This window comes from Hoplias malabaricus, chromosome 11 (assembly GCF_029633855.1).
Source record: "Hoplias malabaricus isolate fHopMal1 chromosome 11, fHopMal1.hap1, whole genome shotgun sequence".
NCBI lineage: Eukaryota > Metazoa > Chordata > Actinopteri > Characiformes > Erythrinidae > Hoplias > Hoplias malabaricus.
Genome location: NC_089810.1, coordinates 3,313,849 through 3,447,158, shown reverse-complemented (window position 1 = coordinate 3,447,158; position 133,310 = coordinate 3,313,849). Strand labels below are relative to the sequence as shown.

Sequence of the window (133,310 nt, the reverse complement as noted above, 5' to 3'; positions counted from 1 at the left end):
TCCTCACTGCTACATAAACTCCAAATGGTCCAGAACCTCCACTGGCTTCCTGTTAAATATCGTATTCAGTCCTCCTTCTCACCTACAAAGCTCTCAATAACCAAGCTCCCTCTTACTTATCGGACCTTCTTCAACCATACACACCTAATCGCATTCTCAGATGTTCCTCAGCTGGTTTACTCACCATTCCCCCTTCTAAGCTACGTAGTCTTGGAGATCGAGCCTTCTCCAGACATGCCCCCCACCTCTGGAACTCCCTTCCTCCAGAAATTCAACAGTCAACATCTCTATCGCTATTTAAATCCAAGCTTAAAACACACCTGTTTGCGGCTGCATTTAATCCCTCTGTTTCTTGATTAGCCCTTGTTTGTTTTTACCCTTGTTCCTGTTTTGTATCATTGTATGTTATGTAGTGTTATGGATGTGATTGTGTTTATGTGTTCATCTGATTGTAACAGCGTCTTTGGGTTACTGAAAAGCGCTTTAAAAATTCCATTTATTTTTATTATTATTAATGACAGTGAGACCTGGAGGGGCATGATTGGGAGGAACGGCCCTACTAATCTGAATCCGAGTGGTGTTCAGTTATTGGATTTCTGTGCCTGTCACAGTTTGTTTATTACGAACACCATGTTCGAGCATAAGGGTGTCCACAAGTACACCTGGCATCAGGATACCCTACGCCGTATTTCAATGATCAACTTTATAGTCATATCATCAGAACTGCGGTCATATGTTCTGTAAACTCGGGTGAAGAGAGGTGCTGAGCTCTCAACTGATCACCACCTGGTGGTGAGTTGGATCAGATGGCGGGGGAGGATGCCGGACAGACCTGGCAGGCCTAAATGTGTGCTGAGGGTTTGCTGGGAACATTTGGCAGAGGAACCTGTCAGAAAGACCTTCAACACCCACATCCGGCAGAGCTTTGACTGCATCCCGTGGGAGGCCGGTGACATTGAGTCCAAATGGGCCATGTTCCGGACCTCCATTGTTGAGGTGGCTGAACGGAGCTGTGGCTGCAAGGTTGCCGGTGCCTGTCGGGGTGGCAATCCCCGCACTCGGTGGTGGACACCCCGGGTGAGGGAGGCTTTCAAGCTGAAGCTCTTTGCTATGAGACAGCAGTAATGCGGGCTCTATACCGGTCCGTTGTGGTGAAGAGAGAGCTGAGCAAAAAAGCAAAGCTCTCGATTTACCGTTCAATCTACGTCCCAACTTTGCTTTGGGTAGTGACCGAAAGAACGAAATTGTGGGTACAAGCGGCCGAAATTAGTTTTCTCTTCAGGGTGTCTGGACTCTCCCGTAGAGACAGGTTTAGGAGCTAGGACATCCGGGAGAGACTCGGATTGCAGCCACTACTCCTCCATGTCGAGGAGCCAGTTGAGGTGGTTCGGGCATCTGGTCTGGATGCCTCCTGGATGCCTTCCTGGCGAGGTGTTCCGGGCATGTCCAACAGGGAGGAGGCCCTGGGGCAGACCAAGAACACACTGGAGAGACTACATTTCTCTACTGGCCTAGGAAAGCCTTGGTATACCCCCAGAGGAGCTGGAAGCAGTGGCTGGGGAGAGGCAGGTCTGGGTTTCTTTACTGGGACTGCTTCCCCCGTGACCTGGACCCGGATAAGTGGTGGAAAATAGATGGATGGATAACATAATGAATATGCAAATCAGCTAATTGCCTCATTTATTGACTTTCCTCTGAAAACATTTTGGCAACAGTGCTCAAAGTTCCCCCTCAGACCAGAGAGGCATCGAGAAAGCAAGCCATGTCTTTTGTCTAATCATTTTAACAGGTTTACAGGTGAGCGCTGTGTTTAAAAATGCACTAACAACCCTCTGAAGTACATTAGACAGCACATGGGTATATATTTGTACATTCTTTTCCACTTGCATTGAGTAGAGTCTCTTACTGTTTTGTGAGAAAGCTGATATGCAGAAAAAAGCTGTAAAATGGCAGCCGTCTTATTTTCAGTTAACTGATATTGGGCTAAGCTCCTATACACTTAATCCAATAAAATAAAATAATATTTGTTTAGTTTCAAAAGCCCAATACAGTTATATTTTGAGAGTATTTGAGAAAATTACTATGTGTATAAGTGGACTGTTTGACAGTGTTACATACTGCCACTGAGCAGATTTAAACTTTGTCTCACTGAATTTAGTTTAAAACTGTTAGTGAGAAAGCGGTGGAAAATGGATGGATGGATGGATGGATATAAAATGTTCTGATGTGTCCTGAGATTATTAGCTCTTTCTAACATAAAAAAAACCAAAAAGAATAAATTATTTTTATCAGTCAGTGGAACTAATAGGAACTGTCGCTTTTAGTTGATTAATACATATAGGAATGCTTTCATCTTGTATTATAATATGTGACAGATAAGATATGCTAAACAATAATGTATTTTATTTTATTATGAACATTTCTGGATTTAGGGCGGCACGGTGGCGCAGCAGGTAGTGTCGCAGTCACACAGCTCCAGGGGCCTGGAGGTTGTGGGTTAGATTCCCGCTCCGGGTGACTGTCTGTGAGGAGTTAGTGTGTTCTCCCCGTGTCCGCGTGGGTTTCCTCCGGGTGCTCCGGTTTCCTCCCACAGTCCAAAAACACACGTTGCAGGTGGATCGGCGACTCGAAAGTGTCCGTAGGTGTGAGTGTATGAGTGAATGTGTGTGTGTCTGTGTTGCCCTGTGAAGGACTGGCGTCCCCTCCAGGGTGTATTCCCGCCTTGCGCCCGATGATTCCAGGTAGGCTCTGGACCCCCCGCGACCCTAAATTGGATAAGCGGTTACAGATAATGGATGGATGGATGGATGGATTTCTGGATTTGATTTCTTTGTAAAGAAATTTCGGGTGGGACGGTGGCTTAGTTGTTAGCACGTTCGCCTCCCAGCGCTGGGATCTTGGGTTCAAATCCCATCTGGGTGGAGTTTCCATGTTCTCTCCGTGTCTGCGTGGGTTTCCTCCGGGGGCTCCGGTTTCCTCCCACAGTCCAAAAACATGGAGGGTAGGTGAATTGGCTTCTCTAATAACTGTCCTGTTGTGTGAGAGACTGAGTGTGTATGTGAATGAATGTCTATATATGTGTGAGCCCAGATATGGATTGGCACTCTGTCCTGGGTGAAATCCTAGTGCTCGATGCAGTCCTCCAGGTGGACGGTCGTTCCTGGTCGAGAGTATGCTGTGTGCGTTTGGCTGCCGCTTCTCACCAGTGTGTGTGTGGATTGAGTGTTCTGAGCGTTCTGAGCAGTGTGGATTGTAAAGCGTCCTTGGGTGTCTAGAAAGGCGCTACATAAGTGTAAAGATACATACATACATACTTTGTAAAGAAAATTTTAATTAAACTGACACCAGAGAGGCATTTGAGAAAGCAAGCCTCATCTTTTGTCTCATAATTTTAACTCTATTTTCCAGGGACTCAAATACAAAAAATATTCATAATGTACATCATTACGTTTTGAGGGTTTATTTTTATGCTGAATGAGATATCTGTCCTTTGATTTTTGGTTTTTAAATTTTTTTATGTTATTCTATTATTTATTTATTCATTTATTTTTTGCTTATATCTGTGTATGTTTGGATAAATGAAACTAATGCAGTCAGTTGAATTTACTTACGCAGTGGTAAGTGCAGAGCCGTCCACCCACTTCCAGTCGTTCTCACTCTCTCTATCAGTCAGACCAATCCAAGCTCGTACACGGCCTGTCTTTGCTGTGAGGTATTCCTGTCAGTGTGAAAATGTTTAAAGAACAGTCTCTCTCTCTCTCTCTCTCTCTCTCTCTCTCTCTCTCACTCACTCACTCTCACCTGTTCTTCTTTGCTGTTTATGATGACCAGATCTCCTCCTCTGTTTTTACAGTCGACTCTGCTCTCACTCCAGGTCTTCTTTTCAGTAGAGATGTAGTATGCAGAGGTGTTAAAAAACACCCAGCCCTGCCTCACTGTGAAGACATTGAAGACACATAAACACACACTCTGAAGTCCAAGTTAAAGAGGCTTTATTGTCATTTCAGCTATAAGCAAGTACAGCATTAAACCAAATGACATACTTCCAGGACCATGATGCAGCACAACATGAGCACAGACAAAACAGACACACACACACAGGACAGACCAGGTGGTTCTGACCATTAACCAGTGCATAGTACTGAGACATGTACTGAGTGATTTCATGATATGACATAAAAATGTCATGTTTCTGAGTCTATGCAGTGATTACACTACAGAAACTTGTCTGTTTTTTTTTTTTAATTTAGTACCATCTGAGACCACAGCAAGGTGCTGGCTTTGGGCCTTGAATATGTAGCTATAATAATATTCATTCATTCATTGTCTGTAACCCTTATTCAGTTCAGGGTGGCGGTGGGTCCAGAGCCTACCCGGAATCACTGGGTGCAAGGCGGGAACACACCCTGGATGAGGCGCCAGTCCGACACACACAGTCTGACACAGGACGACACACACTCACACCTACAGACACTTTTGAGTCATTAATCCACCTACCACATGTGTTTGGACAAAACCAGAGCACCTGGAATCTCTATACTGTATGTTTTCTCTGGCTTTACTCAGATGCATATTGAATGCTGAAATAGTAAGCAGACACTTTAACTCTCTCCTGATAAAAATGGTTATTTAACATTTGAAGTAGTTTGTAATTATATAATTAAGCACTTATTGAGCTGTAATATTGTTCTCCATTTACATATTATTGTCTTTTTGGATTTTTACATGCAAATTGGGTTTTACATTAGAGAGTGTGTGAGAGTGTCTACATGTGTGTGCCTTGTGTTCAGGAATAAAATACACAATCCCTGAATCTTCCAGTGTGTGTGTGACTGTGTGTTTTGTCCTGAACTGTGTGCCCTCTGCTACACAGAGAGATTCTCTGAAACATTTGATGATATTATATTCTGTAGATGATGAGTTCCCCATGACACTTACTATTTTAAGTTGAGAAACATTATTATAGAATTATTTCAGTTTTGTCTTTTTTTTTTCAAACCAGACAAATCTTTGTGTATCTTCTGTTTTTACATACCCTTATAGTCTTTACTCCTTTATAGAAAATGTTTACATTCAGGAAAACTACTACATTCAGAAAGAAGCTACAGTGGAAGAACACAACAGAATATTCTTCTTAAATAATCAGGGTGTGATCACCACATTCACACTGTTTTATAGTGTTACAAAATATTGATATATTTCAAAGTATTCAGAACAATGCTCTCTGAGTAACCTAACAGAATACATTACAATTTCCATTGTAAGGCATGTCTTAGCTAGAGTGGACTCAGGCCTTCCTGGCCATTATATTTTTTTATTAAACCTCTCTCAAGTTAGTCAAAATGTGTCCCGCTAAGACCTCTTATTTATTCAAGAACCAGATACCAGACCATTTGTCTGCCTTCCCTACAAAGACGAGAGTGATCAAAGGCCTAAAGTGGGGACATTCCCCCAACACTTTGAATAGAACCAATCTATATTCATGGACAATATACTGTTCTCCTCACACCTTGAGATACGACCGAGATAATCTCATCAGCTGAAAAGTCCAGGATGTTTGCTAGATGGCTCACACACACATGCAAAAGACACCAAGCGACATCTGTCACCTGGTGTTCCATACTTTCCAATATTAAAGGAAAGAAATCTATATTTATCTGTTCACTATGGAAGGGACACTACAGCCAGACAATGAGACATAGAGCGATGATTAAACTGATACCAGAAATGATACACATAAATCAAAAGGAGACTGAATTCCTGACTAAAACATTCAGGACAAATGCAACCACGTGGAATGAACGCACCCTCCAGTGGCCGCTCTTAGCCTTAAGCTACAGCACCACGCTACATCAAAAGTCCTTTGTCTAGCATCTGTGACAAACCTTTCCCACAATTTAATCTTGTCAAATCCTGGTGGTAAAATGTTATAAACACACTTACGTTCGTGAAACCCCAGGTACAAACTAACCTGTATTTGTAAAGATTAATATTTTATTTGCAAGAGCAATGCTTGGTTGAAAATAGCAGGATGAGGATCTCAACCGTTTTCTGTCACATCCTCAAGTCCAATCGTTGCGCAGGCTCCTCTTTTGAGGCGTGGTTTACAAAAATCTTAAAAGAAGTCACCACCAGTGAATCTTCAGTCTTTTAGAGAAAGTAAGCCAGCGAAGAGTCAGTCGGCATCAGTGAGACGAGAGTCAGAGTTGGAGGTTGAGTTGAGTTCCTGCTTCGAATCAGAGAGAACAGCGAGTGAGAGAGCAACTGCAGCGGCATAACCTCCACAAAGCAGAATCGACTCGAAGATTTAAAACAGCAATCCTCTTAGAAATACTCAGACTCATAGAAAACCTCCTAAAAAGAACTAGCTCTATTTTAAGCACTGGGCCTTCTGGAGAAAGATAGTATTTTTAATTTTTATTTGTTTTGTTTCTTTTGTTTCATTTATATGTTCTTTGCTGCTCCACAAAAGCTCCCACGCTAGAACTGATCACTGGCTTGTAAACTTGGTTTGGCCAAACAAGTGAGTACGTCTGAGATTAGTTTGTAGAACAGAAGTACAGACTCCGAAGTCAGCATTCATGCTTCATCGAGCCCCCACTGAAAGATGAGCCAGTCCAGATCGAGAAGTGTCAGCGGATCCAAGGAAGCTCAAGGTCACCAACCGGGAATCACCTCTTCTCAGGGTCACTTCTCAACCACTTCTCAGAGACAGCCCTCAGTTTCCCTGTGTAACATGCTTAATTTTGTGTTCTGTTCTGTTTTTGTTCTTTCTTTGTGCTCCCCTTGTCATGTGACTGTTTCCCCCGTCTTGTGTCTGCTTCCTGCTTGTTCCCTGGTCATGTGATACCATTCCCTTGTGTTTCTAGTGTCACGTGTCTTAATTAGTACCCAGGTGTTTCTTGTTGGTGTTGTCTTTATTTTATTTAGTCCTTGTCAGTGTTTCCTGTTTGTGGGTCATTGTATGTATGATTGCTGTCTTTGCTTTATGTCAATGGTCCTTAGCCTTGTTCTGTGTTTAGCCTTGCTCTATGTTTAACATTTCTATGTGTTTTACCCCTTTGTTCTTTATAGTCCTTGTCTATTGCTTAGCTGTGTTTGATGTTTAGAAACTTTGTCTAGTGTTTAGTGTTTAGTTTTTAGTGTTTAGCTGTCTTTAGCATTTAGCCTTGTTTAGTGTTAGCTTGCCTCTGTAGTGTTACTTTTTGTTTATTGTTATTAAAGTCTCCTGCATATCTCATCCCCTTGCTCTTTGACTACTCCTACACCCCCAGCATTATTACACCCTGACTATGTAACTGAAGGTTGACAATGCCGAGATCCCCATCTCAGACCCGAACTTCATCTGGAGCGAACTGCTGTGAAAAGTTCATTCTACAGTGGTCTGGTAGGCTCTCGTGTGCTCTCAGGGTGAATGCCAGATCCAATTTAACTATAACAAGTAAGCATTGCTTTTAGTTAACAGTCATAATCTCTTAATAATCTCAGTTAATGCACTCTACACAGTAATTACCTTCAAACGCACATTATTGTAGGCCATAAAAGGGACTGGTTTACCAATTAGCCCATCTATGAAATTTTGATAATTAGTCCCATGTTGTGAAAGCTATTGTTATCCAAATAAACAACTTTTCTATATAATACAATTGTTCTTTGTTTGTGTTGAATTTGCTCATAAAGGTCAAGTGTAAATCCAGGTCCAAGAATTCACCTTTTGGTCTCAGAAAATTACATATTCATAATTGAACAAAGTTATGTTTTACCCAAACAGCGGAAAAAACAATAATTAATTAATAACTAATTATTGAATAATTAATTAGCTCATTCCGTTACTACATGTATGTTTTTAACACTACAAGACTACATAGCAAACACTGGCTGCTGAAAAGTCTTTATCTTCTCTTTGTGCAACTTCTCTGCTCCTAGTAGCAAAGACACTTCAGAGTCAACAGCTTAGGACTCTGTCGTCACATTGGAGACACGACATCCTCCCCCTTCTGAGAAGGCAGAGTCTGCACTATCACTCAAGGACTCTGAACAACAACATCCTGGCCTTACTGACAGTGCAGCATCACAGAATGAGAGCCATGCTCTACAGTACCAGCTGCCGGAGACGCCGAAACTGCATGAGAAATATACACCATCCTCCATCTCCACCTCAACCTCACCCCGCCTGAATTTTCCAGCAATAATGGAGAAGCTGGTATCTGCTGGAACAAAACTGTCACTTTCCCTGTCAGCTAGTCCTCAGGTAAAGTGAAAAATCAGCCCAGATTCACCTCCACTATCATCTACTGCCCCAAGGACACAGCAACTCCCCTCCTCCCCACTACACTCACCAATCAAGGAGTTGGCTAAAGTGGCCTCAATGAAGCTTAGCCAGATGGATGATCTGTTAAACAAAACTCCTCTACAGCTTACAATCCCTCAAAGAAAAAGGCAAGCTCCAAAACCATCAGAGAGGCAACTTCACTCTCTATCTCATCATCAACAGGAGCGTCACCCACCTTCTTCCAATGAAAGGGAAGGGGCCACCTCAAGTAATCAAACAGGTTGATACATATTGGGTCCATGCTGTTACAGTGATAATGTCAGCAGTCCATATTTGGCCCCAAGCTTGGACCCTGTGAGTCTGTACTGTCTCCCATTCCAGTACTTATCAGAAATAGAAAACACAGGGAGTACAGAACAGATAGTGTAAATATTTCCAACTTAAAGTATGTCCTTAGACATCAGTCAGATCTGGAACCCAAGTCCTTAGTTTTAAAAATTATTAATATTTTGTCACTTACAAATAAATCATTTATAGTCAGTGAACTTATCACCAATTTAGACTTTTTGCTTTTAACAGAAACCTGGCTAGAAAACAACACCAATGCTGCTGTCCTTTTAGTATCCGCTCACCCAGACTATAGTTTTAATAGTGTATGTAGAGAAAACAGAAAATGTGGTGGAATAGCTGCCCTGCTTGAAAATATATTTCAATGCAAGCATGCAGCATTTGGAGACTTCCTCTCTTTTGAGTGTCTAAGTACTGTGCTAAAAGGTGCACCTCATAATTTAATACTTACTATTTATATTACCACCTAAATACTCTGCAGATTTTATTGATGAATTTACTGAGCTGCTAACAGTCATTTCAACTGACTTTGATCAGTTTAATGTGCACATAGATAATGCCTTGGACAAAACTACTAAGGAAATTTATTCTTTACTTAATGTCTTTGATCTGTCCCAGCTGTGACTGGACCTACCCACAACCACGGACACACACTGGACTTGGTCATTACCAAAGGGCTGAATATTTCATCTATATCAGTGAAAGATTTAGGGATCTCTGACCACTTTTGTGTCTTTTTTAAGAAACCACTCCAGCTGTTCAAACCAGGTCTGTCAGTGTGAAGAAAAGATATTTTACTGAGAACATGAAGGAGCTGTTTATGGAGGCTATGTCTAAAACACAGTGCATATTATCTCATTCTCCTGAAAGTGCTCTTGCGAACCTTAACTCCAAAGCTCTGAATCGTATTGACTGTTTGGCCCCTATGAAAACTAAAACTGTATCTGGTAAGAAGAAAGCACCATGGCAATGGAGCATGGGCATAAAATCCAAGAAAAACGAGTGCAGAAAGACTGAGAGTAAATGGAGGCACACTAAACTTAACATTCACTTCGAAATTTACAAAGAGAAACTCCAAAAATAAAATTTGGAAGTTAGAAAGGCCAAACAAATTTCTCTGAGCTCATCAGTAAAAGCTCTAACAATGCCCGCTCATTATTCACAATATTTGATCGGCTGAGAAATCCACCACTACAGATAAACCCTGAAGTACTCTCTGTGTAAAAATGTAATGAATTTGCAGCTTTATTTAGCAATAAAATTCTAAACATCCAGCAAGTGATCTTCAATACATCTAATGACAGCAGAGCTGTTCTGATACAGTCTCAAAATCTGAAATGTGCCCTGTCTGAATTCACTGCTATTGATCTGAAAACTCTAGAGAAAACTGTCTAGCATCTAAAACTATCCACATGTATATTAGACGTGTTGCCTGCACACTTTATGAAGGAAGTCTTCTGTTGTCTATTTGAGGACATACTGCAAATAGTACATGGGTCTCTACTTTCAGGGATCTCCCCTGAATCATTAAAAACTGCAGTAATCAAATCTCTCTTAAAAAAAAAAAAAAAACAGTTTAGACAGCACTATCCTAAGCAACTACGGACTAGTCGTCCATTCATAGCCAAAAGTTGTTGTTTTTTTAGCCGAAAGTTGTTTTTATTCAGCCCAGCAAATTTCTACATGAACAATGTTATTATGATGACTTTCAGTCAGGCTTCCGTCCATATCATAGCCCAGAAACTGCCCTCATAAAGATCCTAAATGACAATGAAATGAATATCTGTCCTGGTGCTTCTCGATCTTAGTGCTTAGTGCATTTGATACTGTCCTTTAAGACTGACTAGAGAAGGGGATGGGGCTTTCAGGAAAAGTTCTCAGCTGGTGAAGATCGTATCTAGCGGATAGAGACTACTTTATTGCTAATGGTAATTATAAATCAAAACGAATATCATCGACCTGCGGTGTTACACAATGATCAATTCTTGGGCCTCTACTGTTTAACCTTTACATGTTACCACTTGGACAAATCCTTACAAATAATAAAATCACCTATCATAGTTATGCAGATAACACTCAGATCTATTTAGCTCTGTCACCAGGTGACTATAGTCCCATTGACAATCTCTGCAACTGCCTAGAATCAGTAAATAACTGGATGAGGGACAGCTTCCTTCAACTGAACAAAGATAAGACAGAGATTGTGTTTGGCAGCAAGGAACAAAGACTTGAGGTCACTATGCAGCTTAACAGCAGAGCTCTAAAGCCTGAAGGCATTCTTGCAGCATAACACATAGTCTTTTAGTTAGTCAGCAGAGTAGTGTAAACAGCTACTGACAATCCAGAGCCAGGACCAGGCCGCAGACAGACAGGCTAAGCCGACCGTCTTTGAACTGCCTTGAGGCATCACTTAGGTTCAACTGTATTGAGACTCTGTCTTTCCCCTGAATTAAATGTAAAAGTATAATAACAAGTTGCTGTTTCAGCAACTTAATCAATATTAACTCATACACATATGATAACAGCAACACCTCAGAACTAAAATTTTGGTTTCTCAACATAAGATCACTACACTCAAAAGCAGTCATCATAAATGATATCATAAGTGATCATAAATTCAACGTTTTCTGTCTCATGGAAACATGGGTTAGACCAAATGAATATTCAGCACTAAATGAAGCCACCCTCCTAGACTATAATTATGTACATAGCCCAAGATTATCATGCAAAGGAGGTGGATTATGTGTAATTTACAAAAAACCCTAGAAATTAGTCTTAAACAATGTGACACCTTCACTTCTTTTGAGGTTCTCTCCACCATTATTGCAAATAAAGGATGCATTTGTATTATGTAACATTTACAGACCACCAGGGCCTTACACAAAATTTCGGAAATAATTCAGTGATTTTGCTGCCAACCTAGCTGTAACCTAGCTGCAATCACAAAGTTATAATTGTGGGAGATTTCAATATCCATTTTGAGAAGGAACGTGACCCACTAAAAAGGCATTTACCTCAGTCTTAGACTCTATTGGTATTACTCAAAATGTAACAGGGCCTACACACTACTGTAGTCACATTTTAGACTTAGTTTTGACACTAGGTCTTAACATAGACAAAATTAATATCTTACTGCAATCCTCAGCAATCTCCCACCATTACCTTAATAATTTCATAATGAGCTACGTCTTAGCCATATTATATATAAGTCCCCTTGCTATTCTACAAAGCGTATAATAAAACCATCTACTGCCCTATAATTTGTAGACAACCTCCCAGAAAAATCAACACCAGTTCCCACTTCATCAGGCCCAATGGAGCTAGATGTACTAACTGACTACTTAGAAAATACCTGTCGATCTACTTTAGAAAATGTGGCACCACATTTAAGACAGAATAAGACAGAAAAAGCTTGCCCCATGGTATAATGATAAAATCCGTACCTTAAAAAAAACATCACGGAAACTAGAGCGGAAACCAAGCTTGAAGTGTTCCACTCTGCCTGGAAGGACAGCCTTATAGAGTATAGAAATGCCCTAACTAAAGCTCGCTCAGCTGTTAGTGTGTCATACTGTTTAGTGTGATTTCCAGAAGTACAAAAAATCAAGCAGGTTCTGAACAACTAATTCCAGCAACTCTCAGTAGTAAAGATTTTATGGACTTTTTTAATAATAAAATTGAGAATATTAGAAAACAAACTCAAGCCACAGTATTAAATCCGACCTGGCTGCCACCTGATGTGACTGATATAAAACTTAATGTAATTTTAAAAGAAAGACTTGAAACCTTTTACCCACTCCCATAGTTAGAACTAGAGAAGATTATCACCTCTGCAAACTGTACTTGATGCAATTCCCACAAAATTACTCAAAGAAGTACTACCAGCTATTATCAATCCTCTTTTAACTATAGTAAACTCATCCCTTAGCCTGGGCCATGTACCCAAAGCTTTTAAACTAGCAGTTATTAAACCTATGATCAAGAAACCAAATCTTGATGCTAGTACACTGTCTAATTACAGGCCTATTTCTAATCTGCCATTTCTATCCAAGATCTTAGAAAAAGCCGTGGCCCAACAACTTAGTTCATATCTACATAAAAATCACATATATGAAAAATTCCAATCTGGATTCAGGCCACATCATAGTACAGAGACAGCTCTAGTCAAGATAACAAACGATCTTCTTCTTGCCTCTTATCAAGGCCACGTATCCCTGTTGGTGCTTCTTGACCTCAGCGCAGCTTTCGTAATCAAATCAAATCTTGGCGTAATCCTGGACTCAGATCTGAACTTTAATGGCCAAATAAAGGCAATAACAAAATCTGCATTTTATCACCTTAAGAACATATCAAAATTCAAAGGGTATGCGTTACAATGACACTTAGAAAAACTCATTTATGCATTTATCTCTAGCAGGCTGGACTACTGCAATGGTCTCCCAAGTCCACAGTTAGGAAGCTGCAGCTTATTCAAAATGCAGCAGCTAGAACTCTTACTAGAACCAAGAGAATCGAGCACATCAACTCCTGTCATCAGGTCACTGCACTGGCTTCCAATTAAACACAGAATTGATTTTAAAGTGTTATTAATTGTTTATAAATCAATAAACTGCCTTGGACCAAAATATATTTCAGATCTGCTAGAAGTGTATGAACCCAGTGGCCCCTCAGATCACTCGGGACTGGTCAGCTAGTGGTGACCCGGGTCAGAACCACACAGGAGGCAGCTTTCAGTCACTATGCTGCCTGCACCTAGCACAGACTCCTGGAAGACATCAGATTTGCCCCAAATATTACTATCTTCAAATCTAGAATAAAGACATTCCTGTTCTCCTGTGCCTTTTAGTAACACTGCACTTAGATTGAATTAAAATTTAGATTTACTTATTTTATTTCTAGTACCATTTTAATAACTGTCATTTTTATTACTATGTTTTTATTGTTTTAAATTTTACTGAATATATTTTAATCCTTTTTTATATTCTGTTTAATTCTATTTTATACTTTCTAATAGTTTTCATTTTCTTTCACATTTTAAATTCTACTGTAATCTTTCTGTATCACACTGTCAAGCACTTTGAATTGCCATTGTGTATAAAAGCTGCTCTATAAATAAATTTGCCTTGCCCTAAGCAAAGTTTACAAGTTCACTGTCTGTCACAAAAAAAAAAAAAAAAAAAAAAAAAAAAAATCATACACCAGCTCTGTACACAGCAATTTGTTACTTACAGCAACTGAAACACAGAACCACCAAAACTTGTTCTCACCACTCACCGCCTTACACTGCATGTGTAATTCAGTCTTATCTGATGCCAGTAATTATAGCACACATCTACACATTTCATAGTTTACATTAATACACAGTTTTATTGCTGAAATAATGATTGTATGTTGTAGGTATAGTGTAAATTATGTGTTTATATTTAACTTATCATTCTTGTGTATTTAATACTGGAAGGGACTGCACAGCTTTTCGCCTTTACACATGTGATACTGTGATGTGACAATTAACCTGATTTGATTTAATTGGTGGTAACATTCAGAAAAAAGATTTAGTTTTAGTTTGAAATGCAGTTGAATGTAGCTCCACATCCAGAAATCAGTTATTTAAGGAGTCAAACAATTTTAATCTAAGGATGTATTTCCTCACCAAGGTTTGTGAACACACTGCTATTTAACTGGTATCTCTCAAATATCAGGTTGGTGTAACTGGCCTGTAGCTGATCTCTCTCCATCATCAGGTTGGTGTAACTGGTCTGTAGCTGGTTTCTCTCCATCATCAGGTTGGTGTTACTGCTCTGTAGTTGGTCTCTCTGTAAATTTAGGCTGTTAAACTTGATCCACAGCACTGTGATTGCTATCAGCAGGAGAACGCACAGCAGCCCCAGACACACCACAGCCAGTCTGTACAGTCTGCTCCGTCTAGACTCTAGAACAGAAATTCACTGTAAATATGTGATACATTTCAGTGAATTAATTAAATTCTAAATTGAAAAGATGAAGGTAATGTGTGTAATCTTCTAAAACAGTGGTTCTCAAACTTTTCAGACCAAGTACCACCTGTGAATCCTATAAATGTCTTGCTTGAATATTTGTAATTTCCATTACACAAAGTTGTTCTAAAATAATTACTAAAAATAATGAGAATACTAATAACTACAGGCCTGAACTGCAATTATACATTCATGAGATCACATACAATTTTGGGTAAATATTTTGAGAGAGAAATAAAAACAAGAAGAGAGGGCCGTTTAATATGTGCTTTAACAGACTATAGGTGAAAACAGTGTGGCGCTTGGAGCAGGTCACAGTGGCCCTCGGTGCTGGTGTCAGTAGGTGAAGGAGGCACAGTGCTGTTAAACAGTGGGTGAAGATCAGCCACGCTTTACTGCAGTTAAGGGTTCTCTCTAATTTACACTCTTAAAAATAAAGATGCTACAAAATGTTCTGTGGGCGATGCCATAAAAGAACCTCTTCTGGTTCTATAAATAACCTTAAGATCAAGTGATGGATTTTTAAACCTTTAAAAAAGTTATTCACATGCACACATTTTTTAAAATTGGTTCTGGCACAAAGAATCTTTTGTAGCATCTTTATTTTTAAGAGTTTGCCTGTAGATGTAGTACTTCTGGACTTAGGAATATTTCACTCAGTTTGTTTTTCTGTTTCCACTTTCCCCTTTTTGTAATAAAGTCCAAATCAGCCATGACCCTCTGTAGACTTTATTTACGTTCAGTAAGAAGCAGAAATGGAGTTTTATGTACATGGAGTTAACCCTAGTTCCATACTACCTCTTGTTGCTTCACATTCCCCCAATGGTACAGTTACCACAGTTTGAGAACCACTGTTCTAGAATATATGCTGGGAAATGTTTTATTTTTATTTCCCTTGTATGATCCAAACATTATTTAGAACAATTAAAAAATGCAGTAGAGTCTTAACCTCACCTCTATCATGAGGATTTACTGTACTGAGGTTCCATTGGTTTCCTCCAGTCATTGGTATGCTGTCCTCATTCACATAAATGTCTTCATTTGAAGGGTCTCTGCGTTTGAATCCTGATCTTTTTTCTTCGGTAATGTTTGAGTTTTCATAAACATTCTCCATTCTGTTCTAATAATTCTGATAACTCCAGAAGTGATTCTGCTGGTGCTGTGTATCTGCTTGTAATGCTAATGGTGATGGGAAGTCCCTGCAGATCGCTCAGCTAACACTAAAGAGCTTAAAATACATTAATTAAAGAGTGTTAGGTAGTACTGCCTGATATTATCACCCTGTGATGAGGTCTGAGTCATGGGTTCCTTTTCATATGTAAAATGGTTTCATTACCCTTTAAAAAGACCCAAAAGTGAACCAAACTCATATGATCTTCTGAGGGTGCCACATTTTTTTTTTCTGTGGATCAGGACAACACCAGGGAGAACAACTGGAACACAGCATCTCGAAGCATGAGAGAGAGAAATGAGAAAGATAGCCCTAGTTGTCTTTACCCAAAACTCTGACTGTAGGTGAAGGTGAGGACATTAACTGAGAGGTAAATTTGCTGTTTGGCTCAGTTTCTCTTCACCACAGACTGGTACATGACAGCATTAGTGCAGATGCTGCACCAAACCTACAGTCGATCTCACATTCCCTCTTCCCATCAACTGAGAACATGACCCAGAGACACTTTAACTCCTTCATTTTGGGCAGGATCTCCTCCCCTACCTTAAGGGAGCACATTGTCTGTTTCTGGGAGAGAGACATGGCCAACAGCTTGGAGGTATTTATCCTCACAACAACCGCTTCAAACTGAAAACCATTCAGGTGTGCACTGCAGTCTCCATATGAGGAAACCAGAAGAACAGCATCATCAGCAAATTGAAGCAAATACATCTCCTGAACTCCAAAACAGAAGTCCTCCTGGCCCAGAATCTGCATTGCCACCCTATTCACCCTGCGCTGTGTATGTGTATGTTTTCTCTCTCTCACTGTTTCCGTCATATTCTAGGTTCTGCTGTCTGTTCCAGTCCATGTATTTGTTCATCCATCCAGAGTTCGTACCACATTCCAAGCCAATTCTTTGTAAATATCACATCTACAATATATTCTATCCATTATCCATTCTGTGTTTCCAGTTGTGTCATTTTCATGCACATTTTTGTCCACATTTTCACCTCTGTTACAGTTATTCATTTCCCACACATCAATCATAACACACACCTCATTTTCTTATGGCTCAACCCTAGACTGGGTTGTAACACCAGGAACAGGTGTGGAGACAAGCCACCTTCCGGACAAAGTTCAACATCCTCAGTGAAGTCTATGTAGAGCATCATATCAAACAGAAAGGTCAAAAGCAAACTTACAAAAGCAAAAAAATATCTATAAAAACAACACTGGACCTGCTTTTCATTTTTATCAGGATGCCCCGCTGTGTTTGGCTCTACCACTGCCATGGCCGGGTTGTCTAAATCTAACCTGATTCGCCAATCCACCTACCAATGTGTGTTTTTGGACTGTGGGAGAAAACCGGAGCACCCGGAGGAAACCCATGCAGACACGGGGAGAACACACCAACTCCTCACAGACAGTCACCCGGAGCAGGAATCGACTGCGACACTACCTGCTGCGCCACCGTGCCGCCCTGGGTCAACCGGTTTTCACCACAATTCTGTTGTGATTTTAATATCAATTATGGAAGGCTACTGGCTCAGAAGTGAACCGCCTGCACCTTAAAGATCTTTGTTCTTCTTTTAATGCTTTAGTAAAGAGGCTATGTCTGCATACTAGAAATCCTAAAATTTTATTTAATACTATTAATAATATTGTTGGGGCGGCACGGTGGCGCAGCAGGTAGTGTCGCAATCACACAGCTCCAGGGACCTGGAGGTTGTGGGTTCAGTTCCCACTCCGGGTGACTGTCTGTGAGGAAATGGTGTGTTCTCCCCGTGTCCATATCGGTTTCCTCCCACAGTCCAAAAGATTGACGACTCAAAAATGTCCATAGGTGTGAGTGTGTGAGTGAATGTGTGTGTGTGTGTCTGTGTTGCCCTGTGAAGGACTGGCGCCCCCTGCAGGGTGTATTCCCACCTTGCTCCCAATGATTCCAGGTAGGCTCAGGACCCACCGTGACCCTGAACTGGATAAGCGGTTACAGATAATAAATGAATGAATGAATAATATTGTTTCATCACCACCTGCAACATTGCCATGTTTTTCTGTCAATGATTGTAATAGTTTTCTCTCGTTGTTTTGTTGATAAGGTCATGGACATTAGGCCCAGTATTAAGCCTGTGGCATGCATTTCAAATGTTATTCTCTCATCATCTCCTTCTGTTTTGGAGTCCTTCCAGCCTATCAGATTAGAAGATATGTTGAATGTGACTAGGTAATTAAAGCTACCTTCTAGTGCTCTGTATGTGATACCTTTTTCTTTATTTTAAAAAAGTTTTATCAAGTATTGGCCCTGCAGTATTAGCTATTATTAATTCCTCACTACCTACAGGTTGTGTTACATCTTATTTTAAACATGCTACTGTTCAGCTAATTTAGACCCAGATGTACTTAAGAGTTATAGGCCTATTTCAAAACCTCCTTTTTTGGCTAAAATCTTAGAGAAGGTGGTGGCCAATCAATTCACTGCTGCTTTAGAGAACTACAATATTTATAATAAATTTCTGTATGTGTTTAGTAAGTGGCACTCTACAGAGACCTCTCACCTGAAGGTCTCTAATGATTTGTTAATGACGGCTGACAGGTGAATATTCAATGTTAGTATTACTTGACCTATGCTCTGCGTTTAATACAGTAGACCATCATATACTGATAAATGGGTTACGCAACTGGGTGGGCATATCTGGCACAGCACTGGATTGGTTTACATCTTATCTCATTGAGAGAAGTTTCACAGTGACTGTTGCTGATTTGTGTCTGTGTCACACCTTGACACTTTCTGGTTTGTTTTCTCCTTTCTTTTGGGCTTTCTTTTCGCTGTTTTCCTGTCTCTGCACATGGCTTTGTTTATGTTCATTCTCCGCCTTTGTCCCGCCTATGTTCCGCCTTCTTTTCCCTCGTTATCTGTGTCAGGTGTGTCTAGTTAAGTTCATGTATTTAAGCCCTCTTCCCTCACTTCCTGGGATCGGTCATTTTGTTCATTTGTTTTCGTCGTCGTTGTCGTTTATTTCATGTTTGTCATTTCTCGTTTCTCGTGCCTCGTTCGGTCTCCTGCCTGTTTCACGCCCCAGTCTTGCCGTTTTGTTTCCTGCTCTTCCCCGTGTTTATAAGTAATGTTATCTCGTGTTTTTCGTCAAGTTCGTTTTGTTGTTATCTCTATATTAAACCCTGTGTTGTAGCGAGTGTGTCCGCTCCTTTAAATCTACTCCTCACACCACCCTGACAGAATGACCGATCCACAGAAGGACGCAGCCAACACAGCTCTATCCCTGGGTGAAACCATAAAGACCGCGGAGGATTTACTAAACTTAAGGACTGATGATCAGCCAACAGTTTTACAATCGGTCATAGGAGTACCCAGCGAATTTGAGAACGGACTCAATTGCAAGGGATTTTTATTACAGTGCCGACTGTACTTTAAATTCTTGACCTCTCCTGCTCCACCTGAAATTGTTCAGGTCATCTTTATAAAATCCCTACTAAGAGGAGAGGCGTTGCAGTGGGCAGAAAAATTAATAAAAGTAAAGGCCCTTGAACTCACGGTTGAGACATTTTTAAAACTGATCGAGGAAAGATACTCACAGCCTGCTCCCGAGGACGTCTCTACAGAAACCCCAGCTATGGAGCGCGGATCTACCGGTACCCCTGCTTCCGAGGATAAACCCCTCAGGTCCGGGGAGTTTTTTGGGGGGGCGTTATGGACAGGCGCTGTTAGCCTCATATCACAGGACATGGCAGATGAGGCTAACAGGGGCGCATCTCCGGGGGAACTACGGTCAAAGAAGTCCCTCGAGAGTGCGCCCAAACCCGCTAAATCCTCAACTCGTGCTCGGCGAGCAGCACGAGCACCTGCCTCGTTGGACGCCTCAGCTCCTGTCTCCGAGAGTACGGCACCAACGGCTGCTCCAGTCTTCATAAGAGCAGCTCCTCCGGCCGCGCCTGTCTCCCTGAGCGCAACACCTCCGGCCGCGCCTGTCTCCTTGAGCGCAGCGCCTCTGGCCGCGCCTGTTTCCCTGAGCGCGGTGCCTACGGCCGCTCCTGTCTTCCTCAGCGCGGCGCCTCCGGCCGCGCCTGTCTCCATGGACGACGTCGCAGATTCATCTGCCTCCGTGGACGTCGTCGCACGTTCCCCAGTCTTCGTGGAAGACGGCGCAGATTCCTCTGCCTCCGTGGACGTCGTCGCACGTTCCCCAGTCTTCGTGGACGACGACGCAGATTCCTCTGCCTCCGTGGACGTCGTCGCACGTTCCCCAGCCTTCATGGACGACGTCACAGATTCCTCTGACTACTTGGACGTCGTCGCACATCCTTCTGACTCTGTGGATGACGTCGTCGCAGTTCCGTCTGCCCCCGTGGACGTCGTCGCAGTTCCGTCTGCCCCCGTGGACGTCGTCGCAGTTCCGCCTGCCTCCGTGGATGACGTCGTCGCAGTTCCGTCTGCCTCCGTGGATGACGTCGTCGCAGTTCCGTCTGCCTCCGTGGATGACGTCGTCGCAGTTCCGTCTGTCTCCGTGGATGACGTCGTCGCAGTTCCGTCTGCCTCCGTGGATGACGTCGTCGCAGTTCCGTCTGCCTCCGTGGACGTCGTCGCAGTTCTGCCTGCCTCCTTGGACGTCACTGCAGGTTCCCCTGTCTCCGTGGACGTCGTCGCAGGGTCTCCAGTCTCCGTGAGTACGGCTCCCTCAGCTGCTCCTATCTCCGAGACTGTGGCTACGACTGTTTCTGCCCCTGAGACTGTGGCCACGGCCGTTTCTACCCCTGAGACTGTGGCATCGGCCGTTTCTACTCCAGTGACTTTGGCTAAGGCCGTTTTTGCCCATGAGACTGTGGCTCCGGCCGTTTCTAAACCAGTGACTGTGGCTCCGGCCGTTTCTAAGCCTGTGACTGTGGCTCCGGCCGTTTCTAAGCCAGTGACTGTGGCCCCGGCCGTTTCTAAGCCTGTGACTGTGGCTCCGGCCCCAAGGACTTCGAGGCCAATCCCCAGAACTGTACCCAGGCTGGCACCTTGGACAGTCCCACAGACACATGCCAGTCCTGGGTACCACCCAGTTGTTTTTGTCCCTGTCTCTGTCCCTGTTCTGGTTCCTGTCTCTGTCCTTGTCCCTGTGCCTTTGTCTGCCTTTCTTTCAATTCCGGTCCCTGTCACCATGTTTGTCTCAGTTCCTATTAATGTAATGGTCCCTGTTCCCTTGCCTCATGTCCAGTTCCCTGTATTATCACGAGTCCCGTCTCCTCTTTCTACTTCTGTCCGATGTCCGTTTAAAGTCTAGTTCCTTGTTCCCTTTTCCATTCTGAGTCTTTTCTAGTTTGTCTTGTTCTTCTGGCCCCCTCCTGCGCCAGCTCCTGGAGAGTCTCGTTTTTCGCGCTCCGGGAGTTGCGCGTCTTGGGGGGGGCGTCTGTCACACCTTGACACTTTCTGGTTTGTTTTCTCCTTTCTTTTGGGCTTTCTTTTCGCTGTTTTCCTGTCTCTGCACATGGCTTTGTTTATGTTCATTCTCCGCCTTTGTCCCGCCTATGTTCCGCCTTCTTTTCCCTCGTTATCTGTGTCAGGTGTGTCTAGTTAAGTTCATGTATTTAAGCCCTCTTCCCTCACTTCCTGGGATCGGTCATTTTGTTCATTTGTTTTCGTCGTCGTTGTCGTTTATTTCATGTTTGTCATTTCTCGTTTCTCGTGCCTCGTTCGGTCTCCTGCCTGTTTCACGCCCCAGTCTTGCCGTTTTGTTTCCTGCTCTTCCCCGTGTTTATAAGTAATGTTATCTCGTGTTTTTCGTCAAGTTCGTTTTGTTGTTATCTCTATATTAAACCCTGTGTTGTAGCGAGTGTGTCCGCTCCTTTAAATCTACTCCTCACACCACCCTGACAGTCTGAGCCTATTTCATTACCCTGTGGAGTTCTGCAGGGTTCAGTTTTGGGGCCATTACTGTTTACTTTGTATATGTTGCCTTTGGGGCAGATAATAAATAGTTTTAAAATTGCTTATTATTGCATTATCAGCTGATGATATTCAGCTTTAATTTTCATTTAAACCTAGCGAGGTGCAGAATTTATGTGAGCTTATAGATTGTCTTAAAGTTATCAAAGAATGGACATGAAATAAGTTTTTACAGCTTAATGAAGAAAAGACTGATTGTTGCTCCTGAAAAGGCTTCCCAAATGATTAAACAAATTCTTGAGCTTCTTTTCCCTGCTGTCTATTCTAGCCTGTGTAATTTGGGTGTTTTATTTTATCAGTCTTTGTTGCTGGATGCACATGTTAAGCAGCTGGTTAGATGGTCTTTTCTTTTCACTAAATATGTCTGTTTGTAACCGATTGCAGGCGCTCAAAATGCAGGAGCGAGATTACATAAATCAAACCGTCAATTTCATGTTACCCCTCTGTTAATATCTTTATATTGGCTTCCTGTTGAGTATAGGAATCAGTTTAAAATTATTACACTTACTTACAGAGCATGGCATGATCAGGCTCTTTGCATGTGTTGATCTGCTTCCCGCATACTTATCAACACGTTCTCTTAGGTCAAGTAATTTATTGTCTGTTCCACATTCTCGCTTAAAGATTCGTGGAGATCAAGCATTTGAAGTTGTTGTTCCTAAGCTGTGGAACATTGACCCCTTTTTTAAGATCAATTGATTCTGTGGACTCTTTTAAAAAGAAACTAAAGACCTACATGTTTAAACAAGCATTTGAATAATTGAACATATAGCAATGTTACCAGCTTTTTATTTTATTTTGGTGTTGTAGTTTATGTTGTGTCATATAAAACACTTTGAGGCTTGTGTCTGTGAAAAGTACTGTATAAATAAATTGGACTTAATTATTTAATGGTAAATGTAGGTTATGAATTTAGTTTTAAAACAGGAACTGAAGATGTAGCCCTCATACCCAGAGAGAGAGAGAACCTTAAATATGAAACTGAATGTCCTGGTTCCTTATAATGTTGCTCTACTCAAGCATATATAATGAGAAAGTACAGGCCTTGATAAACAGCCCCGATCACTCATCAGCCATTATGATGGTTGGTCCTGGGCACAGGGGAAAGACCTCGAACAGAGTCCGTGTTTCTGAACTAAAGTCTTGGACAGATCAGTGTACAGAGAAGACATCTTTTGGTCTTGATGGAGCTGTTGAGGGGCTTGACTTGAGCAATGGCAGATTCACTTTAGATTCTATCTTCACTGATCACATACTCCAGGGTATTTCTGTGCAGTGAGAAACTGCGATGTTAAACGTCACTGGATTCAGATATTCAGTGTTATACCAGTGTCCAGTCTCCCCAGGTTAAATGATGCTTCCAAAGTAAAAATAGGGGAAACACAATCAATACAGAGAGTCTCTGCAATTTAGTTCAGACTTTAACATATAGAAATAGAGCATTACAATTTGTAGATATATTTTAGAAATATAAGTTTAATCTCAGTTTAAAAAGCAAACAAATCCTACAATACATTTCCAAACATTTGTAGGTACCTGTGATAAGTGCTATCCTCTGATTCAATGTAAGCTTATGGTTGCACACAAAGGTGGTGCAGTCACCACAGAAATGCTCATATCTGAGCCATATCTGAGACTGAGCCATAATAACAATTATAAAATATATCCAGCACTGGACTGAGAAAACGTGGAGCTGTGTTTTGTGGAGTGATGTAGCTTTATTCAGAATTTTTGGGCAGAGTTGGCTATAAGACCTCAAATAAGCATCACAAAGTTTTTTGTTTTTTTTGGGGGGGGTTCTTTTTACCCATAATACACTGATAAATATTGTACTGTAAATATGCTTAGCTATTAAATCTGGGATGTATTGTTCTAATGAAAGAATGCATATCTTAGTCATTTAAAAATAAATAGGAATAACAGGGATGGACCACTTGGTGTTTTTTTTACTACATATTAAACAAATCAGAGCCCAAATCACTTGAAATGAAAATGACTTTTGAAAAGGTCACATTTTAGTGTTAATGTAAGGCAAGTTCCAAAAGAAAAAGATTATTCATTTTATTTACATTTTTACCCATATAATAACCCCAAACAAAACTGATAGCAACAGTGCAGGAGAAATGCTAGCACAGACTTCCAGTATCCGTAGTTTACACATCAGGTGCTGCACGTCTCGTATCTTCACAGCAGAGACAATTGCCTTAAGATGACCCCAAAGGTAAAAGTCTAAGGGGTTCAGATTGGGAGACCTTGGGGGCTATTCAACTGGCTCACGACGACCAATCCACTTTCCAGGAAACTGTTCCTCTAGGAATGCTCAGACCTGACACCCATAATGTGGTGGTGCACCATCATCCTGAAAAAACTCAGGGAACGTGCCAGCTTCAGTGCATAAAGAGGAAAGCACATCGTCATGTAGCAATTTCACATATCCAGTGGCCTTGAGGTTTCCACTGATGAAGAATGACCCCACTATCTTTGTACCCCATATACCACACCATACCATCAATATGTGCAGATATATATATATATAAAACATCTAAATATATAACATCATGGATGGCCACATCCACATTGAAATTGAAGGGAGCTTCAAGGAATTCCATAATATAATAATAATAATATACGGCATCTCGTCACCAAAGACATGAATGCCAGAATATCTGATTGAGCACCAGTGAGCGGTAATCAGTGGAAAAGCCAAATATTGCTACACAGGGAGTCATTTTAACATCTAAATCTAAAACCTTTGTCATTATCTCAAAATAGAGCAAAACTTTCATAAAACAGGACAGAGAAAATACATGTGGCTTAAATTACGTGGTGAGACACCACACTTATCACATTGCTCTTTAACAACTTTAGGATAGAATTCAGATAACTGAGTTGTAATAATAATTAAACTGTATAAGATGTAATCTTGCACACTGCGTTTTTAATTTAATTAAGAGAATGTATATCTAATTGGCTGAAATGTGAATAAATCTTGGACATAAGTGATTTTTGAAAAGGGTCAAAAGACAATAGATCATCCCATGGATGCCTAGAACGAAGACAAATATAAACGGAAAAAAGAGAAGAAACACTTGCATAACTTGAAAATATCAAAAAGTGAGGAGGGGGAGTTACCATCTGCAGATAGCTGAGTAAAACTACAAAAAATACCATCCTAATATACCTGTAATTTTTAAGCAAAAATTTCTACAAAATTCTACTCACAAAATTTTGCTAACTGACAGGTAGATAACAAGACATTCATCACAAGCTCCTGACAACAGCCAACCTGATGAGGGCAGAGGAGGTGGTGGTCTGAGGTCATTAAACACATCATGAACTGTGGGTGAAGAATTATTTTCGATAACATCACACATAGAAGCTGAACATGAACATCTTGTACAGCTCCAGATTTTAAATTTAGCAGAAATAGAGTCTGTAGCTGACTGCTCAGTCCATACCTGCCCACTCTGACCCTAGAGCAGCTGCCAGTATTTACCCCACTGCTCAGTAACAGCTGTCTGTACTTGTCCCTAATACCTAATTTAAACTCAGTGTTAAATACAAATATAGACGGCACCTTCAGTCTGTACTCTGTGTTAATTTTGATTATATTTGCGCACATTCTCTGAAAGCATGCAGATATGAATAGAACAGAAAAGTTTAGAGTGCAGCCCCTAGTTCAAGAGAATCAGGACCTCTTGTAAAATAAGAGAAAATAATTCTCCGTCCACATGTTGCGAAATGTTAACGTCCTCACTTACACCACAGCCTCTTTCCTCTTTTCTGTAGTGAATAGCGTTACATTATCAGCACTTCCACCACCACCAGGTTTGTTGTTGTCTGAAATCCTGACCTGCCCTCTAATGCATGTGTTGCTTAACATCTACGCTAACACAAATGTGGGCAGTGATGGTTAAGTAAGTGAGTGTAGATGAGTGTTATTCTGTATCCGGCTCAGGTCCCAGGATGACACATTTACCACATAAGGCAGTTTTATTTGTAATTTGGAGCCTAAATATTTCTTATGCCCTGAAAAATCACTGGAGTCTGTCAAGTGTCACATGGCCAAGAACATTTGCATTTACCTTCAGTGTCTTTTTCCAGCTTTTAGGCTTTGCTCCTGCGGACACTGCTCAAAGAAAAAGAGTGTTGTCTTCATTCTCCAAAGCAGCACCCACTCTACCTGACCTGAATTGCCTTTTCTTTGGACATTTTCTGCACACTACTTCTCTTGCTACACAGTTGTATTTAGAGTGTGTAGGTGCTTATTTGGTACTCTTTTGGGACCTTACTGTCAAAAGTCTGTTTGGCTTTATAAGCCTTTTCTTAAAGTCCACATTGGCCTCCTTTTGTTCTTTAGTCTCCTGAACAACAGATTGCTGTTTCTTGATTTCTTCATACTGTCTTATGTGCAAAAGCACTTTTTCCAATGTTAATTCACTGTCCATTTGTACCTTCTCTGACAGTTCATGATTAATATTCCCACTACTAGTCTATCTCTTGTAATGTGTGATATTGACAATTTTATTCTAGATTGTAAACTGCAGAGATAAAAGATTCTGCTGATGCGCCCAGTTATTGGCATCTTTTGTTAAAACAAGCTCTCTTATAGATCACATTGAAAAACGCTTGTCGAACGCTTCTTTTACAGTCTTTCTTCATATAGGCCACACGTAATCCTAATGTGCTCAAAATATCATCTGTCTTATCATCCATTGCGTACACTAAGGAGTTCATCTGGTATCTCTTTACCATCCAGTCCTGCAGCCACTCGAAACCTTTCAAAATGCTGACTCCAGTTGGGCCATGAAGTGTAATCAGAGAATTCAAAGTTTTCTGGTGGATTAATGGAAAACAGGGAGTCCATCATGTTGTTTGTTTGTGGCTACAACTGGCTCATCACGCTGTCCTTGACACTTTTCCTGCAACATCGGGCTTATGGGGCTTACTTGCCGACTGCTAGCATTAGCCTAATTTAGCCTACCACAGCGCTGACTCACTCTAATCACACATAGCACCTTTTTTTGCCTCTCACCTGACAACTTCTTCCAAATAGGATTCTGCGCTTCTGACACCATGTACCATGACCAAAAAAAAAAAAAAAACTCACTCCCTGGTATAATAAAGAAACACTCACCTTAAAACAAACCGTAAGGAAATTAGAGCAGAAATGGCGGTCGACTAAACTGGAAGTATTTCACTGTGCCTGGAAAGACAGCCTTATCAAATTTAGAAGGGCGCTCGTCAATGCACGTTCAGCACATCTGTCCTCACTGATTGAAAATAATAAACACAATCCTAGAGCACTCTTTAACGTAATCTCTAAACTTACAAACAATCGCAGCTGTTGAAGTTATGAAATATAACAAATATGGGAGCAGGACTGTTTCAAAAGAAATAAGGTAGGGCTAGTCGATTTGGATTTTAACAGCAAACAGGAAGGCGTATCAGTCAGGACACAGGAATGAAGAGGATGAGGTGTGAAGTCTTATTTGAAGTTATACTATTCAGTCAGTGCCATCAGTATATCATGATATACAGTATTGGTATAAGGCTGAAACAATGAATAATTCTTAATTAGACATTTAGTTCTTTAACAGCGATATAATAAAGAAAATATAATACACCTACACACTTTCAGATAATGTAAATATTACAGTGTACATTACAGTAACAAATAACATGAAGTTACATCACTATAAGAGAAATAAGTGCATGCTCAATCACTAAACAGAGCTTGCAAATGCAATAGCAACACTCAGTGGCTAAAAGAGGTACTGCATAATGGCTGCATTTATACATTATATTTGATATATTCATCTGTAACCGCTTATCCAGTTCAAGGTCGTGGTAGGTCCAGAGCCTACCTGGAGTCACTGGACGCAAGGCGGGATTACACTCTGGAGGGGGCGCCAGTCCCTCACAGGGCAACACAGACACACACACACATTCACTCACACACTCACACCTACGGACACTTTTGAGTCGCCAATCCACCTACCAACGTGTGTTTTTGAACTGTGGACCCGGAGTACCTGGAGGAAACCCACGAACACACGGGGAGAACACACCAACTCCTCACAGACAGTCACCCGGAGCGGGAATCGTCCGGGTGACTGGAGCTATGTGACTCCGACACTACCTGCTGCGCCACCGTGCTTATTTTTTATATTTGAGTTCAACTCCCTTTTTCAGCATTTAAGGCCATGGTCTGTACTATTAAAATGTTAATAAGTGTTAGCAGCAGAGCTGATAAGGCAAGGCTAAGGTTTAGCTCCCAGCAAAATGGCAGAGGTAGCACCAAAATGTAAAAATAATTAAGCAAGGAAAAAATATATGTATCAAATACAAAAATCAGACTAAATTCCAAAATACTAAAATAAATATACACTAACAAATTCCTAATGATGAAAAAGAATAAATCCATTTAAAAAAAAAGAAAAATAATAAACATATTATAATAAACCAAAAAATTACAGATAACTAAATGGGACCCCAATGCACAAGGGGAAAAGAAACTAAAAGAAGACAAAAAGAAAACATAAAGGAAAAAAATCATTAAGTACAAAGCAGTTGTTACAAAACAGCGGCTCAGAGCAGAAACAACTGCAGTGAAAAACTATGAAGACAAAACAGCAGCACCGCCAAGGAGGACACAGGAACAGGAACAAAGCTTGATCTAAAAAATGTTATACGTAGAAATAGCGCTGTGCAAAGCAAGATACAAACACATTAAAATACATAATGTTGTGACATATATGTAAACATAAGTCCTTAAGTGCAGTATTAAGACATGTTCACTGTTCTATAGGTTTAGACATATGCTCTGTGTCTGTGCTGCAAAGAGAGAAATGTTTAGGATAAGCTGTCAGTGAGGGTAGGAGACTATACATTTTACCCCTCCCTTAGTCCCTTGAACATGCGAATGTAAACCAACCTCTACATTCACCATATTTGGAAAGGAGAAAGAACCATATAGATCGGGGTCCTACCCAAGAGGGGGGAGAGAGAGAAAATAGAGAAAGGAGAGAGACAGAATGGGACAGAGACCAGAGACGAGCTCGCACTGAATCTGAAAACTCTCTCACGGGATCCTTAAGAACCCGTAAGACACAGTTTCTGTAAATAAAGATGTATTTACACCTTTAACCATGTCTGCGGAGATTCTTTTCCATCACCTGCCTTCACAACACAGCAAAGTTAACAACAAAGATGGCGACGAGGATGGGATGCTGAGTTGTGGCCTTCCTGCTTCAGACGGCTCCTGCATTCGAACTCCCGCTTAAAGCCGACAAATAAAAGGTGAGATTTTAACAAATTTGAGCACTGGTTGAGCTGTCTGTTGCCAGAAGAGTTGCATTGTATTAGACTCTTTAGTGTATGCAGTATTGTGTTGATGATGGTGTTGGATAAAGTTTCTCTGTTCTAAATTTTTAAACTACAGTAACAGAAAAATAGAAATTAAGGAAATAAAAGGGAACAATGAAGTAAACGTAAAAAGGAACAGATGTTAGAAGAAAAAGTAAAAGAGTAAAAAGGAACAGATGTAACAGAAGAAAAAGAAAAGTTAAAAGTAAAGGAATATAAGGGAAATAGAAGAGAAAAAGAGGTAATAAAACATAAATAAAAGAGGAAAAATGGAATAGAAGGAAAAGAGATAATAGTGAGTTAAAAGGATGCCACATATTGGATTAAGCCCTCTCTGTTGAGGCGGGTTTAGCCCGGCCATCTGAAAAATTCACTAGGTGATTTTTTAGGTCAGTTTCATGAGAAACTGGAGGTGTGATACAGAGATTTAATTAGGGGTGCCCACTCAAAACACTGTTGACGAACACTGTATTGATGCTGCCTCTCTTTGAATTATTACACCTCATAAGGAGCATAAATTAAAAATAAGGAAATAAGGAGCAGCAGGAATTTAAAAGCATGCTGTTAAAGTGTGAATGAGTCGACTCTGAGAATTGTGTTAAATGTTGAAATTGATCTGTCTATGGCTGTTGGGGGTTGGTGGATGACGTGTGTATGTGTGTGTGTGCTTAGTCAGCTGAAAGAGTTATGTTTGTGAGTGCTGAGTGCAGGTGGGGGAATGATCACCCCCCTCTCCTTTCTTTTGGTCGCTCATGAGTGTGTGGGCAGAGATAGTCTCTCCCTTGGAGCCATACATGTTCTGTGTGTTTAAAGAAAGGGGGGCAACGGACACCTCTGACCAGAGATTATCAGAGTGAAGAAAGTCATATATGGAGATAAGCGTATGGGAAATGTGATTAAGAATGAGAGATTTAGAAATTAACAGGGAAAACATTTTGTAATGGTAAAATTTATGAGCATCGTTCAAGGAGAGTTACTGTAAATGATTTCATGAACCTCTAAATAAGAGGGCTTTGTTTATTTATAATAGAAATGAGCCTTGAACAGAAGACGTTTTTAAATTAAATAAAAAAATAAAAAGGAAAATTAAATGAGCTTTCTGGGAGACTGTATATTAAGGAAACAATAGAAAATGAGCTCCGTTTAAAAAAGACATTTGTAGATGCTGAGAATAGGAAAAGGGAGAGAGAAGTTATAAAGCTGTGTTGTAGAGTAAAGTGTTGTAATAATTAGTGTTAAAGGTGAATCAAAATGGACAAAAGTGTCTGTAATTAATAGGGTACATTGGGGAAACTGTAAGGTTTAACCATGGGAATTAAAGGTAAAATTAATATTGGAGAAAAGGAGAAAATATGTTGGCTTTTATCAGGAGAGAAAATCACGGGTCTAATGTCCCTTCATTTCAATGAAGCCTTGAGATTTTACACTTTGAAAAGGTAGTCTCCTCTGACAAGTGTGTAAGGACTAAGTTTCACTCTTGAAAAACAGAGAGATGGCAGGACTTTGATTTGTGACGTACTGATAAAAGCCACTTTGATTTGGTTTAAATAGAAAATAATAGTTATTTGGGCAAATTAAAAATATAAATGTATAAATATATGGTGTATAGGGCTGTGCAGGGGTTTGGGTTTCTGAGATTGTGTGCATTTGAACTGTTTCTTTTTAGTGGGTGTGGTGCTTGTGTGGAGTTGTATGTGAGCACAGCAGAGATAAAAGTATAATAATCTAAAATAAGTGGGAAATATAAGATAAATTTCACATAGTGGGTGAGAGTGAGTGGTGGAGCAGTAATTTGTTTGGGTTCTCTTTGAATGCAATAGTTTGATAACATTGAGGCACTTTGTATGGGGTAATTGTTTTTGGCCAGTGGAACTGGGTGATGGCCTTATATGGAGAGAACTGCCGCAAGGTGGAATTTGGAGGGGATTGAATTAATAGAGTGTGTTGGAATGGTGTTGTTTAGTTGGATGTTGAGCTTTAAAGTTGTTCATTTGGATTTAGTAAATTAATACATGTTGCTCAGAAAAAGGGGTTGAATCTTGTAGTCTCTGGTGTTTAAGTCTCTGTGAAGTACTGTTACTTTATATAAACAATTAATTAGCTGCCAACTGATAAATGTAAAAGTACTGCCAATGTGTGAACATTGGAAAACATTGGAGTGTTTGACAGTGGTGCTTTCTGGGGTTTCAAACATACTACTACTAAGATAAGATTGATGGACTAAGTTTTAAGAATCAAGATGCAGGATTGAATATTTACTATCTAGTGGCAATAAAATGGTATGTGACATGGTTCAACTGGGAAAGCAAAACCAGATCTTAAAAGCAAGCTTTATTGAGGATGGACTTGCCATCAATCACTTTAGACCCTTTCTCTGGGCTGTTAAGAAAAAGGTCATTCAGGCCTTAAGCCAATGAAGAGATTTGTTGAAGATGTTTACATGTAGAATAATCATACAATATTGAATAAAGGATAAAAATGTTATGAATGAACTAAGTGTTGGTAAATAAAATACAAATAATCATATTGAATGTTTAATTACCAAAAAGTAAGATCAATGTATTAAACTTCTATTTGTCTGTTTCTCTTATCCTGTGGGGTGTGTGTGTGTGTGTGTGTGTGTGAGTCTGTTTCTCTTATCCTGTGGGGTGCGTGAGACAAGAGGAGATGAGGAGCTGGCCGAAAAGGGGGATTGAAGTTTGAAGTTACCCAGAGCAGACTTCAAGGTCAGTTATTTTATACACAAACTATCTTTCACAAACACCTGCATTAATATATTCCATTAATAGGTCTCATTATTAAAAAGTAATAATTAGAAATTCATTGATTTTTTTATCTATTTGCATTTAGTCCATTATTTGTGCTACAGTATATGACATAGACTTTTTCAAAGAAAGCTTGGCAACAGGTTGTTCCTTTTTTAAGATAATGCTTAAATCAAATCAAATCAAATTTATTTGTATAGCACCTTTTACAACTGACTCACAAAGCAGCTTCACAGTTTCAAAACAGAACATTTAAATCAAAGCCCAATGCGAGCAAGCCGAAGGCGACAGTGGCAAGGAAAAACTCCCTCGAGGCTGGAGGAAGAAACCTTGGGAGGAACCAAGACTCACAAAGGGGACCCATCCTCCTCTGATCAAACTATAGATTGAATTTTAAATTATCACTAATGAAGTGTCATTATGCTACATAATAATAATAATAATAATAATAATAATAATGATAATAATCATAATAGTGACATCAATCTTAGGGCATAATAATAGTGCATCAGATTGGAAGAATCAGTCAGTGTTGCTAATCTGAGTCCATTTCTACTTCAGTGTAGTTGATGATGGTGAGTGGTCAGAGGCTGGCAGCAGTAGATGGAGGTGAGCAGCTCGTCTGGTCTGGTGTGGGCCGCAGGAGAATCCAGCAAACAATTTTCCACCATGAGCCACCATTCTCTCAGAAAACAGTAAAACAGTAAAGGGAAGCAGTTAGTTTAGTTGAGTGCAGCAGAGAATAAGAGCATGTGAATATTTTCATTAGTGTAGTGACGGATCTGACTGTAACAGACTGGGAGGAGGGAAACCAGAAGGAGCTCAGGCAAGGACATCCTTCAGCTCCAAACAAGAGAAATTATGAGCACATCATCCTCGTTTACCCTGATTCCCCATGTCCATGAGTTCCTGAAATGACCTTAAACTACACAGAGGTTAGTTGCCAAAGGCTAAACTGAACAAGTGTGTTTTGAGCCTAGACTTAAACACAGTGACTGTGTCTGCGTCCTGAACACTAGCTGGAAGATTGTTCCAGAGCTGAGGGGCTTTGTAGGAGAAAGCTTTCCCCCCCCGCTGAAGTCTTATGAATTCTGGGTACTAGTAAGAGGCCGGCGCCCTGAGATCTGAGTAATCTTGATGGTTCATAGTGCGTGATGAGGTCTTGCAAGTATTCAGGGGCGAGACCGTGTAGGGATTTATACGTGAGTAAAAGAATTTTGTAATTAATACGAAATTTAACTGGAAGCCAGAGAAGGGCCGATAAGACTGGGCTGATATGATTAAATTTTCTAGTTTTAGTGAGGACCCTGGCTGCAGCATTTTGAATTAGCTGGCGTTTACTCAAGTTTCTGCTGGAGCATCCTGATAAAAGTGCATTGCAATAATCTAATCTTGATGTAATAAAAGCGTGAACTAATTTTTCCGCATCTGGGAGGGATAAGGAGTTTCTGTTTTTGTAATGTTACCTATATGCTGATCAAATGATAGATCTGAATCAATTATAACACCCAGATTTTTAGCTGATGAGCTCGGGAGAACAGGGAAGTCAAAATTATGTATTAAATCTGATACCTTATTTATAGCAGGTTTTGGACCTAGAAGGAGAACCTCGGTTTTGTCGCTGTTTAGCAGAAGGAAATTGTATGACATCCAATGCTTCACTTCTTTAACACAGTCCTCCATTTTCTTTAGTGTTGGTTGGCTGATATGTATAACTGTGTGTCATCTGCATAACTGTGGAAAGTAATGCCATGCCTGCTAATAACTTTGCCCAGTGGCAGCATGTATAATATGAATAATAAAGGTCCTAAAATTGAGCCTTAGGGAATTCCAAATCGCATTTTTGTATGAATAGAAGAAACATTATTTACTTTTACAAACTGGTAGCGATCTGTGAGGTAAGACTTAAAGCATGATAGGGCCGTTCCTGTTATTCCAACCTTGTTTTTTATTCTTTATAGCAGAATAGTACGATCAATTTTATGAATTGTATCCCTTAGAGTTATCTTGAATATCCTAAATATTATTGTTCACAAGTGTGGGGAAATGGAGCGGGAGGTTGACAGGCAGATAGGTGCGGTGTCTGTAGTGATGTGGACTCTGTACCGGTTTATTGTGGTGAAGAGAAAGCTGAGCAGAAAAGCAAAGCTCTCGATTTACCGTTCAATCAACGTCCCAACCCTCACTATGGTCACAAGCTTTGGATAGTGACCGAAAGAATGAGATCGCATGTACAAGTGGCTGAAATGAGTTTTATCTTCAGGGTGGCTGGATTCTCCCTTAGAGACAGTTAGGATCTCGGACATCCAGGAGAGACTCAGAGTGGAGCCGCTGCTCCTCCACGTCGAGAGGAGCCAGTTGAGGCGGTTCGGGCATCTGGTCTGGGTGCCTCCTGGACGCCTTCAAGACTAAACTATGAACCAAAGAGACAGGAGACAGCCATGAACTGGAGTAGACACATGTAAACAGAAGGACTGAGAAACATTCATCTATGCACACAACATCAGACAAAGGAGAACTAAAACTACACGGGTATAACAGGACAGGACAAACGAGAAACACCTGGAGACAATAACGGGACAGAGGCAGGACTAAGGTGGGTCTAGGGTGGAAACCGGAACAATAACAAACAGAGCCATGTGCTAAGTGAGCATATGGCAGGGAAAACAGACACAACAGGACAAGGGTATGACAGATGCCCTCTCCAAGATGCACAACTCCTGTCAGGAGATGGGTCTCATGACAAGACAGAGGACAGAATCTGAGACTGGATTGGAGACAAGGCAGGAGCAGGCACACGTGACTGGATGGAGGACAAGATTGCTGGATATTAGACTGAACACTGGAGTGGGACTGAGACTGGACAGGTGTAGAAAACTGGGACAAGACTGGGGACAGAAAAGGATGAGAGATGGTAGACTGGACAGGGGCATGTGACTGGACAGGACTTGGCAGGGGAACTGGGACTAGGATGTTTACAGGGACTGACACAAACATGGTGACAGGGACTGGGACAGAGACAAAAGCGGACAAAGGTACAGGGACAAGGACAGAGACAGGAACCAGGACAGGGACAGACAGAGGAATCAAAACAACTGGGGTGTGCCCAGGACTGGCAAAAGTCTGAGGTACTGTCTGGGAAGAGCCACACTTTAAAAGCCTGGGCACAGCTTTAGGGAACAGCCCCGAAATCCTTGGGGCCGACCTACGGACATGAACTGAAGTGGCCGGGGCCACAGTCACAGGTGGCCTGTGACTGAGGAAACCGCCATTGCAGGAACAGGTGCGGCTGAGGAAGCCGCCATCGCAGGGACAGGAGCGGCTGTGGAAGCCGCCTTCTCAGGGACAGGAGCGGCTGAGGAAGCCGTCTTCTCAGGGACAGGAGCGGCTGAGGAAGCCGCCTTCACAGGGACAGGAGCAGCTGGGTTCGCTGCCTTCACAGGGATTGGAGCGACTGGATTTGCTGCCCTCACAAGGACAGAAGCGGCGGATGCTGCCTTCACAGGGACAGGAGCAGCGGAAGAAGAGCCTGGAAACCAGAGCTCGGAAGCAAGCGCGAAAAAAAGAGAGCTGCTTAGAGCTGGGCGACTCCTTTTCAGATGTGGCGCGGTCACGCCCATCTGGGAGGTCTCCTTTCTCTGATTGGATCCTGGGTCTGAGGCTCACGTGACTTTCTTCACGTTTCAGAGAGAGAGAGAGAGAGAATTCAAATTTTTTTTTTGCTCTTACAAAATACTGGATAAAATAAAATACTTATACGTATAGCATAATGAGTGTACTGGATTATTTTTATCAAATATATATGTATGTGAATATCTTGAGTACATTACCAACTATTCTAGATGTTAGAAACTAATTTGTTTTCCTAAACAGAGACTGAAATTTTCCTTCATGATTGAAACAGTAATACACATCACTTCATTAGTTAGTAGACATTCACCTGAGAATAACAGAGAGTAACATTAATACATATTGCATAAACAGGTTTATAACAGCGGCACTCTGATGCGTCCGTTATGTATTTAGAGGGTGGCAGGGCGAAACGTGATTTCGCAAATGTCCACTTGGGGGCACTGTTGGTCCATGCTGTTTGTCTGGTTTGAACTAAGGTTGCGAGAGTTCACTACAAGGTCAGTTCTGGGGGCCATCTGTTGGTTTTGCAGAAGATAATCATTGCTATCTAGGCGCTATCTAGGCGCCCATGGCTATAACTGGGGTTCTTTAATCCTGGTCTCCAAAACTTTGTTTAATCTCCTCGGCTTAAAAGCGTCATAAACTGGGTTCTCCTTTTCTTTACATTCCTGAAGAAGAGGGGGGTAGTCATCTGGGTTGAAGGTGGTGATTCATTCATCCTGGGGTCACTGGAGTGTGTTCTGCTTAGTCTTTGGTTGAAGACATTTGTGTGTGTGTGAGTTTGTGTGTGTGTGTGTGTGGGGGGGGGGTGCAGAGTCTTTCAACACACACACATTCTGTGGAATGTGGGGTTCTGTTCCAAAAATACTTATCAGAGTGGAGAGTCTTAAACTTTTCATTTCTTGATCTGGTCCATACTCCACTACACCAAAAATGGGCACTTTCAAAAGGTGTTACTCCTGTTGAGAGAGTTAAGAAAAATAATCCTTTAATAAAAGGCATTGAAGAAATATCTGCAAAATTTTATAAGCGATGGCCTGACATAGACCAACCATGGCCAGTACAGGGAACACTCAGCCCAGATGTAATTAAAACTATGGAGGTATTTGTGGCCACATGCAAATCAGGGCAGAAAAAGACAAATAGAGCTTGCCATTCTCCAGTTATTTGAACAAGAGAGTCAGAAACTGATAAAGGCTGAAAAGAAAAGAGGGAGAAATGTGCAGAAGCAATAGGTCACCGTACTAAGGTAATAGAAAAACAATATAAAATAAATGTACCTTTTTCACATGTGGACTCGGTTAAGACACCCCCACCTTATGAGAAGGAAGCAAAAACTGAGGAAATCTATCCTCATGTGCCAGTGATCAGTCAAGGAGGAAGCTATCACATCCAAGATGAGGATTACTATGTAATAGAAGCAGGACAAGCAGAGACAACAATAAAACTGTAACCGAGTTCCAAAAGCAAAAAGACATCTGCAGACTAAAGGACACCTGAGAATGAGAAGGAGGACCATTGGAGATGATGATGATCTGAGTGACCAGGAGGAGATCATGGGTGGATATGACCCAGCAATTAGAAGAATACTGGCTAAAGCAGAAAAAAGAGGAGAAAAAAGAAAAGATGTGAGTAGAAGGAAAGAGGACTCAAGAGATGAAAGTTCTGATGAAACAGAAAATAAAGACAGCGAGGATGGTTGGAAATGTAAGGGATCTTTCTCTTCGAGACGATTCCATCCTGCATCATCCAGTACAAAAATAGAAGAAGAAAAACAGATAACTTTAAGAGAAATAGAAAGAGAAATTAATCAATCCCTATCATAGTTAGATAATGCTCTTAGCTTAGAAAGCCAAAAAGCACTGGAGACACAACTGAAAGAATTTGAGGTATATAAGGAACAATTGAGAAATGAAGACACTAAAAAATCTGACATTGACATTGACATTGACATGACAAAATCCATAGACATTACGCCCAAGAAAAGGGAAGACATTTGAAAAGATTTGTCAAGTGATCGTCTGAGGACAGAATTTGAAGTACAAGCCTTGGCAGGATACTGATGTGTCAGATATCATGGAAAAGTTGCCTACTCTGCAAGATGGAGCACATCCGTGGATTTCAAAATTGGAAGAGCTTCTCATGGGAACGCAACCTGCAACACGAGACATAAAGAGAGTTTTAGCAAATCTCTTGTGGGTTTCAGCCATGGAAGAAATTCTACAGAAAGCGGGTCTAAATCAATATGTAGGAACTTCTGTTAATGATCCAGAGCTGTTTTCTGCAAATAGAAGTCGAACATGGAGAGCATTGAAAGATACATTTCCAACAAATGTTCATCCTGATAATGTCCTGATTGAACCATTGGGAGAGGAAGAAAACCCAAGAGCCTATGTGTCAAGAGCCCATCAGGTATGGAGAAATGTCACAGGAAAATTGTTTCGAAAAATCGGATGATGTTGCTATTTGTGTCTGACATTTTTGCAAAAGATACTGACTGTTGTTTCTTTCTTCCAGAATGAAAGGGGGGGGGGGAGAACACTGTAAGGGTGGATGGTTGTTCGAGGTTCTGATGTACTACAGGGATCCAAAAATCCAAAAGAGGACAATAAAACTAAAGGATTTTGAAACAGAACTGTGGAAACTTGATCAGATTCAACGTCTTCAACATTACATCCAAAGGCGATTCTACTGAAGGGCCGTGGAGTGACACAATTTCATGTGTTTCTTAATACTGAATTGTTTTATTAATTGATCATTTTTTGGATATTGATATAATTTTGGATGAGTGATACTTAAAAAAATTAACAACTGTTTACAATGAGGCGGCACGGTGGTGCAGCAGGTAGTGTCGCAGTCACACAGCTCCAGGGACCTGGAGGTTGTGGGTTCAATTCCCGCTCTGGGTGACTGTCTGTGAGGAGTTGGTGTGTTCTCCCCATGTCCGCGTGGGTTTCCTCCGGGTGCTCCGGTTTCCTTCCACAGTCCAAAAACACACGTTGGTAGGTGGATTGGCGACTTGAAAGTGTCCGTAGGTGTGAGTGTGTGAGTGAATGTGTGTGTGTCTCTGTGTTGCCCTGTGAAGGACTGGCGCCCCCTCCAGGGTGTATTCCCGCCTTGCGCCCAATGATTGCAGGTAGGTTCTGGACCCCCCCGCGACCCTGAATTGGATAAGGGTTACAGATAATGAATGAATGTTTAAAATGATGATTATAGACTGATGCAATTTAATCTGTGTAAATGTATTGGAATTTCAGATGTTTAGTTTTTTCTCGACGATAGGGCTATGGGGTTTGTCAGGTAGGGACAGGTCCTTTGGAAGGTCCGATGGGTCGACCAGCCTGAATTTGGACATTAGTTTGATTTTATTTTCTGAGGTTTCTATATACATTTACTTAAGTCCCTACACATAGTAATAATTTAAATTGGACAGGAGTACTTTTAAGTGATTGCTTGGCAGCAGGATCATGAGAGAATTTTTCCTGTCTACAATGTTTGAAGGATATTTCAATAAAGAAGGCTGCCTGGCAGGTTTTTTCGCTCTCACACTCCACAAAAATGTATAATTGTCAGGAGCGAGGGGTGGATTGAGGGAGGCGGACGCACTCGCTAAAACACGGTATATTTAATAAAGGAAAACAACAAAACAAAGAGACTTTAACAAAACGAAAACAAACAGGGAGCCAAGCAGGCTAAACTAAACAAGGGGAGCTAAACAGGGCAAACGGGACTGACAGACTAAAGAGTAAACGAAGGCACGAGAGAGGAAAAGAAACTACGACATGAAACAACGACTAGGGAAACAAACACGGAGAAACTGTGGAGACAGACGGACAGACTAGAAAACACGACCGACTAGACATAGGATAAATGTGAAATGTACGACAAACAGGACGTGAAACAAGAGGGCTTAAATACAGACACAAACGAGACACACCTGGACAGATAACGGGGACGGGTTAACACATGACACGGACGAGGAGGTGGGACGAGGGCGGAGACAAGGATATAAACAAAACGAGGACAACAGACATGACAGGACAAAGGCGTGACAATAATGTTGTGTAGGTTTAACATTAAATTACTACAACTATGTACATTATTCTTGACAACATTTCAACAATTCTTATATATAAATATATATATATATAGTCTTCGAAGGGGGAATGAAGTATAGTAAAATGAAGTAGAATTTAATGTCTACATAGGCATATTGTGAAGATGTTGGGTGTATAATAACTGGCAGAGGTACAGTCACTGCAGAGTAAGTTTTTCTTTTTGTTTTATTGGGTAAGTTTTACCAAAACAAAGAGAAAAGGGGAAATAAAAACATCAAAAGAAAACACAAATTCTTTGAGCTAACTTGGGTGCAGCCTCTCCTGAAGCTTGCCCACTCCAACTCAACTTTCCTCCTCACACCCCATGCTTAAATACCTTCCCCTCATTAACCCTACCTGGGATATACCATCCATGAAGCTATGGTAAGCCAGGAACATGCAGTTCCTAAAGAAACAAAAATCACTTTTCATCACTTTAAAATAACACCAAGCACCCAAATACAACACAGTATTCATATTATTGAACTGAGAAATTAAAACATTTACTATGTAAATACCACCATCATATTAGAGATAAATTACACCCCTCCTTCTAAAACTTCCACCCTGGAACCTCCAATAAAGGGCGATTAAAGCAGCACGCTTGTTCCAACCGGGTCCCTAATAATGGATGTGGAAGTGGGAAACGCCCGCATCAGTGTGGGTTCAAGTTTTAACAGCGGTATTTTAAAACATGTTACCATCGTTTAAATGGAGCGTGTGGTAGTGGGTACCTCATTAGCCACACGTCCACCTATCAACATACAGAAAACTGCATTATGAAAACAAATGGCCACACGCTGAACGGACACCCGATGTTAATGAAAACCCCGATTCATATAACATGGCGAAAACTGAAGCGACCATGAGACCAACGCACCCCGTGAGGAAAATTGTGAGTTTTAGCAGGCACTTACACAGATATTATTAAACAAATTGACATTTATATATGAAATGTGTGTGTGTAAATAGTGTTTCATCTCTCACATGCATATGTCCAGGCTCATGGGGCTGGGAGCCAGTGAGAGGGGTTTATTCACCCCTTTCACACATATGTTATTAAGTGGGTGCAGTACATGGAATGACCCATTTTTGCCTATATAGGGTTTTGTCTCTGTGTGAATGGGATGTTGGGTAAGCTTTCCTGGAGGTAGCAAGACAGGATGTCCTTACAAGGTATCTGTTTTTACCAGGACAGGTAATGAAGTAAACAAAAGACATAGTATTCACCACATGTTGACACTGGCCAACCTATATAAGCTAAACCTGCAGTTAACATGTCAGAAGGTATTGGCTACACTTCTCAGCAAGCTGTCCATTGGGGCTTGTTAAGTTGCTGTTCTTTTCATTGTAATAAACCTGATTATTTTGCAACGAAAGAATGGTGTCGGCATAGAAGTCTTTTTCAGTGTCGTCTTCACAATATTGAAAATAAACTACAGTATACCACCTCAGCAGATCATTTCAGTGAAAATACACGAGAGGGAGTGCTATAATATGCCTCTGAATTATGCCTCTATTTTAATCCTGTTGTTTCTGGTCTTGACATCTGTCCGTTTGTGGACTGTTCCTCTCGTCTTGTGTAGGACACTGTATTTCTTTCTGTTGTTTGATCTTTCACCTGTCTTTGCTCTGTTCTTTTGGATTTTGACCTTGAACAGTTTGATGGTGTTTGTTGCTATAATCTCATTAAACCCATTGTATTGTACTCGAGTCTACAAGTGTCTCCATTCTGAGAAGGAGTGTCATGCCTGCATCCCAGGACTCCATATCCCAGAATGCACCAGACATTCACATGACTATTCTCTGGTCTCACTTACCAGAATTCTAATCATCCACACCTGTTTGTATTACTATATATACTCCATTTCCTGCATTGTTCCTTGATGAGCTTTATTCCAGCTGCAGAGAGCACACTGCAAATCGATTGGTTTCTTTTAGAAAACAAAAAACAGCAACCTCTGCCTGTACTTACCACACATCACTATCCCCCTGAGTCCAAACGGTTGCTAAGATTAGTGTTTTCACATATGTCTCCTGATGATCACTGACTGGAGTCGCCTCTGGATGCTGTGTGCAGATGGGTTTCAGACATCATTCAGAAAGCCCCTTCATGCTTATCCATCCATAGTGATGGCCTAGACCAGGGGTCAGGAACAGATGGACCAAGGGCCCTTCAGCCATGGATGTTCCCGTCGGTCCTGGGGAATGAACTGACAAGTTTCCAGTACCAAGCCTGGTCTTTAACCATTAGGCCACGGCTGCCCCATGCGTTGTTCTTTTGGGACAACAGTGTTGTGTGAGTTAAAACCAGAAATGTAATAAATAAGGGAACAATTACGGGTTTATATTCTCATAACGCTGAACATGAATTCTCTTTATGGATAAAGTCTGGTCCTTCGACAATAAGAGCCTATCAGCTTGCTGTTAACGGACAAAGTCCCACCCTCTAGCAATAAGAGCCAGTCAGATTAATGGTTATGGAAACGCCAACCATTGTACAAGTACAAAAGTCATTAGGGGCTTTATTTATAATATTTTTTTATTCCAAATCTTTGCTTTATTTGTGAATTTTACTTGAAATGAGAAAATAATGTTTTATTTAGAGTATTTGTTAGTTTTTGAAATTAATTTGACATTCAGTTCTTAATGACATGAAATGATGCCAGATTAATTATGAAACTACTAAGGATTTGGAAACACATGAAATAAACAGACAGACTAAAGAACACATAAAAAAATAAAACATAGTAAAAAATAAAAGCCATGGAGCTTTTTTTTTGGGCTTAAATTAGACAAAATGGCCCCCTACTGCTTCCACCTTGCCTTGGGGACGACCAATCGAAGCTGATCAGCAGGTCTAAGGGCCAGAGCCATAGACATTTATAGACTAAAAGCAGGATTCTGCAATAACATTCTGCATTAACATTCATTATTAATGTTTACAAAATTGACCAACAATTTACAAAATCATCTGATTGTTCTGAAAGACGTTAAAGTAAAGACTTGAGTAAAAACATTTACAGTGAAATGTTTATTAAACCTAATACAGCCAAGTTTTAAGAGCATCACCAGCTGACCATCACAAACACAGTGAGAATCCATGACCACATCTTAGTCCTCTGCAGGTGAGTTAGAATTTCTGAGGACTTTAGAAAGCCATAACAGTTTGTCTCAGGTCAGTTGCAAGAAAAAGAGTTGCTTTAGGAGGGCAGAAGATGCTGTGAACAGGAGTTTTGGGATAAGGGATGCATGTATTTTGGTCTGATTTTCTTGAGTCTGAGATCTAAACTCTACACTATACTCTTAATAAAGGGGGCTCTTTGAGGGTTCTTTAGTAAAGACTTGTGTTCTATTTAGAACCATGAGCACTTTCTACAAACATTTACCTCCTGAAAATGTTCATCAGATCAATATGTGACTGACTGGTTTAATATTGCATATCTTTGAAAAGGGTTCTCTGTGGGGACACACATGTTTCTTCTGGACATTGTAACAATAGAGGATCTTTATTTTGGTGCTGAATAGAACTGCTTTGAAAACGTTTTATTTTATCAGTGAAACACTCTTCTTTCACAGATCCACTGAAGTTCAGAAGAACAAGAAATGTCATTCCAACTTTTGTTTTCCTGATAAGTCATGTGAACACAGTCTTCTTCTTCTTTCCAGTTGTCTGGTTGTCCCTGATCCCAGTATCTGAAACACACAGTATAAGAATTAGTGTCTCATCAGTGTTTAACCCTCACCTCTTTACATCAGCTTCTCTCTAAACCTGGAGTCCACACCTTCATCGTTTCATGTGATCGATATGGGACCTGCTCTAAACATTTATCAAGTGTCTGCTCTGTCCTTATTTGAGCTGTGTGACATGTTATAAATGTTCATTATAGAAGTCAGAGATTGCTGGAGCCAACAGACAGAGGAATGAAGAGGAGAGATTTAAGGGAGGAGGAGGGAGGTGTTGGATGAACTGGAACAGAGTGTGAGGATGAAGGAGGGATGAAGGAGCGAAGGCCTGGTTAGAGCCTGATTTGCTGAAACAGAATTTCTCTGACCACTCAATCAGAGCTATGACTTTGTGATGAACCCAGCTTTGAAAACAACTGTAAAAGTAAAACTGACCTGAACTTAACATCTTGTTCCATGAAACTGCAGGTAGAATGTAATGGAAGGTGGAGGATTAATAAAATGCTACACAGGAGGGAGGAGGAACACCAGCCTTCACACTCCAACTACACCATGGCACCTTGTAGAAGTTGGAATCTGCTGATTTGAGGGGAACATTTCTATATCTCACTTTAGTCGTCCGTTTGAGACAAAATCACAGTAGCAGATGTGTGATGAGTGTGTGTTGTTGTAATGTCAGGTTTATTCTTTCAGCCTCTTCACAGAGTAAACAGAGTCACGTGGTGTAACACTCCCCAATCACAGATAGAGAAAGACTAATATTTTATGGCAGAGTATCATTTATACACCACCTCAGCAAATCATTTCAGTGAAAATACGCAAGAGGGAGTGCTATAATATGCCTCTGAATTTTGTCTCACTCTTTTTTAAATCCTGTTGTTTCTGGTTTTGACCTCTGTTCGTTTGTGGACTGTTCCTCTCGTCTTGTGTAGGACACTGTATTTCTTTCTGTTGTTTGATCTTTCACCTGTCTTTGTTCTGTTCTTTTGGATTTTGACCTTGAACAGTTTGATGGTGTTTGTTGCTATAATCTCATTAAACCCATTTTATTGTACTCGAGTCTACAAGCGTCTCCATTCTGTTCCCGTCTGACAACAGCAAACCCTTCAACAATCTGTAACTGGGTAAATTTACATAACAATTCAAAACATTTAGGTGTTATTTAGTGAATGAGGTCTGTTCTTTGTTGGTTTTATTTAATTTTTATTTTTTGCTTAAATCTGTGTATGACTGGATAAATGGAGCTAATACAGTTGGTTAAATTTACTTACGCAGTGGTTAGTGCTGAGCCGTCCACCCACTTCCACTGGTTTTCCGTCTCACTGTCGGTCAGACCAATCCAAGGTTGTTTACTGCCGATCTTTCTTGTGAGGTATTCCTGTCAGTGTGAAAATGCTTAAAGAACAGTCTCTGTCTCTTTATCTCTGTCTCCATCTCTCACTCACACACACACACACACACACACACACACACACACCTGTTCTTCTTTGCTGTTTATGATGACCAGATCTCCTCCTCGGTTTTTACAGTCGACTCTGCTCTCACTCCAGGTCTTTGAGTCAGTAGAGATGTAATATGCAGAGGTGTCAAAAAACACCCAGCCCTGTCTTTCTGTGAAGACACACACACACACACCAAGTTCAAGAGTTTCTTTTTTATCATTTCAGCTATGAACAAGTACAGACGGAAACCAGATGATGTTCCTCCAGGGCGCCAGTCGTTCACAGGGAGACACACACACTCACACACTCACACCTATTGACACTTCTGAGTCTCCAATCCACCTACCAATGTGTGTTTTTGGCAATGTGTGAAGTAGTAAGTGTAAGACATTAAAGTAATGTTTATGGTTCCTTTTTTGGGTCTTTTGTGTGTGTGTGTGTGTGTGTATGTGGGTGGATGTGTGTACGTACAATAACAATGCCTGTGTGTTCAGTAATAAAATACACAACCCCTGAATCACTGAATCTTCCAGTGTGTGGTGTAGCTGTGTGTTGTGTCCTGAACTGTGTGCCCTTCTGTAAAATACCAGCTACACAGAGAGATTCACTGAAGGTTTTGATGATATTATCTTCTGTAGATGAGGAGTTTCCCAAGACAGTTACTATTTAAAGTTGAGAAACGTTATTGTACAATAATTTCACTTGTTTGTCCACAGTCTTTCACAGCACAGTGAAGCCCTCCACAGCTTTATTTCTGAAAGACTCAGCCTCTCTCAGACGCTCTTTTAAACCCAGGAATGTCACTTATATTTGACCAATTAACCTCTTTATTGTAGCATTATCAAACTGTACCAGTTTTAGTTTAATTAAATATATGGTTTAAATGATTCACACCTCCACACATTCTCTTTATATTTACATTTTGCTCAGAGTCCCAACTTTGCTGTAAATGGTGTGGTAATATTTTCATTTCCAACATCTGTGGATTTGTTTTTTTAAACCAGACAAATCTTTGTGCATCTTCTGTGTTTACATACTCTCAGTCTTTACTGCTTTATAGAAAATGTTTACATTCAGGAAAACTACTATACTCAGAAAGAAGCTACAGTGGAAGAACACAACAGAACATTCTTCTTAAATAATCAGGGTGTGATCACCACATTCACACTGTTTTAAAGCGTTAGAAAATACTGATGAATTCCAAAGTATTCAGAACACTGTTCTTTGAGTAATCTAACAGAATATGTTACCATTTACATTGTAGGGCATGTATTAGCCAACACTGGCTGCTGACAAGCCTTTAGCAAAGTGTAAAAGTTCACTGTCCGTCACTGGCAACAACCACATGAAAAACCAGCTCTGTACACAGCACTTTACCTTACGTTACAGGAACTGAAACACTGAAACCACCAAAACGTGGCCTCTTACCTTCTTAAAACTGCATGTGTAATTCAGTCTTATCTGATGCCAGTAATTACAGCACACATCTACACATTTCATAGTGTAAATTTTGTGTTTATATGTAACTTGTAACTCTTGTGTATTTAATTCTGGAAGGGACTGCACAGCTAAGCGTTTCACCTTTTACACCTGTGTTAATGTGATGTGACAATTAACCTGATTTGATTTAATTGCTAGTAACATTCAGAAAAAAGATTTAGTTTTAGTTTGAAATGCGTTTAAATGTAACTCCACATCCAGAAATCAGTTATTTAAGGAGTCAAACATTTTAAATCTAAGGATGTATTTCCTCACCAAGGTTTGTGGACACACTGCTCTTTAACTGGTCTCTCTCCTTCATCAGGTTGGTGTTACTGGTCTGTAGCTGGTCTCTCTGTAAATTCAGGCTGTTAAACTTGATCCACAGCACTGTGATGGCTATTAGCAGGAGAACGCACAGCAGCCCCAGACACACCACAGCCAGTCTGTACAGTCTGCTCCGTCTAGACTCCAGAACAGAAATTCACTGAAAATATGTGATACATTTCAGTGAATAAATTAACCTTTATATTCTAAATTGAAAAGATGAAGGTCATGTGTAATCTTCTAAGTACCACCTGTGAATCCTATGAATTGTAATATGCATTTCACAAAGTTCATTCGTTCATTCATTATCTGTAACCCTTATCCAGTTCAGGGTCGCGGTGGGTCCAGAGCCTACGTGGAATCATTGGGCGGTCCTTCACAGGGCAACACACACACATTCACTCACACACTCACACCTACAGACACTTTTGAGTCGCCAATCCACCTACCAACGTGTGTTTTTGGACTCTGGTATCAGTAGGTGAAGGAGGCACAGTGCTGTTAAACAGTGTGTGAAGATCGGCCACGCTGATTTACTTCAGTTAAGGGTTCTCTCTATTTTACACTCTTAAAAATACAGGTGCTACAAAATGTTCTGTGAGCGATGCCACATGCTTTTCAATAAATCTTTTGCATATGTGTTTAAATGGGTAAAGAATCTTAGGTAACACTTTAAATTACAGCCCACTAATAACTGGGTAAGTACAGAGAAAGTACCTGTGAAGTAAGCCGTAAGATAAATTAAGTATTGAGTAAGTAAAGGGTATGATATTAGAAATTTGGGTTATTACTGGATATTTGTAACATTTTAAAAAATAAGTACATTTTACAAAGTAACGCATTCTGAATCCATTTTAATTCTAAGCACAATTATAGATTTTAAAATTGAGTTAAACATATGACAGTTTAGGCAAGTGACTATTACTGTCATTTTATATATATAGTGCAGCTACTATTTCGAATTCACTGTGTTTCTGAATGTATTTATAGATCCTTTAACATTATTTACAGTGCACTAACAGAGAAGGACATGGTCAGATGGTTTCATTACAGACTCTAGCACAGTTTCATGGTGCATTGTACTCATTAGGTTCAGGACATGTGATTTACCCCAATATCATCATCACATACTTTAGATATGTTTTACGCTGCTCACATGGGTACGGCTAGGAATATGCATCGCCATTGTCTTCAACTTTAAATTAGGGCCTGCAAATTACAGGGTACATACAAAACAAAAAAATAGATACAGAGTAAGTAAAGGATATGTATGCAGTTATCACTGGTTTCTTACAAAAATTTTACAATTAGCTTAAAGATTAAGTACCTGTTAAGTAAGGTGTGAGATAAAATAAGTAAAGAGCAATGAAGGGTTTGATAATAGATGTAAGAGGTTCTTACAAACATTTTACACATATAATAAGTACATATAGTGTAGAAAAAACAATTACAGTTAAGGGTAGGACAGTAGATTAGTAGATAGTAGAATTTTATCACCACGTATATTACAAATATTTTACCAATAATGCATGTGACTACAACTATTAATCTATTGAAATTCTAAACATAAGTATATTTTAGTACCCTGTTTTTCCTGTATTTCTGTTCCCTGTAATATAGGCAGTCCATGCGATAATTTGAAGTATAACTTTGTAACCTCTTCTTTCTTGAAAATAGCTGCTAACTGTGGTTAAATAGTTTGGTACCCTTTATTTTCTGCTAACTAAGGTTTAAGTAACTAACTGTATATTGTATATAAGTCTGTGTGGGCTGTAAAGTGTGTATCTTCTTAACAGGGAAGCATGAGAACTGAGTATATATATAGAAACTGTTATATTATTTCATATCATCAGTAGTAAAAAATAATTAATTTAAAATCCAATTTATTTAAAACAGACAATTTCAGGTATTCACATTTTTAAACGTAAGGAACACTTTATTAAAAAAGGACCAAAACTAAACTAAAACAAAACAAACACCTCAAAAACACTAACTACATTCAACTGAACAAAAAAACTAAACAGGAGCAGACAGGAACAGACATTGATAGACAGCCATGAACCGGGGTAGACCTATGTAAACTAAAAGACACAGAGGCAAAGAAACACACATCTACGCACACAAGACCAGACAAGGGAGCACTGAAACAATCTGAATATCTATACACAGAGCATGGACAAGAAACACCTTGGGAAGATAACGAGGGGGCAGTACCAACTACAAAGGAGACACATATGGAGACACTGATGAGAGGACAGAGCTAAGGCGAAATTAGGGCAGAGACAAGAACAACAACAAACAGAGGCATGTGCTACATGAGCACATAGTGGGGAAAACAGACACAGGACAGGGCCAGGGCATGACAGTTTTTATTTTTTTGTTATTATCTTTAAGCCATATGTAACTATCTACAGTGGTGTGAAAAAGTGTTTGCCCCTTCATGATTATTTTTTTTGCATTTTTGTCACATAAACATAAACATAAACAAAACATAGCCATGTGCTGAGAAAGAGCACATGACCGGGGAAAACAGACACGACGAGACGAGGGCGTGGCACTATGAGCCTTGGTATAATGTCTATAATGTCAACAATGACTTTTTTAGGGTATGCACCATCCTATCCATCCCGCAGAATGAAGCAGGAAATGAACAAGGGGAAAATATATTTTAAGAATTTGTATGTGTGTTTGTATAATAGTTTTTGAGTTTGTATATATTTTTTGTGTGTGTTTTTCTGGTGGGTTAATTAAAGAAAAGGAGCATATATATCTTTGGAGTTTGTGTACATAAATTGTGTTTGTGTTCTGGTGGACTGGATGCAGAGTCTTTAATGACAAATTATTCTGTTTGAAAACTCTCATGTTTAGATTTCACTGGTTGAAATTTCCAAAATATTTAGGGGCTACTTACAGGAGAGTACGGGGTACAAGGCTATTGCAGGGTACTTAAGAGTAAGTTACAGGAAAGTACCAGGGACTAAGCTACACTTTTACAGCACACACTTCCTGTATTACAGTGTATTTAAGGGTAAGATACAGGAAAGTACCAAGTACTAAGCTGTACTAACATAACAATTAAGGGTAAGTCTAGAGACTTACTCTTAAATATATAAAAGACATGATATATGACAAGGACTTCTTGTGTGAAGACAATGACCCAAAAGTAAGTCTGCTGAGCTGAGGAAGCAGGAAAGTGTGGAAGACACATGGGAAGGAAAAGTGGAAGAAAACTGATGCATATTCTGTGCTGTACCCATGTGAGTAGAGGAGAAACACACATTCATTATTGTTCAGCTATGTACATATAATGCCCCAATACATACAGACAAAGCAGTGTAAAATGTATCTGAAGTATAGGGTTTGGACAATGAAAGTGAAACCACAATAGGATTAGAGGATTAGACCACAATAATGTATTAGAATGGTGTAGGGCCTCCTTTTGCGGCCGATACAGCGTCAGTTCGTCTTGGGAATGACATATACCAGTCCTGCACAGTGTTCAGAGGGATTTGAAGCCATTCTTCTTGCAGGATAGTGGCCAGGTCTCTACGTGATGCTGGTGGAGGAAAACGTTTCCTGACTCGCTCCTCCAAAACACCCCAAAGTGGCTCAATAATATTTAGATCTGGTGACTGTGCAGGCCATGGGAGATGTTCAACTTCACTTTCATGTTCATCAAACCAATCTTTCACCAGTCTTGCTGTGTGTATTGGTGCATTGTCGTCCTGATACACGGCACCGCCTTCAGGACACAGTGTTTGAACCATTGGATGCACATGGTCTTACTGGTGCAGTGTTTAGTTAATGAAGATTGTCCACCAGGCTGCTCCAATTTAGCCATGAAACCTCCCACACTACAATGAGAGGTGTTTCACTTTCATTGTCTAACCCTTGTCTGTGATGATGATTATTGGGGTAAATCACGTGTCCTGAACCTAATGAGTACGAAGCGCCATGAAACTGTGCTAGAGCCTGTAATGAAACCATCTGACCATGTCCTTCTCTGTAGGTGCACTGTAAATAATGTTAAGGGATCTATAAATACATTCAGAAACACAGTGAATTTGAAATAGTAGCTGCACTATATATATAAAATGACAGTAATAGTCACTTGCATAAACTGTCATACTTTTAACTCAATTTTAAAATCTATTACTGTGCTTAGAATTACAATGACTTCAGAACATAGTTACATGCATTATTTGTAAAATATCTGTAAGATACCAGTAATAACCCCATATTTCTAGCTTTACTTATTGAGTGCTTTACAGTACTTTACTTACTCAGTATTTATTTTATCTTACAACTTACTTAACAGGTACTTTCTCTGTACTTACCCAGTCATTAGCGGGCTGTAATTTAAAGTGTTACAAAGTCTTCATTCATCCATTCATTATCTGTAACCGCTTATCCAATTCAGGGTCGTGGTGGGTCCAGAGCCTACCTGGAATCATTGGGCGCAAGGCGGGAATACACCCTGGAGGGGGCGCCAGTCCTTCACGGGGCAACACACACTCACACATTCACTCACACACTCACACCTACGGACACTTTTGAATCGCCAATCCACCTGCAACGTGTGTTTTTGGACTGTGGGAGGAAACTGGAGCACCCGGAGGAAACCCACGCGGACATGGGGAGAACACACCAACTCCTCACAGACAGTCACCCAGAGTGGGAATCAAATCTTATAATGTCGAATAATGGATTAAACCTTTAAAATGGTTATTCACACCCAGATTTTTTAAACAAACAAGGATCTTTATGGAACCAAAGATGGTTCTTCTATGGCATGGCACAAAGAACATTATAGCACTTTTATTTTTAAGAGTGTGCCTCTAGATGTAGTCCTTCTGGGCTTGGAAATATTTCACTGGCAAGGTCTTGGTTTGTTTTTCTCATCTACAATTCACCCTTTTTGTAATAAAGTCCAAATTACTCACATCTGTCTCTAGCCTTTGCTTACGTTCATTAAGAAGATGAAACTGGGCTTTATTTACATGGATTTATCAGAATATGCTACCCCAGCCCTTCCCTCACAGACTGAACTACCATTTATTCATAACCCATGTTGCATTTAAAACAAACTGATTTTTATTAAACTGATTCATGAAAATTGAAACATTATGTAGTTTACACTTGAACATATTTCAGATTGAGGTTTTTAATTTTTAATTGTTAATTAATTCTTTAATTTAGTAGCAATTTTTTCTAGGTCCTCTGCCGTACCAGCTCTTTCTGCTTCATGTTCCACCAGTGGTACAGTTACCACAGTTTGACAACCACTGTTCTAGAATATATACTGGAAATGTTTCCTTTTATGAACCAAAAATGTTTTAGCATAATTATGAAAAATCCAGGTTTTCGAGTTGGCTCCAGACCCACCGCGACGCTGAACTGGAGAATGAATGAATGAATGAATTAATTAATTAACGGATGAATTAATTAATTAATTAATGGATGAATGAATGAATGAATGAATGAAAATTCAGTAGAACCTTAACCTCACCTCTGTCCTGAGGATTTACTGCAGTGAGATTCCTTTGGTTTCCTCCAACCATCACCATGCTGTCCTCATTCACATTGTCTTCATTTAAAGTGTCCCTGCATTTGGATCCTGATCTTTGTTCTTCAAAAATATTTGTATAAACAACCTCCGTTATCTCCATTCTGTTCTAATAACTCTGATAACTCCAGAAGTGACTCTGCTGGTTCTGTGTGTCTGCTTGTACTGCTGCTGGTGATGGGAAGCCAGTGCAGATCGCTCAACTGACACTAAAAAGTCTAAAAAGATGGTGTTAGATAGTGCTGCCTCCCACAGAGTGGAACTATGTTTTTAGGAGCACAAATCCATTTTCACACCTGGGCTTTATCAGTCTGTTATGCAGTCTCAGTCTGCTGAGTCATGGGTTCCATTGCGTATGAGAAATAATCTTATCCCCTTTAAACAGACCCACAAGTCAACCCCACTCATCTGATCTGGTAGATTTGTGCAGTGTGACAGTGGTCTGTTTCACAGTTCAAAACATGTCTAAAGCCGGCCAGCTGTAGGGCCACGGCCACACTAAAATATGGCCCCATTTTGGCTGCCCACGGTGGATCCATTATGGCTATAATATGGGGGCACAATGAGCCCAAAGCTTTGTCTATTTCACTTCCTCATTACACAATTAATCCTTCCAGAATTTCCTGGGTCTAACCCCAGGGCCTACTTCCAGAAATCATGGAAGGAACCAAGGCTCATAATGGGGAACCCATCCTCCTTGGGTCAACACTGGAGTGCACAATACACAACACAGACATTTAAATGAACTGAAGAGATGATGAGTTATAGTGATGTGAAGGTAAAATATTAGTAATGAAAGTGTGTGAGGGAGCAGGAGGGGATAAGTGACTCTTTGCTAGTACGGACCACGCCCGCAGAGGCTGAAACGGGGAGGCAAACTCAGAAGTCTTTTGGGGAAGAGTTTAGGGTGGCTTATGAATGCGTATGAAGCCGGACCCCCCCGTTGGATAAAGTAATATGAGAAAAGGGTGGAGATGGGGTGGAGGTGGGAGCGAGTTTAAAACAGGAGGCTCAGTGGGCTTGATAAAGGCCGAACACGGCTCCGAATATGAGGATCAGCAGGAATGACTCAGCGCGGAGGAGCAAGCTGACGTCGTGAAGCAGTCGAGTCGAGATCCGTCTCCTGAACTGAATGAGGCGAGTTTGTCTGTCGCAGGAATGACGTGAATTTGCAGGGTATATATAGGGCTGAGAGGAGGAATTTGGGCGTGGTCCTACTCCCAAAATTATGTTATTAGCATAACTTCACTTTGCTAGTACGGACCACGTCCGCAGAGGCTGAAACGGGGAGGCAAACTCAGAAGTCTTTTGGGGAAGAGTTTAGGGCGGCTTATGAATGCGTATGAAGCCGGACCCCCAAAAATTTACAGGAATGCTGGTCATTAAGTGCTACAGAATGGATAGGTTCAGGTACTCTGGTCAAGGGTTTGACTGGTGTTCTGATTGTGTTTAGGTGAAATGAAGGGGTTAGTGAGTCTTTGAATGAACTACCTTTAATTAACTGGTGTATGACTGAGTGTCATGTGAGACGGTAGAGAAAATAGCATGAGTAAGTTGAATGTCCTTTGTTGATTATGATAACGGAAATTCTAGTGTGACTGGTAATTCGAGTATTCAGATGCCGCAGTGGTAAAGAGGTGATGATTGCGAGAAGTGATATAAAGTCAGAGTTGGTCTTAAGATGGACAAGATCATCGCATTGGCAGAAATCAAATTGATCAACTAATAATAGAATTTTAATGTATCACCAGCTAAATGTCATTTTGCTATGGAGTAACAATAATAGTGACGTTTATCTAGGCCGCCATGCACTGGACAGAGTGTTGCTAAGTCCAATTTCTACTTCAGTGTAATTGATGGTGATTGGGTAATAGTGAGGGGTCTGAGGCTGGCAATACTGGGTGAAAAGTGGATTAGTAGCAACCTTGAAGTCAAGTACTACAGAGGGGCAGTGTTAATAAAGCGAGATATTCTTCATTGGCAAGTGTGCCCCCTGGTGGTGCCTTTCCAATGGCATAGAGAGAATAGAGAACGGAATGGTGATCTAGAGGGATGACAGATGAGGCCAGTTAAGAAGCCCAAAAAGGTCAGCACCGCAGGAAAGCGAAATAGAAAGAAGGCATTTTGTCGCACGGGAGAAAACTCTGGAAGAGGATATCCAAAAAGTGCCGAGGTGCTCAAGCAAGGTGGCAAAATAGAGGAAAGTTGACTACAAGATAACGAAGATGCCTAGAGGGTGTTGAAATAACAGGTGCCCTAGGTGGCATCAAGTGTCGGTCCAAGGAAACCTAGGGAGAGAGCATAGGCTGGAACGGTGCGGCCGCAAAGCAATGGGGTTGGGACGAAGGTCTGTGGCATGAGAGAGGAGGGCTGTAAAGGAAGAGGCAGGATGCAGCGAAACCACGAGGGGAAGGGGATTAGGATGAAGGTCCACATCAGGAGAATGGGTGTGCTGTAAAGGAAGAGGCGGGGTGCGGGACAGATGCAAAGCGGAGGATTAGGACATGGCCTGTAACGGCGCCCGGGAAGACGATGAGCTGGAAAGTCAGGGACTCTGAGTAGTGCAGCCGTAAGAAGTGGGGGATGAAGGTCCACCGAAGCACCTGAAAACAGAGCAGGAATTAGAAGCTGTAGAGTGTGAGCAGCAAGGCAGCACAGAGGAGGGTCTGGTACGATAGTCCACGGCAGCATCTGAAAAGAGAGTATAAACTGGAAGCCGGAGGTTGGGAGAAGCACATCAGCAGAGGAGTCAGGATGAGGGTCTGCAGCAGCACCTAAATAGAAAAATGAGAATTGTAATGTTAGAGGCGGGGTATGGCGTGGCCGCAAATGAAAGAGGTTGGGATGAGCGTCCATGAAGTATGCAAGCTGCTGATGTAGAGGCTGGGAGAATGAGACGATCAGATGAGAGCGAATCTAGGGTGAGGAAGCTGTGCAACAAGGAAACTGCATAGAATGCCCAGAACGCCAGGCAGGAGGCAGGCCCGCAACAGCAACCTATAGAGGGGGTGTGAGCTGGAAAGTATGAGGCATAGAGCAGCAGCAGGGGAAGAGGATGGAAAGAAAATGAATCAGCAATGAGGAAGCCATGCAGCGAGAAGAACGCGTCGAGTGCCCAGAGCGCTGGACAGGAGACAGGCCCGCCGCAGCACCTATAGAGGGGTGTGGGCTAGAAGGTCTGAGGCTTACAGCAGCTGCTGCAATGGGGAAAAAGTGGGAAGATGAAGGGAGGGGTGGGATGATGCGTAGAGTAGACCTACGAAGAGTAGACCGCGTCGAGTGCCCAGAGCGCTGGACAGGAGACAGGCCCGCCGCAGCACCTATAGAGGGGCGTGGGCTAGAAGGTCTGAGGCATACAGCAGCGGCTGCAATGAGGAAAAAGTGGGAAGATGAAGGGGGGGTGGGATGATGCGTAGAGTAGACCTACGAAGAGTAGACCGCGTCGAGTGGTCAGAGCGCTGGACAGGTGACGGGCCCGCCGCAGCACCTATCGAGGGGTGCGAGCTAGAAGGTCTGAGGCATGCAGCTGCGGCTGCAACAGGGGAAGAGGTGGGATGATGAAGGGAGGGGAGGGATGATGCGTAGAGACAGATGTAGAAAAAGAAAAAGGGGGAGGGGTGGGATGATGCGTAGAGATAGATGTAAAGAAAGAAAAAAGGGGGAGGGGTGGGATGATAAAGGGAGGGGTGGGATGATGCGTAGAGAGGATAAGAGAGAACGAAATGAACTCGGAGGGCTGTCTAAATGGGTGCGATGCTGTCAATCAAGGTAGTGTTCAGATGGAAAGAGGAGCCGGTTTGGAATGGAGGCTTAAACATGCTGCCTTTTTTTTTTTTTTTTTTTTTTCCAACATTTCAGATAGGACCAGTTTGGCAAGCAGTGTAGGTAAACTACTGCATGGGAGATGTGCATAAATAATGCAGATTCTAAGCCATTATCCAATTCAGCTCAGATAATTATATTATTATCAAAACCGCCCTCTAAGGCACCGACCTGTGAGACAGCAAAGACTATAAGACATTGAGGCTAATGTCTCCAGCTTAGACACGACCAGAAAGGGTAACGGGAAGACGAAGGATACTCCAGCAGGGGGCGTCGGAGATAGACGGTTGTGATGTCATCGCATTGCTGCACGGGGGATCCTTATACCGGCAGACGGGCTTCTCTCTCATTAGCTGAGTGAGCGACGCCATTGTTTCGGAGCACGTTGCTGGAACGCCGAGGCTGTTCTGCCGGGGAGGAGGAAATGGGAGTCTCAAGGCGCTGTAGAGCTCGTAGATGTGGAGCCGCAGCCGTGACGACGGTAGATTCGCGTTCCCCAAAACGCGAGGCAGTCCCGTGGCAGTGTAGCCGAAGATGAAGTTAAGGGGAGGCTCAAAGCCTTTCGCCAGCGTCGGAGGGATATGCGGGGGGTCACTCGGAAGGCCGAATGCGGCGGAAGGAGAAGCAGGAGAACAGAGCACCGATCCGGAGCGGGTAAGACAGCAGAGCACAAAACAGTTGAAGCGGTTGCAGGCGTGACAACGGCCGTACGTTACTTCAGATACCGGGCAGTCCCATAGCTGTTTAGCAGGAGCGAGTTTAAAACAGGAGGCTCAGTGGGCTTGATAAAGGCCGAACACGGCTCCGAATATGGGGATCAGCAGGAATGACTCAGCGCGGAGGAGCAAGCTGACGTCGTGTAGCAGTCGAGTCGAGATCCGTCTCCTGAACTGAATGAGGCGAGTTTGTCTGTCGCAGGAATGACGTGAATTTGCAGGGTATATATAGGGCTGAGAGGAGGAGTTTGGGCGTGGTCCTACTCCCAAAATTATGTTATTAGCATAACTTCACACTGTGTAATGAATCAGCTATGGTCACCAAACCTGTCCAACAGAACCCTTTCTCCCTGAAAAATTGAAGAAAAACCCAGGACACTGTTCAATCCTGTTTTATTCTGGATGTTATACTCCACCCTCTCTTTTGTATGATGGCATCTAGGGGTATCAAGGGATGGGTATAACAAGTGGTGTGTGGTGTAACGTGGAAATGAGGGAAACATAAAATAGAGTGTGCTTTTCAACTTTTATCTCAAGCAAAATACAAGGCACAATAAAGCAGCAGTAGTAGTATGATAATGGTTTAAAATATACAACAATGCAAATGTAGTTGTAGCAGTAAAGTAGAAGACAATGAATAATCCCAAACACTAAAACCAACCAACCACTACTGGGTGGACTGTGGATGGTACCAAATAAAAGAAATAAACAAAAACAAATTCACCAACAAATAAAACTAACCTACCCTAAAAATATAGATATGGCACTCACCCCTTACCTAGTGTATATATACAGGATTGATTCTAACATGGAAGTGTATAGGTGCCTGTACTGGCCTGTCCACACCAGTAGTGGTAGTAGAAATTTTTAACAAGGTATGTAAATCAACAGTTTTAAAATGGCTAAAGTGAAGCTAGGCTAAAGCTAAGCTAGCAGCAGCATAACTAGACCTCAAACCCTAGCTAAATAATGTAATGAAGTAACCTCAACAGCAACAATAGCCTCAATTTAAGCTAGCAGCAAAGATCAAACAAAATAGCAGCAACATCTGTAAGCCTAAGCTAGCAACAACAAACCTCAAGCCATAAATTAGCAACATATAACTCTCACACAAGCAAAAATCTCCCTTTTCTTGTTTCTCCTTCTGTTCCACTTGGTGGCCTTTATATCCAAGAGGTCTTTCAGGTGAACAGCTCTTATTATTGGCGGATCAGGACAGCAGTTTTGGGAAACAGCTCCACCCTTGGCTGAACAGGCAACAAGCTAGAGAAGGAGAGAGAGAGAGAGAGAGAGAGAGAGAGAGAGAGAGAGAGAGAGAAAAGGTAGAGGGAGAGAAAAAAAAATAGGGCCTCTTGCACGTAACACTGAATAACAGCGATTCTGTGAAAATCCTCCTTTAAGTGGCGTGATGACTGCAGTTCAGACAAAGGTCACAGCATTGAAATCACAATCTGCTGCAGAATTACGGCAGCTCAGTGGAACAAAATCAGAGCAACCTGCAGATCACCATTCACCACTAAGAGGCACAGAATTACCATTGCATCATAGAAGAATTCTTAAATCTATGAAAATAACCTAAAATAAAACACATTATTTTTCACTGTAACATTTGTAAGAATAAAAGCTGGTGTAAAGTCCATTTGGGGTTAAAGAGTCTCTTGAGCCTTGCAGGATGTTGTAGGAAAGACAAGGCCAAGACCTCATTCAGGATGCATAGGAGTGAGGGCTGGATCAGGACAACACCAGGGAGAACAGCTGGAACACAGCATCTCGAAGCATGAGAGAGAGAAATGAGAAAGATAACCCTATTTGTCTTTACCCAAAACTCTGACTGTAGGTGTAGGTGGGGACATTAACTGAGAGGTAAATTTGCGGTTTGGCTCAGTTTCTCTTCACCACAGACTGGTACACGACAGGACTAGTGCAGATGCTGCACCAAACCTACAGTCGATCTCACATTCCCTCTTCCCATCACCTGCGAACAAGACCCAGAGACACATTTAACTCTTTCATTTTGGGCAGGATCTCCTCCCCTACCTTAAGGGAGCACACCGTCTGTTTCTGGGAGAGAGCCATGACCTACAACTTGGAGGTATTTATCCTCACAAGAACCACTTCAAACTGAAAACCATTCAGGTGTACACTGCAGTCTCCATATGAGGAAACCAGAAGAACAGCATCATCAGCAAATTAAAGCGAATACATCTCCTGAACTCCCCAAAAGAAGTCATCTTGTCCCAGAATCTGCATTGCTACCCTATCCATAAATATCAGAAACAGGTTTGGAGACGAGTCACATCCCTGACAAAGTGTAACATCCTCACTGGACAAGTCTATGTAGAGCATCACATCAAACAGAAAGTTCAAAAGCAAACTGGTAAATTTAGGGTTTGAATCTAGCTTAAAAACAGGAATTGAAGATTAAACCTAATACCCAGAGGGAAGCTCACATTCTAGACACTGCAACTACAAAGACTCCAATTACATCATGTTACCAAGGTGGACACAGAGCAGACTGGTGTTCCTATCATAAGGACTCTGGGAGAGAGCTCCTTGCCGCCTGGTTGCTGTGCTGTGGGATCTGATCTGTGCTGTCAGGGCTGGCCACTACACACTAGACTCTAAATCCCTGAATGATCAGTGTGTGGCTCCATGAAGAAAAGGACAGAGGTCCTGTCCCTCCTCCTTTGTGCTGCTAATTGCATTCTCCTGGATTCCAGCTGCAGACGGTACACTGCAGATCGATTGGCTTTTTTAGAAAACTAAATACAACAACCTCTGCCTGTACTTACCACACATCAGTATCCAAACGGTTGCTAAGATAAGTGTTTCCACATATGTCTCCTTATGAACACTAGCTGGAGTCGCAGCTACATGCAGATGGGTTTCAGACATCATTCAGAAAGCTCTTTCATGCTTATCCATCCATAGTGATGGCCTAGACCACGGGTCAGGAACAGATAGACCACAGTCCTGGTCCAGACCCAGACACTGTCCAATCCCGGACCTGGACCTGTAACTGATAAACAATTAAGAGCTGTTTAATTTTGAACAGAGTGTGTGTTTCAAGTGGTGTGACTATTCTAGTTATTACGGTTCAGGTTTAGCACTCCAGGAAGCTCCTCAGCCAATCAGATCTGTGCATTATGATGAGCGCTGTGACTCCAATGAGTGACACACACAGGGCAGGGTCCAGATGCCGCTGTCTTGGGGCCAGTAAAAACAGCCCAAGGGACATGATAAAATGGTAGATGTACAATTATTTGTCACTGTACAACGAAATGTGTCTTCCACATTTAACTCATCTGTGGTAGTGCACACACACACACACACACACACACACACACACACAATCAAGTGCACTAGGGGCTGTGAACAAACACCAAGAGTGGCGGCCAGACATCCCTGGTGCCCAGGGAGCATTTGGGTGTTCAGTGCCTTGCTCAATGTTTCCATCGGTCCTGGGGAATGAACTGGCAATCTTCCAGTACCAAGCCCGGTCTCTAAACATTAGGCAACAACTGCCCCATAAATAGTCCTTAGGGAAGACAGTGTTGTGTGAGTTAAAACCAGAAATGTAAAAAATAAGTGAATGATAACGGGTTTATATTCTCATAACGCTGAACATGAATTCAACAATAAGAGCCTATCAATTTGCTGCAGGTGGACAAAGTCCCACCCTCCAGCAATAAGAGCCAATCAGATTACTGGTTATGGAAAAGCCAAAGATCAAAGTCAAGTACAAAAGTCATTAGGGACTTTATTTATGATATTTTTTATTCCAAATCATTGTTTTATTTGTTCATTTTACTTGAAATAAGAAAAAGGGTTATTTATTTAGAATATTTGTTAGTGTTTGAAATTGATTTGACATTCATTTGTTAATGACATAAAATGATGCTATATTTAAAAGGCTATTGTAATGTACAGGATGTGGCACTGATCATATGCAGGTTATACATTATGTTCCAGACCTTGGCTTGACAAAATTTTCTCTAACTGGACCATAATGAGCTTTAATTAATTACCTCTGGCCTAGGCCATGTAGAGGCTTGTCAGGAACGTGGGGTGGACTGACAAAAGCAGACGCACTTGTTAAAAAAGGACTTCAACAGAAAGGCAACACACAGGGAGCTAACAGAGACAGACAAAGGGAGCTAAGCAGACTAAACAGGACAGAGACTAGAGACCTAAACAACATGACATGGGAAATGAAACAATACAAATGACCGACAACTAGGACACAAGAGGACTTAAATCCACTACATAGACGAGGGACACCTGAGACTGATAATGAGGGGGCAGGATTACAAATGAGATGGACGAGGAGAAACAAAGGTGGGACATGGGTGGAGACATGGACAATAACAAACAGAGCCATGTGCTAAGAGAGTACATGGCGGGGAAAACAGACACGACAGGACAAGGGCGTGACAGATGCCCCCTCCTGAACGCACAACTGCCAGGGTGCATACACTTAGACACCCCAGGAGCTGGTGCAGGAGAGAGCACAGAAAACAAGACAAGACAACGGACCAACAGGAGACCAGGCAGGGGACTGAACAAGAGAATGAAATGGGGATTGAACAGTGGACAAGAGACTAGACTGAAACGGACACTGGACATGACTAGAAACAGGAGACAGGACTCGGGACAAGACAGGAACAGGTACACATGACTGGACAGAGCACAAGATAGAGTGCTAGATATTAGACGGTGACTGAGACGGGACATGTGTAGAAAATGGAGACAAGACTGGGGGCAGGTGACAGGACAGGGTGCTGGACATTAGACTGGACACTGGACATTTTTACATTAGAGACTGGGGACTGAACAGGGAACTGGATGGGAGAAGAGGCTGGAGACAGGACAGGTGTAGAAAAGGGAGACAAGACTGGTGACAGGACTGAGGCTAGGTACTGGGACTGTACAGGGGACTGGACATGGGACAGGACAGAAGAAGAGACAGGAGACAAGATACTGGACAGGAACGAGGACTGGACTGGACTTGGAATGGGAACAGGGACCAGGACATTCACAGGTACTGACACGAACACAGTGACAGGGACAGGGACAGAGACAAAGGCAGACACAGGTACAGGGACAAGGACAAAGACAGGGACCAAGTCAGGGACCGACAGAGGAACAAAAACAACTGGAGGGTGCCCAGGACTTGCAAAAGTCTGTGAGGCTGTCCGAGAAGCCAGCCTGGGCACAGCTTTAGGGATCGGCCCGGAAGTCCTTGGAGTCGGAAACAGGAGGTTCCTTCACGGGAACAGGAGCTTCAGGCTGGCCACCTGTCACAGGTGCGGCTGAGGAAGCCGCCCTCGCAGGAACAGGAGCGGCCTAGGTGGCCACCTTCTCACGAACAGGAACAGAAGTGGCAGGGTTTGCCACCATCATGGGAACAGAAACGACGGGGTTCGCCACCTTCACAGGTACAGGAGAGGCCGGGATCGCCGCCTTCACAGGGACAGGAGCGGCCGGGTTGGCCGCCATCACAGGGATAGAAGCGGCCGGGTTCACCGGGTCCTATACCTGAGGTTTTACATCGTGCGAAAGTCCATCAACTTTACTGATGTTTGGGAGACCTAAACAACATGGCATGGGAAATGAAACAATACAAATTACCGACAACTAGGAAGTGACACAAGAGGACTTAAATACACTACATAGACGAGGGACATCCCAGACTGATAACGAGGGGGAGATTAAAAATGAGACAGGGACGAGGAGGAGGAAAAAAGGCGGGACATGTGCGGAGACATAGACATACACGACACTCTTCTTTCACAGATCCACTGACGTTTGGAAGAACAAGACAAGTCATTCCAGGTTTTGTTTTTCCGATCGCTCATGTGAACACAGTCTTCTTCATTCAAGTTGTTTGGTTCTCCCTCAGCCCAGTATCTGAAACACACAGAATATGAATTAGTGTCTCATCAGTGTTTAACCCTTACCTCTTTACATCAGCTTCTCTCTAAACCTGGAGTCCACACCTTAATCGTTTCATGTGATCGATATGGGACCTGCTCCAAACATTTATCAAGTGTCTGCTCTGTCCTTATTTGAGCTGTGTGACATGTTTTAAATGTTCATTATAGAAGTCAGAGATTACTGGAGCCAGCAGACAGAGGAATGAAGAGGAGAGATTTAAGGGAGGAGGAGGGAGGAGGGAGGGAGGCGTTGGACGACCTGGAACATGTGAGGATGAAGGAGGGAAGGCCTGAGTAGAGCCAGCTTTGCTGAAGGAGAATTTCTCTGACCACTCCATCAGGGCTATGACTTTGTGATGAACCCAGCTTTGAAAACAACTGTAAAAGTAAAACTGACCTGAAATTAACATCTTGTTCCATGAAACTGCAGGTAGAATGTAATGGAAGGTGGAGGATTAATAAAACGCTACACAGGAGGGAGGAGGAACACCAGCCTTCACACTCCAACTACACCATGGCACCTTGTAGAAGTTGGAATCTGCTGATTTGAGGTGAACATTTATATATCTCACTTTAGTCCTCCGCTCGAGGCAAAATCACAGTAGCAGACGTGTGGTGAGTGTGTGTTGTTGTAATGCCAGGTTTATTATTTCAGCCTCTTCACAGAGTAAACAGAGTCACGTGGAGTAACACTCCCCAATCACAGATAGAGAAAGACTAATATTTTATGGCAGAGTATCATTTATACACCACCTCAGCAGATCATTTCAGTGAAAATATGCGAGAGGGAGTGCTATAATATGCCTCTGAATTTTGTCTCACTCTTTTTTTAATCCTGTTGTTTCTGGTTTTGACCTCTGTCCGTTTGTGGACTGTTCCTCTCGTCTTGTGTAGGACATTGTATTTCTTTCTGTTGTTTGATCTTTCACCTGTCTTTGCTCTGTTCTTTTGGATTTTGACCTTGAACAGTTTGATGGTGTTTGTTGCTATAATCTCATTAAACCCATTTTATTGTACTTGAGTCTACAAGCGTCTCCATTCTGTTCCCGTCTGACAACAGCAAAGCCTTCAACAATCTGTAACTGGGTAAATTTACATAACAATTCAAAACATTTAGGTGTTATTTAGTGAATGAGGTCTGTTCTTTGTTGGTTTTATTTAATTTTAATTTTTTGCTTAAATCTGTGTATGACTGGATAAATGGAGCTAATACAGTTGGTTAAATTTACTTACACAGTGGTCAGTGCTGAGCCGTCCACCCACTTCCATTGGTTCTCCCTCTCACTGTCGGTCAGACCAATCCAAGGTTGTTTACTGCCGATCTTTCTTGTGAGGTATTCCTGTCAGTGTGAAAATGCTTAAAGAACAGTCTCTCTCTCTCTCTCTCTCTCTCTCTCTCTCTCTCTCTCTCTCCATCTCTCACTCTCTCTCTCTCTCACACACACACACACACACCTGTTCTTCTTTGCTGTTTATGATGACCGGATCTCCTCCTCGGTTTTTACAGTCAACTCTGCTCTCACTCCAGGTCTTTGAGTCAGTAGAGATGTAATATGCAGAGGTGTCAAAAAACACCCAGCCCTGCCACACTGTGAAGACATTGAAGTCACACCCACCCACACACACACACACACACAAACACGCCAAGTTCAAGAGGCTTTATTGTCAGGACAGACCGTGTGGTTCTGACCATTAACCAGTGCACAGTACTGAGAAATATAGAGTGAGGTTGTGTGTAGAAAGATGTGTCATGACAAAATATCAGCAGCAGGTCATTTTAGGAGGAAAGTATGTGCAGGAATTCTAGAGAGTTCCAAAAAGTTTGGGACATTCTGAAAAATGTGATTAAACACATAATGCAATGATGTTCAAATAATAGAAACCTACATTAAAACAGTACAAAGACAACATTGTAAATATTCAAACTGAGAAAGTTTGTGTTTAGAAAAACATTTTCTCATTCTGAATCACTGCCAGTAACAGTTTCCACTCTGTGAGCGTTTGGGAACTGAGGAGACCAGTGGCTGTAGTTTTGAAAGTGATTTTTTCTGATTCTTGTCCGTTACAGGATTTCAGCTGCTCCACAGCTCAGGGCTCTGTTACAGTGTTAAATGAGCTCAGGCCCAGAGAAGGTGTTTCTGGGTCCTGTTTATATCTGTTTATTAATTGCTTTTTCTTTTAATTTTATTTTTTAATTTGTGTTTGTGGATGCCACAATTGTGTTTACAGTGTGGATTTCTGAAGTGTTTCTGAGCCCATGCAGTGATTCCATTACAGAAACCTGCCTGTGTTTAATTCAGTGCTGTCTGAGGGCCCAAAGACCACAGCCAGATACTGGTTTTGAGCCTTGGCCCTTCCATATGTTGCTATAATAACATTAATTCATTGTCTGTAACCCTTATCCAGTTCAGGGCGGCGGTGGGTCCGGAGCCTACCCAGAATCACTGGGCACAACGTTGAACACACCCTGGAGTGAGCACCAGTCCTTCACACGGAGACATTCACTCACACACTCACACCTATTGACACTTTTGTGTCTCCAATCCACCTGCCAATGTGTGTTTTTTGTGTGTGAGGTAGTAAGTGGAAGACATTACTCTAATGTGTATGGTTCCTTTTTTGGGTCTTTTGTGTGTGTGTGTGTGTGTGTGTGTGTGTGTGTGTGTACATACAATAATAATGCCTTGTGTTCAGAAATAAAATACACAACCCCTGAAACACTCAATCTTCCAGTGTGTGGTGTGGCTGTGTGTTGTGTCCTGAACTGTGTGCCCTTCTGTAAAATACCTGCTACACAGAGAGTTTCTCTGAAGGTTGTAATGATATTATCTTCTGTAGATGAGGAGTTCCCCAAGACTGTTACTATTTAAAGTTGAGAAACGTTATTGTAGAATAATTTCACTTGTTTGTCCACAGTCTTTCACAGCACAGTGAAGCCCTCCACAGCTTTATTTCTGAAAGACTCAGCCTCTCTCAGACGCTCTTTTAAATCCAGGAATGTCACTTATATTTGACCAATTAACCTCTTTATTGTAGCATTATCAAACTGTACCAGTTTTAGTTTAATTAAATATATGGTTTAAATGATTCACACCTCCACACATTCTGTTTATATTTACATTTTGCTCAGAGTCCCAACTTTGCTGTAAATGGTGTGGTAATATTTTCATTTCCAACATCTGTGGATTTGTTTTTTTAAACCAGAAAAATCTTTGTGCATCTTCTGTGTTTCCATACTCTCAGTCTTTACTCCTTTATAAAAAATGTTTACATTCAGGAAAACTACTACATTCAGAAAGAAGCTACAGTGGAAGAACACAACAGAATATTCTTCTTAAATAATCAGGGTGTGATCACAACATTCACACCGTTTTAAAGCGTTAGAAAATACTGATGAATTCCAAAGCATTCAGAACACTGTTCTCTGAGAAATCTAACATTATATGTTACCATTTACATTGTAGGGCATGTATTAGCCAACACTGGCTGCTGACAAGCCCTTAGCAAAGTGTAAAAGTTCACTGTCCGTCACTGGCAACAACCACATGAAAAAAACAGCTCTGTACACAGCACTTTACCTTACGTTACAGGAACTGAAACACTGAAACCACCAAAACTTGTTCTCACCGCTCAAGTTCTTAACACTGCATGTGTAATTCAGTCTTATCTGAACTATAATGTGTACACATCTACAAACAGTACAGTGATACAGGTACAGTGACCCCTCGTTTTTCACAGGGGATGCATTCCAAGACCACCCACGAAAAACGAATTTCCGCGAAGAAGAGGAAAGATATATTTTTATGTATTTAATGAGTATTTGGACTTTTAAACCCCTCCCTGTTCCGTTACCAACACACCCTTTGCATTAAACAGTTATTCTATAATGTTTTTCAGCTGGAACTACATGTGATATCCTACCAGTTTCTTTAATAGAGTCATTCCTAAGCTGTGATTTAGTGTTAGTAAATTTATCTTGGATGTGGACATGAACAACACATGTACTGTATGTAAGAAACACTTGTAAATGATATATTGTGTCCCCTACAGGCTGTTGTAAAAAAAACAATTTTATTACTTTGTATTAGTGGACAAATATCCTTAAATGATTAGTTAAAATTAAGCATTTATAATTGTGTGAAATCTTGTATCTTATATGTACTCATATGAATGATTAACCAGTATCTAGACATGCATTTAAACAAGTTTAGAATCTGCACACTAACTGGCATTTTGACTCAGTATTAGCACCTTTCTAAATTCTTAGACTTCTAACATTGAACAGATCTGCACTTAGGCTTTTAGCGTGCTGATATAAATTACAAGTGTTAGCCAAAAGGGGGAGTTGAACTTTAGGGCATCTCAGTGACCTTAAGTCCATTAGTGACTCCTCTGAATCTTGGTGACAGAAAAGGAGTGTGGGAAACAAAACCTACAGTGTCAGAAGGGCATGATGAGTGTTTTGGGGTCACAGGTGCATGGGAAACCTGCACGCGAGAAACATGAGTACTAACATGTCTTATTATGCATATTAATATATGTTAATCAGCCAGAAACGCCTTGCCAGTAGGGTATACGTCATTTGGGGTATAAAACTGTGGAGTCAGATGGGAAGGTCAGAACTTTGCGTGGAAAGGGCACTTTGCGTTTCTTATGTATTAGTTCTCCTGGATCCAGTATTGTAATAAATACTTTGATTTGCTTTGAACTTCACTCGACTGGTCTTTGTAAAACTTCCGGAACGAGCACGCCTCCCTCAGGAGGAAGGTTCTATTTTGGAACTTTTTGATATTTTCTAAATTTTAATTACTTTGGGAACGGTCCAAAAAGAACAGAAATTATTCAAGGCCCAGTCTAATACATGTAAATAATAATACAAAAAATACTTTTGGCTATTCATCTTTCACGGTTTTCCTAGATTTTCCCTCAATATCCGCGATATAGTGGTTATAAGCCCCCATGAAAAAACCCGCGAAGTTGCGAATCCGCGAAAGATGAACCACGAAGTAGTGAGTGATTACTGTATAGTGTAAATTATGTGTTTATATTTATCTTGTATTTCTTGTGTATTTAATACTGGAAGGGACTGCACAGCTAAGCGTTTCACCTTTTACACCTGTGTTAATGTGATGTGACATTTAACCTGATTTGATTTAATTGCTGGTAACATTCAGAAAAAAAGATTTAGTTTTAGTTTGAAATGCGTTTGAATGTAGCTCCACATCCAGAAATCAGTTATTTAAGGACTCAAACATTTTCAATCTAAGAATGTATTTCCTCACCAAGGTTTGTGAACAGACTGCTCTTTAACTGGTCTCTCTCCCTCATCAGGTTGGTGTTACTGGTCTGTAACTGGTCTCTCTCCATCATCAGGTTGGTGTTACTGGTCTGTAGCCAGTCTCTCTCCGTCATCAGGTTGGTGTAACTGGCATTAAACTGGTCTCTCTCCCTCGTCAGGTTGGTGTAACTGGTCTGTAGCTGGTCTCTCTTCATCATCAGGTTGGTGTTACTGCTCTGTAGTTGGTCTCTCTGTAAATTCAGGCTGTTAAACTTGATCCACAGCACTGTGATGGCTATCAGCAGGAGAACGCACAGCAGCCCCAGACACACCACAGCCAGTCTGTACAGTCTGCTCCGTCTAGACTCTAGAACAGAAATTCACTGTAAATATGTGATACATTTCAGTGAATTAATTAATCTTTATATTCTAAATTGAAAAGATGAAGGTCACGTGTGTAATCTTCTAAAACAGTGGTTCTCAAACTTTTCAGACCAAGTACCACCTGTGAATCCTATGAATGTCTTTCTTGAATATTTGTAATTTGCATTTCACAAAGTAATTGTTCTAAAATAATTACTAAAAATAATGAGAATACTAATAACTACAGGCCTGAACTGTAATTATACATTCATAAGATCACATACAATTTTGGGGAAAAAAGGATTGAGAGAGAAATAAAAACAAGAAGAGAGGGCAGTTTAATATGTGCTTTAACAGACCATAGGTGAAAACTGTGCGGCGCTTGGAGCAGGTCACAGTGGCCCTCGGTGCTGGTATCAGTAGGTGAAGGAGGCACAGTGCTGTTAAACAGTGGGTGAAGATCGGCCACGCTGATTTACTTCAGTTAAGGGTTCTCTCTAATTTTACACTCTTAAAAATAAAGGTGCTACAAAATGTTCTGTGAGCGATGCCATAGAAGAACCTCTTCTGCTTCTATAAAGAACAGTTTTTGCTGATGTGTTTAAATGGGAAAAGAACCTTAAGATCTAGTGATGTATTAAACGTTTAAAAGGTTATTCAAATCAAAAAGATGTAGTCTTTCTGGGCTCTGGAATATTTCACTGTTTGTGTCTTGATTTGTATTTCTCGTTTCCACGTTGCCCTTTTTGTAACAAACATCAAGTCACTCACATCTGTCTCTAGCCTTTTCTTATGTTCAGTTAGAAGTGGTTGAACTGCCCCAGCCCATCCCTCACAGACTGAACTACCATTTATTCATAGACCATGTTATATTTTTTTAACACAAACAAAATTTATTAAAGAGGCGTATCACCTCTTGCTGCTTCACATTCCACCAGTGGAACAGTTACCACAGTTTGAGAACCAATGTTCTAGAATATATGCAGGAAAATGTTTCATTTTATTTTATTTTTTATTTCCGAAAATGATTTAGCAAAATTATAAAAATGCAGTAGGGCCTTAACCTCACCTCTGTCCTGAGGATTTACTGAACTGAGGTTCTGTTGGTTTCCTCTGGTCATCTGATCCTCATTCACATACATGTCTTCATACGCAGGGTCCCTGCATTTGGATCCTGATCTTTGTTCTACAAAAATATTTGAATTTGCATAAACATCCTCTGTTATCTCCATTCTGTTCTAATAACTCTGATGACTCCAGAAGTGACTCTGCTGGTGCTGTGTATATGCTTGTACTGCTGCTGGTGATAGGAAGTCACTGCAGATTGCTCAACGAACACTAAAAAAGTCTAAAAAGATGGTGTTAGATAGTGCTGCCTCCCACAGAGTGGGACTATGTTTTTAGGAGCACAAATCCATATTCACAGCGGAATTCACAGAGGAAGCTGCAGTGGAACAATGTGAGGGAGGTCTGGAACGGAATCCTCTGCTGCCAGTCCTCAGCAGCCCACTCCACTCCCCCTTCCTCCGCCTTCCTGATAACCCACTTCACACCTCCACCCCTCCCCCACCGGTTATCTCTACAGTGAGTCTCACTGCTGACCAGGTGAGAAGACTGAAGAGGCTCCACACAAACAAGGCTACAAGCCCTGATGGTGTCTGTGGTGTCTGATACAGAGGGCCAGTGGCACTGACGTCCCATGTGATGAAGACCAAGGAGAGGCTCGCCCATGGTCCAGCTATTTCTGGACCCTCCAGTTTGCCTACCGGCCCGCCAGGGACTTAAGCATGCCATCATCTACGCTCACCTGGACAAGCCAGCTAGTACTGTGATGGTTATGATTTTTGACTTCTCCAGTCCATCCATCCATCATCTGTAACCGCTTATCCAATTTAGGGTCGCGGGGAGTCCAGAGCCTACCTGGAATCATCGGGCGCAAGGCGGGAATACACCCTGGAGGGGACGCCAGTCCTTCACAGGGCAACACAGACACACTCACACACTCACACCTACGGACACTTTTGAGTCGCCAATCCACCTACCAACGTGTGTTTTTGGACTGTGGGAGGAAACCATAGCACCCGGAGGAAACCCACGTGAACACACCAACTCCTCACAGACAGTCACCCGGAGCGGGAATCGAACCCACAACCTCCAGGTTCCTGGAGCTGTGTGACTGCGACACTACCTGCTGCGCCACCGTGCCGCCCTACTTCTCCAGTCCATTCAACACCATTAAGTCTGCTCTTCTGGGTGATAAGCGGACAGCGATGCAAGAAGATGCCCCCCTCAGGTCCTGGATTTTTGACTACCTGATTGGCATAATATTCTATTATGGCTGTAATATAGGGGCACAATGAGCCCAAACCTGTGTTTATATCAGCTCCCCATTATTAGCTTATAAATAATTACAAACTGGATTCCAAAAAAGTTGGGACACTAAACAAATTGTGAATAAAAAGTGAATGCAATGATGTGGAGGTGCCAACATCTAATATTTTATTCAGAATAGAACACAAATCACAGATCAAAAGTTTAAATTGAGAGAATGTATCATTTTAAGGGAAAAATATGTTATTTCAAAATTTCATGGCATCAACAAATCCCAAAAAAGTTAGGACAAGGCCATTTTTTACCACTGTGTGGCATGCCCCCTTCTTCTTACAACACTCAACAGACGTCTGGGGACAGAGGAGACCAGTTTCTCAAGTTTAGAAATAGGAACGCTCTCCCATTCATGTCTAATTCAGGCCTCTAACTGTTCAATCGTCTTGGGCCTTCTTTGTGTTTCTGGAATGCTTTCTGGAAGTATTCCTGAGCCCATTCTGTTATTTCCTTGAAAGTGACATTCCTGTTTGAGGTGCAGTGACGTTTAAGGGCCCGGAGATCACGAGCATCCAGTAGAGTTTTACAGCCTTGACCCTTACGCACAGCAATTGTTCCAGATTCTCTGAATCTGTTGATGATGTTATACAGTGTTGATGATGATAACTTAAAAGTCTTTGCTCTTTTACGCTGGGTAACACCATTTTGTTATTGCTGCACTATCTTTCTACGCAACAATGTTGGAATTGGTGATCCTCTTACCATCTTGGCTTCAGAGAGACACTGACACTCTGAGAAGCTCTTTTTATCCCCAGTCATGTTGTCAATTGACCTAATTAGTGTTAATTGGTCTTCCAGCTGTTCGTTATATGCTCAATTTCCTTTTTCCTGCCACTTATTGCTACTTGTCCCAACTTTTTGGGATTTGTTGACACTGTGAAATTTTGAATCAACATATTTTTCCTTTAAAATGTTACGTTTTCTCAGATTAAACTTTTGATCTGTCACCTATGTTCTATTACGAATAAAATATTGACATATTGGCATGATTCATCATTGCATTCAAGTCAAGCCAAGTCAAGTTTATTTATATAGCACATTTTAAAGACAGTGAATGTCAGCCAAAGTGCTGCACAATCAACAAACAAACAAACCAGATAAAATTATAAAACATACATGTAAAAGAAATAAAACAAGTAAAAGAATCTAACAATAAAACGTTGTGGAGAAAATACTGATGGCAAGACAAAATAAACCAAGGCATAAACAAATGGCTAAAATAATTTAAAAGGACCCAAAGGCCAGAGAAAATAAATAGGTTTTCAAATTGGACTTAAAAGTTACTATTGTAGGGGATTGCTTTATGAAGAGTGGGAGACTGTTCCAAAGTCAACCAAACTCCAACCGAGAGTGAGGGGTGTCTAAAAGCAATTTGTCAGAGGAACGTAGGGCACATGGGGTCGAAAGCAAAGAAGATCCTAAATATATTTCAGAGCCAGGCCATGGAGAGCTTTAAAGACAAACACTAAGATTTTAAATTCAACTCTGTATTTCACTGGTAGCCAGTGCAACGATTTCAACACAGGGGTAATTCTCTCCCTTTTCTTAGTACCGGTCAAAAGCCTTGCAGCTGCATTTTGGACCAGTTGCAGTCGTAACAGGCTCAAATGAGATATACCCAGGTACAGAGAATTACAATAGTCAATATGGGAGGAGATAAAAGCTTGAATAACTGTTTCCAGGTCAAGACAGTATTCTCTTAGGTTTTGCTATATGATGGAGTTGAAAGAAACTACCTCTCACAATAGTGCCTATTTGCTTTTCAAATGTAAGATCAGTGTCAGAGATGAGACCAAGGTTTTTTATTTTGCTGTGTACATTAGATGACAAACGCCCCAGTTCATTGGCCATGGCTGGATTCAAGTGGGAATTTCCGAAAATTATCACATCTGTCTTGTCTTGGTTCAGTTTGAGAAAGTTCTGAGACATCCAGCACTCCATGTCCCTCAAACAATCAAACATGAGTTTTAGTGAACAATTCTCTCCTGATATCAGCGGAAGATAAAGCTGTGTGTCATCCACATAACAATGATATGAAACATTATATTTTTGAAAGATTGACCCCAGAGGGAGCATGTACAGGGAAAAGAGGATGGGTCCCAAGATAGAGCCTGAGGTACACCACAAGTAAGAGATGCAGGAAAGGAAGAGGAAGACAGTCCTATATTTACAGAAAAAGTTAAATTTTCTAAGTAGGAGGCAAACGATTTCAATGCAAGATTCTGGTTTCAGTTTCAGATTCAGTTTTTATTCACATGTTTAGTGTCCCAACTTTTTTGGAATCCGGTTTGTACAATGCACTGAGCAGGATTAATGCACACAAGGCTGCTGGCCCAGATGGTGTTCCCGGGCGTGTGTTGTAAGCATGTGCGAAGCAACTCACTGGAGTTTTTACGGACATCTTCAATCTGTCTCTCACCCAGGCAGCTGTTCCAACTGCCACATCCATCATACCTGTACCAAAACACCCCAAGCTGACATGTCTGAATGACTTTCGCCCTGTAGCACTTACACCCATCAGTATGAAGTGCTTTGAGGGACTGGTCCTGGCTCAACCAAAGGTCTGTCTCCCACCTACACTGGACTCACATCAGTTTGCATACCGCAATAATAGAAGCACAGAGGATGCCGTTTGCATTGCACTACATACTGTGGTCTCACATCTGGATAATAACAACACATATGCTAGAATATTGTTTGTTGATTTTAGCTCAGCATTTAACACGATAATCCCACCCAAGTTAGTCACTAAACTTGGAGATCTGGGCATTGACTCCTCTCTCTATTATTGGATTAAAAGTTTCTTGACCAACAGGCCTCAGCATGTTAGGTCAGGCCATACCTACTCCTCCACCATCACACTCAACACTGGCGTGCCCCAGGGCTCTGTGCTAAGCCCATTTCTCTACTCCCTCTTCACTCACGACTGCAAGACTGTTCATATATAAAACTCTATGAACAAGTTTGCTGACGACATCACTGTGATTGGCCTCATCAGCAACAATGATGAGACAGCCTACAGAGAGGATGTAGAACATCCGGTCACATGGTGTGCTGACAATAACCTGCTTCTTAACACCAATAAAACAAAGGAATTTATCATAGACTTCAGGAGGGAGAAACGTGGCATGCACAACTCCATCTATATCAGCGGGATGGCTGTTGAACAGGTCGCTAGCTTCAAGTTCTTGGGAACACACATATCGGAGGATCTTTCCTGGACCTCCAACACTTCCAGCCTGGTCAAGAAGGCTCACCAGCGCCTCTTTTTTCTGAATATGCTAAAGAAACATCATCTGTCTCCAGCCATTCTGGTGAACTTCTATCGCTGTGTGACTGAGAATATCCTGTCCAGCTGTAGCACAGTCTGGTTTGGGAACTGCACTGTTGCTAACCGTAAGTCACTACAGCGAGTGGTGAATATGGCCCAGAAAATTACAGGGACCTCACTTCCATCAGTTGAGGACGTATGACCCAAATGACCTTGAGCTCATTACAAACAACCTACAACATTTATTGTGTACAAACCTAGATAGTGTTGCACCAGTCAAGACCAAACAATTCAGAGAGAAAAGGCTTGCTTCATGGTACAGTGCAGGACGCGTGCCTTAAAACTGGCTGCTCACAACCATGAACGTAAATGGAGACACACAAAACTAGAATGTTTCTGAATTGCATGGAAGCACAGCCTCACCGACTACAAACATGCCTTATCTAAAGCCAAATCACAGTACATCTCTTCCCTTATAGAAAACAACAAAGACAACCCTAGATTCCTTTTAAGCACTGTATCAAATCTAATTGGCATCAAAAAGAAAATCAACCCCATTGTCCCCTCTGATTTCTGTAGTAATGACTTTATCAGGTTTTTTAATGATAAAATTGATTGCATTCGCCTCAAAATCCAAAATCAGTCCAAAGTCACACTGGCTTTTGTTGATGAACCCCCCGCCAGCTCTGAGGTGGACTTAGACTACTTCAATTCTGTCAATTGAAAATGACTTGCTTAGTTTAATTAGCTCATCTAAATCATCTTCATGGTTACTGGATCCTATACCAACACAATTATTTAAACAAATCTTACCTAAAGTCATTAGACCATTGCTCACAATAATAAATTCATCCCTCAACATTGGATATGTACAAAAACTTCTGAAACTAGCGGTAATCAAACCAATTATTAAAAAACCCAATCTTGTCCCTCTTGTGCTCACAAACTACAGGCCAATATCAAACCTCCCTTTTATTGCTAAGATTCTAGAAAAAGTCATGTCACAGCAGTTGTGTTCTTACCTACAAAACAATGACATTCATGACATTTTTCAGTCTGGATTTAGACCAAATCACAGCACAGAAACAGCTCTAACAAGAGTAACTAATGACTTACTCCTTTCACATGTTAAGGGCTATATCTCTACTCTGGTGCTGCTTGACCTTAGTGCAGTGTTTGATACCATAGATCATGTGATGCTTCTTGATAGGCTGGGAAATCTGGTAGGAATAAACGGATCTGCCTCTCTTGGTTCAGATCCTATTTATCTGACCATTATCAATTTGTTTACCTGAATAATAAATCCTCTAATCATACTTTAGTTAAATATGGTGTTCCACAAGGATCCGTGCTTGGCCCTGTATTGTTCACACTCTACATGCTGCCACTGGGTAGACCAATTCATAAGCATGGTATTCAATTCCTCTGTTACGCTGATGACACACAACTGTACATATCAGCCAAACCTAATGATGTTGCTTGTCTGAATGAAATTAAAGACTGGATGATGCAAAATTCCCTCGTGTTAAATTCTGATAAAACTGAAGTCTTGTTACTAGGTACAGATACTCAGATACATTCACTCAGAAATGCTGCTATTAATTCTGATAATTCAACAGTAAGACACAATACCATCATTAAAACTTAGGGGTAGCCTTTGATTCGACTCTCACATTTGATACCCACATATCCAATACAGTCAAAACCGCCTTCTTCCACCTACGCAATATTGCCAAAATTTGGCATATTTTATCCTTAAAAGATGCAAAGAAACTAGTGCATGCTTTTATAACTTCACATCTAGACTACTGCAATGTGCTCCTGGCAGGGAGCTCAGGTAAAGCATTACACAAGCTTCAGTTCAAAATGCAGCAGCCAAGGTGCTCACTAGAGCTAGAAAATTCGACCATATCACCCCAGTTCTCTCGTCCCTACACTGGCTACCTGTAAAATTTCGCATTGACTATAAAATACTCCTCTTAGCTTATAAATCTCTAAATGGTTTAGGCCCGCAGTATCTTACTGAACTTCTCATACCTTATCGCTCGTCACGTACACTTCGTTCACAGGATGCCCATCTACTCTTTGTTCCTCGCTTTAAGAAAAACACTGCAGGAGGAAGAGCCTTTTCTCACAAAGCTCCTCAACTCTGGAATAGACTTCCGGTTACTGTTCGGGGCTCAGACACCCTCTCAGTCTTTAAATCTAAGAACCTACCTTTTCAAACAAGCTTTTGGTTAATCATTCACTTTCAGGTTACTCCTTCTCTATTAGTGTTTTCGAGCTGGTTTTCATATTATCACTGCTCTGTATTAACCCGGTCATATGACCATAGCTACAGCTTTTTTAGTTAGCTTTCTAGTAACCGCCAACACGCTGTCTGTCGCTGGGTTCTCTTGCTTGACCTGTGGAAGCTTTTTTTGCAGGACAAATTTGCCTGTTCTTTACCATGACCCTACTAACCTCTGTATTTTTATTTGTTCCCTTTGTCTGGTTTTCTTTCTCCTGTCTCTCTCATGCTTTGAGATGTCCTGCTGCTCTCCAGATGTTGCCCTGATCCAGCTCCTGTGTATTCTGTACAAGATCCTGGCCTTGTCTCATCTAAACTCTCATGCTTGGCCATGCTGTTTTATGTCAAATTAACTCTGCACCTACTTTTAACTCACACAGAATCACCGATCCCCTCCTCCTTCCAGCACTAATATACTACTGTAACGCCCTCGTCTCGTCAGGTTTGTTTTCTCTGTCTCCGCACATGGCTTTGTTTTGTTTATGTTCATGCCCCGCCTTTGTTCCGCCTCCTCGTCTTTACCCTCGTTGTCCGTTTCAGGTGTTTCTCGTTTGTTGGTGTATTTAGGTCACCTTCCCTCACTTCCTGGTGTCGTTCATTGTTCCTTGTTTCGTGTGCGTTGTTCTCTGTTTCGATTGTTCTCTGTTCTTCTTGTTCCTCGTATGGTTCATGTGTTCTTCGTGTTATTCGTACGTTTGCAGCCCATGTTATTCTCATGCTCGTTTCATGCCCGTTTCATGCCCCAGTCGTGTTATGTTTGTTTCGTTAAGTTTTGTTAATAAAGTCTGTGTTCTCAGCGTTTGCGTCCGCCCTCCTTCAGTCCGCACCCCTCATCCCTCATCAACCCTAACAACTACATTCACATTACTATAACCCATTCATCTGTCATCATTTCACTTTTACTTCTGTTCTGTTCTCTGTTGTTTCTCCGGTGTCGACCCGAGGAGGATGGCTTCCCCGTATGAGTCTTGGTTCCTTTCAAGGTTTCTTCCTCGTGTGCTAAGGGAGATTTTCCTTGTGACTGTTGCCCCTGGCTTGCTCATAGGAGGCTTGGACCCGGATCTCTGTAAAGCTGCTTTGTGATGACGTTTCGTTGTGAAAAGCACTATATAAATAAAAGTTGATTTGATTTGTATGGAAGAAACGCTGTCTTCATTGAGCCCGCAGCATTCTTAAAGATTCCTGACACCCTGCTCATAGTTTGTTTGTCCACTTGCTTTCTGGCAGGTGCTCCAGGAGCCTCCAGATCAGGACAAGTAGATTGACAAACAGCTTCTTCCCCAGAGCTGTCTCCTTACTGAACTCTGTCCACCGATAACACATACTCATCCGTAATCTGGTCATTGACTGTACTACATTCTCTGCATACTATATTTACACTATACATAATTGTATATTATATTGGGTTACACATATTCTGCACATTCAATTAATGTAAACATATCCAACCCACCTTTGGTAACCCACCATGTAAATTAGTTCTCTATATATCAAGTTTGTAGTATTTATATATCCATTGTATATCATGCATTATAGCATTTTCTACTCCATCTGCACATCATGTCTTTCTCGCCAAACTATATTTATTATGTTATAATCCATCCATCCATCCATTATCTGTAACCGCTTATCCAATTTAGGGTCGCGGGGGGTCCAGAGCCTACCTGGAATCATCGGGCGCAAGGCGGGAATACACCCTGGAGGGGACGCCAATCCTTCCCAGGGCAACACAGACACACACACATTCACCCACACCTACGGACACTTTCGAGTCGCCAATCCACCTGCAACGTGTGTTTTTGGACTGTGGGAGGAAACCGGAGCACCCGGAGAAAACCCACGCGGACACGGGGAGAACACACCAACTCCTCACAGACAGTCACCCGGAGCTGGAATCGAACCCACAACCTCCAGGCCCCTGTGCCGCCCTTATGTTATATATATATATATATATATATATATATATAAATTCTATATATGTACATTCAGCACTTACTGCTTACTATCAGCCTGCATCTCTTAAATATCTCCATTCCCACTGCAACACTGAACTGAATGTTATGTGTGGATAATACAAATTTAAATGTTGTATATTAATGGACATTTGGTGTATTTAGTCTACATTTTTAGAAGGATGTCCTTGCTCACAATGTGACAAAATGTTAATATTATTTGAAAAATAATTATGTGATAAATATCAAGACTGATCAATATAGAAAACCTCATCATAATAACATTTTTGGCCATATTGCCCAATTCTAATCCAAGCCTTACATCACCAAACGAAATGCTGCCACTGGATTTTAGAGCAGTGGAGAGTGTTCTCTGGAGTGAAGAATCACTCTACTCTGTCTGGCGTTCTGATGGAGAAGTTTGGGTTTGACAGTTGCCAGGAGAATGGTACTTGTCTGACTGCATTATGCCAAGTGTAAAACTTGGTGGAGGGAGATTATGGCGTGGGGTTGTTTTTGAGGAGTTGGGCTCGACCCCCTAGTTCCAGTGAAATGAATTCCTAATGCTTCAGCACACCAGGGGATTCTGGACAATTTCCTACTCCCAACTTTGTCGGAACAGTTTGTGGATGGCCCTCCTCGTTTCTAACATGACTATGCACCAGTGCACAAAGCAATGTTCATAAAGACATGGATGAGTGAGTTCGGTGTGGAAGAAATTGACTGGCCCCCTGACCTTGACCTGACAGACCACCTTTGGGATGAATTAGAGCAGAGACTGTGAGCCAGACCTCATCCAACATCAGTGTCTGACCTCACACTTTTTTATTATTATCAAATTATCAAAAATTCCCATAAACACACTCCTAAACCTTGGGGAAACCCTGCCCAGAAGAGTTGAAGTTGTTATAGCTGTAAAGGGTGAGAGACCTCATTGAACCCTCTGGATTAAGAATCGGATGTAACTCAAGTTCATATGCGTTCGAAGGCACACAAGTGGAAATACAGTGGAGGTATTGAAGTTGTACCTTTAAGGGTAGCACAACAGTGACGTTTTGTGAGAGTGGTGTTACATCTCCTCTGTGTCACCAGGGGGCGATCAAACTCAGAGAGCTGCAGTTTCAGATATCTGATACATGACAGTTCAGTACAAACTGTATATTCCGAATGCTACAAGGGGGGCCCTATAAGGGATTTAAGTAAATGTGTTGGTTCAATTTTGAACCATTACTACTTTCTATAAAAATGTTTCTCTAAACATTGAACATTTCTATATCTCACTTTAATCCATTCACTCGAGGCAAAAACACAGTAGCAGATGTGTGGGGAGTGTGTGTTGTTGTAATTTCAGGTTTATTCTTTCAGTCTCTTCTTAGTCTTTGGCGACTCAAATGTGTCCGCTGGTGTGAGTGTGTGAGTGAATGTGTGAGTATGTGTGTTGCCCTGTGAAGGACTGGCGCCCCCTTCAGGGTGTATACCTGCCTTGTGCCCAGTGATTCCAGGTAGGCTCGGACCCACAGCGACCCTGAACTGGATAAGGGTTACAGATAATGAATGAATGAATGAATGAATATCATTTTATGGCAGAGTATCATTTATATTGAAGTATATTAAAATGAAGTAGAATTATATGCTTTCCTTCTGTTTTCTTTGCTATCAGTCACTCTCTGGTCCCTTACTCATTAATTTGTTCATTTGTTGTTCAGGAATTATCCTGGTCCTAAGTCAACAAATATACTTACCGACACTTGTTTTATATGAAAATAATATTTTACAATCTGGAATTGAAAGACAAAAATGTTATAAATGGACTAAAGTTTTGAATGTTTAATTACCAATAAGTAAGCTCAATGTGTTAAATACCTATCTGTCTGTTTTCCTTATCTTGTGAGTTGTGTGCGAGAGAAAAAGTGGGGGCTGAAGACAGCAGCAACTGACCACAGCCCAGCAGCAGAAACGGGTACTAAAGTCAATGCGAGCAGCTGGATCCTGTCTGAGCAAGGCCTGTACTCTTTCTCAAATACCTGCATTTAATAATGTATGTAAATATACTCATATAGTCATTATTGCTGATACTCATTTAGACTTCTTTTACAGGCTATTGTAAGAAATTTTTCAATTTAGGATTAATTTTCAGTTGTGTGTGGGCATATAAGAGACTATATGACATTTATGAAAAGAAAAGCTTGGCAACAGTTTGACTCATGCAGTATTAAGACAATATACTTTTTAGGTTTATAATTCCATTAAGAGTTGTAAAAGGTGTTTAGTATTTGAGTTAGTTCTGAGTAAACTGGAGTTAATAGGAAGTTTAGTATAGTGATTTTTGCTGTTTTCAGGTGATCGGATGCATTAATTACTTAGTAAAGGGTATTTAGCAGTGTGAATTTGCATTGCATATTAAGGTTTGAACTCTCTGAAGTTGGCGAACTATAATCAGGGGTAATTTCTGTTGATACAGTGGCTATAAACCTATGAAAAGTAGGGAGAAAAAAATTATTAAGTGTAAACTGGTTAAAAATTAATAATTAGTATTACTTTATAATCAGGATATATTAAACCAGTATAATGCCAAAAATGAGCACTGAAGTTGTTCTGTTACTATTGCTGTATAATTTTGAATGTAGCACTCCCTTGTGGTGAATCAAAATATTGTAGCTTTATTTTATGTCTTTGTTGAATGAGGTCATTCAGGAAGTGGTTCTAACACATGGAGAGTGGAGAGTAGCCATACAGTACCAGTTGTTCATCTGTTTGAATCTGCTTTCATCCTGTGCTCTGATAGCATCCTCTGTATGTATATAGATTATATTGTACTCTTTATTGAGTCTGCATTTATGTTTTATAGTATTTTGTATGTTTTGGGATGTTATTAATAATATTACTTAAATATGTGTTTACCTGGGAAAATTGCAATTCCATTTAATGTCAGCTAATCTCTGTGTTTAGAGAGAACTTTATCATATGGAACTCTTGTTTAGACTAATATTTTAATCCAAGACAGCTCATACCTGTTATTAAAAGAAGTAATATTAGGCTGTATTGTTTTGCAGTTTCACCCTTTCAGAAATCATTAAACCTGTGGATAAACAAACAAAAGTCTTCAGAGTCATGGTTGAAGAAAGGTGTTTATCTGACTGTCTAGTCACACCATCTCTGTGAATCGAGGAATTTCTGCATCACAGGACAGCGCAGCCCACAGCAAACAGCAAACCTGGTAGCACACCTCATTGATTACTACAGACACGTATACAGTTTACCAATACTCTCTGATTCATACAATGAACAGGCATCTTCACTAATTACTAGGGCTTCTGCGTCACATTCCTCTCAGCGCTCGAGAAGTTCATCACCAGTCACCACAGCTACGATGGCTGAGCAGAAGGTGCTAAAGCACGTCTATATTTTGCAGAAAAGGAGATGCAATTTAAATTAGAGAAAGCTCAACTGGAAGCTTCAACTGCTGAGATGTTAACTTTAGAAAAAGAAGCTGCTGCAGCCGTAGCAGAAGCTGAGGTTTGGAAACAGCGTCAGATGCTAATAGTGAGAAACACAGCTGCAATCTCAAGCTAGATGCTATGCCTCTTGATCCTGAACAACGCACAAAAGATTGTGTAGTAGAATGTTAACAAATATGCAGATAAACAATTAACCTCTCTGGTAGATGTGCTACCTCAAGATAAGATGAAACATTCATTCATTCATTCATTATCTATAACCGCTTATCCAAGTCAGGGTCGCGGGGGGTCCAGAGCCTACCTGGAATCATTGGGCGCAAGGCAGGAATACACTCTGGAGGGGGCACCAGACCTTCACTGGGCAATAAGATGAAACAAGTGCATGCAAATCCTGTTCAACCCAACTCTCCCTCTGTTTTGCAACCCAAGGCAGAAGAAGGTTTTCCATCTGTTGACACTAAAAATGACTCTTGAAAATCCGGTTCCACCATTAGATTGCTTAAAAACTCGGAGCCCATTCCATGCTCCAAATGCATCTTATGCCCGAAGAAGTGAGCAGAATAATAATAACTTTTCTCCCCTAGTCCATGGATATGTACCACAACATTCTCACTGTGACGATTCTAAAATGTCTGATTTTGTCAGGTTTCTCGCTCGTCGTGAGCTGGTCAGTACTGATTTACTCCAATTTAACGACCAACCTGAGAGCTACAAATCTTGGCGGCGTTCTTTCCAAAATGCAGTTGATGACTTGAATTTGACATGCAGTGAAGAGATCGATCTCTTGGTCAAGTTGTTGGGAAAAGACTCAGCTGAGCATGCCAGCCGTATTAGAACCATCCATGTTAATCAGCCAGAGAGGGGACTGAGGATGATTTGGAACAGATTAGATGAATGTTTTGGCTCACCAGAGGCCATTGAGAATGCACTTTTCCAGAAACTAGAAAGCTTTCCCAAAATTAAAAGAATATGCTTGTATCTGAAGAAATGAGAAGATCCCTCAAAATAGCACTCTCAGAACCTTGGACCCTATCATTGATATTCATGGTCTGCTGAGATTTGGGGCTCAAACTTTCTGGGACAAGTGGAGAAAGCAGTATCTTCACACACTACAGTCACGCAGGAAGTGGCAGGATAGTAATGTAAATATGGACCCTGGTAACATTGTGCTTCTCGAGGATAACCAGTTGAGAAGTAATGAATGGCCATTGGGGCTTATCACTCAAGTCTTCCCTAGCAAAGATGGCAAAGTACGAAAATTGGAGATCAAAGTCTGCAGAGGCGAGGGCCTAAAGTTTTATTGAGGCCTGTTTCTGAGACTGTTCTTATTCTTCCTCGAAAGGTGGACAAATAGATATTAAACTGATGATGCTGTTGGTGGCATTTGATCATGCCAGGTGAGGAGTGTTCTGTTACTATTGCTGTATAATTTTGAATGTACCCTTGTGGTGAATAAAAATATTGTAGCTTTATTTTCTGTTTTTGTTGAATGAGGTCATTCAGGAAGTGGTTCTAACACATGGAGAATGGAGAGTAGCCAGACAGTACCAGTTGTTCATCTGTTTGAATCTGCTTTCATTCTGTGCTCCGATAGCATCTTCTGTATGTATATAGATTATTTTGTGCTCTTTATTGAGTCTGCATTTATATTGTATAGTATTTTTATGTTTTGGGATGTTATTAATAATATTACTCATAAAGGTGTTTACCTGGGGAAATTGCAATTCCATTTAATGTCAGCTAATCTCTGTGTTTAGAGAGAACTTTATCATATGGAACTCTTGTTTAGACTAATATTTTAATCTAAGACAGCTCATATCTGTTGTTAAAAGAAGTAATATTAGGCTGTATTGTTTTGCAGTTTCACCCTTTCCGAAATCATTAAACCCGTGGATAAACAAACAAAGGTCTTCAGAGTCATGGTTGAAGAAAGGTGTTTATCTGACTGCCTAGTCACATCATCTCTGTGAATCGAGGACAGTACAGATGTTTCAAAAGGTTACTCCTGTTGAGATAGTTAAGGAAAATAATCCTTTAATAAAAGGAATTGATCTGCTAAATTTTATAAGCCTAACATAGACCAACCATGGCCGGTAGAGGGGACATTCAACCCAGATGTAATTAAAACTATGGAGGTACTTGTGGCCACATGCAAATCAGGGCAGAAAAAAAGGAAGTGGAGAAAAGCACAGGGAAATAAAGACAAATAGAGCTTAGCATTCTCCAGTTATTTGAATAAGAGAGTCAGAAACAGATAAAGGCTGCAAAAAAAGAGGGATAAAGGTTCAGAAGCAATAGGTCATCGTACTAAATTAATAGAAAAACAAATGGCAGATATAAATGTACCTTTTTCACATGTGGACTATTTTAAGACACCCCACCCTATGAGAAGGAAGCAAAAACTGAGGAAATCTATCCTCATCTGCCAGTGATCAGTCAAGGAGGTAGCTATCACATCCAAGATGAGGATTACGATGTAATAGAAGCAGGCTAAGCAGAGACAACAATAAAACTGTATCCGAGTTCCAAAATCAAAAAGACGTCTGCAGACTAAAGGACACCTGAGAATGAGAAGGAGGACAGTTGGAGATGATGATGATGATCTGACTTACCAGGAAGAGATCATGGTTGGATAGCAATTAGACGAATATTGGCTAAAGCAGAAAAAAGAGGAGATATGAGTAGAAGGAAAGAGGACTCAAGAGATGAAAGTACTGATGAAACAGAAAATGAAGACAGTGATGATGGTTGGAAAAGTAAGGGAACTTTTTCTTCAAGAAGATTCCATCCTGCAGCATCCAGTACAAAAATAGAAGAAGACTAACAGAGAACTTTAAGAGAAATAGAAAGAGAAATGAATCAATCCCTATCATAGTTAGATAATGCTCTTAGCTTAGAAAGCCAAAAAGCACTGGAGACAAAACTGAAAGAATTGCTGGTATATAAGGAACAATTGAGTAATGAAGACACTAAAATTGTCACTAAACTAAATCTGAAAGACCATATACATTACGCCCAAGAAAAGGGAAGACATTTGAAAAGATGTGTCCAGTGATTGTCCGTGGACAGAATTTGGAGTACAAGCCTTGGCAGAATACTGATATGTCAGATGGAAAAGTTGCCTAGTCTGCAAGATGGAGCACATCCATGGATTTCAAAATTGGAAGAGCTTCTCGTGGGAACGCAGCCTGCAATAAGAGACATAAAGAGACTTTTAGCAAATCTCCTGGGGGTTCCAGCCATGGAAGAAATTCTACAGAAAACAGGTTTGAATCGATATGTATGAACTTCTGTTAATGATCCAGAGCTGTTTTCTGCAAATAGAAGTCGAACATGGAGAAGATTGAAAGATACATTCCCAACAAATGTTCATCCTGATAATATCCTGATTGAGCCTTTAGGAGAGGAAGAAAACCCAAGAGCCTATGTGTCAAGAGCCCATCAGGTATGGGGAAATGTCACAGGAAATGAGACACAACCTCAAGTGATCCAGTCCACATCGGTTGTGCCAGTTACTTTCTGGCCACAGCCAGTTTTTGGTCAGATGCAGAAAGAGGCAGAGGAAGTTTAGGTAGAGGAAGACCAGGAAAATTTAATTTGAACTTTCAGCAGTCTCCTGAAGTGTGCTACAATTGTGGAAAGTTTGGTCATTTTGCTCGTGAGTGCAACAGTCCAGGAGGAAACTTCAGAGGATATCAGGAGGAAGATTAAAAAAAGTAAAAAAAAAAAAGTTACTTGAGTAAATTGATTATGTCATTAGCAAGTGCACAATTCGCCTGGAAATTAATGTTCAGGGGGGTCCAACACATAAATTAGGTTTGGAATTTGATGATATAATAAAAAACAGATAGAAGGTAAATACTAGTTGTTGTGGAAAATAATTTATTATTTAAGCCTGAGGTTTGTCTAACTAAGTAGAAGCTCAAACTGTTGCCAATGTTTTGTGTAGAGAAATCATAAGCAGGTGGGAACTTCCCATTCAGATAATGGGAAAGAGTTTGTGGATAAAACAGTGAAATTACTTTTGAAAAAATTGGGAATTAAGCATTGCCTGGGTCCAGTATACCATCCACAAAGCCAAGGGATTTGTGAACAAATGAATGGTGTTTCAAAAAATCGGATGATTTTATTTGTGTCTGACATTTTTGTTAAAGATACTGGTTGTTGTTTCTTTCTTCCAGAATGAAAGGGGGAAGAACACTGTAAGGGTGAATGGTTGCTCGAGATTCCGATGTACTACAGAGATCCAAACATCCAACAGAGGACAATAAAACTAAAGGACTTTGAAACAGAACTGTGGAAACTTGATCAGATTCAACGTCTTCAACATTACATCCAAAGGTGATTCTACTGAAGGACTGTGGAGTGACACAATTTCATGTGTTTCTTAATATTGAATTGTTTTATTAACTGATCATTTTTTGGATATTGATAGAATTTTGGATGAGTGATACTTAAAAAATGTAACAACTGTTTACAATGATGATTATAGACTGATGCAATTTTTCATTCATTATCTGTAACCGCTTATCCAATTCAGGGTCGCGGTGAGTCCAGAGCCTACCTGGAATCATTGGGCGCAAGGTGGGAATACACCCTGGAGAGGGTGCCAGTCCTTCACAGGGCAACACATACACATACACACACATTCACTCACACATTCACACCTACAGACACTTTCTGAGTCACCAATCCACCTACCAACGTGTGTTTTTTAATAATAAAATTGAGAATATTAGACAACAAACTCTAGCCACAGGATCAAATCCATCCTGGCTGCCACCTGATGTGAATGAAATAAAACATAATATAACTGTAAAAGAAAGACTTGAAACCTTTTACCCACTCCCACAATTAGAACTAGAGAAGATTATCACCTCCGCAAACTGTACAACTGTACAACAGCAACAAAACAGAGGTCCTGCTTTTGGGTCCAAAAGTGACAAGAAATAAATTATCAGATTTAATTTTAGATCTAGCTAACTTTCCAGTTAAACCTGGTTCAGCAGCAAAAAATCTTGGTGTCATAATTGACCCGGATTTATCATTTGATCAACACATAGGTAGTATCACTAGGACAGCTTTTTTACATCTTCGCAATATTGCTAAGATTAGAAATGCCTTATCCCTCCAGGACGCAGAAACATTAGTACATGCCTTTATTACTTCAAGGCTTGACTACTGTAACGCACTACTGTCAGGATGCACCAGCAGCAATTTAAGAAAACTTCAACTAGTTCAAAATGCTGCAGCTAGGGTCCTCACTAAAACTAGAAAATTTGAACATATCAGCCCAGTTTTATCATCACTTCATTGGCTGCCTGTTAAATTCCGCATTGACTACAAAATTTTGTTATTAACATATAAAGCTCTACATGGGCTTGCTCCTGAATATCTTCAAGATACAATTTCCTATTATGAGCCTCCACGTTCACTCAGATCACAGAATACTGGATTTTTAAATGTTCCCAGAATTCAGAAGGCCTCAGCTGGGGGAAGAGCCTTTTCTTATAAAGCCCCCCAACTCTGGAATGATCTTCCAAAAAATGTTCGGGACTCAGACACAGTCGCAATCTTCAAATGTAGGCTAAAAACTCATTTGTTTAGTTTATCATTTGGTAGCTAATGCTCCCCCATAGATAAAGGCGGCAGATCCAGGGGGTCCATGGACACAGGGAATTATAGTATACTGAGACGCTGGTGCTGTCGTCCCGCCGCTTCTCGCGATCACTCAGGTTTGTTGACGGTGGAGCGGAGGGATGCCAGTGTTTCAGGATGCTCCCGTGTCTGTGTGTCCTTCTGGTTCCCTCCTTTTAGTTAATGCTGTCATAGTTAGATCTGCCGGAGTCATTAGCCACACTCTGGAAATTTTCATATTTTCTACTTTACAAACACAAAACAGTTCAAAACTAATTCCATCCCTTTACATCTTTCCGAGTAAACGACTGCCCACCTGTCTGTCTGGACACTGATGGATGACTGTCGAGATCCTCCTCCACGCTTCAGACCAGCTGCCCACGCTCCAGCAACCACCAAGTGCCTTGAAGCTGTCCCTACACTGAAGTTCTCATGGACTACTAACTATCATCACCAGTAGATTGACCAGAGGAGGATGGGTCACCCCTTGTGAGCCTTGGTTCCTCCCAAGGTTTCTTCCTCAGCTGGGGGAGTTTTTCCTTGCCACTGTCGCCCCTGGCTTGCTCACTTGAGGGTTTTACATTTGTCTTTACATTTCATGTCAAATCTTGTCTTACTGGAATTCTGTGAAGCTGCTTTGTGACAACATCAGTTGTGAAAAGCGCTATATAAATAAATTTGATTTGATTTGATTTGATTTTGTTTTTGGAATGTGGGAGGAAACCCACGCGGACACAGGGAGAACACACCAAACTCCTCACAGACAGTCACCTGGAGCAGGGGGAATTAAGGTATAAATGAATTAAGGTATTAAGGAATTAAGGTACAAAGGGGGAATTAAGTATATTAAAATGAAGTAGATTTTAATGTCTACATGGGCATATGTTATTCAGTGGGTGCAGTACATAGGATGACCCATTGTTTTAAAATTTTCCTATATAGGGTTTTTGTCTCTGTGTGAATGGGATGTTGGGTAAGCTTTCCTGGAGGTAGCAAGACAGGATGTCCTTAAATGGTATCTCTTTTTACCAGGACAGGAAATTAAGTAAACAAAAGACATAGTATTCACCACATGTTAACACTGACCAACCTATATAAGCTAAACCTGCAGTTAACATTTCAGAAGATATTGGCTAACTTCTCAGCAAGCTGTCCATTGGGGCTTGATGCTGTTTTTTTTAATTGTAATAAACCTGATTATTTTGCAATAATCTCCATTCTGTTCCCGTCTGACAACAGCAAACCCTTCAACAATCTGTAACTGGGTAAATTTACTTAACAATTCAAAACATATAGTTGTTTTTGTAGTGAATAAGGTCTGTTCTTTGTTGGTTTTATTTAATTTTTATTATGTTCCTCCAGGACCATGATGCAACACATGATTCATGAGCACAGACAAATACACACAGGACATACCATGTGGTTCTGACCATCAATCAGTGCACAGTACTGAGAAATATAGAATGAGGTAGTGTGTACAAAGATGTGTCATGATATGACAAAAAATCAGACATTAGACAACATGGCCCCCTACTGCTTCCACCTTGACCTGGGGATGACCAATCAAAGCTGATCAGCAGGTCTAAGGGCCAGAGCCATAGACATTTATAGACTAAAAGCAAGATTTTGCAAAAACATTCTGCAATAACATTCATCAACAATTTACAAAATCATCTGATTTTTCTGAAAGACATTAAAGTAAAGACTTGAGTAAAAACATTTACATTTTAAATATTTCTTAATCCTAATACAGCCCAGTTTTAAGAACATCACCAGCTGACCATCACAAACACAGTGAGAATCCCTGACCACATCTTAGTCCTCTGCAGGTGAGTTAGAATTTCTAAGGATTTTAGAAAGTCATAACCATTTGGCTCAGGTCAGTCGCCAGAAAGAGTTGCTTTAGGAGGGCAGAAGATGCTGGGGGAAGCTGTGAACAGGAGTTTTGGGATAAGGGATGCATGTATTTTGCACTGATTTTCTTGAGTCTGGGGACTGTGTTAGACATAGAACTGTGTAAAAACGTTAACACCTGTAAGAGGTCTGCCTGGGGCTGGGGCGAGGCTGCCTGCTAAGCCACCCCCAGTCACTAGAGGGAGACAGAGACACTCTTAATTTGGGCAATTGGTTCCACCAGGGCTACTCCTACTTAAGGGAAGCCAACACACACATCAGTGCTCAGTCTTGGGGTTTTCTTTACAGAGTGCTGTGCAAGTCTGGCTGGTAATTTGGTAAAGGCTCTTGAGTTTTCTCCTGGGTCTCTCTATCTTCTTCTCCACCACCAGAGCTTTCCCTCTGGTTTTTCTCTTGGGATTCAATATTTTCTTTTCTTTACCATTTTTTGGTATAAATAAATAATTAGAAATAAGTTGTGATCTATCTTTAATTTCTTTTGTCTCATCTTGTCCCTCCCTTTTTGTTTTGGGAAACTCTCTTGCCTTTGTTTTCTTTTGCCCAATTCTGAGCTGATCAGTTTTTCCCTGACATCTTAAGTTTTCATTTTGTCTCGGTGTTCCTAGCTTCCAGAGTTAGGGTTGTTTGTGTGTCTCTGCACTTGAGGCCTATTTCTCTAGTGCTCTGTTGTTGGCTTGCCCTGTTTCAATCCACCCCTGGGTGAGCTGCCCATTACAACATTGAAGGGCTATGAGTAAAGGGGTTCAAGTTTGTGAACCCTATTTAGGAGTATGTCTCAGTGGCAGGGAAAGTTAGAAAAGGGCTGTTCCTAATTATTTTGCCTAGGGTTAAGGGGAAGACAAAATTTTGCCATAAAGCTAACAGGCACAGTGCTAATGAGAGATTAGCAGCTAATGTTAATAAACAGATGAGTATTAGCGGCAGAGTTGACAAGGCAAGTAGGTCATTGTTGAAGCTGAGTGACATGGGGCTGGAGGCTGTGCACCGTGAGGAGTTCTGTTTTGTTCAGGAGTCTGACTCAGAGCTCTCTTGGGTCTTGTTGACCTGAGGGGACTGTTAAAATGGTGTAGTGGATGTTGGTCATACACCCCGATACATATATATATAATTTTATAATTTGTTTTATAGCCTTGACCTTATTCAAACTCCTCCAACCTCTGATATTTGACTTAATGATATTAATTAAGATTTATAATTGGTTTAAGCAATTAAAACATTAATAATTAGTTTGAGAATGAATAATAATCATGCTAAATGAGTTCTTCAGGATTTTCAGAAATTCTAATGAATAAATTGCAAACACTGTGACTTCAAATAATGAGAGTTTTATTAATAAAAAGAAGATATTTAGTTAACATAGCACAACCTTGTAATCTCACGGTGTCCGGCAGGGGGAACTGATTTTGACCTTAAGGTGAGCTAGACACTTCTAACTTGTGACTAAATTGTTGCTAACTAAGGTTAATAAATGGTAAATTATAAAGAGGGTTTGTTTGGACATCAGCTACTGAAAAGGTGTTAAATACGCTAGCTTACTCGTTCGCCGTTTCACCGAGCCGTCGCGTCCTGTTGTTTAATCTCCGTGTCCCGGGGTGTTCTCGTCGTTCCCACGTGGTGAGAAGCAGGCCCGCTTATGGAGGATCTCTTTACAGTCGATTTGAAGACCCTCGATTCCGAGCTGAGCTGCGTTGATCGAGATTTCCCTTCTTCGGTTTTTCACAGGCGTGGCTGGTTTTCCACCGTAGTGGGGAGGCTTTTTCAGAGTATTAGCTAGTCTCGTTGTCCAGCTTTCCAGGATTGATGTCTTCAGGAATCAGCTTATAACGTTAATATATCTGTTATCGATTACTCAAACGGTTGATACCTTACTTTGGCCACAAATAAGTTTCACCCGCCTTGATCATTCGTGAGATCACACTTCGATAGGTAATAAACATAAACAAGATTAAAGGAAAAGAAAGATATTCAAATTACTCGACGTATTAGTAAAACTTCATACTCTTAGCTAATTTCGAGACGTCTCTCGTAAGCTTTTCTGAAGTCTGAGAGGTTTTTCTTTGTTTGTTGTCGGCGTCCTCTATTTTCCAGTTCCTTTCGTGGTCCGTTACTTCTGCAGAGTCCTCGCGACTCTTCAAACTTCGAACTCCTTGTCTGTCTTGCTGTTTGGCCTTTTCAAGGCTGGCGCGGTCACGCCCTAATGGGAGGCGTCCTCTTTCTGATTGGACGCGAGTCCAGACTCACGTGACTCTCGTGAGGGAGAGAGAGAGAGAGAGAGAGTAGGAGGAGGGGGTTTTGACTCTGTGATTCATACATAAGGAATATGAGTTTCTCGTATCAAAATTCTTATACCTGTTATCAACCTATAACAATGAGTACATTGGACTATTAATATCAGACATTTACATAAGGTCCCATCTTGAGTACATTGTTCACGTCCAATTCGTGATGATACGCTGAAAAATAAAACATTAATCCATTTTCTCTCATTCAGAGACAAAACTGATCTTTGTAATAGAAACAATCGGCATTATACATCATTTCATTAGAAGGTAGGCATTCATCTGAGGGTACAGAAAGTGACATTCATACGTTCGTTTATACACAAATAACTCAGAGATCGGCTATTTTCGCTATTGTCTTGCGGCGACTCCGAGCGAGGTGTAGTTCCGCCAGTGTCCATTTGGTGTCGTTGTTAATCCGTGTTTCAGCTGTTGGTTCACGGGAGTTCACTCGAGGTCACTTTGGTTTGAACATCTGTTGATCTCCGTGAAAGATAAGGATTAGACATTTAGGTGCCATTGTCATAAAAACGGGCCGTAAAAGCTCTCTTCTTTGTTTGAGGTTCCTGTCTCTTTAAGTTAGTTATCTCGACAGTTCCTGTTAGTTAAAAGAGAGAAGGGGGGTGTTGGGGCCATGTGTTACTTAAAAGGGTTCTTTTGATGTCTTTAGATTGGTTGTGTGTGTGTGGGGGCTGCTATGTTGCAGACGGAAAGTCTTCTGCAGACTGGAAAAGTTTTAATTCAAAACTTTTCATTTCTTGATTGTCCGATATTCATATTTGGCTCATACTCCACTACATTCCCCCCTTTCTTTTCAGTTTTATGGTTCGTCAGGGATCATGGAGCTGAAAAGAACTTTTGCTGTGGAGGAAGGTGAGGTCAGCAAGCATATTCAAACACATTTCCAGAGCTGATGTATTCCTATTAGTGTATGGGTGTATATGGAATGTGTATGTTTGCATGCTGAAGGGATCCTAATTATTTAGGGGCAGGTCTTGTTCAAACGCAACCTCGAGAGCTGATTCTTCGACATGGCCTTCGGCTTCATATCTAAAACTTGGGGGTTCACCTCTCTGGGCTCTCTTATGTCTAACGAATTTGACCATTTTATTAGACCAAGTTTCTAACCTGCTCTGGAGGGCTCGAGTGCGTTTGAAATAGAACCAAGCTATACCAAAGGTCAAAAGATATCCTAATCCTACCAGGGTAACTAGTAAGGTGTCCGGGGTGGACCATGCATAGGTGACAGGCTGAACTGGCCATAGGGGTTGAGACGATAGTTCTCTAAGAGTGTTATCTATGGGGGTTAGGTCAATGACTTGGGTTCCCTCATATTCTAGGCGAGTTAGTGTTTTAGTATCTAGCTCGATGGTGTGTTTGGAGAAGAACTCTGAGATTTCTACGTCGCTCTCATATTGGTCAGGGTTTAGGTGATACAGGGCCAGGTCTCCTACATGTAAGATTGCGTTTACGGGGACGTCTACCCAGAAGGTTTGGCTAGGAAGGAGTACCCTTTCTGAGGTGTCATGTTGATCATAGGTTAGTAGGGCCTCTCTAAAGGGGGTGTTAACCAACCAACGATTTCCAACAATTTCAGCTTGAGTACTGGTTACCAAACGTCGGGGCGTGACGACTACCGGGCATTGAGTATTACTCATCATAGGCTTAAGGCCACAGATCCCATTTGCGCTGTCACGAATGAAAGGTTTGCTAGGGCACAAGTAGTGAATGTCTTTAGTGAGTGTGCACATAAGCAAATTGGGTACCAGATATAAGTCAGGGTTATCGTCTTGGTATGCTACAAGAGATGTTGTTTTCACACGAACGTAGGCAGAATCTTGCCAGAAACCAACGTTGACAACATCTTTCAAACGGTATATGTTTTCAGGCGCCATTATGGGAAGGTTAATAATGAATGCTAATTCTCGGTCTTGAGGATTAACATAAATTGGGATGGCGCTACCTAAGGTATAGGCTAGGTGGGCCTGGAGATCAGTAACTACTTCTCGAGTTGCTGTGGATAAAATCTCCTGTACTAAGGATAGGGGCACCAGGTAAGGAGGGATTCTCCCCATGGCTAGGCTATCTACAGAGGAGCTGATTTCTTGTAGCATATCAGACAATAACATATTCACAAGCTGGATGTGGGCAAGGTCAAGTTGTACTACTGAAAGCATGGAGTTAACCGTCTGGAGCGTTTTGTTCAAAGCGACACTGTGAGCGTTGAGCACTACGACGGTGCCACGTAGGGTTTGCCCAATGGTTTGCAGGTGCTGCTGCTGTTTGTCTAATTGGGTTTTAATGTTCGGAATTTCCGCTTGCAATTCCCCTACTTGACGTTTAACAGTGGCTACATTGACGGCATTGACGGCGGACGTTCCGAGACTCAGTAGTGATCCCACAGTTGCAGCTGCCATTAACAATCCGCCTATGAAGCGTTTAGGTCGTTTATTAAAACCATTTAGTTCTGATTGCGTTACGGTAAACTTTTGTAACTGGCGGAGCATGTGAGTTACGTCGGCTTCAGCATGGCTGATAGCTTCCTCAGTCCATCTAACTCCATTCCGGCCAGTCTGCAGCGTGGTTATCGGTAGGTTTTTGCTACACGCTTCGGCGGGATTCAACCGTACAAATACTCTCTGGGTATGGAGGCGGCAATTAGTGATTAGCAGTCCCGGCTGGTCTTTCAGTATTATTCCTGAGTCAGGACCTGGTTCAATCACTTCAGGGAGCACAGCGGTTCCTAGGGAGCCGACGATCAGGAGAATGAGCAGCGGGGCCATCCTACCGGAAGAGATGCTCATGGTTAGATTTAGGGTATTTACGGCGAGTCGTTTAGATAAATTATAAGAAATTTTCACGATACCCCCCTTTTTGATAAAAATTTCCTAGGGTAAGCACTCTACAATAATTGACGATGAGGGACTAGGGTCTTGCACCCTGAGTGTCCTCAGTCTGGTTAGAAGCTCGTTGCCTGCTAAAGAGTGAGAGAAAAAGGGAAAAGGGATAGGAGAACTAAGGTGTGAGTAGAAGGTTATAGTTGTTTGTTAACTAACACTCTCCCTGCCTTTGGTTCTGCCGTTTATGATCTAACACAAGCGTTAGTATCCCCTACAAGTCCCATGGGGGTTGTGTGTGGTCGGATTTGGTTGCGGTGGACCCATTTGAATTCGGTACTGCCCCGAGCTTTGTTTATTTTGATCCTGTAAACAACGGGGGACAGTTTGTCTGTTATCTTGTAGGGACCGGACCATCGGGGTAGGAATTTGCGGGCCAAATTCCCCCCTGTTTTTCGCGACCTTCCAACAGGTTGGACAAAGATGTAGTACCATACTTTGTCCCCTATTTGGAGTTCATCGTGGGATGCTTTGTGATCATAGTACGCTTTGCGACCTTCTGCACTTCTTTCCAGTTTCTGCTGGGCAAAGGCGAAAGTAGCTTTGAGGTGTTTCTGCAGGTCCTCCATATACTGATGAGTGGTGTAGGCTACAGCTATGCTAGCTTCACCTGGCTGATATAACAGATGTAGAGGCAGAGTCATTTGTCTCCCTGTCATCAACTCAAAGGGTGAGACCCCGACCGCGTCGTGTGGGGTCGCCCGTATGGCCATCAGTACGAGGGGGAGTTTGACATCCCAGTCTCGTTGGTTTGCTGCTACGTACTTTTTCAGTATGCTAACAACAGTTCGGTTGGCTCGCTCTACCTGACCTGAGCTTTGAGGATGGTAGCTAATGTGAAGGCTGGCTTTTACTCCTAAGAGTTGCCAGAGCTGCTGCATGACCTCAGCTGTGAAATGTGTCCCTCTGTCAGAGTCGACACGGCTGGGTAGGCCAAACCGTGAGAAGACATGGTTCATCAGTAAGTATGCAGTGGTTAGTGCTGTGTCATTCGGTGCGGGGAGGCATTCTACCCATTTAGTGAATGCACACGTGACTGTGAGGAAGTACTTGTTACCTCTTACTGTTCGAGTGAGTGGTCCAACCCAGTCTATCTGGAGGTTTGACCAAGGGAAGGATACTCCTTTCTTTTGCAAGGGGGCTCTATGAAGAGGATTCGAGGGTTGAAATTGGCAACATACCAGACAGCCTTTAATGTAGTCAGCCACATCTTTTACCATGTGGGGCCAATATGCCACCTGCTTGAGCGCATGGTGTGTTGCTTTGACCCCTTTGTGTCCCGCAGATGGGGAGTCATGGGCGTGCATCAGCATCACCCCCCTGTGGCACTGAGGAACCACGAACGTAGGTGAAGTGTGCGAGTCAGTGGCATGAACTAGCAAGCCTTTGACGACTTGGAGGGACGCTTTGGCGCCGTATAGGTCTTTAAGGCCTGGTATGGGGTCAAGATCTTGTGCTGCGATGGGATTAGTAGAAGGGTCAGAGACATGGCTAAGCATATTAGAAATGGATGGGTCTCGAGCTTGGAGAGTAACTAAGTCAGCGTCCGAAAAAGCAGGGTTAATAGAGACAATGGTAGTTTTGGCATTGTCAGGCGACGCCTTTGTTATAGTTCGAGACCGTGTGACAGCTAGGACTTCGATGTCGGGTGGGTTTGGAAAAAGGGAGGGATCGAATGTCCACGATGTGCCTTCGCGGGCCCCTCGCTTGGCTAAGCTATCTGCTTGATCATTGAATTCTTTGTCATCTCCCGGGACTCGGGAGTGACCCTTCACTTTCTTCCAGTAGATCTGCAGGTCATGTGTGTCTACCAAGTGTTCGCATGCCGCGAAAAGCTCTTTGTGTTTAACTGGCTTTTTGTTTGACGTGGTGTAGTTGTTGGTTTTCCACAGTCTCAAGTGGCATGTGAAGCTTAGGCGCGCGTAGTTGGAGTCTGTGCAGATCACCAACGTTTTTATGCTTTTCTGGACTGCAGACTGGATTGTGATAAGAATTCCTGCTATTTCAGCATATTGGGAGGACTGAGCACCCAATTTGAAACTTAGGGGTTCGTGAGGCCATCCGTTTATTCCGATAATACCCACCCCTGCCATCAGGGTGTGTTCTCGGCGGAACGAACAACCATCTACATATGCAGTGACAAGGTCTTTGCATGTGTTAGGATCAAAATAGTGGTGGTTAGCCACGGTGGGTAAGAGGGTTTCTGGAGTTTGTGGCACTTGGGAAGGAATGTTTCCTTCGCATCGCCTGCAGGAAGCAAGGCCTGTGCCTAGGGGGCTCTTGTAGTTTTGCGCGTAACGCACCTCTAAGTCAAAGCTTTGGAGAGCCATTAGCCATGACGCTACTCGAGCGTTAGTTACTACACCCTCTCGAATTCGTTGGCTGTTTAGGAAAGTGACTGGTTGATGATGAGTTTCAACAATCACCTTCTGACCACCTAGGTAGTTGGAGAAATGTTTGACTGCCCACACTGTTGCTAGTAGTGCTTTTTCGCAGTCACTGTATTTGTTTTCGGCAGCCAGCATAGTTTTACTAGCATAGGCTATGACACGTTTGTCTCTATCGTGTAATTGATACAGACCGGAGCTGAGACAGTGGTTCGAGAACCCTACTTCTAGGTAGAATTCTTTGCTACTGTCAGGATAGGCAAGGCATGGGGCCGTGCACAGTTTCGATTTTAGTGCCTGCATGGCGTGTTCCTGGGCTTCGCCCCAGGTGAACGGAGTGTCCTTTTTCAGGAGGTCATAAAGTGGACGAGCTAGGTCCGCATAGTTCTCTATGAATTGTCGTGAGTAGTTGCATACTCCTAAGAAACTGCGGAGTTCCTTAAGGTTGGTGGGTGCTGCGAGGTTTGTTACCCCTTGCACTCGACTCACTTGTGGTTCAACACCATCAGTGCTTACGAGCAGACCGACGTAATTCACTTTTGTTCTGCACCACTGACATTTGGAGAGTGATATTTTCGCACCTGCTGTTGTAAGCTGGTCAAGAACATGATCAATCTCGTCAATGTGTGCCTGTAGGGAGTGGTTACGCATGAGTATGTCGTCCACATATATGAGGGTGCCTCGCTCGCGGGCATCAGGGCATGCTTTGTTTAAGAAAATATTAAACTCCGCGGGTGAGTTGGCATATCCAAAAGGGCACCTAGTGAATGTGTACTGTCGGTTTGCGAAAGTGAAAGCGAGCTTGTGTTGGTCTTCTGCTTGCACCGGGATGGTCCAGAAGCCAGAGGCTACATCGATGGTGGAAAAGTATTTAGCGTTTCGGACCGAGGGAAGCTCTTGCTCCAATTGTGTCATCGGCCATCGAGACAAGGGAACCTGTTGATTTAGTTTCCGATAGACGATGGTTAAGCGCCATTTACCATTTGGTTTTATGACGGGCCATAATGGTGCCGAATACGTGCTGTTACAGGGTCGAATTATGCCCTTTTCCAGCAAGTCATCAATGATTTCTTGTACCGGTTCATAGGATGCCAACGGAATTTTGTATTGGCGGACAAACGTGGGTGGTGCTCCTGGACGAGTGGGAATGCGTACTGAATGAATGTCAGTGAGACCACAGTCCGTTGAATCTTTGGAAAAAGATTTTTGATATTTAAGGAGCACTTCGCAGAGTTTCTCACGTTCTTCTTTGCTTTGGAGGGCGTCGGCCTCCTTTAGAACTTGTTCGACTTGGATACGAAATTCGGAGTCAGATAGTTCTTTCGAAGTACGCGGATTTGAAGTGTTTTCTCCCGCTTCGGGAAGAAGAGATGGTTCCCGGGAGGATTCCGGGGATGAATCTATGGAAAGGACCGTGATCGTCATTTGACTGTCGTCAGCGAGATCTATCCTGCAAATGGCGTCGTTACTCATGTCCAGAGCTGAGAAGAGGGCAACAGCTCGTGTCGGATGAGTGTAGAACACCTTTGATTCTGCATGATCAAGAAGCAGGGATTCAGGCATTGGTCCTATGATCGGAATTCGCAACTCGAAGTCATGGAATTTCGTACTGACTAACCAACCCAGAGGAGATGAGTGAGGGATCGTCAAGGGTTGAGTGGTTTCGTTCCGTACGAATAGATAGGTGGATCTTGCTCGCGTCTCCACCAAAGGTGTGGCTTCGAGGGTGAGGCCTAGTTCGAAGAACTGAGGTGACGGTTGGAAAAGTGCATGCGCGTGGCTTAAGTGTTGGCCAGGTCGCATGACTAAGCGGATGGGTACATTTGCTGCGTTCGCAGGTACCACAAGTGAACCTTGGTTAGTGACCTGACATACCTCGGGAATAGTTTGTCCTGAGCCTAGGTTGCTGAGATCGGAGGACCAGGTTTCCGTTGAAACATCAGTCAAAGACCACAGTACACTATTGAGGGTGTCTACGTGGACGTCGAGGCGCACCAAGAAGTCACTACCAATGTAAACGTCGTGCGGCAAGTTAGGGACGACTAAGAAATAATGGGTGATTACCCTTTTGTTCCACTGGACGGTTAAAGCGCAAATTCCATCAGTGGGTGACATTGCTTTTGATGCCAGGTTAAGAGGAAAGCGACAAGGACTGCTCACCAAAGGAATATTTGGTTGAGTGAGGCGCAGAGTGTTAAAGAGGGTTTGGCTTATGGCGGACTGGTCGGTCCATAGAGCCAGAACTGCATTGTCTACATGATAGTCCTGGATTGTGAGACCATTCACGATGGGAAGGCCTGGAGCGTCTGTTGTGGACGGCTGTGTGAAAGTGCATAGGAAGGTGTTCCGTTGTTCTAACATGGCACTAGGGGGCCAGGGAGAGACTGCTGTCTCTGGTGTGGCTGCCATGGGCTCAGTTTCCTCTTCCTCGAAGTGAGGGATCTGACTTGGTGGATCTCCTATTGATTCAGGCCGGATTTCGAGACGGCAACACTGAGCTTCCCGGTGGTGTGGGGTGCAGATGGGTAAAGGCTCACGCACTTGTGCCCAGATCTTTGACCTTTTGAAGTCAATCAGTGGTTCGAAGCGATTAAGGAGATCTTTGCCGATGAGGAAGGGAATTGTTTCGAGAGGAGACACATGGACTGGATGCACTAAGGTCATTGGTCCAATGGCTAAGTGTATTAGTGCCATAGACTGGATAGTGAGGCCTGCATGTGAATACGGCTGAATTTTAAGAGAACAGTTTTGGAGCTGTATCTCGCGATTTTCACGCCGCGCAATGGCTCGAACCTGGTGGAATAAGGCGGAAGACATGAGCGTGACATCTGATGCAGTGTCCAACAGGGCCTCATGTACTAGCCTTCTCTCCACAATGGTGGACAAGTAGAATTTGCGTGCAACCCCTTTCTCAGTTAAGTGTCCCATGAATTGTCGGACGGGTGTGTCGCCTTCAATGACTGAAGGGTCATTTGACGTTAAACCTTCTTTACCGTCTAACTGAACAACCAAAACAGCACTGGAGGGTGGTTGCAAGTCACCCCCCTGTATCATCGGGTTTTCAGTGTTTGTTTGGGTCACGAGGAGATTGCGCGGTGCGCTAGAAGACGGAGCTTCGCTTGTCACTTCTCCTACATAACTCTCTAACATTTCTGGGGTGTTAGAGGATGGCTTTGGGTTAGACCGCGAAGAGGTGATAGAAAGAACGTCAGGTTTTTTCTTTTTCTCTTTGCAAATCATTGCAAGCATTCGGCGGATGTCCTCTAACTCCTTAGAGCTGAGTTCCGTGCCTTTAAGCTTGTCTCTAGCGTGATTTTCTTTATTTTGATACCAGTATTTCTCTTTCTTTTCTCTATAGGAATCAGAAAGCTGGTTCGGAGCTGTTCGCTCATATCCCTTATGGGGGTGTGATGGTTTTCCACGGCCCGCACCGCGGTTTTCTACAGGGTAATAGTCACGACCATACCCAGCCCTGTCCCGAGGGTTCCAGAAATCTTTGTCATGATTTCTGTCTGGCCTGCGAGGAGGGTAGCGCTTGTATTGGTGTGAGGGCGGATGAGGTTTCGGGCCCTCACTGGTCCACGGAGTGGAGGAAGGGTTCAGGGCGGATCTTGGTGGATCGGCCTGGGTGGCGCCTTCTAACTCTAAATGTGGGGAACTGGAGTCGACATTGAAGACTTGGGGTGTTTCGGACCGCCTGTTGGGAATTTGTTGGGTTTTGAGGAAACCTCTGAGTGCTAAATCACGCAGCTGCCTGCTAGACAGGGTGCGAGGGCAAGCTGAGACTCCCAACTGGTGACTGGTGTGGGGATGGAGGTTTTGGATAAATAGTGATTTGAAATTTAACTCTTCCTCCATTCCGGAGTCATTTCTAGGTCCGAAGTACGCCTGTCTGAGTCGATTATAATATTGCTGAGGGGATTCCTGGCGTTGCTGTTTTATGTTCAAAGCAGCGGCCAGTCCGGTCTGTGAGAGGTGATTGGAGAATTCTTCCTCCAATGCTTGGCACAGCACATCATATCGCGCTTTTACATAGTCTGGCTGACGTTCAATGAAGTTACTGACGTCTCGGTTGGAGGTCAGTTTAATCACATATAGTCTGTCATCTATGGTGATCCCGGGGAACCTTTGGAGGTAGAAGTCAATATCTTTTAGGTAGGAAAAGATATCATTAGAACCGTCAGGTTTGGGATCAAAGCGGGTTATATTACGCGCGATTTTATCTAGGTCCTTGTATGAGGGACCATGAGAGGGTAAAGGTTGAGGGGACCAGACACTGGGTTGCAGTGCTCTGGGTCTAGCAGGGCGTTGTAAGGGACGACTGACAGGAGACACAGGGGAGGGGGAAATACCCGTTGATACCAGAGGAGGTGCTGCAGCAGCTCTAAAGGTTACGGTCCCTGAGTCTGGTTCCTGATCCTCACTATCTTCCTGCTGGCCTTGTCTTTCTGTAGCGGCACTAGGTGGCACATTGGGTGTGACCTGGGGCAGCGTGTTCCCTTCAGCTATTTCGCTTTGAAGTCGACTTAGCTCTGCCTCTACCTTTGCCTGCTGTCGCCGTGACACGTCAAGCTCACGTTCGCTGGCTCTGAGCTGTACTACAGCGAGGAGGGCTATTTGACCTAAGGCCTCAGTTAGGGGCTTGCCCTTGAGGATGTCGGTTAAGTGGTTCTCTACCCACTTAGCCACCATGTGGTCACGATGGGCCTGTGAGGTTTTCTGCACAGTTTCTGCGAGTCCAGGCATCACATCACTGGTGATGCTGGTCAGAACAGAGAATGCCTCATCCCACAAACCTTCTACATATACTTCCGAAGAAAAAGTCCCTTCTGCCATGTTAGCTGTGTTTTTAACTGCGAGGTGTAACTTACTTCTATTTAGTTAGGATTAATTCCGTTAATCCCTTTTCTAACTAAATCTGAACTAAATTCACCTGTACCGAGTGCTCTAAGAGTAACTGCTAGTATGTATGGTGTTAGAGTTCACTTGTGAATCTCTAAGGGAAGTCTGTTAGTATGAGAGGGTGGAGTGAAAGTTGCTATGCGCAAGTGAATACAAGAAGAGAGAAAAAATTAACGAAAAAATTTTCAATAATTAAAATTATTAAAATTTTGAATTAAAGAATTGTCGAAAAATTTGGATTAAAGAATTTTAAATTAAGTGAAATTTATTACTACATATAATTTCCAATTAAGGAATTATGAAAGTAAAAGAATTTTCCAAATGAAAGAATTATTAAGAATAGCAAGATTAAAAGACTCTCTCTTTTAACTGCGTTTGTGATCTGGTATCAAGTTAAAGTGTCAATCTCTAATTATTGCACGCTGTCTGCTGTAGTTGTATCAACTTATTATGCTTCCAAGCCTTTACTTGTAATTATTCAGATGTGCAGAGTTTAGAGACAGCCACTAGAGCTGTGATACCAGGTCTTATCAGTGTGAACTGGTCGACAATTTCAATTGCGATAGTAAGTTTTCTCCACCAGAGGGTACTGAAGGTAAGTCTGAATGGCAACAGCGAGCTTCAGTATTTAAGTTGAACTTAAATTGTAATACCAGACTAGGACACCAGAGGGCGACAAGCAAGTTACAATGCAATAGCAGCAATGGACACCAGTCGGCGCTGGTGAGAGTCCCAATAGACACGGTACCAGCAGATACACTAACACAAATGGGAATTTCCACTGTAGCGGGAAGTTTCAACACTAGAGGGTGTTATCAGATTAAAATCTAAAATGGAATAAAGATTTTAAACGCTCAGATACTCTATCAAAAAAATAAAAATTAAAATTTTAAAAGGGGAACAGAGATTTTACACTAAGGTATTTTTAAAAGAATTTCATCTGTAATGACAACTTTTAAACACCAGAGGGCTGCTAAACACTTATGTTGTCTCGGCGGACAACCTCCCAACCACTAGAGGGTGTACGGGAATCAAACGTCAAGGGTAGCACCGCTTGACCACAAGGAGGAGCAAGGGAGGACACGCTTCAATAGACGCTAGTTATGAAGTATTTTTCCCTGCAATTACGCACTTATACCACAAGAGGGAATTTGTCTTCCTCTGTTTTGGGGGCGTTTTGAATTTCCCTCCTTAGTTTCAGCTCCGCCCCTTCAAAGGGGTTCGTTCCTTTCTGAATATGATTTCAGTTTAACAGGAACAGCTGACGAGAGCAGACTGCTCTTCATACAAGCCGTATTTTCGGCTGTTTAATAACCTCCCAATCGCCTAGCGCGCGATCTCGTTATTAACGCTGGTAGCGACCCAGTTTAAAACGAACGGGGGTATTCGGTTCGGTGGTCTCTCTTCGCCGGGATTTCGCGGCGGGAGGTCGAATCCGACGGCAAAGTCTCACAGCGGAATTTCGCGCAGTTCAGACGTGCCCAGGCCTCAATTTAATGCATGCAAAATGGCGCAGAGCCGCGCTCTTTCAAAAACAACCAAGCTTATTTTCTAACCGGTATATATCACAGAACAGTTTTTCAGCAGTAACAAACACAACACGAAATTACCCACATCAAGCTTTGAATCTCAATCGTTATTCAGCAACACAAACAGCGGAAAGTATTTCATAAACCCAAGCTGATATTCAGTGTTTTGCAGTTTGTTCATTAAAAGCCTTTTTCCGGCCTCGCGTGGGCGCCAATAAAATATATATATTTTATATGTAGTGGATGTTGGTCATACACCCCGATACATATATATATAATTTTATAATTTGTTTTATAGCCTTGACCTTATTCAAACTCCTCCAACCTCTGATATTTGACTTAATGATATTAATTAAGATTTATAATTGGTTTAAGCAATTAAAACATTAATAATTAGTTTGAGAATGAATAATAATCATGCTAAATGAGTTCTTCAGGATTTTCAGAAATTCTAATGAATAAATTGCAAACACTGTGACTTCAAATAATGAGAGTTTTATTAATAAAAAGAAGATATTTAGTTAACATAGCACAACCTTGTAATCTCACGGTGTCCGGCAGGGGGAACTGATTTTGACCTTAAGGTGAGCTAGACACTTCTAACTTGTGACTAAATTGTTGCTAACTAAGGTTAATAAATGGTAAATTATAAAGAGGGTTTGTTTGGACATCAGCTACTGAAAAGGTGTTAAATACGCTAGCTTACTCGTTCGCCGTTTCACCGAGCCGTCGCGTCCTGTTGTTTAATCTCCGTGTCCCGGGGTGTTCTCGTCGTTCCCACGTGGTGAGAAGCAGGCCCGCTTATGGAGGATCTCTTTACAGTCGATTTGAAGACCCTCGATTCCGAGCTGAGCTGCGTTGATCGAGATTTCCCTTCTTCGGTTTTTCACAGGCGTGGCTGGTTTTCCACCGTAGTGGGGAGGCTTTTTCAGAGTATTAGCTAGTCTCGTTGTCCAGCTTTCCAGGATTGATGTCTTCAGGAATCAGCTTATAACGTTAATATATCTGTTATCGATTACTCAAACGGTTGATACCTTACTTTGGCCACAAATAAGTTTCACCCGCCTTGATCATTCGTGAGATCACACTTCGATAGGTAATAAACATAAACAAGATTAAAGGAAAAGAAAGATATTCAAATTACTCGACGTATTAGTAAAACTTCATACTCTTAGCTAATTTCGAGACGTCTCTCGTAAGCTTTTCTGAAGTCTGAGAGGTTTTTCTTTGTTTGTTGTCGGCGTCCTCTATTTTCCAGTTCCTTTCGTGGTCCGTTACTTCTGCAGAGTCCTCGCGACTCTTCAAACTTCGAACTCCTTGTCTGTCTTGCTGTTTGGCCTTTTCAAGGCTGGCGCGGTCACGCCCTAATGGGAGGCGTCCTCTTTCTGATTGGACGCGAGTCCAGACTCACGTGACTCTCGTGAGGGAGAGAGAGAGAGAGAGAGAGTAGGAGGAGGGGGTTTTGACTCTGTGATTCATACATAAGGAATATGAGTTTCTCGTATCAAAATTCTTATACCTGTTATCAACCTATAACAATGAGTACATTGGACTATTAATATCAGACATTTACATAAGGTCCCATCTTGAGTACATTGTTCACGTCCAATTCGTGATGATACGCTGAAAAATAAAACATTAATCCATTTTCTCTCATTCAGAGACAAAACTGATCTTTGTAATAGAAACAATCGGCATTATACATCATTTCATTAGAAGGTAGGCATTCATCTGAGGGTACAGAAAGTGACATTCATACGTTCGTTTATACACAAATAACTCAGAGATCGGCTATTTTCGCTATTGTCTTGCGGCGACTCCGAGCGAGGTGTAGTTCCGCCAGTGTCCATTTGGTGTCGTTGTTAATCCGTGTTTCAGCTGTTGGTTCACGGGAGTTCACTCGAGGTCACTTTGGTTTGAACATCTGTTGATCTCCGTGAAAGATAAGGATTAGACATTTAGGTGCCATTGTCATAAAAACGGGCCGTAAAAGCTCTCTTCTTTGTTTGAGGTTCCTGTCTCTTTAAGTTAGTTATCTCGACAGTTCCTGTTAGTTAAAAGAGAGAAGGGGGGTGTTGGGGCCATGTGTTACTTAAAAGGGTTCTTTTGATGTCTTTAGATTGGTTGTGTGTGTGTGGGGGCTGCTATGTTGCAGACGGAAAGTCTTCTGCAGACTGGAAAAGTTTTAATTCAAAACTTTTCATTTCTTGATTGTCCGATATTCATATTTGGCTCATACTCCACTACAATGGTTTACCCTTGGAAGGGGGCTGTGGGGTGGCACCTGGTATGGGAGGGGCTTGCGTGGAAGCTCCCCACATGTTCAACATCAGTCCTTGTTTAAGGGGTTATTTTAGTGAATAAACCATTTTTTAGGGGTTTGTGTGTTTGAGGCTTGGTGTGTAGTGAGATTGTGTTTGGGTTTACTGTCCTGAAGTAGAGGGTTGTCAGACGTGTGGTGTCACTATGGCCCAAATGTAAAGCACAATTTGCTGCATATTGTGTGTGGGGGTGTTTTTTGTCCTTTTCAAAAGTGAGGTGTTTCACATTTATAATCAAACATTTTTTATGAAATGCTCTGGACAAAGAAGCCCCAGTGTCTTGTTCTGTCCTGTATCGTAAGCGCTCTCTCTCTCTCTGCTAACAGCAGAGAAATGGCTGAGAGCCCTACAAACAATGAAAGTGATGAACCGAGATGAGGATGTTGCTCTATTCCTGCTCCATAGGGGGGTAACACTGACTTATTTTAGCTGTTACATTACTTAAGGTGGAACTGACTCTAAATTCAGGAGAGCGCTAACGGCATGAAAGTAAACACAGACCGAAAGAGCTACATGTCTCTTCTGGACACTGTAACAATAGAGAAGCCTTATTTTGGTGCTGTATAGAATTGCTTTGAAAAACATTTTATTTTCAGTGAAACACTCTTCTTTCACAGATCCGATGAAGTTTGAAAGAGCAAGACAAGTCATTCCAAGTTTTGTTTTCCATAAAGCCCATATGAACACAGTCTTCTTCATTCCAGTTGTCTGGTTGTTCACGAGCCCAGTATCTGAAACACACAGAATATGAATGTGTCTCATCAGTGTTTAACCCTCACCTCTTTACATTAGGTTCTCTCTAAACCTGGAGTCCACACCTTCATCGTTCATGTGATCGATATGGGACCTGTTCCAAACATTTATCAAGTGTCTGCTCTGTCCTTATTTGAGCTGTGTGACATGTTTTAAATGTTCATTATAGAAGTCAGAGATTGCTGGAGCCAACAGACAGAGGAATGAAGAGGAGAGTTTTAAGGGAGGAGGAGGAGGGAGGTGTAGGATGAAAGAGGGATGGAGGGAAGGCTGGGGTAGAGCCAGCTTTGCTGAAGGAGAATTTCTCTGACCACTCAATCAGGGCTATGACTTGGTGATGAACCCAGCTTTGAAAACAACTCTGTAGTAAAATAATTATGCCCCATGTTGCGGCGGCATAAATACTACATAGTGGAGTCAGTGATAATTAATTCTTATTTTATTAATAATAAATATTTAATTCATTTTGCTAAGCTCCATGTTTCAAAGCCATTAAATAAGTGTCTTTACCTGTCCAACTTTAGCTTGGACAAGTAGGTCATCATGTTGGATGACTTTACATATAATGTAGCAGAATTAGCTATAATTAATCATTATTAATGAATTATGCTCATTAACCCGCTGGAGGTTCTTGGCTCAAATTGAATCAGAACTAAAAGTAATAATTCCGTACAAGTGGTTTATTAACTGTAAAATCAAATAATGAATATTGATTATACATTCATATAATGAAATGGATCACAGCAATACATGAGGGAACAGGGAGATTAATATGAGGGAATTTCTCTATGATAATTACCCTAAATTCTAAAAAGGCTGTAGTTTATCCAGCAAAGCATTCAGCAACAATCTCCAAGAAATGGAAACCATGTGACCGTACGCATCTCACTTTAGTCCGTCCACTTGAGGCAAAACCACAGTAGCAGATGTGTGGTGTTGTAATGTCAGGTTTATTCTTTCAGTCTCTTCAGAGTAAACAGTCAGATGGAGTAACACTCCCCAATCACAGATAGAGAAAGACTAATACTTCATGGCAGAGTATCATTTATACACCACCTCAGCAGATCATTTAAGTGAAAATACGCGAGAGGGAGTGCTATAATATGCCTCTGAATTTTGTCTCACTTTTTTTTTTTTTTTTTTTTTTTTTTTTTTTTTTTTTAAATCCTGTTTCTGGTTTTGACCTCTGTCCGTTTGTGGACCGCTCCTCTCGTCTTGTGTAGAACACTGTATTTCTTTCTGTTTGATCTTTCACATGTCTTTGCTTTGTACATTTGGATTTTGTCCTTGAACAGTTTGGTGTTTGTTGCTATAATCTCATTAAACTCATTTTATTGTACTCGAGTCTACAAGCGTCTCCATTCTGTTCCCGTCTGACAACAGCAAACCCTTCAACAATCTGTAACTGGGTAAATTTACATAACAATTCAAAACATTTAGGTGTTATTTAGTGAATGAGGTCTGTTCTTTGTTGGTTTTATTTAATTTTAATTTTTTGCTTAAATCTGTGTATGACTGGATAAATGGAGCTAATACAGTTGGTTAAATTTACTTACGCAGTGGTTAGTGCTGAGCCGTCCACCCACTTCCACTGGTTCTCCCTCTCACTGTCGGTCAGACCAATCCAAGTATATTTACTGCCGATCTTTCTTGCGAGGTATTCCTGTCAGTGTGAAAATGCTTAAAGAACAGTGTCTCTCTCTCTCTCTCTCTCTCTCTCTCTCTCTCTCTCTCTCTCTCACACACACACACCTACCTGTTCTTCTTTGCTGTTTATGATGACCAGATCTCCTCCTTTGTGTTTACAGTCATCCCTGCTCTCACTCCAGGTCTTCTTGTCAGTAGAGATGTAGTATGCAGAGGTATCAAAACACACCCAGCCCTGCCTCACTGTGAAGACACACCAAACACACCCACCCACCAAGTTCAAGGTGCTTTATTATCATTTCAGCTATGAACAAGTACAGACTGAAACCAGAGGATGTTTCTCCAGGACCATGATGCAGCACAGATCATGAGCACAGACAAATACACACAGGACAGACCACGTGGTTCTGATATGACAAAAAACCAGCAGCAGGTAATTTTAGGAGGAAAGCATGTGCAGGAATTCTAGAGAGTTCCAAAAATATTGGGACATTCTGAAAAATGTGATTAAACACAACGCAATGTTCAAGTAATGAAAAACTACTTTAAATTTAAAACAGTACAAAGACAACATTGTAAATATTCAAACAGAGTTTGTGTTTAGAAAAATATTTTCTCATTCTGAATCACTGCCAGTAACAGTTTCCACTCTGTGAGCATTTGGGAACTGAGGAGACCAGTGGCTGTAGTTTTGAAAGTTAATTTTTCTGATTCTTGTCTGTTACAGGATTTCAGCTGCTCCACAGCTCAGGGCTCTGTTACAGTGTTAAATGAGCTCAGGCCCAGAGAAGGAAGTGTTTCTGGATCCTGTTTCTGTTAATTGCAATTTTTTACTTTTTTAATTTGAATTTGTTTGTGGATGCAACAATTGTGTTTAGAGTGGATTTCTGAAGTGTTTCTGCCGTGATTCCACTAGAGAAACCTGTCTGTGGTTAATTCAGTGCCGTCTGAGGGCCCAAAGACCACAGCCAGATACTGGTTTTGGGCCTTGGCCCTTGCATATGTCACTATAATAACATTCATTGTCTGTAACCCTTATCCAGTTCAGGGCGGCTGTGTGTCCGGAGCCTACCCAGAATCACTGGGCACAACGTTGCACACACCCTGGAGTGGGCGTCAGTCCTTCACAGGGAGACACACACACACCTTTTGACATTTTGAGTCTCCAATCCACCTACCAACGTGTGTTTTATGGCAATGTGTGAGGTAGTTGGTGTAAGACAGAGTAATGGTTATGGTTCCTTTTTTGGGTGTGTGTGTACATACAATAATGCCTTGTGTTCAGGAATAAAATACACAACCCTTGAAACACTATCTTCCAGTGTGTGGTGTGGCTGTGTGTCCTGAACTGTGTGCCCTTCTGTAAAATACCAGCTACACAGAGAGATTCTCTGAAGGTTTTGATGATATTATCTTCTGTAGATGAGGAGTTCCCCAAGACAGTTACTATTTAAAGTTGAGAAATGTTATTGTAGAATAATTTCACTTGTTTGTCCACAGTCTTTCACAGCACAGTGCAGCCCTCCATAGCTTTATTTCTGGAAGACTCAGCCTCTCTCAGACGCTCAACCCAGGGATGTCACTTATATTTGACCAATTAACCTCTTTATTGTAACATTATCAAACTACCAGTTTTAGTTTAATTAAATATATGGTTTAAATGATTCACACCTCCACACATTCTGTTTATATTTACATTTTGCTCAGAGTCCCAACTTTTCTGTAAATGGTGTGGTAATATTTTCATTTCCAACATCTGTGGATTCATTTTTTTTTAAACCAGACAAATCTTTGTACATCTTCTGTGATTACATACTCTCAGTCTTTACTGTTTTATAGAAAATGTTTACATTCAGGAAAACTACTACATTCAGAAAGAAGCTACAGTTGAAGAACACAACAGAATATTCTTCTTAAATAATCAGGGTGTGATCACCACATTCACACTGTTTTAAAGTGTTAGAAAATACTGATGAATTCCAAAGCATTCAGAACACTGTTCTCTGAAAAATCTAACAGAATGTTACCATTTATATTGTAGGGCAAGTATTAGCCAACACTGTCTGCTGACAAGCCTTTAGCAAAGTGTAAAACTTCACTCCGTCACAACCAACCACATGAAAAAACAGCTCTGTACACAGCACTTTACCTTACGTTACAGGAACTGAAACACTGACACCACCAAAACTTGTTCTGGCCTCTCACCTTCTTAAAACTGCATGTGTAATTCAGTCTTATCTGATGCCAGTAATTACAGCACACATCTACACATTTCATAGTTTACATTAATACACAGTTATATCAGTGCAATAATGACTATTTTATGTATAGTGTAAATTTTGTGTTTATATTTAACTTGTAACTCTTGTGTATTTAATTCTGGAAGGAACTGCACAGCTAAGCGTTTCACCTTTTACACCTGTGTTAATGTGATGTGACAATTAACCTGATTTGATTTAATTGCTGGTAACATTCAGAAAAAAGATTTAGTTTTAGTTTGAAATGCGTTTAAATGTAGCTCCACATCCAGAAATCAGTTATTTAAGGAGTCAAACATTTTAAATCTAAGGATGTATTTCCTCACCAAGGTTTGTTAACACACTGCTCTTTAACTGGTCTCTCTCCATCATCAGGTTGGTGTAATTGGTCTGTAGCTGGTCTCTCTCCATCATCAGGCTGGTGTTACTGCTCTGTAGTTGGTCTCTCTGTAAATTCAGGCTGTTAAACTTGATCCACAGCACTGTGATGGCTATCAGCAGGAGAACGCACAGCAGTCCCAGACCCACCACAGCCAGTCTGTACAGTCTGCTCCATCTACACTCTAGAACAGAAATTCACTGTAAATATGTGATAGGTTTCAGTGAATTAATTAACCTTTATATTCTAAGTTGAAAAGATGAAGGTTGTGTGTAATCTTCTAAATCTGTGGTTCTCAAACTGTTCAGACCAAGTACCTCCTGTGAATGTCTTGCTCGAATATTTCATTAATTCATTATCTGTAACCCTTATCCAGTTCAGGGTCGCGGTGGGTCCAGAGCCTACGTGGAATCATTGGGTGCAAGGCAGGAATACACCCTGGAGGGGGCGCCAGTCCTTCAGAGAGCAACACACACATTCACTCACACCTACGGACAATTTTGAGTCGCCAATGGTAGTCGCCACCTACCAACGTGTGTTTTTGGACTGTGGGAGGAAACCGGAGCACCTGGAGGAAACCCACGTGGACACGGGGAGATCACACAAACTCCTCACAGACAGTCACTCGGAGCAGGAATCGAACCCACAACCTCCAGGTCCCTGGAGCTGTGTGACTGCGACACTACAATCACATACAATTTTGGGGAAATAAGCATTGAGAGAGAAATAAAAACAAGAAGAGAGGGCAGTTTAATATGTGCTAACAGACTATAGGTGAAAACAGTGCGGCGCTTGGAGCAGGTCACAGTGGCCCTCAGCGCTGGTATCAGTAGGTGAAGGAAGCACAGTGCTGTTAAACAGTTGGTGAAGATCAGCCATCCTGATTTACTTCAGTTAAGGGTTCTCTCTAATTTTACACTCTTAAAATAAAGGTGCTACAAAATGTTCTGTGAGCTATGCCACATGTTTTTTCCATAAAGAAGAATTTTTGCTGATGTGTCTAAATGGGTAAAAAATATTCGGTAACACTTTAAATTACAGTCCACTAATAACTGGGTAAGTACAGAGAAAGTACCTGTTAAGTAAGCCGTAAGATAAATTAAGTACTGAGTAAGTAAAGGGTATGATACTAGAAATATGGGGTTATTACTGGGTATTTGTAACATTTTACAAATAAGTACATTTTACAAAGTAACGCATTCTGAATCCATTGTAATTCTAAGCACAATTATAGATTATAAAATTGAGTTAAACGTATGACAGTTTATGCAATTAACTAATTCTAGAAAACACACTAAACAGTGCTCTCGGATTATTTTTATTATGGGAGATCAGCGAGGCCAGATATGCTGAGCGAGCTTTAGTGAGGGCATTTCTATACTCTATAAGGCTGTCCTTCCAGGCAGAATGGAACACTTCAAGCTTGGTTGATCGCCATTTCCGCTCTAGTTTTCGTAATGTTTGTTTTAAAGTACGGGTCTTATCGTTATACCATGGTGCGAGCTTTTTCTGTCTTATACTTTTATGTTTAAGTGGTGCTACCTTTTCTAAAGTAGATCGACAGGTATTTTCTAGGTAATCAGTTAGTAACAGGTATTTTCTAGGTAATCAGTTAGTAATGATCATCATCACATACTTCAGAGATGTTTTACACTGCTTTGTCTGTATGTATTGAGGCATTATATATACATAGCTGAATAATAATGAATGGGTGTTTTTCCTCTACTGACATGGGTACAGCACAGAATATGCATCAGTTTTCTTCCACTTTAAATTAAGGCCTGCAAATTACAGGGTATGTACAGAATAAAAAATAGGTACAGAGTAAGTAAAGGATATGTATGCAGTTATCACTGGTATCTTACAAAATTTTACAAATAACTTAAAGTACCTGTTAAGTAAGGTGTGAGATAAAATAAGTAAAGAGCAATGAAGGGTTTGATAAGTGTTGCCCCTTCATGATTTATTTTTTTTGCATTTTTGTCACTTTTAAATGTTTCAGATCATCAAACAGATTAAAATATTAGTCAAAGACAACACAAGTAAAGACAAAATGCTGTTTTTAAATGAAGGTTTTTCCGTGTGAAAAAGTGTTTGCCCCTAAATCTAATAACTAGTGGGACCACTCTTAGCAGCAACAACTGCAATAAAGCGTTTGCTGTAACTTGCAGTGAGTCTTTCACAGCACTGTAGAGGAACTTTGGCCCACTCATCATTGAAGAATTGTTGTAATTCAGCCTCATTCGAGGGTTTTTGAGCATGAACCACCTTTTTAAGGTCATGCCACAGCATCACAATAGGACTCAGGTCAGGACTGTGACTAGGCCACTCCAAAGTCTTCACTTTGTTTTTCTTCAGCCATTCAGAGGTGGACTTGCTGGTGTGGTTTGGATCATTGTCCTGCTGCAGAACCCAAGTTCGTTTCAGTTTGAGGTCATGAACAGATGGCCGGATGTTCCCCTTCAGGATTTTCTGGTAGACAGCGGAATTCATGGTTCCATTCATCACAGCAAGTCTTCCAGGTCCTGAAGCAGCAAAACAGTCCCAAACCATAACACAACCACAACCATATTTTACTGTAGGTATGATGTTCTTTTCTGAAATGCAGTGTATCTTTTACACCAGATGTAATGGGACACACACCTTCCAAAAATGTCAACGTTTGTCTCATCCACAGAGTATTTTCCCAAAAGTCTTGGGGATCATCAAGATATTTTCTGGCAAAATTGAGAGGAGCCTTGATGTTATTTTTGCTCAGCAGTGGTTTTCGTCGTGGCACTCTGCCCTGCAGGCCAGTTCTGCCCAGTCTCTTTCTTACGGTGGAGTCACGAATCCTGACCTTAACTGAGACATGCAGTTCTTTGGATGTTGTTGTGGGATCTGTTGTGACCTCTTTGAGTTGTCACTGCTCTCTTTGGTTAATTGTGGTAGGCCATCCACTCCTGGAAAGGTTCACCACTGTTCCACGTTTTCTCTCTTTGTGGATAATGCCTCTCACTGTGGTTCACTGCAGTCCCAAAACGTTAGAAATGGCTTCATAACCTTTTCCAGACTGATATCTGTCAATTACATTCTTTCTCATTTGTTCTTGAATTTCTTTGGATCTTGGCATGATGTCAAGCTTTTGAGGATCTTTTGGTCCACTTGGCTTTGTCAGGCAGGTCCTATTTAAGTGTCACGCCCTCGTCTTGTCAAGTCTGTTTTTCCGGCCATGTGCTCTTTTAGCACATGGCTATGTTTGTTGTTATTCTAGTCCTGCCTTTGTTCCTCCTCCTCGTCTGTGTCATTTGTTACCCTGCCCCCCTCGTTATCTGTCCAGGTGTATCTCATCTGTGTCTTGTATTTAAGTTCCCTAGTGTCTCTCCTGTTTGTTGGACATTTCACCTTGGTTGTTTCAAATCCAGTTGTTTCGTTTCCTTTCACCGTTTCGTTCCCCAGTCTAGTCTGTCTCTGTGTTAGTTTCGTTTCATTTCGTGTTGTGTTATTTCTACTGTTGCCTGTCTTTGTTTTGTTATATCTTTCGTTATATTGAACTCTCCGTGTTTTAGCAAGTGCGTCCGCCTCAGTCAGTCCACACCCCGTGATTCCTGATAATTAAGTCTGGCTAGAGAAACTGAACTTAGGTGATAAACTACAGTTAAGTTATGTTTTAACTTGGGGTGGGTGGGGGCAAACGCTTTTTCTCCTTTAATAATAAAAAGCTTCATTTAAAAACTGCATTTTGTGTTTACTTGTGTTGTCTTTTACTAATATTTAAATTTGATGATCTGAAACATTTAAGAGTGACAAACATGCAAAAAAATAAGAAATCATGAAGGGGGCAAACACCTTTTCACACCTAATGCTAGGCTAAATAAATGTACCTCATTAATTAAACTCTCTAGTTAACATGCTACAACTTTGATATATTTGACAATAACTGGGTAAAGATGGAAATACTCAAAGTAAATAAAAATATAGCCGCAAGTGGCAATTCCCGGGGTCCAAGCTGGTATTCGCTTGAACAATGAAGAAGAACAATGCACTAGCATATGAGCTGTCCTGAGATAGAAGGAGATTTTTGGTGACGTTTGTGTAGTGTTTGTAAGGTGGTCTTTGCTGTTCTGGCATCTCTTTGAAGATGTGAGATGGAGGAGTAGCGGATAACAGAGACCGCATAGAGCACTGGAGTTGCACCCTGGTTTCTCACCCTAATGTTCAGGACCCCCAAACAGCAGATATGATGTGGAGCTGCTTGTACTCAAGTCATCAGTGGACACAGGACACTGTCTGCTGGATGTGTTTGATTGTGGACTATTCCCAGTCCAGCAGTGATGAATGGGAGTCCTGACCATTTGAAGACCGGGGTGAAAGCAAGCAATCTTTGCAGAGCAAGAGGTTAGCATATGACATTTCCTGATACAGGAGCCACACTTTAGGATGGATGTTGAAGTGCTATTAAATGTGGTTTTCTGGTGTCTCAGGAGAGCTGGATTTTAAGAGGGAGTGGTAGTAGTAGAATTTCTGGTCTGCAGACAGGTGAGGGTTGGATTTGGCATGGATTTGGAGATGCAGGCAGCGACGTGTTCCACGTCACTGTAGTGCCACCGTCAGGCTGATCAGGCTGATTCTTTGCTCCTGAGTAGCAGGAGGGTTTACTACCAGTTGACCAAATAGCATGTCTGTAGGACCTATGGTTTGGGATGCCCATCGAGTTTCATCAGAGAAAAAAAAGAAGAAGAAGAAGAAGAGGAAACAGACCAAAAACAATAGGGTTCCAGCACTTGCAGTAGTTGGACCCCTAATGACCCGGACACTACAGGCAATTGTTTAGGGCAGGCTGCAGGTAATGCTAGGCCTGTTTTGCAAGGCCTAATTTTTTCCTTGTGATTTGAGCTCTTTTAGTGGCTTGCTATAGTATGTGTCATGTATATCTAACACCACTAACATGAAATAGGCTATAGTTCTGCCACAATTCTTAAGTGTAAACCTGTACTATTTCTCACAAAATGTTCTTATAAAATGTGAACAGGGCATATTTTATTCTGATAAGCCAATGTCCCATGTTTCTATTCTAATATCTATCTATGAGCCTTGGTATAATGTCAACAATGACTTTTTTATGCTCCATTCGATCCATCCCACAGACTGAAGCAGTAAATGAACAAGGGAAAACTATTTTTTAAGAGTTTGTATGTGTGTTTTATATAATAGCTTTTGAGTTTGTATGTATTTGTTTTGTGTGTTTTTAAGGTGGACTAATTAAAGAAAAGAAGCATATGAATCTTTGGAGTTTGTGTACATAAATTGTGTTTGTGTTCTGGTGGACTGGATGCAGAGTCTTTAATGACAAATTGTTCTGTTTGAAAACTATCATGTTTAGATTTCACTGGTTGAAAATTCCAAAATATTTAGGGGTAATATATAAAAAAATATTTACTTACAGGAGAGTACGGGGTATAAGGCTACACTTTAGATTACATCCTTCCTATATTGCTGGGTACTTAAGAGTAAGTTACAGGAAAGTACCAGGGACTAAGCTACACTTTTAATTTACAGCACACACTTCCTGCATTACAGTGTATTTAAGGGTAAGATACAGGAAAGTACAAAGTACTAAGCTGTACTAACATAACACTTAAGGGTAAGTCTAGAGACCTACTCTTAAATATATAAAAGGAATGATAGATGACAAGGACTTCTTGTGTGAAGACGATGACCCAAAATAAATCTGCTGAGCTGAGGAAGCAGGAAAGTGTGGAAGACACTCTGGAAGGAAAAGTGGAAGAAAACTGATGCATATTCTGTGCTGTACCCATGTGAGTAGAGGAGAAACACCCATTCATTATTGTTCAGCTATGTACATATAATGCCCCAATACATACAGACAAAGCAGTGTAAAACATCTCTGAAGTATGTGATGATGATTTTTGGGGTAAATCACATGTCCTGAACCTAATGAGTACAAAGCGCTATGAAACTGTGCTAGAGCCTGTAATGAAACCATCTGACCATGTCCTTCTCTGTAGGTGCATTGTAAATAATGTTAAGGGATCTATAATTACATTCAGAAACACAGTGAATTCAAAATAGTAGCTGCATTATTTATATAAAATGCATAAAATGCATAAACACTTGCATAAACTGTCATAGCTTTAACTCAATTTTATAATCTATAATTGTGCTTAGAATTACAATGACTTCAGAACGCAGACTCTGGTGTTTTATCTATACTCATTCTTCTTGACCTGAGTGCAGCATTTGACACCATCTCCCATTCTATCCTCCTCCATAGACCATCAGCCATCGGTTTTTTCCAACACACCACTGGACTGGTTCACCTCATATCTTTCTGACCGCACTCAGTTTATTCAGTTAAAGACATTCACATCCCAGCCATCTCCTCTCACTTCCAGTGTTCCTCAAGGCTCTGTCCTTGGTCCCATTCTCTTCATAATCCATCTTCTCCACCTTGGTCATATCTTCCGTAAACACAACATCCAGTTTCATTGCTATGCTGATGACACCCAGCTCTACCTTTCTAGCAAACCCACTTCTTCTCTCCCTCCCACCTCCCTATGCAATTGCTTAGGGGAAATCAAGTCTTGGTTCTCCTCCAATTTTCTCAAACTCAACAGTGATAAAACAGGCTCTCCTCATCGGTTCAAAATCCACTCTTGCAAAAGTAAACAGTTTCTCCATCCCCATTGACAATACTTTTGTTTCCCCCTCCCCTCAGGTAAGGAGTCTGGGTATCGTCCTTGATAGTACTCTGTCTTTCCAAACCCATATAAATAACATCACTCGCTCTGCATACTTCCATCTTCATCATATCAACCGCCTCCGTCCTTCCCTCACTCCTGACAACACTGCCATCCTGGTCCACTCCCTGGTCACATCCCGTCTGGACTATTGCAATTCTCTTTTATTTGGTCTCCCCTTCAAGTCCCTTCATAAGTTGCAACTGGTTCAGAATGCTGCAGCCTGTATTATCTCTAGAACTCCATCCAATTATCACAAAGCTCCACTGGCTTCCTGTTAAATCTCGCATTGACTTAAAACTCATATTGCTTGCTTTTAAGGCCATCCATCACCTTGCCCCACCATACCTCACAGAGCTCCTCCACATATACAGACCCTGCCGGACTCTTAGATCCTCCTCATCCATCAGTCTCACTGTCCCTCCAGCCCGTCTGACCACCATGGGGTCTAGAGCTTTTAGCCGCACCGCCCTCCGTCTTTGGAATTCCCTCCCACCGGACATTCGTAATATTGACTCCCTGGACATTTTTAAATCCCGCCTCAAGACCCACCTGTTCCAGACAGCATACAGTCTTTAGCCTAGTCCTTTGATTTTTTATTTTATGTATCTCTTTAATTAGCCTGCTTTAATTAGCTTTGTTTATACCTGTTGTTTTGCTTTGTTTTTCTTATGTACAGTGACCTTGAGAGTCTTGAAAGGCGCCAAAAAATAAAATGCATTATTATTATTATTATTAGTTACATGCATTATTTGTAAAATATTTGTAAGATACCCAGTAATAACCCCATATTTCTAGCTTTACTTACTGAGTGCTTTACAGTACTTTACTTACAACTTACTTAACAAGTAACAGGTTATCTCTGTACTTACCCAGTCATTAGCGGGCTGTAATTCAAAGTGATACAGAGTCTTAAGATCGAATGATCAACGTTTGATCTTTTAAACCTTTAAAAAGGTTATTCACACACACATTTAAACAAACAAGGATATTTATGGAACCAAACATGATTCTTCTATGGCATGGCACAAAGAACATTATAGAACATTTATTTTTAAAAGTGTGCCTCTACATGTAGTCCTTCTGGGCTTAGAAATATTTCACTGGGATGGTCTTGGTTTGTTTTTCTCATTTCCACCAGACAGGGGACTGAACACGAGAATGAATTGGGGATTGAACAGTGGACAAGAGACTAGACTGACACGGACACTAGACAGGACTAGAAACAGGAGACAGGACTCGGGACAAGACAGGAGCAGGTACACATGACTGGACAGAGCACAAGATAGAGTGCTAGATATTAGACGGTGACTGAGACGGAACATGTGTAGAAAACGGAGACAAGACTGGGGACAGAACAGGATTAGAGACAGAAGACTGGACGGGGGCAGGTGACAGGACAGGGTACTGGACATGATTAGAGACTGGGGACTGAACAGGGAACTGGACGGGAGAAGAGGCTGGAGACAGAACAGGTGTAGAAAAGGGAGACAAGACTGTTGACAAGACTGAGGCTAGGTACTGGGACTGTACAGGGGACTGGACATGGGACAGGACAGAAGAAAAGACAGGAGACAAGATACTGGACAGGAACGAGGACTGGACTGGGAATGGGAACAGGGACCAGGACATTCACAGGTACTGACACGAACACAGTGACAGGGACAGGGACAGGGACAGAGACAAAGGCAGGGACAAGGACAGAGACAGGGACCAAGTCAGGGACCGACAGAGGAACAAAAACAACTGGAGGGTGCCCAAGACTGGCAAAAGTCTGTGAGGCTGTCCGAGAAGCCAGCCTGGGCACAGCTTTAGGGATCGGCCCTGAAGTCCTTGGGGTCGACCTACGGACACGAACTGGAGTGGCCCAGGCCACAGTCACGGGTGCAGAAGCAGCCGGGCCACAGTCACGGGTGCAGAAGCGGCCGGGCTAGCCGCCATCACAGGAACCAGAGCGGTGTGGCTCGCCACCTTCACGGGAACAGGAGCGTCAGGCTTGGCCGCCTTTGCGGGCACAGTCACAGGAAGCAGCCATAGCAGGAACAGGTGCGGCTGAGGAAGCCACCCTCGCAGGAACAGGAGCGGCCTAGGTGGCCACCTTCTCACGAATAGGAACAGAAGTGGCAGGGTTTGCCACCATCATGGGAACAGAAGCGGCGGGGTTCGCCACCTTCACAGGTACAGGAGAGGCCGGGATCGTCGCCTTCACAGGGACAGGAGCGGCCGGCTTGGCCGCCATCACAGGGATAGAAGCGGCCGGCTTGGCCGCCATCACAGGGATAGAAGCGGCCGGGTTCACCGGGTCCTATACCTGAGGTTTTACATCGTGCAAAAGACCATCAACTTTACTGATGTTTGGGAGACCTAAACAACATGACATGGGAAATGAAACAATACAAATTACCGACAACTAGGAAGTGACACAAGAGGACTTAAATACACTACGTAGACGAGGGACACCTGAGACTGATAACGAGGGGGCAGGATTACAAATGAGACAGGGACGAGGAGGAGGAACAAAGGCGGGACATGTGCGGAGACATGGACATACACGACAGGATGAGGGCGTGACAAGGCTACTGTTTCATTTTCCTGTGCCAGCTGATTTCAGCACAGTTCCTTGCACCCTACAGTCTGTTAGTTGTTGAACATAGACTAAATATAGAGCTCAGTGCTATACACCCAGTCATACACACACTACTGCCAGGATGCATACACACAAACAGGGTGATGGGTTCAGATTGGCTAAGGTAAACATCACTCCAATATCACTGCTATAGAACTCTGGCTGTTGAACTGGTTCCTGTCGGCCTTAAAAGAATATCACAGATACATCACAGAACATGTGATCAACAGGGGGCGCTGCAGTTGTAGTAAACAAGCATAGATGACTTATGAGTGTTTGTGCTGTTGTTACAGATGTTTGTTTTTCTCCAAAATGCAAACATGGATAATCTTTTGGCGATAAGAACACGTAGAAGACTACACTGTGCTCACCTCATGGGTTCCTCCATTGCTCCTTGCTCCTGTAACTAGCCACGCCTGGAGATGTTTCGTACTGAATAACCAACTATCCTTTTTGGGTTCTGGAACCTACTTTTGTTGGTGGAAATGCATCAAACGGTTCAAAATTAGGTTTGTGAACTGGAATAGAGCCCATCCCACTTTGGTGGAAAAGCACTATGAGAGTTACCCTCATTCTCTTATTACCCTTGTTACCCTTATTCTCTCTGTACAGAGCCTGTGATTTTTTTCATTTTTATTTAGGTTAAGTGTGGCCTAATGTTTAGAGATGAGGGCTGAGCGCTGAAAGGTCATTGGTTTGATTCTTACAAGCAGCAGGAAAATTGGGAGTGATTGGGAGTGAAGGAACAGTGCTGTCCTCCTCAATCCACAACTGATCCCCAATGGCTGCACGTCACTCTGGGTGTATATTCCCAGCCCCTGATTCATTAGTGTGTGTGTGTGTGTTCACCTAATGACACTTTGCAGTCAACACCACACAGAACATCATTCAACATTCAGTCCACACACACACACACACATATCACCTCCAGGTCCTATCCCTGAGGTTTTAGATCGTGCGAAAGTCAATCAACTTTACTCATGTTTGGGAGAGCCAGAATGAATAAGTTCTGCTTTGTTTTCATTGAGATGAAGAAAATTATTTACTACACAACACTTAATTTCATTCAGACGGTGAAGAGAGCACAGATCTGTCTGCAGTGGGGGCAGGGGTGTCATTGGCATAACCATGAAACTGAATGTCATGGTTCAAAGTAACATTCCCCTGCTGAAGCATTAATAATGAGAAAAGTAGAGGTGCTGATATGAGTTAATGAATCACTTCAGTTGTCACAGCTGAATCCCTCCTCAGTCGACCTTGAGCAGAGTCCATGTTTCTGAACCAAAGTCTTGTACAGATCAGTGTCTAGAAAAGACACCTTTAGGTCTTAATGGAGCTGTTGAGGGTCTCCACTTGAACAAAGTCAAATTCACTTTAGATCCTCTCTTCTCTGTGCAGTGAGAAACTGCAATGATAAACCTCACTGGACTCAGATCTTCAGTGTTATACCAGTGTCCAGTCTCCCCGGGTTAAATGATGCTTACAAAGTAAAAGGAAATGACAATCTGTATTTTAGTTACTGTTAGTGTGTATTTTCAGAGAATAGAAATATTACATTAGAATATGCATAAATGTTTCAGAAAGAGAGGTTTGATCTCAGTTAGAAATCAATAAAATTCTACTGTCATGATTGGGTGGAATGACGGAATCAGACACAAACGTGATAACAGCAAATTTATTACTGAGACGAACTAGAAAGTGTAAACAGACAATTGACTAAACAAACAGAACTAAGACAAACAAACAGAATATAAGCATCAAGCATCGATAGAAGCATCAAGAACAGACTGAAGAGACAAACAGAATACAAACTGAAACTACTAATGATTTGGAAACACATGGAATAAACAGACAGACTCAAGAAGAAATAAAAAAATAAAACATAGTAAAAAGTAAAAACCATGGAGTAAATGTGGGCTTAAATTAGACAAAATGGGCCAGAGCCATAGACATTTATAGACTAAAAGCAGGATTCTGCAATAATATTCATCAATAAATGTTCATCAATAATGTTTACAAAATCATCTGATTGTTCTGAAAGATGTTAAAGTAAAGACTTGAGTAAAAACATTTACAGTGAAATGTTTATTAATCCTAATACAGCCAAGTTTTCAGAGCATCACCAGCTGACCATCACAAACACAGTGAGAATCCCTGACCACATCTTAGTCCTCTGCAGGTGAGTTAGAATTTCTGAGGACTTTAGAAAACCATAACAGTTTGGCTCAGGTCAGTCGCCAGAAAAAGAGTTGCTTTAGGAGGGCAGAAGACGCTGGGGGAAGCTGTGAACAGGAGTTTTGGGATAAGGGATGCATGTATTTTGCACTGATTTTCTTGAGGCTGGGGACTGTGTTAGACACAGAACGGTGTAAAAATGTTTACAGTGTAGACTTTGTGAGCACATCTGACTGAACCCTATGGAGGAGTATGTCTCAGTGGCAGAAAGAGTTAGAAAAAGGCTGTTCCTAATGTTTTGGCTGGGGCTAAGGGGAAGACTAAAAATTGCCATGAAGCTCTCTCTCTCTCTCTCTCTCTCTTTCTCTATCTCTATCTCTGCTCACAGAGGAGAAATGGCTGAGAGAGCCCTACAAACAATGAAAGTTATGAACCGAGATGAGGATGTTGCTCTATACCTGCTCCATAGGGAGGTAACACTGACTTATTTTTTGCTGTTACAGTTACATTACTTAAGGTGGAACTGACTCTAAATTCAGGAGAATGCTAACTGCATGAAAGTAAATACAGAGCAAAAGTGCTACAAAACTAAACAGCTCGAGTTACACATGAGTTTCTGTGGGAATTCAAACAGTGAATAAACACTTACAGACAATTTACACTTCAGAACCAAAACTTCAGAACTTCCAGGACCCTGGAGCTGTGACAGAGATACTACCTGCTGCTCCACTATGACGCTCTGATACATGAAAATACAGTACATTGTTCCACACACTACACTGAGATCTAAACTCTACACTATACTCTTAATAAAGGGGGCTCTTTGAGGGTTTTTTAGTAAAGACTTAGGTTCTGTTTAGAACCATGAGCACTTTCTACAAACATTTACCTCCTGAAAATGTTCATCAGATCAATATGTGACTGACTGGTTTAATATTGCACATCTTTGAAAAGGGTTCTCTGTGGGGACACACATGTTTCTTCTGGACATTGTAACAATAGAGGATACTTATTTTGGTGCTGTATAGAACTGCTTTGAAAAACATTTTATTTTATCAGTGAAACACTCTTCTTTCACAGATCCACTGAAGTTTGGAAGAACAAGACAAGTCATTCCAACTTTTGTTTTCCTGATAAGTCATGTGAACACAGTCTTCTTCTTCTTTCCAGTTGTCTGGTTGTCCCTGACCCCAGTATCTGAAACACACAGAACATGAATTAGTGTCTCATCAGTGTTTAACCCTCACCTCTTTACATCAGCTTCTCTCTAAACCTGGAGTCCACACCTTCATCGTTTCATGTGATCGATATGGGACCTGCTCTAAACATTTATCAAGTGTCTGCTCTGTCCTTATTTGAGCTGTGTGACATGTTTTAAATGTTCATTATAGAAGTCAGAGATTGCTGGAGCCAACAGACAGAGGAATGAAGAGGAGAGATTTGAGGGAGGAGGAGGAGGGAGGCGTTGGATGACCTGGAACAGAGTGTGAGGATGAAGGAGGGATGAAGGAGGGAAGGCCTGGGTAGAGCCAGCTTTGCTGAAGGAGAATTTCTCTGACCACTCCATCAGGGCTATGACTTTGTGATGAACCCAGCTTTGATAACAACTGTAAACGTAAAACTGACCTGAACTAAACATCTTGTTCCATGAAACGGCAGGTAGAATGTAATGGAAGTTGGAGGATTAATAAAACGCTACACAGGAGGGAGGAGGAACACCAGCCTTCACACTCCAACTACACCATGGCACCTTGTAGAAGTTGGAATCTGCTGATTTGAGGGGAACATTTCTATATCTCACTTTAGTTCGTCCGCTCGAGACAATAACACAGTAGCAGACGTGTGGTGAGTGTGTGTTGTTGTAATGCCAGGTTTATTCTTTCAGCCTCTTCACAGAGTAAACAGAGTCACGTGGAGTAACACTCCCCAATCACACAGATAGAGAAAGACTAATGTTTTATGGCAGAGTATCATTTATACACCACCTCAGCAGATCAACATTTTAGGTTTTGACCTCTGTCCGTTTGTGGACTGTTCCTCTTGTCTTGTGTAGGACACTGTATTTCTTTCTGTTGTTTGATCTTTCACCTGTCTTTGCTCTGTTCTTTTGGATTTTGACCTTGAACAGTTTGATGGTGTTTGTTGCTATAATCTCATTAAACCCATTTTATTGTACTCGAGTCTACAAGCGTCTCCATTCTGTTCCCGTCTGACAACAGCAAGCCCTTCAACAATCTGTAACTGGGTAAATTTACATAACAATTCAAAACATTTAGGTGTTTTCAGTGAATGAGGTCTGTTCTTTGTTGGTTTTATTTAATTTTTATTTTTTGCTTAAATCTGTGTATGACTGGATAAATGGAGCTAATGCAGTTGGTTAAATTTACTTACGCAGTGGTTAGTGCTGAGCCGTCCACCCACTTCCACTGGTTCTCCCTCTCACTGTCGGTCAGACCAATCCAAGTATTTTTACTGCCCACCTTTCTTGCGAGGTATTCCTGTCAGTGTGAAAATGCTTAAAGAACAGTCTCTCTCCCTCTCTCTCTCTCTCTCACTTACAAATGCGCACACACACACACACACACACACCTGTTCTTCTTTGCTGTTTATGATGACCAGATCTCCTCCTTGGATTTTACAGTCGACTCTGCTCTCACTCCAGGTCTTTGAGTCAGTAGAGATGTAGTATGCAGAGGTGACAAAAAACACCCAGCCCTGCCTTTCTGTGAAGACACACACAGAAACACACACACACACACACACATATCAAGTTCAAGGTGCTTTATTATCATTTCAGCTGTGAACAATGATGTTCCTCCAGGACCATGATGCAACACAGATCATGAGCACAGACAAATACACACAGGACAGACTGTGTGGTTCTGACCATTAACCAGTGCACAGTAATGAGAAATATAGAGTGAGGTTGTGTGTAGAAAGATGTGTCATGATATGACAAAAAATCAGCAGCAGGTCATTTTAGGAGGAAAGTATGTGCAGGAATTCTAGAGAGTTCCAAAAATGGGACATTCTGAAAAATGTGATTAAACACAAAATGCAATGATGTTGAAATAATATAAACCTACATTAAATTTAAAACAGTACAAAGACAACATTTGAAATATTCAAACTGAGAACGTTTGTGTTTAGAAAAATATTTTCTCATTCTGAATCACTGCCAGTAACAGTTTCCACTCTGTGAGCGTTTGGGAACTAAGGAGACCAGTGGCTGTAATTTTGAAAGTGAATTTTTCTGATTCTTGCTTGTTACAGGATTTCAGCTGCTCCACAGCTCAGGGCTATGCTACAGTGTTAAATGAGCTCAGGGCTCTGTTACAGTGTTAAATGAGCTCAGGGCCCTGTTACAGTGTTAAATTAGCTCAGGCCCAGAGAAGAAGGTGTTTCTGGATCCTGTTTATATCTGTTTATTAATTGCATTTTCTTTTAGTTTTACTTTTTAATTTGAATTTGTGTTTGTGGATGCAACAATTGTGTTTTCTGAAGTATTTCTGAACTCATACAGTGATTCCACTACAGAAACCTGTCTGTGTTTAATTCAGTGCCGTCTGAGGGCCCAAAGACCACAGCCAGATACTGATTTTGGGCCTTGGCCCTTGCATATGTCGCTATAATAACATTAATTCATTGTCTGTAACCCTTATCCAGTTCAGGGCGGCGGTGGGTCCGGAGCCTACCCAGAATTACTGGGCACAACGTTGAACACACCCTGGAGTGGGCGCCAGTCCTTCACAAGGAGACACGCACTCACACCTATTGACACTTTTGAGTCTCCAATCCACCGTGTGTTTTTTGGCAATTTGTGAGGTAGTAAGTGTAAGACATTAGAGTAATGTGTATGGTTCCTTTTTGGGGTCTTTTGTGTGTGTGTGTGTGTGTGTGCGTGTGTGTGTGTATGTACAATAATAATGCCTTGTGTTCAGGAGTAAAATACACAACCCCTGAAACACTGAATCTTCCAGTGTGTGGTGTGGCTGTGTGTTGTGTCCTGAACTGTGTGCCCTTCTGTAAAATACCAGCTACACAGAGAGATTCTCTGAAGGTTTTGATGATATTATCTTCTGTAGATGAGGAGTTCCCCAAGACAGTTACTATTTAAAGTTGAGAAACGTTATTGTAGAATAATTTCACTTGTTTGTCCACAGTCTTTCACAGCACAGTGAAGCCCTCCACAGCTTTATTTCTGAAAGACTCAGACGCTCTTTTAAACCCAGGAATGTCACTTATATTTGACCAATTAACCTCTTTATTGTAGCAATATTAATTAAATATATGGTTTAAATGATTCACACCTCCATGCATTCTCTTTATATTTACATTTAGCTCAGAGTCCCAACTTTTCTGTAAATGGTGTGGTAATATTTTCATTTCCAACATCTGTGGATTTGTTTTTTTTAAACCAGACAAATCTTCTGTGCATCTTCTGTGTTTACATACTCTCAGTCTTTACTGCTTTATAGAAAATGTTTACATTCAAGAAAACTGCTACATTCAGAAAGAAGCTACAGTGGAAGAACACAACAGAATATTCTTCTTAAATAATCAGGGTGTGATCACCACATTCACACTGTTTTAAAGTGTTAGAAAATACTGATGAATTCCAAAGCATTCAGAACACTGTTCTCTGAGTAATCTAACAGAAAATGTTACCATTTACATTGTAGGGCATGTATTAGCCAACACTGGCTGCTGACAAGCCTTTAGCAAAGTGTAAAAGTTCACTGTCCGTCACTGGCAACAACCACATGAACAAAAACAGCTCTGTACACAGCACTTTACCTTACGTTACAGGAACTGAAACACTGACACCACCAAAACTTGTTCTCACTGCTCAAGTTCTTAACACTGCATGTGTAATTCAGTCTTAGTTGAAGTATAATGTGTACTCATCTACAAACAGTACAGTGATACAGATACAGTGACCCCTCGTTTTTCGCAGGGGATGCGTTCCAAGACCCACCTGTGAGAAAACGAACTTCTGCGAAGTAGAGGAAAGATATATATTTTTTATGTATTTAATGAGTATTTGGACTTTTAAACCCCTCCCTGTGCTGTTAACAATCCACCATTTGCGTTAAACAGTCTTCTATAATGTTTTTCAGCTGGAACTACATGTGATATCCTACCAGTTTCTTTAATAGAGTCATTCCTAAGCTGTGATTTAGCGTCAGTAAATTTCACTCGGATGTGGACATGAACAACACATGTACTGTACGTAAGAAACACTTGTAAATAATATATTTTGTCACCTACAGGTCCAGTCTAATACATGTAAATAATAATAAAAAATACTTTTGGCTATTCATCTTTCACGGTTTTCCTAGATTTTCCCTCAATATCAATAATGAAATAGCGGCCATAAGCCCCCTTGAAAAAACCTGAGAATTAGCGAATCCATGAAAGATGAACCGCGAATTAGTGAGTGATTACTGTATGGTGTAAATTATGTATTGTTTATATTCATCTTGTAACTCTTGTGTATTTAATACTGGAAGGGACTGCACAGCTAAGCGTTTCACCTTTACACCTGTGTTAATGTGATGTGACAATTAACCTGATTTGATTTAATTGCTGGTAACATTCAGAAAAAAGATTTAGTTTTAGTTTGAAACATGTTTGAATGTAGCTAAACATCCAGAAATCAGTTATTTAAGGAGTCAAACATTTTAAATCTAAGGATGTATTTCCTCACCAAGGTTTGTGGACACACTGCTCTTTAACTGGTCTCTCTCCATCATCAGGTTGGTGTTACTGGTCTGTAGCTGGTCTCTCTCCCTCATCAGGTTGGTGTACCTGCTCTGTAGCTGGTCTCTCTGTAAATCCAGGCTGGTAAACTTGATCCACAGCACTGTGATGGCTATCAGCAGGAGAACGCACAGCAGCCCCAGACCCACCACAGCCAGTCTGTACAGTCTGCTCAGTCTAGACTCTAGAACAGAAATTCACTGTAAATATGTGATACATTCCAGTGAATTAATTAACCTTTATATTCTAAATTGAAAAGATGAAGGTCATGTGTGTAATGTTCTAAAACAGTGTTTCTCAAACTTTTCAGACCAAGTGCCACCTGTGAATCCTATGAATGTTTTGCTTGAATATTTGTAATTTGCATTTCACAAAGTTGTTCTAAAATAATTACTAAGAATGATGAGAATACTAATAACTACAGGCCTGAACTGCAATTATACATTCATGAGATCACATACAATTTTGGGGAAAAAAGGACTGAGAGAGAAATAAAAACGAGAAAATAGTGTAGTTTAATATGTGCTTTAACAGACTATAGGTGAAAACTTTGCGGCGCTTGGAGCAGGTCACAGTGGCCCTCGGCACTGGTATCAGTAGGTGAAGGAGGCACAGTGCTGTTAAACAGTTGGTGAAGATCGGCCATGCTGATTTACTTCAGTTAAGGGTTCTCTCTAATTTACACTCTTAAAAATAAAGGTGCTACAAAATGTTCTGTGAGCGATGCCATAGAAGAACCTCTTCTGGTTCCATAAAGAACTGTTTTTGCTGATGTGTTTGAATGGGAAAAGAACCTTAAGATCTAGTGATGTATTAAACATTTAAAAGGTTATTCAAACTCACATTTAAAAAAAAATGTTCCTGTAGATGTAGTTCTTCTGGGCTCAGGAATATTTCACTGTTTGTGTCTCGATTTGTTTTTCTTGTTTCCACTTTGCCCTTTTTGTAATAAACATCAAATCACTCACATCTGTCTCTAGCCTTTTCTTATGTTCAGTGAGAAGTGGTTGAACTGCCCCAGCCCTTCCCTCACAGACTGAACTACCATTTATTCATAGCCCATGTTGTATTTTTTTAACACAAACAGATTTTATTAATGAGGTATATCACCTCTTGCTGCTTCACATTCCACCAGTGGAACAGTTACCACAGTTTGAGAACCAATGTTCTAGAATATATGCTAGAAAATGTTTCATTTTATTTTATTTTTTATTTCCAAAAATGATTTAGCACAATTATAAAAATGCAGTAGGGCCTTAACCTCACCTTTGTCCTGAGGATTTACTGAACTGAGGTTCCGTTGGTTTCCTCTGGTCATCTGGTACATGTCTTCATACACAGGGTCCCTGCATTTGGATCCTGATCTTTGTTCTACAAAAATATTTGAATTTTCATAAACATCCTCCGTTATCTCCATTCTGTTCTAATAACTCTGATAACTCCAGAAGTGACTCTGCTGGTGCTGCTTATCTGCTTGTACTGCTGCTGGTGATAGGAAGTCACTGCAGATTGCTCAACTAACACTAAAAAAAGTCTAAAAAGATGGTGTTAGATAGTGCTGCCTCCCACAGAGTGGGACTATGTTTTTAGGAGCACAAATCCATATTCACAGCTGGGCTTTATGGGTCTGTGTTGTGGTATCAGTCTGCTGAGTCATGGGTTCTTTTGCATATGTGAAATGATCTTATCATCCTGTGACCACATGGTCTGAGGAGACTTACAATGCAGGGAAGTCTGAAGAGGCTCCACACAAACCAGGTTGCAAGCCCTGATGGTGTCCACCCCAGGGTGCTTAAAGCCTGTGCCACACAGCTTTGTGGAGTACTGCACTTATATTGTCAACATAAGCCTGACTCTACAGAGGGTCCCTGTGATGTAGAAGATGTCCTGCATTGTTTCTGTTCCCGGAGACCGGTGACCCATTGACGTCAAGGACTACAGGCCAGTGGCACTGGCGTCCCATGTGATGAAGACCAAGGAGAGGCTCGTCCTGGATCAGCTCAGGCCCCCTCCAGTTCACCTACTGGCTGCGCAGGGGAGTTGAGGATGCCATCATCTACCTGCTCAACAGAGTCTACGCTCACCTGGACAAGCCAGCCAGCACTGTGATGGTCATGGTTTATGACTTCTCCAGTCATTTCAACACCATTCAGTCTGCTCTTCTGGATGATACGTGGAGAGCGATGCAAGTAGATGCCCCCCTGAGGTCCTGGATTGTTGACTATTTGATTGGCATAATATTCTATTATGGCTGTAATGTGTGGGCACAATAGGCTCAAACCTGTGTCTGTATCAGCTCCCCATTATTAGCATATAAATAATTATTTCAAGAAGGTCTTGGGTCTGAAACCGGGGCCTATTTCCACAAACCATGGAGGGAACCAAGACTCATAACAGGGAACCCATCCTCCTCGGGTCAACACTCGAGTGCACAACATACAACACAGACATTTAAATTAACTGAAGAGATGATTAGTTATAGTGATGTGAAGGTAAAATATTAGTGATAAAAGTGTGTGAGGGAGCAGGAGGTGATCAGTGATTCTATGGGAGAATAAAAGCTGGTGTAAAATCTGTATCACTCAGCTTCTCTTCACCACAACAGTCTGGTACACAACAGCATAACTGCAGATGCTGCATCGAACCTACAGTCGATCTCACTTTCCCTCAGGGAGAGAGCCATGGCCTAAAACATGGAGGTGCCTATCCTCATATGGACTGCTTCAGCTGCAAACTATTCAAGTGTAGGCTGGAGCCTCTATATGAGGAAGCCAGAAAGACAGTATCATCTGCAAGTAGAAGAGAGGACATCTCCTGAACTCCTTCAAAGAAGTCCTCCTGTCCCAGAATATACATTGCGACTCTATCCATGAAAATCAGAAACAGATGTGGAGACAAGTCACATCCCTGTCAAAGTGCAACGTCCTCACTGGACAAGTCTAGCTGTTGCATTTATGAACACAACTCACAATCGGAGTACAAGGACCAAAAGTCTTGCCTCAATGATGTCCATGTGAGCCAACAGCCACCACCCCTTCCCCCCACACACAAAATGTAATATCCATCCACTTCAGGGGCTTTGCCACTGCAGAACTTTCTAAAACTTTCTCAATGAAATCTGACACCCAGATACACTTGACCCTTCTTCCTGCGTACGACACATGTCTCTGAGGTTAGGAGTTCCTCAAAGTGTTCCTTCCGTTGCCCAACAATACACTTAGTTGAGTTACGAGTTACACCATCCTTGCAGAGCACAGCTTGAACAGTGTCCCCCTTTCCCTTTTGAGCCGTAGGCGTTTTCCAGAAATACTTTGAGGCTCCCTGTAAGTCAGTCATTCTCCTTGGTCTCTCCAAACTCGTCCCACACTCTCTTTTGCTTCCAAATTCCAAAAGTTTTAAAGCCACAATCTTTACCTGCTGCTACCCATCCACTGATCCGGAGTGCCCAGAACCAGCCAAGCCACTTGACAGCTTCCATCACCCCTGAGTCCACATCTGGGTTCTTGGCTTTTCACCATAAAAGCACCAACAAGCTTTTGACCACAGCTACATGCAGCTGCTTCCCAAATGAAGGTCTTGTAGAACTTAAGTATCCCCACATAGTGCCTCTCACACTGTGCAACTCCTGAATATGACAAAGATCAATCTCTGTCAGTCAGTCTGCTTCCAGAGCCCACATTTTATACTATATATATACACAAGGCTAAGAGGCACATTGAGGAGTCATGTCTGGAAAGTTATTGACACTTTCAAATTTAGAATTCTGAACTTTATACAACAGGTACAGCTTACATCCTCTGAGCTTGGGGGAACAGGAAAAAAAAATATTAATAAAGAAATGTTGTGAAATATCCACTTAGCTTGTTGAACAACCATGGTTTACTCCCTAGAAAGGTTCCAGGTAGTACAGCCCAGATTACCCAGAATACCAGGCATATCAATAAAGACATGCTCAGTAAACCCACACTTCCTCTAAACCACCACCCACTGACCCACGCTGCAGATGTGGCTCCTGGGAAAAGAAGTCAGCAGAAATATTACGGTGAGATCAATAAAAATGTTAAAACTGTACCATTCTATGGTCTTTCTCTACTTTACTAGTGTGCACATTTAGTATAGAAATATACAAGTTTAAAATGTGTTATATTTATAATTTACCTGAAATATAGGATATGAACAAACACTTTGAAATATTTTAATGAACCATTTTTAACCTTAAAGTGAATAAATATAACAAGTGTATACATACTGTGGCAATCTTAGAATCAGGGCTAGAGCTCATATACCTAATACAGTTAACAATATGAATGTATAATCAATATTCATTATTTGATTTTACAGTTAATAAACCAGTTGTGTGATAAAACAAATCCTTGGTTATTTATGTGTGCACTTTTCTTGTACTGAATTATTTCTTCTAGTTCAGATTCAGTTTCAGAGCAAAGAACCTACAGCGGGTCAATGAGCATAATTCATTAATAATGATTAAATCTAGATAATTCTGCTGTATAATATGTGAAGTCATCCAACATGATGACCTACATGTCCAATTGAAAATTGGACAGGTAAAGACACTACATTATTATTTAATAACTCCTAAACATGGAGCTTAACAAAATAAAATAAATAATTAATTATTAATCAAATAATAATTAATTATCATTGACTCCGCTATGTAGTATTTATACTGTCAGAACGTGGGGCATAATTATTTTACTACACAAGGAACACAACAAACAGAATAAAGAAAATCGGGACTATGTCAATGAGTCTAAAGATTCAGATAATAAAGGGAACTGTCACGCCCTCGTCCAGTCATGTCTGTTTTCCCTGCCATGTGCTCTCTCAGCACATGGCTCTGTTTGTTGTTGTCCATGTCTCTGCCCTTGTGCCGCCTTTGTTCTACCTCCTTGTCCTTAAGCCTCGTTATCTGTTTCAGGTGTGTCTCGTCTGTTCATGTATTTAAGCTCCCTTGTGTCACTTCCGTGTATCAGTCATTCATTTTGTTTCGTGTTGTTTCAAGTCGTCGTTTTGTTTCATTCTCATGCCTAGTCATGTCATGTTGTTTCTATCCTCTAATCATGTTCCTCTTCCATTGTTGCCGTGTCATGTTTCCCAGTCTGGTGTGTCTGTCTCAGTTGTTTCCTGTGTCATGTTAGTAAGTCTGTCTGTTGTGTTTTCTCTAGCTCTCTGTGTTAAGTTTCATATTTAGCTCTGTGTTTAGGTTTAGCTTCAGCTCTCTGTGTTTACCTAGCTTCCTAGGTCATTGTGAAATATCTTTCTAGGTCTCTGTTCGTATCTCTGTCAAGGTCTTTAGTCTGTCTGTCTTTCCTGTTTTAGGTTTAGTCTGTCTAAGTCTTTGTATTTTAGTTTAGTCTGCTTGCCTCCCTGTGTCTGTCTGTTAGTTCCCTGTGTGTTATCTTTCTGTTAAAGTTTCTTTGTTTTTTTAAATAAAGTATCAGTGTTTTAGCAAGTGCGTCCGCCTCCGTCAGTCCGCCCTGTGAATCGTGACAGGAACTTTATGGTAATTCTAGAAACAATAGCTAAGCATGACAAAACTG

General features: G+C 41.5%; 1 protein-coding gene and 2 long non-coding RNA genes across 3 annotated transcripts; 1 reads left to right on the top strand and 2 right to left on the bottom strand.

Annotated features, from left to right (window-relative positions):
* Positions 1-61,726: 61,726 nt before the first annotated feature.
* LOC136710063 (uncharacterized) lies at positions 61,727-63,893 on the bottom strand. Its single transcript, XR_010804564.1, has 3 exons — positions 63,779-63,893; positions 62,386-62,519; positions 61,727-62,200 (listed from the first exon to the last, which is right to left on the bottom strand). It is a non-coding gene; the product is annotated as an uncharacterized lncRNA (long non-coding RNA).
* Positions 63,894-67,437: 3,544 nt separating this feature from the next.
* On the bottom strand, positions 67,438-129,076 carry LOC136709954 (girdin-like). The gene is made up of 7 exons (XM_066685559.1): positions 129,016-129,076; positions 127,713-127,933; positions 110,409-110,534; positions 109,411-109,433; positions 72,967-72,985; positions 67,828-68,095; positions 67,438-67,565 (listed from the first exon to the last, which is right to left on the bottom strand). Exons 1-7 carry the CDS (start codon positions 129,074-129,076, stop codon positions 67,438-67,440), a joined length of 846 nt encoding a protein of 281 aa, XP_066541656.1.
* On the top strand, positions 80,785-88,583 carry LOC136710062 (uncharacterized). Its single transcript, XR_010804563.1, has 4 exons — positions 80,785-80,877; positions 81,138-81,301; positions 85,724-85,883; positions 86,083-88,583. It is a non-coding gene; the product is annotated as an uncharacterized lncRNA (long non-coding RNA).
* Positions 129,077-133,310: the final 4,234 nt, after the last annotated feature.

Coding starts and splice junctions, on each gene's coding strand:
- LOC136709954 (XM_066685559.1), bottom strand. CDS start 129,076: ATGTACCAGATGACCAGAGGAAACCAACGGAACCTCAGTTCAGTAAAT. Junction 127,934..129,015: donor AGTAAATCCTCAGGACAAAG/GTGAGGTTAAGG, acceptor TTTCTGTTCTAG/AGTCTAGACTGAGCAGACTG. Junction 109,434..110,408: donor GAGACCAGTTAAAGAGCAGT/GTGTTAACAAAC, acceptor TAAAACTGGTAG/TTTGATAATGTTACAATAAA.